This window comes from Podarcis gaigeae (genome assembly GCF_964106915.1).
Source record: "Podarcis gaigeae genome assembly, chromosome: 2".
Classification (NCBI taxonomy): domain Eukaryota; kingdom Metazoa; phylum Chordata; class Lepidosauria; order Squamata; family Lacertidae; genus Podarcis; species Podarcis gaigeae.
In genome coordinates this window covers 121,789,582-121,933,760 of record NC_139679.1, presented here as the reverse complement: position 1 = coordinate 121,933,760, position 144,179 = coordinate 121,789,582, and the positions used below count along the sequence as shown (strand labels likewise).

Below are 144,179 nucleotides of genomic sequence, written 5' to 3'. Positions count from 1 at the left end.
AATTTGATCAGGATGCCCTTGAGTCCATCATCCAAGTCGTTGATAAAGATGTTGAATAAGACCGGGCCCAAGACAGAACCCTGTGGCACCCCACTAGTCACTCTTCTCCAGGATGAAGAGGAACCATTGATGAGCATCCTTTGGGTTCGGTCAGTCAGCCAGTTACAAATCCACTGAGTCTTCTGTCCCTAGAAGAACTGCCCCCTCCTGACTGGAAGGTGAGCCTAAATCCCCCCTAGATCTGCTTCTTCTGCCTCACACTCCTGTCTGTAGACCTTCCTCAGACCGCCAACCGGCTCTCCCTATCCAAGGTGGGAGGGTCTTTCCTCACAGCAATGGGCAGTCTCCTCAGGGTGGGTGTTCAACTCAAACAGGAATCTGTTCTCCCTCAGGGAAATCCTATCCTCCTCCCCAACTCCCATCTCCAAACAATCCCTCTCCCTCTTCTCAAATCCAGTCCTGTCTATCCTCTCAAATCAAGCTCTTTCCCTCAACCTGAGCCCCGTTTGACTTCTCAAGTCAAGCTCTATTCCAACTCTCTGCCTCAGAAACGGCTCCCATTATTTTCCCTCCAAAAGTTCTGGCTCCGCCCCCTCTTGTCTGTCTGTCTGTCTTGGGAGCCAATCAGAGAGAGGCCCTAGCCCTCTGGTGGAATTTCAGCGGAACTGCATCACCAGGCTCTGCTGTCCATTCCATCATGGCATTTTGATATTATTTTTTTATTATTACTTTTGCGTAGATCAAATGGTAACGCTGGGGACTAGTACAGTTCCACAAGGAGGTCACCAACAGCTCCTGAGGAAAGCCAGGAAATTCTGGGATCAAATGAGAAACTGGGACAGCTTCTATAATTTTGGGATTGTCCCTGGAAAATCAGGATGCTTGGACAGTATATACCTCTACCCAATACCCAAATAAGCTGTGGGACACCCATCTTCTCATCTACCCTGCCTGCCTGTTCTTCCTTGTTGTGATTCTAGACATTATATTGGTAGTAGTAGTATAGTTCTCTCCTCTCCGACCTCCCAAAGGAGCCCAGGACAGCAAACAACAAAGCAGCAATACAATTTTAAAAACCTTAGGTACATCTTAGGCTATTATTAGGGTACGTTACATAGGGTGCTTACATAAAGGACTCCAGGGTGGTAAAGTCCTGTCAAATTCGACTATAGAGTGTGGACCTCATAGAATCATAGAGTTGGAAGAGACCACAAGGGCCATCAAGTCCAACCCCCTGCCAAGCAGGAAACACCATCAGAGCACTCCTGACATATGGTTGTCAAGCCTCTGCTTAAAGACCTCCAAAGAAGGAGACTCCACCACACCCCTTGGCAGCAAATTCCACTGTCAAACAGCTCTTACTGTCAGGAAGTTCTTCCTAATGTTTAGGTGGAATCTTCTTTCTTGTAGTTTGGAACCATTGCTCCGTGTCCGCTTCTCTGGAGCAGCAGAAAACAACCTTTCTCCCTCCTCTATGTGACATCCTTTTATATATTTGAACATGGCTATCATATCCCCCCTAAGCCTCCTCTTCTCCAGGCTAAACATGCCCAGCTCCCTTAGCCGTTCCTCATAAGGCATCGTTTCCAGGCCTTTGACCATTTTGGTTGCCCTCCTCTGGACACGTTCCAGTTTGTCAGTGTCCTTCTTGAACTGTGGTGCCCAGAACTGGACACAGTACTCCAGGTGAGGTCTGACCAGGGCAGAATACAGTGGCACTATTACTTCCCTTGATCTAGATGCTATACTCCTATGGATGCAGTCCAGAATTGCATTGGCTTTTTTAGCTGCCGCATCACACTGTTGGCTCATGTCAAGTTTGTGGTCAACCAAGACTCCTAGATCCTTTTCACATGTACCGCTCTCAAGCCAGTTGTTAAATGAACGAAACATGATATCAAAGAAATCTGCCATCTGTCTTTCCTGGTGCAGCTGAGAGAAGAATGCAAACAGTTGAGCATGTCCATCAAAAGAGAACATTTCCTCATTCCCACAAAGGATGGACTGGGGGAAATGGCAAGTGCTAGGTATTTCTCCAATGTGGATGCCTCTGCGGGGTTTGGCCAGGTGCTGTTTGCCAAACAAAGCATAAGGCTGTGTAGCTTTAACATGCCCTTTGGAGCACGCAGCTTAAGGGACTTTCATTTGCATTGTGCTCCATTTGTGAAGTCCATCTCATGAAGGTTCAGCAAACGTCTCAGCACCCGAAGGGACATGGGTGTGTGCGCAGTGAGGTGGCCAGGTTTACGGATGAGGGTCATTAAAAGAAAATGAGATTGTGAAGGAACTCTCCAAGCTGCAGTAAAATGGCCAATGCAATTGGGTATAAGCAAGTGTAAAGAGATGCATGCCAGCGCAAAAATAATAATTTAATTTCACATATACATTCATGGGGCTTCAACTGGCTGTGACTGACCAGGAACAAGAGCTTGGAGTCATAGCGGAAAGATCAATGAAGAAGTCAACCCAGTGTGTGGCCACTGTGAAAAAGGCAAATTCCATGCTAGGGATAGGGACGCGGGTGGCGCTGTGGGTTAAACCACAAAGCCTAGGACTTGCTGATCAGAAGGTCGGCGGTTCGAATCTCCGCGACGGGGTGAGCTCCCATTGCTCGGTCCTTGCTCCTGCCCACCTAGCAGTTTGAAAGCACGTCAAAGTGCAAGTAGATAAATAGGTACCGCTCCGGCGGGAAGGTAAACGGCGTTTCTGTGTGCTGCTCTGGTTCGCTAGCAGCAGCTTAGTCATGCTGGCCACATGACCCGGAAGCTGTACGCTGGCTCCCTCGGCCAATAAAGCGAGATGAGTGCCGCAACCCCAGAGTCGGTCACGACTGGACCTAATGGTCAGGGGTCCTTTATGCTAGGGATCTTTAATGAATTAAAACTGCTATCATAATGCCACTATGCAAATCTATGGCACATTCTGACAGCCACCAGCATCCATGTCAAGAAAATGGCCAAAAACTGGGCTGTGCGTCTTCCATGATGCGGTCCCAGACGAGTCAAGTGACCCACGTGAGAGCGCAGAGCCCCAAAACAGGATGTCCTGATTTAATTGGGACAGTAGAGAAGAAGAAGAAGAGTTTGGATTTGATATCCCGCCTTTCACCCCGCTTCAGGAGTCTCAAAGCGGGTAACAATCTCCTTTCCCTTCCTCCCCCACAACAAACACTCTGTAGGGTGAGTGGGGCTGAGAGACTTCAAAGAAGTGTGACTGGCCTAAGGTCACCCAGCAGCTGCATGTGGAGGAGCGGAGACGCGAACCCGGTTCCCCAGATTACGTGACTACCGCTCTTAACCACTACACCACACTGGCTCCTATGGGGATATGTAACAGGATATTTTCGGTTTTGGGTCACTTCTTGCCAAACTGCTGTCCAGAATTTAAACACCTATGAGCAGTCCCACCATATGTGGGGAAAGGAGCAATTTTCATCTGACAAATCCTGGGAGGCGGGGGAATGAATGAGGCAATAAAAAATAGCTGAACGTGCTACAGAGCCCTCCCTTGCAACAGAGCCAAATCCAAAATGACTGGACTTTGTGACCATCTTGTCCTTCCAAAACTGTGGAAGTTGCGAAATTGTCTTAGCAAACTTGTGTGGGCTGTATTTACTGTACATCCATTGGACTTTCTGTAGCCTTGAGCCCTGGCAGTCCTTGAGAGTGATAAAGGGACTTGGAGAGCTTGTCTGTCCCTCTGAATTTCTTTCTCTTTCTCTCCCCCCTCCCATCCACCCTCGTAACCTCTCTCACACACACCTGTGTTCTTTCTGGGCCTGCATCAAACTTTATCATGGCCTCTCAACCCGTATCAGCCAGCTGGTTGAAGTTCCCAAGCCAACCCTCCGTTCAAGGTGAAGAGCTTGGTAGCAGGGCAAGGTCCCAGGTTCATTCCTGAGAGGGACCTGGGAATAGGGCACAGCCACGTCTGACATGGGGATTTGCTTCCATGGGTTTTGTGTATCATGTACTGTATACATGGAAATTCCATATACCCAAACTTTTGGAATTGCCCCATGGCTAAGCAGGAAGGGGTTGGGAGCATAACATCCCCAGAGCCTGCACAAGGCAGCGAATAATAATAGAATAATAAATAAATAAATAAATAAATAAATAAATAAATAAATATAATAAAGTTTTATTTGTGCCTCGCCCTTCCCAGGCTCAGGGTGGCTAACAACAAATTTAAAACATTTAATTGATGCAACAAAAAACAGCATAAAATGCCGTATAAAACGTGAATAACAATAAATTCAGAATTCAAAAATCAGTTTAGAAGAAGAAGAAGAGAAGAAGAGTTTGGATTTGATATCCCGCCTTTCACTCCCTTTAAGGAGTCTCAAAGCGGCTAACATTCTCCTTTCCCTTCCTCCCCCACAACAAACACTCTGTGGGGCGAGTGGGGCTGAGAGACTTCAAAGAAGTGTGACTGGCCCAAGGTCACCCAGCAGCTGCATGTGGAGGAGCGGAGACGCGAACCCGGTTCCCCAGATTACGTGACCACTACACCACACTACTATTAACCACTACACCACACTGGCACACAGTTTAGGGAGGGAATCCATCCAATAAACATTGGATGATCACCAGGGCTAGCTGGAGACCAGGGGAGAATTAGCTGTGGGATCCCAGAGCGGGTAATCTTCATAAAAAGGGGAGGGGGAGGGAAGGAAGGGGAATAGGCTAAGTTCAAATTGAAAGCCATGCGGAATAGCTCTGTTTTACAGGCCCTGTGGAAGGAGGTTAAATCCTGCAGGGCCCTGGTCTCCTGGGACAGAGCATTCCACCAGGTCAGAGCCATCACTGAGAAGGCTCTGGCCCTGGTGGAGGATAATCTGACTTCCTTAGGGCCCAGGACCTCTAAACTATGGTTATTCATGGACCTTAAGGTCCTCTGCAGAGCATACCAGGAGAGGCGGTCCCATAAATATAATGGCCCTAAGCCACAAAGGGAGGAGGAGGAGGAGGAGGAGGAGGAGAAGGAGGAGGAGAAGAAGAAGAAGAAGAAGAAAAAATTGCTATTTATATGCCACCCACCTGACTGGATTGCCTCTGGGTGGCTTCCAACAAATTAAAACATCAAACACAGTAAAACATTAAACAGTAATAACTTCCCTGTACTGGGCTGCCTTCAGATGTCTTCTAAAAGTCAGATAGCTGTTTGTTTCCTTGACATCTGACAGGAAGATGTTCCACAGGGCAGGTGCCTGGTTCCCTGTAACCTGGCTTCGAGGGAACCAGCAGAAGACACTCAGAGCTGGATCTCAGCATCCGGGCTGAACAATGGGAGTAAAGATGCTTCTTCAGGTATACAGGGCCAGGGCCATTTGGGGCTTTAAAGGTCAGTACCAGCACTTCAAATTGTGCTTGGAAATGTACAGGGAACCACAGTAGATCTTTTGGGACCTGTGTATATAGTCGTGCCTATTTTCTTCCAAGAAATGTTGAAGGGTATGAGATTGTGCCACGATGTCTCATGAGAGCACCCCAGAGTTAGTGTGCTGAGTGGGCCTTGCCCACCTAGGAAAGTGGAGAGCTTAAAAGCTCTTTACATACCTGGTGGGTCTGGTGCAGAAAGCGCTTTTTAGCTCTCCGTCTTGCTTGCATTTAACGCATGCAATTTCATTTTTTTTAAAAAAAAGATTTTTATTAAAGTTTCAAAAATTATATAAAAACAAAACAAAACAATAATACAGACAAACAAAAATAAAAAACAAGTATAATTTCAATCCCTTATTTTCTTATAACTTACTTCCCCGACTTCCTCATACCTCCCCTTTCTGTATTCCAATTTCTAATTTATTAATTCAGCAAATCCTTTCCCTTAATTTTCATTTAATTTTTGACCTTTCTTTTCTTTTTACTTATCCATTACAGCTGGAAACCACGCAATTTCTAAACCAACGTCATTCTAACATTCATTAATTTTGCAATGTTTCTTAAGATAGTCCTTAAATTTCTTCCAATCTTCTTCCGCTGTCTCTCTCTCCTGGTCTCGGATTCTGCCAGTCATTTCTTAACGCATGCAATTTCAGCTAGCCCGCCTACGGTTGCATATAGCTGAAATCACGCAAGTTAAATGTGCATGTTCATCTCCACATTATTTGCCAATGGATTTTTTCTGCCATGGAAGCAAAGAACATGGATTTGAGCACTGAACTTGTGCTATATTCCCCTATATTTCCAGAGCTGGTTTTTTACGTCGTGAGGAAGTTCAAATATAGGATGGAAATTACCGGTAACTGTGAGCAAAAAGTTGAGAAAACAGAATTAGCTGCTGTGTGAATGCAAGCCTGAGTGATGAAACCAACAAGCTTGAGGGTAAAAAAAATGAGAGGCACAAATACAAGATGGGTGACACCTGGCTTGAGAGCAGTACATGTGAAAAGGATCGAGGAGTCTTGGTTGACCACAAACTTGACATGAGCCAACAGTGTGATGCGGCAGCTAAAAAAGCCAATGCAATTCTGGGCTGCATCCATAGGAGTATAGCATCTAGATCAAGGGAAGTAATAGTGCCACTGTATTCTGCTCTGGTCAGACCTCACCTGGAGTACTGTGTCCAGTTCTGGGCACCACAGTTCAAGAAGGACACTGACAAACTAGAACGTGTCCAGAGGAGGGCAACCAAAATGGTTAAAGGCCTGGAAACGATGCCTTATGAGGAACGGCTAAGGGAGCTGGGCATGTTTAGCCTGGAGAAGAGGAGGTTAAGGGGGGATATGATAAAAGGTAAAGGTAAAGGTACCCCTGCCCGTACGGGCCAGTCTTGACAGACTTTGGGGTTGTGCGCCCATCTTACTTAAGAGGCCAGGGGCCAGCGCTGTCCGGAGACACTTCCGGGTCACGTGGCCAGCGTGACAAAGCTGCATCTGGCGAGCCAGAGCCGCACACGGAAACGCCGTTTACCTTCCCGATGGTAAGCGGTCCCTATTTATCTACTTGCACCTGGAGGTGCTTTCGAACTGCTAGGTTGGCAGGCGCTGGGACCGAGCAGCGGGAGCGCACCCCGCCGCAGGGATTCAAACCGCCAACCTTTCGATCGGCAAGTCCTAGGCACTGAGGAAAAGGATGTCACATAGAGGAGGGTGAAAGGTTGTTTTCTGCTGCTCCAGAGAAGCGGACACGGAGCAATGGTTCCAAACTACAAGAAAGAAGATTCCACCTAAACATTAGGAAGAACTTCCTGACAGCAAGAGCTGTTCGACAGTGGAATTTGCTGCCCAGGAGTGTGGTGGAGTCTCCTTCTTTGGAGGTCTTTAAGCAGAGGCTTGACAACCATATGTCAGGAGTGCTCTGATGGTGTTTCCTGCTTGGCAGGGGGTTGGACTCGATGGCCCTTGTGGTCTCTTCCAACTCTATGATTCTATGAGATTGTGGGACTTGACTTTGCCAGAGAAATGTCCCATCCTTTGACCACAAGCTTTTGCAAATGCTCTGAATGGACTTCCCCATCAGTATTTCCTGGCAATGGCCACCTCTAGGTGAGGATCCTTGTGTGACCAATAGACTAAATTTGACGGGGCTAAATAATTTCCGCAGCATTAATTCAATAGAAGTAGCCATTGTGTATGCCCCTGCTTTGTTCAATTCATTACCCAATTAATTATTTAAATCTATATCCTGCCCTTCCTCCCAAAGGAGCCCAAAGCAGTAAACAAATATATTCTTCATCATCATCATACGTAACACATTTTACATTTTATAAAAACGGTCAAGCAACAAAAATGAAATTTAAGAGCAGGTGTTGTTGGAGAAATTAAAAGGGGGTTCCTAGACGGGGGGTATCCTTCCCAGAAACCCAAAAGGTGCATAGAGACAGCCTCAAAAATAAGGAGGAGGCTGTGAAGAATCCCATTCAAAGCAATGTTTTTATTATTATTTTCTTTTCTTTTTTAAAGTAATATTTATTAAGAGTTTAAGGATTACAGAAAGAAGGGGGGGGGAAACAAAGTTAAACAAAATAAAACAATACATTACAATACATGAAAAACCCACTACTTATCTTAACAAAACAAAAACAAAAACAGAAGCAATTAAAAACACATCCAATATTTCCATATCTTATCTTTCATTTACTTGTTTCATCGACCTCCTCACACCTCCCTTTTTTGTATTCTAGTTCAGTTAGCTATTTCAGCAAATCCTTTCCATCTTTCTCAGTTTTTGTCCTATAATTTATCTTAACACAATCTAACCTTACTTCCCCCCCTTTGGCCCACTAACAATCTATTTTGACTTAATTCTTTATAACATTTCTGCTAAAGCCATATAACTTCATCCCAGCATCCTTCTAACCTTCATTAATTTTACAAAGCAATGTTTTTATACACACGTGATTACTATTCACCAATCAAAGGATTCTTAACAGAGGCAACCGAATGTCATCACCTAGAACCAACCAAAATCACCTGGCTCCTTAGATCAGCCCTTATCATAATATCATGCGATGACATATAACCATGTATTCTTTCTTTCTTTAGACCTTGACTAATTTTCCTATTCATTAAATGTCTCCCAATATCCTCTTTCATCTGCCTACAAAACAATTCAAGATGAATTGCAATTGCCATGCCTAGCCGATTCTCCTTCCATGCAAACAGCAGTCACCATAGATCCCAACAGATTGTTCTTTTCAGTGTTCTGGAATGCACATTCGCTACATGCAGTACCTAAAAGCAGCTAGTTCTGAAAGCAGGCAGAAATGCGCCAGGCTTTTCGGTTTAGCTAGGCCATAGGCTCAAAAGAAAATGGAATAATCAAAATGGTGGTTGTTGTTTAGTCATTTAGTCGTGTCCGACTCTTCATGACCCCATGGACCAGAGCACGCCAGGCTGATCGCCGAAGAATTGATGCTTTTGAATTATGGTGCTGGAGGAGACTCTTGAGAGTCCCATGGACTGCAAGAAGATCAAACCTCTCCATTCTGAAGGAAATCAGCCCTGAGTGCTCACTGGAAGGACAGATCCTGAAGCTGAGGCTCCAATACTTTGGCCACCTCATGAGAAGAGAAGACTCCCTGGAAAAGACCCTGATGTTGGGAAAGATGGAGGGCACAAGGAGAAGGGGACGACAGAGGACAAGACGGTTGGACTGTGTTCTCGAAGCTACCAACATGAGTTTGATCAAAATGGTACAGTTTCTAAAATTCTTATTTTCTCCATCAGGGTAACCAAATCATGTGTCTGGGCAGACCTGCCAAAGGAGAAACGCTTTCAGGAGGTGTCTAAAACAGTACAATGATTCTAGTCCAACCCCCTTCAGTCACAGAATGGAGATAAGGCAGGCAATTATAGAGGTGCAAGTTCTGCAGACTGAAGTGATCAAGTTGGTACAAAAGGGGTAAGGTGATCTCTTAAGTAATGACCGCTCCCCACTTAAAACGGGGGGCGCCCTTTGCGGGGACGCGTGCAGCCCTGGATCTGGAGTGGCCCCATCAGCATAGGCTTTGCCTTCCCTCAGGTGGGATACCTGGAGGTCCCCGCCTACCCCAGTGAGTTGTCCAATCCCACCTGGGGGAAGCGTTGCCAGGGAAACCAGGCCAGGTAGGGGGAGGGATTACCTGCCCACACAATAGAGGGTGGATCTTACCTGGTAATCCTCACTTGGCTCCAGAGCTTCTCCCACCCTACCCACCCTCAGTTAATGTCTCCTTTTGCAGGTTAACTTTTCTTCATAGGTTTTGCAGGTTAACCTGTCTCCACAGGTATGCGGGCGCTGCTACGATAAGGTCGCTGTTAAAGGGCCGGAAAGGAATTTCCCTGCATTGGCAGGTTTCGCCTTTCCCGTAGCAAAACGTCACAACTTTGGCGGTATCAGGCCTTGGGCGGAATCCTTTTGTCCATCTTCCTCTTTGCGGCGGCGATACTAGGGTTCCCCGTTAAAGGGGTTTTGAAGGGAGGCTTTGGCCATACGCCGAAAGGTCGTCATTGCTCTCCCCTGCGGCGGCATAACGGGGGCGGCTATCTCTGCTTGAACATATGTTCTCCAGAGCCGGCCCATCCCCCCCACACACACAGGATAACCCTGATGCTCCCTAGGTCCCCGGCTGGGGACTAGGGAGGGAGAACGCCCAATGCCTGAGCCAAGGTCTACCCACATTTGAAATTTAATAAAGTTGTGGCCAATTTAATCCCATAGCACGTTGTCTAGAGTCGTTATTCCACATGACGGGGGGGACCACTCGGGATCTGGGGACTCCGCCTGTCCACGCAAATAAACTCCAGCCTGATTCTAGCCTGATGAAGAGATTTGGTGCAACCAAAAGCTTGCATACTCTTTAGTAACATTTTGGTTGTTCTGAAAAGGTATATATATATTTCAAAGTATTCATTTAAACAACCTTAAATCAATGACTTCCCTTCTTCCCTTTCCGTGGTTCATTTTGCATGCCATACATCCCTGCATATTTTACATGAAGTAAACCATTCGGTAATGGTTTACCATCAAAACGTATTTACACTGTTTCTCTTAATGCTAACAGCGTTTTTAAATAAACACAATTTTCACCCGTATATTCAGGGAACATTTTCGAGTCTTCTTTTTCTTAGGAGTCCTTTTTGTTAGGGATAATTCAGAGGGAAATTCCCAGGTTTCAAAAAAGACTATTTATGTATGCTACTACTGTGGTCTGTGTTTTGTTAGCCCCAAAATGGAAAACGAGCGAGGTCCCAGCTAAAGAAGAATGGCAACTTCAACTGATGGAATACGTGCAGCTCACAGATTTAACTTACAGAATAAGAGAACAAGAAGAATATACGTTTAAAGAAGACTGGTCGTTTTGAAAAAGTTGATGCCCTGATAATAATGGATTTTGGAAACTTACGTTTTCTGTAAATTCTTGAATTCTTCAAGTGCAATCCTATGCAGAATACTTGATTAGGTTGTGTTGAATTTGAAGGGTAAGTAGGTCTTGCAAAACGATTTTAAAATGCATATATTAGACTTATTACAAAAGCTCCTCACCAGCCTCAGGAGGAAGGGAAGGGCAAGAAATGCTTTAAACATAAACTGCTTAATGCCTTAGTGACAGATACAAGGGAGTTAACCGGCTCTGACTTCAGCCTTCCTGGCGTTTGTGGAGAAAGGTCACTGAGTCAGCCAGGTACGCACCAGAGGATGAAGATGCAGCTTTTTTGCTAAGAGGTGGGGTGTGAGAGAGAGAAGGGCAAGGAAGGAGAAAGGAAAAAGGGTAGTAGAATTGAAAGCAAATGAAGGGTCGGGATACAAAAATTAAAAACTAAAACCCTGCCAAATGGGTGATATAAGGATCAAATCATCCACCTAGCAACAGCTGCATGGCTGAAATGGGCCCAGCGCTGGATGTATAATTCATTGCACTCTAAAGGGATGGTGGAATAAGGAATGGCAGGTGTAAAGGTAAAGGTAAAGGACCCCTGACCGTTAGGTCCAGTCGCAGACAACTCTGGGGTTACACATTCATCTCGCTCTATAGGCCGAGGGAGCCGGCGTTTCTCCGTAGTCAGCTTCCGGGTCATGTGGCCAGCATGACTAAGCCGCTTCTGACAAACCAGAGCAGTGCATAGAAATGCTGTTTACCTTCCCGCTGGAGCGGTACCTATTTATCTACTTGCACTTTGACATGATTTCAAACTGCTAGGTGGGCAGGAGCAGGGACTGAACAATGGGAGCTCGCTCCGTTGCGGGGATTCGAACCGCCGACCTTCTGATCGGCAAGCCCTAGGCAGTGGCGTAGCGTGGGGGGTGCAGGGGGGGCCAGCCGCACCGGGCGCAACATCTGGGGGTTAGGGTTAGGGGGCGCAAATCCACGGGTTAGGGGGCGCAAATTACTTGCCTTGCCCCGGGTGCTGACAACCCACGCTACGCCACTGGCCCTAGGCTCAGTGGTTTAGACCAGTAGCAGTAAAAGTCATGGAGTATAACAGACAACTTAGATCTAATGTGTCATTTTCAGTTATTTGTTTTTCGTTTGTTGAATTTGTTTTGTGACAACAGGGAGCTGTCCTATCTTGCCCCACCTTGAATCTCCATCCTCCATAATGAACTGCTATCATGCCTAATCATTTTTGGCATTTAGCTTGAAAAGGTATAAATTATCTGGAGACAAATGGTTATAAGAAACTGTAACTATAGTCACAAGTCTGTAAATCTACCCACATGTGCATTGTAATGGTTAACTAAACACATCTATTAGGTTTGTTATTGCATAAGAATTTTAAAAATCTCTTGATTTAGCCTTGGTTTTCCTGCATATTGTGATTTACTGGTTCTAAATGTATACACTGCTGTCCTCTTTATTCCTAGGCTTTGCTCTTAAGATTTAACTCTCAGCATTTAAAGTTATTGCTAAATTAGTTCTATCTGACAAAGTTTGAAAACTTTTAGCAGACGTAAAATGATTTAGTGGGTGTTTTTAGCTATTGAATGCAAAAATTGGGTGAAGGTTGCACACAGAGTCCTTGCGATTTAATTTTCTGCAAGGTATCTCGGATGCAAAAAGAAGTATTTGTATTATTATTTACATCTTAAACTGGTTTATGCATTTTTAAAAAGGAAAAAAAATATAATTTATATTTATTGGCCTTTCCCATTGGTGTTTCTACCTCTTCTTGCCAACAAAGGTCCGTATTGTTAAAGCTATGGTTTTCCCAGTAGTAGTAGTAGTAGTAGTAGTAATAATAATAATAATAATAATAATAATAATAATAATTTATTATTTATACCCCGCCCATCTGGCTGGACCTCCCCAGCCACTCTGGGCGGCTTCCATAAAAACCAAAAATACAGTAAAATCACACGTTAATACAGTAAAATCACACGTTAGTGATGTATGAAAGTGAGAGCTGGACCATAAAGAAGGCTGATCGCCAAAAAATTGATGCTTTTGAACTATGGTGCTGGAGGAGACTCTTGAGAGTCCCATGGACTGCAAGAAGATTAAACGTATCCATTCTGAAGGAAATCAGCCCTGAGTGCTCACTGGAAGGACAGATTGTGAAGTTGAGGCTCCAATACTTTGGCCACCTCATGAGAAGAGAAGACTCCCTGGAAAAGACCCTGATGTTGGGAAAGATGGAGGGCACAAGGAGAAGGGGACGACAGAGGCCGAGATGGTTGGACAGTGTTCTCGAAGCTACCAGCATGAGTCTGACCAAACTGCGGGAGGCAGTGAAAGACAGGAGTGCCTGGCGTACTCTGGTCCAGGGGGTCACGAAGAGTCGGACACAACTAAACGACTAAACAACAACAACAACCTCTTCTCCATTATTATTTGTGCCCCCACCCTTCTTTCTGTGTGTTTACAATTGGCACTGGGATTACGTTCATGGTCAGGTTTTGTTATCTGTGTCTCGTCTGTTATTATGTATGCTTTTGTTTATCTGAAAATTTCAATTATTTTTTTAAAAAAAATAAAGTGGAAACACTAGACGTTCACTATTCCTCAATGCTGAGGTTTCAGGACTTTGGATAGATAATTCCAATCTGCTGTGGCGGAACTGGACCCAGCAGTCAGTCAGATCAGGCACCCCACCCTGTTATGCTGTTTCCCTGCAACTTCCCAGAGTTCATGTAGGCAGGACTACATGGAGAAAGGAGTAAGAAAACGTCAAAAGTCCAGTTGTGTGAGCAAAATTAGCCTACAGACAGCAGCTTGGGTGATTTCTGCCCTTCAGCTGCCATTGGGGTTATCTTTATACCATTCTACCTGGAGACATTCCAAATTTCAGAGAGCTAACATAACATTGCTGGGAACAACCAAAGTCCTCTTACCATCGCCAGTGTTGTGATGCTCAGAATGTTCATGCCTGTGTGCACTTTGCTACAACTCTGGCTCCATGATCCAGAGAGGCAAATTTGCTAATGGCACCGAAAGTGTACAGGATGTGCATGCATCAGAGGATTGGGGTCAGCTAGGGGTCCCTGCTGTGCTCTACGGTGGAGCGAGGAATGGAGGACATACGAACTCTACTTCTCTCTATGATCCATGGTGAGAAAATGCAAATTACTGCTGGAGCCTCTCCAGCTTCCTTAAGTCTCCACTGACGGCTTACACTGCATTTACTCCTGGCAACCACCCAAGACAGATCAGGAGTGGCTGAAAGGAGAAATAATTCAGCCAATAGGAAAATGTGCTCTGGTCCATACTGCCTGTTGTTGTTGGGTATAATAATAATAAGAATTTATTATTTGTACCCCGCCTGTCTGGCTGGGTTTCCCCAGCCACTCTGGGCGGCTTCCATAGAAACCAAAAATACACTAAAATATCACACATTAAAAACTTCCCTGAACAGGGCTGCCTTAAGATGTCTTCTGAATGTCATTTATTAAAAGCACGATAAAACAGCAAACGTTAAAAACTTCCCTGAACACACCTGCTTTCAGATGTCTTCTAAAAGTCAGATAGTTGTTTATTTCCTTGACATCTGATGGGAGGGAGTTCCACAGGGCGGGCGCCACTGCTGAGAAGGCCCTCTGCCTGGTTCCCTGTAACATCAAGTCTCGCAATGAGGGAACTGCCAGAAGGCCCTTGGTGCTGGACCTCAGCGTCCGGGCAGAATGATGGGGGTGGAGACGCTCCTTCAGGTATACTGGGCCGAGGCCGTTTAGGGCTTTAAAGGTCAACACCAGCACTTTGAATTGTGCTCGGAAACGTACTGGGAGCCAATGTAGGTCTTTCAAGACCGGTGTTATGTTACAGGGAACCAGACAGAGGGCCTTTTCGGTAGTAGCGCTCACCCTGTGGAATGCCCTCCCACCAGATGCCAAGGAAATAAACAACTATCTGACTTTTAGAAGACATCTGAAAGCAGGTGTGTTCAGGGAAGTTTTTAACGTTTGCTGTTTTATCGTGCTTTTAATATTCTGTTGGGAGCCAGCCAGAGTGGCTGGGGAAACCGAGCCAAATGGGTGGGGTATAAATAATAAATTGTTATTGTTATTATTTTAGCAGCAGTTTCAGCTGATGGGTGGTGGGAGCAATCCAACAATCAGGGACTCAATTTAAGCTCCTGGTTGTTTCTTTGAAGCCCTGCCCTGCCCTGCCCACATCAGATGTTTTGTGACTTGCCCAAACTGGACTTGTGGCCCACAGGAAAAGGCCTGGCAAAGCAAGTCTGGCTATGCAGAACTGGGGACCAAGCCAAACCAGATGCCCAGGCACTGAGCTTTGGCCCTCTGCTTCAATAGGAAAATAGCAAAGTGCCTTATACTATCTATCTATCTATCTATCTATCTATCTATCTATCTATCTATCTATCCAGCTCAGTATTCTCTGGACTGACTGGCAGTGGCTGTCTAGGGCTGGAACTACACTCACCTTTTAAAAGTTATTAGAACGATATTAGAAATATCAAAACAAAAAAAAATTCCTTCCAGTAGCACCTTAAAGACCAACTAAGTCAGTTCTTGGTATGAGCTTTCGTGTGCATGCACACTCCTTCAGATATCTTCTTCAGGTACTTCTTCAGGTATCTGAAGAAGTGTGCATGCACACGAAAGCTCATACCAAGAACTGACTTAGTTGGTCTTTAAGGTGCTACTGGAAGGAATTTTTTTTTGTTTTGACTATGGCAGACCAACACGGCTACCTATCTGTAATTAGAAATATCATTGTAAAACGTCAAGCCAGCAAAAGTCCCCTTTGGTTTCGCTTTCCCTCCCTGGTTTCTTGTTGCTCTGCAGCGCCCTCTGGTGTCACATTTTAATAATGCATTATGAATGGTTTTTTAAAAAGTCGTATAGTTATATGATTGTCAGAATAATTCCTTAACTCCTTTTTAGCGTTAAAAACCTTAAGTGTAGATCTACTCCAGGATTTCAGGCCAGGAACATCCATAGCCCTACCAATTTCCTATGACTGTAAGAGGTGTAAAGACTCTCTCAAGGCAAATCTTTAAAAAAATGTAGTATAAAAACTGGCAACTGGGAAACACTGGCCATGGAGCGCTCCAGTTGGAGAACAGCCTTTACCAAAGGTGTCCTGGACTTTGAAGATGCTCAAACTCAGGACAAAAGGGAGAAACGTGCTAAGAGGAAGGCACGCTTGGCAAACCCTCACCGTGATCAACTCCCACCCGGAAACCAATGTCCCCACTGTGGAAGGACGTGTGGATCTAGAATTGGCCTCCACAGTCACTTACAGACCCACTGTTAGAACCATGTTTATGGAAGACAATCTTACTCACCAAAGCAGCAGCAGCAGCTTTCACTTTTAAAGAAGTACAGTGGTACCTCAGGTTACATGCTTCAGGTTACAGACTCCGCTCACCCAGAAATATTACCTCGGGTTAAGAACTTTGCCCCAGGATATAAGAAGAGAAATGGTGGCGCGGCGGCAGCAGGAAGCCCCATTAGCTAAAGTGGTGCTTCAGGTTAAGAACCGTTTCAGGTTAAGAACGGACCTCCGGAACGAATTAAGTACTTTACCTGAGGTACCACTGTAGTAAGGTCCTATGTCCTCTAGGAGAAGCCTACATTGATTCCTGCACATTTGTTTAAAGCAATGTGAAGTAAAGGAGACTGAACCAAAGAGTTGCTGTCATGGATGCTTCAGCCGAGATTCCTTAGGGTCTCTTCCAACTTTGTAATAGTGCAAGAACAACTCTCCCCACCCACGAATCCCAGAAACTGTGATTCAGAACTACGGCCGCCTCAAGCTGCTGTGCTTTTCAAAGGCTTTAAGTTGTGGAGTTTAAAACACTAGCTAAAAGAAAGCCAGGCCTCTGGTCACACAATTTCCCCCCAAAAAATTTTGTTTCATTTAAAAAAATCATTTATTTGCAAACTCAACAGATAAAAAATAACCTTATATAACGAATACAAATAGTAACAAAATAAGAATTATATACATAGTGCTCATCACATTAAGTACTCTGCTAGGCTGATAAAGTGTTGTATATGCAATATAACACTGTGCCACCAGATGGCGCCGTGGAGTCCCATCTTTCCCTCCCATATTTCCCTGTTTAAATTTACAAGACGTTTAACTGAAACTCTTCTTTGGTGTGTTCAAATCCAGTCTAGATATCCAAAAGGCATCCACACAAAACTGGCATCTCCAAGACCTATTTTCAAATGTCGCCAAGGCAATGCAAAAGGTCGTTATTTATCAAAATGTGTGTGCTGTGTACAAAAACAGAATAGCTCATTGCATTACATTTGTGGTTTAGTAGGCTCGCCTTTCTGCACGGCTACACATGAGGCAGTCCAGCAGCCGCAGAAACAATGAAAAACCTCACATCCTACTGCAATGCAATGCCAGTAAGTCATAATGAGGGGAAAACGTGACTCTAGAAATAAACAAGTCAATCAAAGTGCTGTCCAATAGTTCCTTTCAAACATAACGGGACAGTGATAAATGAATATTCAAAAGTATCGCAGCTCCAGGCTGGTGCAAATCCTATGTGGTTGGAGGGCACCAGATTGTGAAGGTTGTTGTAATTATTCATGTGCTTTCTCCTGAAGGGATACCAGAATATCCACGCTCCTCTATTGGCCCCCCAGGTATTTTTGGAACTACAACTCCCATCATCCCTAGTTAACAGGACCAGTGGTCAGGGATGATGGGAAATGTAGTCCCAAAACAGCTGGAGGGCCGAGTTTGCCTATGCCTGCTCTTAGCCGTTGAGTTTCTCCCAAGTGCAAGTTTTGTAATGCGAATTAACGTATGTATTCCACAAAAACCTCGACGTTTATAAAGTGCGTTCACCTTCGTGAATTCTCTGGTGAAGTTTAAGGCTTGATGCGTGACGGAAACTCTTCTGACACTGGGAACATTGATACGGCTTCTCCCCTGTGTGGATTCTGTGGTGCCTGTTTAGGTTTCCACTCCAGCCGAAGCTCTTTCCGCACTCGAAGCATTTGTACGGCTTCTCCCCTGTGTGAATTCTTTTATGCACTCTCAGGTACGTGCTCTGAACAAAGCTCTTTCCACACTCTGAGCATTTGTAGGGCTTTGTGCCAACATGGAATCTTTGGTCTGAGCTGTGAGAGAATGGCTTCCTGTTCTCTGAATATTCATGTGGTTTTTCTCCCATGTGGATTCTCTGATGTTTAGTAAGGTTCATCCAGCCAATGAAACCCTTTCCACACTCGGAGCACATCAACAGTCTCTCTCCATTCTCAATATTCCTTTTGTTTCCTGCGTGATGTTCTGCCAGTATTGGAACTTCACGGAAACCAGCCCCTACAGAAGTCAAGCGCTTCTTCCGCTTTTGTTCAGTTTTCTTTCTTTGAGGACTGTTTTCTTCATCACTATCACTCCCATCACCTGAAAGAATCGAGAGAGAAATCAGGAACGGGTCCTCAAATCAGGAAGGAAACTCAATGAAATCAAAGAAAGCAGAAAATATTAAGTGGGGAGGCAGATCCCTTTCAATTCCATCAAACAGCCTCTGATGGTGAAAAGGAAACAATAACTGATACTGTTACACATGCCACATGTGTTCCGCATTTGTAGAAAATCTGTATTTTAGTATGGCAGCCTCTATACTTTTGAACTCCGTGCATATTGATATGAGACAAGTGCCTTCACTCTACTCTTTTTGGCGCCTGCTAAAAACATTTTTTGCTCCGACAAGTCTACCCAGATATCTAGAATACTGATGTGTTTGTAGTTTATTACTATTTTAAATTATTTGAATATACCCTTGATTTCTGCAGGGGAATAGCTGTAGTTGCTTTGTGCCTTTGCTTTGAGGTTTTTCTATAATCAAGCGCTAAATAATGTTTTTGTAAAATAAGTAGCATAAAGCAAATCTATTACGCACCCTCTGCCAACGGGTCCTGGGTGGTTGACAACAATCTAAAATCCGTAATTTTAAAAAGAATAAAAATATTACAGTCCTGGGAAAGGGGCAGGCTCTCAAAACGTGTCTCAAGGCCAGGGTAGAGAGCTACCTCTTCAGCATTCAGTTACAGGTAAGAGAAAACAGGTGAGTTTTTATAAAGACTTTCTTAAACTGAGGGGAGCCCCCGTTGTATATCTTTCAGAAGTGAATTCCAGAGTGCAGGAGACACTACTAAAAAGGCCCTGCCTCCTTCTGGTGCCGAGTTTAATTACGGAGGGCATGGGAGTCTGGCCACACAGAAATCAAAATGTCTGCCAGGTGTCTGCACAGCTTGCTAGGCTGAAAATGCAGGAGTCCCATGTCAGTTAAGCACCTACCTGCTAATGTCTCTTCTTCTTCAGAGCCCTCAAGGAATGCATTTTCCCATTCTTTCTGCAAAGCGATGTCAGATCTGGAGACAGGTAGTCCTTTTTTTCAGAGAAAGAAGATATTATTTATTAAATTTATATACTGCCCTTTATCAGGGCGTCGTACAACGTTAAAACACATTACACAGCATCAATGACAAAAACATAGTAAACAGCATACTGACAGACAACCTAATTATAATAATAGTCCCCACACTTTTACAGGTCATAGATTAATTAATAGCCATAGGCCCGGGTAATGTTATAATGCTGCCTTAAATGTATAGCTTGGATGGGGACCAGAGCTTATTTAACTGAATATTTATTTATTTGGATTTTTTTTTATTTGCACTTTCAGCTCGTGGCATAAATTCAATTAAATCAGTCAATAACTATCTGTAAAATGGTAAGCCAGTAAGCTTACTGGGAAATGATATATAATGAATTGAAGAGGATGTTCAAAATAACCTTTGTAAAAAAAACAACAACAAAAAACCTAGAAGCTTCTCTTTTGGGAATTTAGCGACAGAACTACATAAATTGTATAGAAATTTATTTATGTATGCGACTACAATAGCAAGGATGCAAAAACTTATGGAATATGCAGAAATGGCAAAATTTACCGGAAGAATAAGAAATCAAGATAAACTTTTTATAAAAGAATGGAAATGGCTTAGTGAATATTTACAGATAAATTGCAAACAGATAAAAACATGGGCAAGATTACTGCAATAACCTGCAGTTTCATTCGAGTTTATATTTAAAGTAGATAATTAAATGAGCAAATTAAATGAGTTTGGATATGCAGAAGATATTAAAAAATAAATTTAAGGAACAGCAGAAGGGGGGGGCGGAGGAAGCCAAACTTTGAAATGTTAAAATGATTGTGAAATTAATGAAATGTATGGATTTGAAAAGTATAAATGAACTTTAAAATAATATAAATAAATATCTGTAAAATGTGTTTGCAAACATCAGTAAAACAGCAACAGATACTAGCTGGCTGAATCCATATTGTAAAGATGTGTCTGAAAAGTAAAGTTTTTAAGAGACGCATAGCTGTCAACGTTTCCCTTTTTTAAAGGGAAATTCCCTTATTCTGAATAGGATTCCTCGCAAGAAAAGGGAAAAGTTGACAGCTATGTAGATGTCTGAAAGAAGGCAGGGAGTTCCGCAGGGTGGAGACCGCCACACCAAAGGCGCTGTCAGCTCCTGTCACACGCCGTGACGTTTCCCACAATGCACTGCTGCATACAAAGAGCAGCAACTATTCCTGCTTTCAGGATCTATCAGCCAAAACCAAGGAGGAGCCTTACCTAGAAATACCAGACTCGCATAATTCTCCTCCATGACTTCTTTGTGCAGCGCTCTCTGGTCCGGATTCAGCAGAGCCCATTCGTCCTCTTTGAAATGCACCGCCACCTCCTCAAGGGACACGGGAGCCTGAAAGAAGGGTGTCCCATTAAATCCCGAACCTCTTGCTGGGTCTTGAAAATGGGTCCTGAAAGGTCCCCTGCCCATCTCCCCAACAATTCCACCCACCCCATACCTGTTCCAAGTGAGCAGAAGCCATTTCCAGTCCACCACAAAGAGGAGGCGGCCTAGAAGGAACCTCTGGGGCCATCCTGCGGTCTCCAAACGTTGTTTGACATCCTACGGAGAAGACAAAGAAAACGGGGAGGCATTTTAGGCTCCGTAATTTAACCACAGGACCCAGGCATATTCAAGAGAAGGAGAGACTATGTTGAAGCCGGCTCCATTATGATCCTTACCCAAACAGGTGGTGTCCATGTCAGCCTCCTGTTTGATCTCCCTGAACAGTGGTCTCTCGGTGGCATCTGGCAGAGTGTTCTCTGTCTCCATGAAACGTGAGGTTCTTTTGGATGACATCTCCTGCACCTGAGATGGGGGGTGGGAGGATAGACAGGAAACAGGTCAGGAAAAGGCCAGGGGTGCCATTAAATAACGTAAGATGAAAAAATGTTCAAGTATTAAGTTATTATTACCGTATTGGCCCGTATATAAGCCGCACTCCCCTCCCCCCAAATTCCAACCATGAAAAGTTAAAGTGCAGCTTATATTCACGACCTTACAAAAATTATCCAGTATGCAGCCAGGAGCGCAGGGCAAACAGCACCAGGAGCATTGCAAAGCGGTGCCTGTCCCATGCATAGTCCCCCATCCTCTCCCCAAAGGCCAGGAAGGGAGCGGCTTATATTTGCGCCAATACGGTATAATCATCATCATTATTAATAATTATTATTTACCCTCCCTTTCACTCTAGGGTCCCAGGGCAGGTTGCAGCATTAAAACACAATACTAAAAACAATTCAAAACTTGGATTCATAGAAGTAAGGCGAGTCCTAAAAGCCCGGGTAAAAATGAGCGTCATCAGCATTCGCTGGAAGCTGTATAATGTAGGTACCAGATGTACCTCTGTGGGGAAGGAGTGCCACAGCTTAGGGGCCACCACAGAGAAGGCCTTCTGCCACCCACCAAACCTCTGAGGGTGCAGGAACTACCAAGAGGGCCCCATCTGCTGATCTCAGCACCTGAGAGGGTCTAATTTATCAGCTAGAAGATTGATCAGCACTGCCTGAGGCAGTGAATCGAAATACAACCAAGGATTGGGGCCTTGGAATTACCAAAGCAAAACAGTCTCTCACCTCAGCCTCCTTCTGGTCTTCCGCTTGGCTCATGAGAAAACCTTCAGCCAGGGCCACTGCCTCGGCGCTGGTCTCCGGCCCACAATCTTTGACCCAGCTCTGCATCTCCGGGGGGAGGGCAGCCAGGAACTGCTCCAGAATCACCAGGTCCAGCATCTGAGCCTTGGTGCGTCTCTTCGGCTTCAGCCACTGTTGGCAAAGGCGATGGAATTGGCTGCAAAGCTCTCGGGGCCCCTCGGCCTCCTGGTAGCGGAAATGCCTGAAATGCTGGCGCCGAGCGTCTGAGCTGAGGGCGTCCTCCTCACCCAGGATCTCCTGTGCGGTTCTCTTTGAGGCTGTCGCACCGGCCCTCTCCTGGATGGTGTGAGGAGCTACCCCTGCTCTTTTCCCTGCGTCAGTATCCACAGAGTTTAGCTCTTCCAACTTTCCTCCACAGAGCCGGTCATTTGCCTTTTCTTTCTGCCTAGGAGGGAAGGAGCGTGTTGTAATGCTGCTTCTTTTGGCCTTGTCAGCCACATCTCTGTGCCATTTCATGAGGTGACTGTGCATTGTGGTGGTTCCCACCTGCTGGCAGCCGCTGGGCTTCCCAAGACTAACAGTTTGACTGCTACGGACCGCAAATTTGCTATTGGCATCCTTGGCGAAGAGTTTCCACACGAAAGACGTTTTCCCACGATGGGCTGATGGTTCCATGTTGGCGGCAACCTTTTGAAGTGGGTTCTTTTGGGGCCTTTTGAAGCCAGAGGCTCCTCCTTCCTTGAGTGCTGGTAGTGCCCTTTCCTTTGCAGAGTCCTCCTGTACCAGCACAGCATTGCCACCCCTGGACTCAAAATCCTGGCTGCTGTTGCCCTCTAGCAAAGTGAATTCCATTGGCTGGCATGCCACACAGGTCAGCGGAGTGGACTGCAATCTAGAACTGCGTGACATGGACCGAGTGCGAGGCCTGGAGGGTGTCATCTGGCCACTTCCTGCTGGTTTGTTAAGAGCGGAGTGAGATCCCAAAGTGCCCAAGACAGACCGGGTTCGAGGCCTGGAAGATGCAGTCTTGCCGCTTTCCGACGCCTTCTCAAGGACGTCTCTGTGCTTTCTCATCATGTGACTGTGCATTGCAGTGGTTCCCACCAGTTGGCAACCATCAGGCCTCCCAAGGCGAACGGCCCTATGGCAGACACGGCACTGGACCACAAATTTGCTTGTTGTTGTTGTGAAGTATCTCCACACGAAAGAGATCCTCTGCCTTTTTGCTGGTGGCTCCATAGCAGTGGTGTCCTCTGGCTCAAGGGACGTGGAGGAGGACTGCCTTAGGAGGCGTCTACTTCTACGCAGCTTTGGGACCTCGCCTGGGGTGCTGTTCAGGGGAACTTGGCCACAATGTGCTTGCGCCGGAAGTGGCAAGTTCAGCGTGTCAGAAGTGGACGGTTCCTTCTCTTTCTCCATACTGCTTTCCAGTGCCAGAACGAAATTCTCATCCTCCAGCTCCAAAAGATCCTCTTGGGAAGGCTGCAGTGGAGATTCTTCAGTGGGGTTTTGGGAACCGCTCCATGCCTCTTTTATGCTGAACTGTGGTCCCAACCAGTTCCTTTCGTTTGTCCTCTCCATCTTATTCTGCAGGTTGCCCATTGTGCAAGAGGCAGTCACTGTGAAGCAATCCAGCAGAGTCTAGTTTTTTTCTGGTGGGAGAGAAAGAGAGAGAAAATCAATCAATCACTGCTTTTCAATAGAAGCACCCATTGAAATTGAATGGAAGGCAATTTGTATGAGCTTAAATGTGCACTGTAGTTTTTGGATTCATCCAAGTTGCTGGAAGCTCCTTATTTCCCAAGTCAGAACCTGCAGGTTCTGTACTGATCCCCTAAGGTCTTTTGGACCTCATAGAGATTGCAACTCACAACAAGGTGCAGATGATTTGCAGAAAAGTTGATTTTATTCTCTGCAAGTTTGTCACTTACTCTTCTCCAAACCATGTGTCCCCCCCCCCCCACAAATTTTTCCCTTAGCCTGCACTGTTGCTGCACTTTCTTCCACAAGCAAAAGTCTCACATCAGAAATAGGAAACATGTGTGGTCATGGCACTGTTTCAGAAAATTATTGGAAATATAGCGTTAATTTATTTCATAGAATTTCTATACTGCTTGGGTTTTTTGTGTGTGCTTTTTAAAAAGCCTCAAATCAATTAAAAAAAAGATAATATGGTAACATCAAGGGAGGGAACCCCATTGTATTTTGAAACATTTTTTTTTTGAAAAAACTAAAACTTATTAAAATTCCCTCAACTTCCAAGCCGTAAAAGCGCTTGATCAGAAGGCAAGTAGAGTAGGTCTGCAACACCAAACAAGGCAGGATCTACATTTCTAACCTTCCTTTCACATTACAGAACAGGCAACTGTGGTGTGATTGAAATTTAGAATGGCGTAACATTATTAAATGTCTGGATGTGAAAAAAGAACATTTTTTAAAAACACGGAACTTATAACTGCCATGATCCCTAGTTAGCAGGACCAGTGGTCAGGGATGATGGCTATAATCTGTAAATCTAACAAAATAAACCCGATGTCCAAAACATCTGGAGGGCCGAGTTTGCCTATGCCTGTTCTAGGGATCCCAGTTTGATGTATTACTATGAACCAGGGGCAAGTCAATTACACGGTTCAGGGGCAGTGCGAAAGGATTGCAAAACTTTGGCACCAGTTTGGAGGGGCCCAAAAATTTCAGGGTTTGCAGCTAATGAAGCTCCAGAGCATGTTTTGCAGTGAGTCTGCGTATAAACACCTATTTAGCTACTAAGAGGACAAATAGCACCAGCGCTTTTGCAGTGGTGAGGCAGAAGTCGCTTTTGGGGTGCTGGGGTTCCTAGGATGCTGTCTTAGGGACCCTGCTCCCCAAAACGTAATGGGTCTACCACTCACTCGCCCCCTGTAACCCCAGACAACTGCAACCCAGATGAGACTGGCCAATGGCCCCTCCCAAAAATATACATAGAAGAATTTAAATACAGGTGAGCAAAAAGAGGGGCTAAATTGATGCAGCGTGTGGCAACACCTAAACTTTGGAACTGCCTGCCTCTTGATATCAAACAGGCATCCTTGCTGTATTATTTTCAGCACCCACTTAAAACATTTTTGTTTAGGCAAGCCTATCCAGAAATTTATTTTTTTAATAAAGAAAGATAAAAATGACTGGTTTTTCGCAGTACATTTCTAGAGCTAATTTAACTTTACCTCAGAGGAAAACCATTTGTTGAACATCTTTTTTTCACCCTTAACTTTGTGTGTAATGCATTCAGCGGGGGGAAACCCGACAAATTTTTAGAAATTTTCCATTAATTTCTGTAACACACCATGTAATACTGACATGTAGAAGTGTTTCCTTTCTTACTAACTGCCCTGGATTTTAATCTTTTGAATGTTTTTGAATATTTGCTTTTAACTACAGTGGTACCTTGGTTTGCAAACAGTCTGGTTTGCATACGTTTGGATTACAAACATGTCAAACCCGGAAGTGCATGTCCTGGTTTGCAACCTTTTTTTTTGGATTACAAACAGACTTCCGGAATGGATTATGGTTGTAAACCAAGGTACCACTGTATTTTTTTATTCAGGCATTTTAACGTTCTATTTTATAAATTTTGTAAATCATTTATAGGTTTGTTTTACACTTGAGCTGTGTATATATGTTGTGTGTGTGTATACACACACACACACACACACATATATATATATATATATATATATATATATATATATATATGCATACATACATAACCTCCCATTACACAATAAATGATAATAGTGCCAAAGCAATTTGCGACTAGCATAAAAATATGTTGTTCCCAATGCTACTCAGAGTAGGCCCCACAGAAGTTCATAGGTTTCTTAATTTCAGCAGGTTTACTTCGAGGAGACCTGCTGAAATTAAGAAACCTATGAACTACTTGTTTTTAGTTGGATACAAACTGGAGTAATAAAAATGGACACTAGCACGTTTAAAAGTCAGGATACGAATACAATATCATGAGAAGGGTTTGTGCCTTTGATCAACTTTGAGGGGGAGCTGACTATGAAATAGCTCTAAAGAGGGGCGGGGGGGGACAGAGATCTTCCCTGCGACTAATTGAAAGCTGCCCAAGGGGATGCAAAAGGGGTTTCTCAGTGTTCAAGGGCAGAACAGCTTAAGGTTTCAAAGAGCGAGAAACAGAGCCTAGATAGGTCGCGTGCATGAGCGAGGGGGACCGAAGGACTGTCATTACGCAGAGGTTTCCCTGAAGCATTTCCTATTCAATCTCAATCTGTTGCATTTGCATGCATGGGCGCAGCCGGCAGCTGCCCGAACCCAAACAATAAAAATGCACAGCAAACAAAAATCCTGACTACGCCCATGACTGCATGCAATTTCCCCCCCCCCCCGGGCTTTCGCATTTGTGTGCGTGCACGCACGCAAAAAACCTCCCTACTTTTCCAAACACACATTTTTACAGCTGCTGTGCCTCTTTGCCAGTTCCTTCCTCTCCCCTTCCCACACGCGTGTCTCCTTCCCGTCCTTTCCCCTACTTGCTCGCCTGCCTTCTCCAGCCGGGAGCACGCAGTGGCAGCTCTCCCCTTCCCCCGACGGCTGATGGTAGGCGCAGGAGTCAGGGCGCGCGGTGCGCAATTGCCCCGCGCTCAGGGCTGGAGGAGGCAGGCGAGCGGTGTGCGAGCGAGTGCCTGGGAGCGCACTCTCCGCGCCCCTCGGAGCGCGCACTCCGCGCCCCTTGGGAACGCGCCTGCCCTGGGCAGCGACGGCATATGCTGCGCCACTGCCCGTTCTTGTCCGACCCTGACTCCCCAACGTGCAAAAAAAATCCCCTTTTGGCGACGGCGGTGTCGGGAGAGAGGGAGAGGAGTTTCTGGTTGCCGGCAAAAGTTTTCAGAAAACTCCCCTCTCTGTCCAAGCCCGCTCTGGACCCCCAATCCCGCTACTCCCATCTCTATTTGATTTTTAAAGATCGAATCTATCAATTGGCACAGAGCCACACACACTCCGCTTTTCCCGAGAGCAAATCCCTGCTTCCACGGGAGCGCACACCAAGTTGCTAGACCTCTGGAGGTTTCGCATTACGAAAGGTAGTCGCAATCATCGAAAGGGCAAGCCGATGCTGTTATTTGCAAAACATAATTTCAAATAAGTGCATCGGCTTGCCCTCTGGATGTTTTGGACCACCATTCGTAATGCGAAAATATATAATAGTTTACTAGGTTTTATACAAATATAACAAGAATAAAAAGACACAGTAACAAAAATGGAAAATACAAAAAAATACTAAAGCAATATTAAACCGCCCCCCCCCGATCCCCTGAATCCCGTGACTTTCCTCCACCCTCCCTCCTGGTTCCTTTACCATATTTTTTTCTACTGCATATCTTACTCCAAACTTATTTTTCCTACGTTTTTTCTATAGTGTTCCTAAAATTACAAGTTGCAGGTATTTAGCCGTGTTGGTCTACAGCAGTCGAAACAAAATAAAAAAAAATACTTCCAGTAGTAGCACCTTAGTGACCAACTAAATTTGTTATTACTAAAATTACAAGTGTTCTTAAAATCCTGCCAATGCGTTAACGTGTTTACAATGCGCAATTGTGTTTCTCAAATCGCCATTGCAACCGAATTTAACTTAAACCCAGCGCAACCCAGCGGTTTAAGCTAAATTTGGCTGCGTGGGCAATTTGAAAAAAAAAGACTTCATAGCAATTGTAAAAAGGAACCAACCTCAGTGTTTTGGGCAGACGATCCTACTTCTCTGTAGCCAAAGGGGCGCTGCTGGAAGCTGGACGAAAGATGATTTCCAGTAATCCACACGTCCCGCAGAGAAGCAAAGACAGCGATCTCTCCTCGACGCTGCAAACGCGTGTGAGAAAGCTTTGCAAACTAAGGGTATAAATAGTCACGGCTGCAGAAAAGAAGGGTGGGGTCGTGTAGGGCAGGAGGCGTGGCGACCTCCCAAGTCGTCGTCCCCTCTCCTACCCCCACCCAACCACAGAATGGAGAGCTTTGACCTTGTTCAGATCAAAGCGGGATAATTGAGAGCGTGTAACGCCCCAGGCTGGTTTTCAGATCCTGAGCACGCTTTTTGAAAAATAGGGGTACTGTTTGTTTATTGCATTTATCTAATTCACCTTTTTTTTTTCTTCATCCAAGGAGCTTCTTGTAGGGGGGTGAATTAGAGGAGACTTTGGTTCCAACTCTGCAATCCGATGATTCTGTGAATATCAGTTGCCAGGAATTGCAGATGGGGTGAGGGGTGTTGGGCTCAGGTACCATTTGCAGACCGCACTGGGGGGGGGGAGTCTTTGTTTGTTTGTTTGTTTGTTTGTTTATTGTATGTATTTCCTGCCTTTTCCTCCAAGAAGCAAAAGAGTTGGCATGCAGGGCTTTTCTCATTTATTTATTTATTTATTTATAGAATATTTATTATATTTATTATAGAATATTTATTAAAAGTTTTCAAAAATAATACAATGTAGAACAAAAAGAAAAAACAACAAAAATACAAAAATAAAAACAACTAAAAACACATAGAATTTCCATTACTTATTTTCTTTTAACTTATTTTCCAGACCTCCTCATACCTCCCTTTCTTGTATTCCAATTCAAATTGTTAGTTCAGCAAATCCTCACCATTAGTTTTTACTTATTTCTAAACCTTTTTTTTCATATCTCTTAAGCATTACAGCTGGAAACCACTTAATTTCTGCCCAACATCATTCTAACATTCATTAATTTTACAATATTTCTGTAAGTAGTCTTTAAATTTCTTCCAGTCTTCTTCCGCCGACTCTTTTCCCTGGTCTCGGATTCTGCCGGTCATTTCTGCCAGTCCCATGTAGTCCATCATCTTCATCTGCCATTTTTCCAGGGTGGGTAGATCTTGTGTCTTCCAGTATTTTGCAATAAGTATTCTTGCTGCTGTTGTGGCATACATAAAAAAAGTTCTGTCCTTCTTTGGCTTTTCTCATTTAACCTCCAACAACAACCCTGTGAAGTAGGTAGGGCTGAGAGTGAGGATTTGAACCCAGGTCCTGCACTACCCCCTGGCTCTTTCAATCATAGAATCATAGAGTTCTAAGGGGTCACCAAGGGTCATCTAGTCCAACCCACTGCAATGTAGGAATCTCAGCTGTGGTCTAAAAACCACTGAGGCCAAGGCTTGCCAATCAGAAGGTTGGCAGTTCGAATCCCCGCGACGGGGTGAGCTCCTGTTACTCGGTCCCTGCTCCTGCCAACCTAGCAGTTCGAAAGCACGTCAAAGTGCAAGTAGATAAATAGGTACCACTCCGGCGGGAAAGTAAATGGTGTTTCCATGCGCTGCTCTGGTTCGCCAGAAGCGGCTTAGTCATGCTGGCCACATGACCCGGAAGCTGTACGCCGGCTCCCTCGGCCAGTAAAGTGAGATGGACACCACAACCCCAGAGTCGGCCACGACTGGACCTAACGGTCAGGGGTCCCTTTAACCTTTACCTTTACAGCTGAAGCATCCATGACAGGGCCATCCAGCCTCTGCTTGTAAACCTCCATGGAAGCAATCCACAACCTTCCAAGGTATTCCACTGTTGAACTGCTCTTACTAAGAATTGCAGAGTTGGAAGGGACCATGAGGGTCATCTAGTCCAACCCGATGCGATGCAGGAATCTTTTGCCCAAGATGGAGCTTGAACCCAAAACCCTGAGATTAAGAGTCTAGAGCATGGGTAGGCTAACTAAGGCCCGGGGGCTGGATCAGGCCCCATCGCCTTCTAAATCCAGCCTGGGAATCATGAGTAGAATGTGTGCTTTTATTTAAAATGCATCTCTGGGTTATTTGTGGGGCACAGGAATTTATTAATATTTTTTTCCAAAATATAGTCCGGCCCCCCACAAGGTCTGAGGGACAGTGGACCGGCCCCCTGCTGAAAAAGTTTGCTGACGCCTGAAGCTCTACCAACTAAGCTGAAGTTTAAGTCAGAAGCTTCAGGCACAGTGACTCTGTCACTAAGCATAAAATAGCTCACACAGTGGACAAACCTTAGAATCATAGAATCATATTGTTATTACAGTCATACCTTGGGTTACAGGTGCTTCAGGTTGTGTTTTTTCGGGTTGCAGACCACCGAAACCTGGAAGTACCAGAACAGGTTATTTCCGGGTTTCGGCGGTTGTACATGCGCAGAAGTGCTAAATTGCACTTTGCGCATGCACAGAAGCGCCGAAATCAACCCGCGTGTGCACAGATGCTGCTTTGGGAGGTAACCTCTGTGCTGCTATTGCAGCAGTTTGACTTCACCCCTGTAAGCACACTCCATTGTCTTTCGAGTTAGACGGATGCCAATGACAAACAAACTTAGTTCCTGGTTGTGGGCTTCCACCATGAAAACTAGATGGGCCACTGGCCTGATCCAGCAGGCATTCCAGCATTGCAGGGGGTTGGACTAGATGACCCTCTGGGGTCTACAATTCTATGGTTTTTCTTACCTTCTTATGTGTGTTTGTGCTTCTGATGTTTGTTTGTATATTTATTGCCTCCGTTCATACAATTTCTCAGGAAGGTGATTTATTTGGATGAAAAATAAATAATTGCAAATTCCACAAAGAAATAATAATAATACATGAATAATGGAATGTCACCATCAGTTCACATTATGGATACAGTAAGCATAAATACAAGCCCTCTAATCTAGTGTTTCCAAACCTTTGGTCTCCAGCTGTTTCTGGACTACAACTCCCATCATCCCTAGCTAGCAAGACCAGTGGTCAGGGATGATGGGAATTGTAGTCCAAAAACAGCTGGAGACCAAAGGTTGGGAAACACTAATCTGCCCAAATATGCACCTACATGAAATTGACCTCTATATTAAATATTTCCAAATGCAGCCAAGTCAGTGAAAAATGCCATTGTTTATTTAATGTGTGTGTTGAATAGATATTCTCTGTTAACATTCCTTTTCAAATCTAAAAGGAAATATTTCAGTTCGTTTTTAATTTGTATACCTGGTGTATGAAAGGCAGTCTATAAGCCCCAGAAATGGCAAAATGATTCATTTCTCAAAATTTATATACTGCTTGTTTGACACACAAACCTCACAGAGTGGTTTACAAGAAGAATAAAATAATGTTCTTATGACCTGTAGCCCAATAACACCTGGAATGTTGAAACGTCTTTTTTTTCATATAAATTTTTTATTGATTTTTCTTTTTCATTCATTGCATACATCTCAAATTCTTTACATTTACTATGTATTCCTCCCTCCCTTCCAGGGCTTCCCCCAACTTCCGTTTCTGGTTTGTTTCTCCTTTCACCCACTTTGCTACCTCCTTACAGAAAAAGTTATTAATAACATAACATCAAACCTAAAAACATAAAAGTAAAAGTAAATACACCGTAATATTTCTCTATCTTCTGAACATTTTCTAACAGTAATAGTGTGAATGTTTATTTAAATCCTGCCATCAAGTCTATATCTTTCTTTGTTTCTGCAAGTATAATATAAATGGTTCCCATTCTTTTTCAAAGTCTCTGTTGTCTTTTTCTCTTAACCTATCTGTCATTTTTGCCAGTTCTGCATAGTTCATCAACTTCTCTTGCCATTGTTCTTTAGTTGGTATTTCTCCAGTCTTCCAAATTTGTGCAATCAACATTCTTGCTACTGTAGTAACATACATAAATAAAGTCCTCTTTTCTTTTGCTAGGTCTTGGCCAAAAATACCTAGTAAGAAAGCTTCTGGGTTGTTTTTTTTACAAAAGTTATTTTCAGTATTTTCATCAGTTCATTATATATCATTTCCCAATAGGAAATATTTCATTTCATTTTTAATTTGTATACCTCTACACTGATGTATGAAAGGCAGTCTATAAGCCCCAGAAATGGCAAAATGATTCATTTCTCAAAATTTATATACCGCTTGTTTGACACACAAACCTCACAGAGTGGTTTACAAGAAGAATTAAATAATATTCTTATGACCTGTAGCCCAATAACACCTGGAGTGTTGAAACTTCAAACATACCCTCCCTTGCAGAGGCTAGAAAGAATCTTCAGTTATATCCAGACACACTCCTGATTAAACTTAAAAGGACATCCCAGGTTAGCAAAAGCTACGAGGGTGTAGCTGTGAAACTGAACTAATCCAATTAATCACTAACTTGACCCCTGGGGGTCTGGGTGGCAACAAGTCTTGAGGGCAGGAAAGTAGGTCAACAGCCTCACTTTAATCTGCTTAACAATGGGGAATGCCCTGGGCAATTACCTGTCTTGATGGGCTTCATTTGCAAATGTAAAAGGCGTGGGGTGGGGAGAGGAAAGAAGCCAAGGCTGCCAAAATCTATGCAATCTATATGCATGTATCTACAGTAGCAATTGAAATTATTCAACCACCCACTGAAAATCAAGTTGATTATCAACATTTACAGACTTTCAGCAAATAAACAAATGCAATGGAAATGGCTCAACACAAGGGATGCTTCTGAATCCACAGGAGATCAGAAAGTGTTTCCAGAGATACTTTAAACAACTATATACACAAGGGCCACAGAAAGAGATTGATATAGACCAATTTTTGAAAACTAATGGATTACAAAAAATCTTTCAAGAAAACAAGTTAATGCTGAACTATAAAATAACAGAACAGGAGGTGGAAGATGCCATTCGGAATAGATTATTTACAGAAACACTGTAAAATTAATGAATGTTAAAATGATGTTGGAGTGAAATGAAGCGGTTTTAGTAATAAGGTTAAAAGGAATATGTAAAAATGGATTGATATTAGATGAAAATATCAAGTTATAATATGTGAAGACAAAGAACTAAGATAAAACAAAGAGGGTAAGGATTTGCTGAATTAACTATTTGAACTGGAATACGAAAAAGGGAGGTGTGAGGAAGTCATGAAAATAAGTAAATGAATTCTAAGATATAGAAAGAGGGATTTATTTTTTAACTGTTTTTATCTTTTCTGTAATTTGTATTTTTTGTTTTTTGTTTTTATCATTTTTGTAACCTTTTTCTTATTGAAATTTTAATAAATATTATTTTTTTAAAAAAAACACACCACAAGGGATGCTTCAAGTGGTTACCCCAAATTCAGCTGAAATTGCCATTTATATATGCAATGCCTATATATATATATTCTCCCGGTGGAGAACGCGACCCTTTGCAGCCTATAATTCTGTGTGATATATATATATCACACAGAATTATAGGCTGCAAAGGGTCGCGTTCTGATTCCTGCATTGCAGGAAACTTTATTTCACAAATCTTATATACCGCTGGATTGTAAACAGCAGAGCAGTCTCTGTCTCATCTTTATCAAATTATATACAAGGGAAAACACCAGATATCCTTTCCTAATGTGGAAGTAATCTTGCAGCTATTTCTTAGCCCTATGGTCACTAACTGCTTGGGAGAGAGGATTTTTTTCAAGACTCAAAAGAATTAAAAATGAATTAAGGGCCACAATGTCTCAAGAGAGGTTGTCCACACTGAGCATTCTGTACATTGAAAGTGAAAAACTTAGACAAACAAATTTTGATGAAGTTTTTCCTATGAGGAAGGCTTGGAGAGGAAAACATTTTAGCCTTACTGTATTTGATGGTTGTAGTTTACTTCTTAATATGTATTTTAAAACTGACTTTTTAATGACAATGTAAAGTAAATTCTAGAAGTGCCACACTGTCTGGTAATCATGATCATATTATTTACACTTCCCGGGCAATATAATTTGTAAACTCAAGGTGTGTGTTTTTTTTTTAAAAAGAATAACATTACAACTTCATTTCCCTAAAAAATAATGCTTCTTCCACAAAAGGTGTACGAAGATCAGTTACTGCAAAAGTTTTTCAGTGTTAATTTTGTGCATTTTTTAAAAAATCACCATGGTGTTAACAATAACTTCTTATGTCCTTTAGAGGAGAAATTGAGAATTGCAGAATTTTAAATACCCTTCAGCATCCTTGTCTTCACTCAGTTCTGTTTATAACACTCTTGCATTTTCTTTTAGCTGTGAAGGGTGGGGAGGGGCCTCATAAGTGGAGCAGCCCAGGGCCTCTCTTCTTCTAAATCCCTCATTAACTGATTGCTTTATCTCTAGTAGCTAACCTTTCATCATGTGATGAAAGTATTTTAGGCACCAAATGAGTTTTCCCCCCCAAGCCAGTGCCTTTTATGGTGCCGCTCATCTTTTAATCAGGTGGGGTAGGATTTTTTTTTTTACTATTTTTATATTTTATATTTTTAAATTAGTTTTATATGCCATCCCTCATCAAAAGATTACAGGGTAATTCTGGGATAAAATAAAAATGAAAGCAAACTATAAATACAAGACAAAAGCATGGATGCTGATATTTTTATATTTTTTTTATATTTTATATTTTTAAATTAGTTTTATATGCCATCCCCCATCAAAAGATTACAGGGCAATTCTGGGATAAAATAAAAATAAAAGCAAACTATAAATACAAGACAAAAGCATGGATGCTGATGGATGAGCATTTTAGGTGTTTTTAATTATCTGGTTTTATCTGTTTTAGTTTATCTTCTTAGGTTGCTTTGAGACTCTTTTATTCCACTGAGAAAAAGTGACAGACAAATGCAGTAAATATAATAACAACAACTCCAAAACAGAGTGATTACATTTAAAATGGTTTTGATCCAGCAACTGGAGTTGTAGGAGTGTTGGTAAGAGGAATCCTGAAGACCAAAGGCAAGGTTTCCAGGAGATAAGGAAGCTCAAAGGGGAAGGGATAGAGAAGGAAGGGATGTCCTTCTCTTCTGAAGGGCAAGAGAATGTGTTGCAAGAGAATCTAGCCTGTGGACTGTCTCGCCAGAGTGGCGCATGCTCTGGTTATCTCCTGCTTGGACTACTGCAATGCGCTGTACGTAGGGCTACCTTTGAAGGTGACCCGGAAACTGCAATTAATCCAGAATGTGGCAGCTAGACTGGTGACTGGGAGTGGCTGCCAAGATCATATAACACCAGTCCTGAAAGACCTACATTGGCTCCCAGTACATTTCCAAGCACAACTCAAAGTGTCGGTGCTGACCTTTAAAGCCCTAAATGGCCTCGGTCCTGTATACCTGAAGAAGCATCTCCACCTCCATTGTTCTGCCCGGACACTGAGGTCCAGCTCCGAGGGCCTTCTGGTGGTTCCCTCCCTGCAAGAAGTGAGGTCACAGGAAACCAGGCAGAGGGCCTTCTCGGTAGTGGCACCCACCCTGTGGAACACCTTTCCATCAGATGTCAAGGAAGTAAAAAACTATCTGACTTTTAGAAGACATCTGAAAGCAGCCCTGCTTAGGGAAGTTTTTAATGTTTGATGGTTTATTGCGCTTTTAATTCTGTTGGGAGTGCCCAGAGTGGGTCCAGTCAGTGGGTGAGGTAAGAAGAAGAAGAAGAAGAAGAATACTTTATACCCCACAAGGTAATTTTTTAATTGTGGACCGTCTCGCCAGAGGGGTGCATGCTCTGGTTATCTCCCGCTTGGACTACTGCACTGCACTCTATGTGGGGCTACATTTCAAGGTGACCCAGAAACTTCAACTAATCCAGAATGCGGCAGCTAGACTGGTGACTGGGAGTGCACAAAGTCATCATTTTCTCTCACTTTAATCCTCTATGTGTTAATGGTCCAAAGAAATGGCCTCATGTTACACCACTTCTGTGCAAAATTGAATAACGTGATATATATATTGTATATTTAATCTGCATTTGCAAGTACATTAGGGACTCAGCTATACAGCTGCAAATAAAATGTTTTAAATGCAATATACAATGTGACACTAGGTGGTGATGGTGAGCCTTATGGAAAATTCAATGTATTTTTAAGAACGCTTTTTAAAAAGCATTTTCAGATTGGTTTTTATATGTGTGTAGATTCCACCTAGGTTAAAACTTTTTTAAAATTTTGGTTCTTTATATTTATCTGTATTTGTTTAAAGCAAAATACAAATCATTTATTTTGCTTTAAACAAATGCAGATAAATATAAACAACCAAAATTATAAAAAATCCTTAATAGTTATAATAATAATAATGGAAAAGGCTAAAAAACTACTAAAAATATCAAAGTATGTGGCATAGAATATAAGCCATTATGGGAAAGAAAAAGGGAAGAAGAACGAGAAAGAAGAAAGAAGAAGAAAAAAGGTGGGGAGGTGGGGAAAAGGGGGGAATGAGGCAAAACACAAGAAGGCTCCTCTATTTTACGCTTCCGTCAAGGTCACAACAGGTCATTATTCTTATCAATTCTCTCTATCTGCATTCCATAGAATCCCTCATCCCTGGTATCAGGGAACATTATGCGGTATCATTTTAAACATAACCAGGTCTTTATTGATGAAGATAATCTCCTAGATAATTATTTAAACATTCCCATTCTTCTTTCACCATCTTTTTAGGTTTATCTCTTATTGCATCTACCAGCTTTATTGAGCTCCAAGTACTTGCACAATTTGACTACCCATTCATCTTTAGTGGGTGCATTTTTATCTTTCCAGTGTTTTGCCTCTATAACCCTTGCTGCTGATGTTGCATAAATAAATAACCCGGTTTTGTTTTGGGGAATATTATCTTAAACAATTCCTAGTAAAAAATTCTTCTGGTTTCTTGCTAAATGTAATTTTTATCAATTTCTTTATCTCTTCATAAATCATATTCCAAAATCTTTGTATTTCTAGACAGGACCACCACATATGGTAATATTCCTATCTGTTCCTTACATTTCCAGCACTTGTTATTATATGATTTATTTGTTTTTGCTAGTTTTACAGGTGTCAAGTACCATCTATAGTACATTTTCATAAGATTTTCTCTTATAAGGAAGCAAGCCATGAATTTTACATTTTTAGTCCATAATTCATTTCAAATATTGGGTTTGATCAATTGCTATATAAATGTTTTTCACCTTGTACCATGTAAAGAGTACCCGTGGCATCAATATGCAAATTGATTCTCTTGATAAACATATCAGGAAATAACCAATATACCAATGGGATTTTTTTTTCTTTTTTGAAAAACAAACAAAGGGTAAGTAATTTGCAATGCTAAGAAATTTTTATTTTCTTAATTAAATAGCATTCATTATTATTGAATTGTGATAAGGATTTCCTATTAGTCCTCACAAAAGGATTCATAAATAAGGTTTAACAGGTGAAAAATGAACAGTGGTAAGGATGGCAGATATTTTAAATTATAATTTGGTGTTCTAATTTCCAAAACAATAGCTTTTAAAGAACTACTTTCCAGAGTCATGTGTCCTGGCTTTATTGCTACCATGATAGCTATCAATTGCAAAAACCAAAAAGATAGTTAAGGAATGAGGTGTCATGTTAAGCCTTTGTAGTCAGGTGCTCCTTTGTATTCAGACTAGGCCTGAGTACAATAATGTAGCACTTGGGAAGGAAGATGCAGCCCAGAAGCCCAGCACTGGAGGCCAACATAGAGAAGACCTGCACGGCTACCATGTATTTCCCCTTGGTGCTCAGGTAGGTGGGCACAAAGGACACCCAAACACTGCAGAAGACCAGCATGCTGAAGGTGATCAGCTTGGCCTCATTGAAGGCCCCAGGCAGCTTCCTGGCTAGGAAAGCCACCGTGAAGCAGATGGCAGCCAGGAAGCCCATGTAGCCAAGGACAGTGTAGAACATGGCAACAGATCCTTCATTGCATTGTAGGATGATCTCTCCAGCCTGGGAGTGCATGTCAAAGTCTGAGAATGGAGGAGAGGTACCCAGCCAGATGACACAGATGAGAATTTGGAGACTGGAACAGGAAATGACAATGGAATTAGCCAGACTCTTTCCCAGCCATCTCCTCACCCTGTTTCCTGGCTTAGTGGCCAGGAAGGCCAGCACAACGGTTATAGTTTTTGCCAGCAAAGAAGAGACAGCAACTGAGAAGATGATGCCAAAGGCCGTCTGCCTAACAAGGCAGGTCACTTTCCTTGGCCGGCCTATAAACAGAAAGGAGGACAAAAAGGAAAGGAGGAGGGAGACAAGCAGGATGTAGGAAAGGTCCCTGTTGTTGGCTTTGACTATGGGAGTGTCAAGATATTTAATGAATATTCCTAAAACAAGGCCTGTGATTAAGGCCAAAAACAGGGCAGTGGAAGCCAAGAGGGTCCCCAGATATTCATCATAGGACAAGAAGGTGATAATCTTGGGGATGCATTGATCTCTGTCCTTGTTGGAATATTGATCTTCTGGACATTTGGTGCAGTGGTCTGCATCTGGAAAAAGAAGAGTGTCTGCTTGAACATTTTCCTGTAGACTAGCAAAAAAAGCAAGTCAATTTTGAATCCAGCCAACCCCACAAATGGAAACAGTGATAGGGCTTGATGTTTCTGCTAATCTACACAGAGAGTTGGCCCTTTCCATGTAGGTCCCTAGTGCAGATACCCCCTTATTCATCTCCCAAGGAGGAGCTTGGAGTGTTCTAGAAGATCCAAGTTGTTAATTGCAGCTACATTTGATCTCACCCCCAACACCAGGTGTTGTCAAATGGGTGCAATTTACAGAAAAATGTTCCTTGGAGGAGCATGGACTGGAACTCTGGTCTTCCCAGTACAAACCAAACATCCTAGCTACTTTGCCACACTGACTGGTCAAGGGAGCCTACCAGATGCAGCAACAGTGCCTAATTCTTACATACTCAAGGTTGTCTCAATGGTACTTGGAAAGCTTTATTAAGATTATGTACATTACTATTGAACCTTTATTAAATTCAACTATAAGATTATACTTGAATATTCATCAACAAAGGACATGAATTATTGTACTTTTTGCTGTACATTCCTCTAAAGTCTCCTACCTTCCTGAGTGGAGATCATCCCTTCTGCACATGGAGCACAAGCATGGCAGCAAATGGGTTCCCCTTCCTGAACCTTTTTGGCATATCCAGGGTGACAGCTGTTGGTACACCTGGACTGAGGAAGGGTCTGACCAAAAAGAGAAAAAAGCATCAATGAAGGACTGTTAGCAAGTAACTTCTAGGTCAGTGTACAGTCTCGGTCTATGTGGAATAGACATGGCTTTGTTGTAGATGCTTTTTTTGATCCATGGGGCAAAACAGAGGGTCATAGACCTTGGGTCGCAGTTGGGGCAGAAAGAGATAATCAAGAAGAAAGAATTACATGGAGACTGTATTATTAGATAGTTAAGCTTAATTGGTTTACGACCCCAATTAAGCTGCAGTTTATAGCAGTCCGGCACGCTCCTCAGCCAAGCTGCGCCGATCTGCGTCTCTCCGGTTTCGCCTTGCAGAGTAAAAACACAGCGGAAAAACCGTTGCTTCAGATCCATCCAAACACACCAAGCGTTTGTGTTTGTTTATTTATCAGTCCTTTATTGCAGCAGAATATTTACAACTCAGCATTTCTCAGATAGACTCTCCCAGACTTCTAGCATACATGGCTAATGGCTGCTGTCTCTCTCGAAGACACAGAGACAAGTAAGGAAAAATCTCCTCCCACCTTCCAAAACTGACGTCAGAATGTGAGGCATCACTCAGAACATCTTAACCCTATAAGTTCTGAATCTCCACATGTATTGCCCTTGGATTTAGGAGTCAGAGCTGTCTGCCATTATTACAAAGGTCTAGTAAACACAGTACAAATCTGCAATCATGGAAACTGTTTAAAAATATCAAAATCCAGAGAAACAAACAACCAGAAACAGAAAGGTATTTGGAGCAGCCATGTTGTGTTCAATTCTGAAGTCTGGCATGCTTTCTGACTACTGCAAAAGTCATGCCCCAGTAACATTCTAACCTGCTTTTCCATTTTCATGTTTCTTATTTTGACTTTCCTCCATTCATCTCCACCGCTGTATAGTTTTAGCCCATTACTTGGATAAGTATAAGGTATATTATTGTTTCTCCCAACAGAGTATCAGAGCTCAACATATCTCTAAAAGGGAATACAATGCAATGAATGGGTTTTCCAAACCTGGTTGAACAGTCTGGACCACACAAGAGCCTTTTCGTCAATGGTGAATTTTGGGCCTGAGGATCCCTGTCTGCTTATGCTCCCAAATTTCACGGCACCAAAGGACTTGTTGGGAAATGGCACCCAGTTCACAACGTCAGATTCAACTGTCAACTGCCCATTCTCATCCAAATAGACTCCTTCCATGGAAGTATTGTAAAACTGGGAACTTCCCAGGAAAGGGTGAAGCTAGAACAGGAAAGAAAGCATGCACATTTAGAAAAGAATAGATAAAAGAAAACAATAGAAAAGAAATAATAGAATAAAATAATAGAAAAGAATCTAGATAACATAGCCTAATTGCTGGAGATCTTTGTACAGACCGACATTGGGATCTTTAGCCCATTGTTTCTGCTTCAGCCTTTTGGGACAGACTAAAGTCGTAAGATACATAAGCACTTGGAAGAATTCTGCAAGGATTAGTTTCATTGGCTAGTAAGAAGCATGAAGCTTTGCTAAGGAATCAGGTAGTAAAGTGGAGGCAGATTGTCTTCTCAGCAGCAAAATTAAGATATGGGTAACAGTACAGTACAGTGGTACCTCGGGTTACAGACGCTTCAGGTTACAGACTCCGCTAACCCAGAAATAGTAGCTCGTGTTAAGACCTTTTCTTCAGGATGAGAACAGAAATCGTGCGGTGGTAGCACGGCAGCAGCTGGAGGCCCCATTAGCTAAAGTGGTACGTCAGGTTAAGAGCAGTTTCAGGTGAAGAACGGACCTCCAGAACGAATTAAGTTATTAACCAGAGATACCACTATAAATGGAGGCAAAGTAAAGTCGAGCCTGAATGGAATTCACAGCACCAATGCCTGTTCAGCCTGTGAGGAAAAGAGCAATACCTGCCAAGACTGTATCCTTTGATATTTCAGCCTCTTTTTACCCTTCGCCACCATCTGAATGGATTTGGAGGAAAGCGCAGCCCTTAAGGCCCCTGCCAGAGCAAGGACAAGATTGTAAATACTGTAACTATCCAGAGACAGGGTTTTCTCAATCACTTTGTCAGGCGGGGACTCCAGAGTGTCATCTTCCCTGCACCTTCTCCTTCCCTTCACAGACAATATGTGCTTTGAATATGAACACTTAAATGATTTCTCCCCAAAGCGTAATGTAGGATTTATAAATGTTTCAAAATCGTCATAGTTTGGCCTTTTAATATGAGTTAAGAAAGAAAAAAAGCCATGAATGTGCAGGGAAGAAAGAATATCACAAGACAAGGTCAAGGTGAGATCCCACAAAGCTGTTGTCATCCAGACTTTCCCCACAATGGGTCTTATATGCTTTTCAACCAATTTTTGCAAAACACGTATTGTACTAAAGAAGTAGCGCATCTCTCCATAGTAGACTAATACATTGACTTTGTTCCACATGAAAAATGTTTTGGAAGGTGACGGTATTTCCATATTCTGTACTGGGATGCTAAGTGAGAAGGCAGCACAAATTGTGTTCCTGGTTAGCAGGGGCTTCAAGGTCCTCATGAACCTCTCTCCATTGTTGGTGTCTGGAGCAACGAGGCCAATCCACGTCCACTTGAAGTGCAGGAGAAGTTGGATTATCCCCAGGTACTGATGTTCTTCTTTGGGGACCATTCGGTAAACAAAAGGGAACTGAGTTTTATCATTAAGAGCATCAGAAACAAAACCATAACTCACCTAGTAAAGAACAGAAGAGATTAGTGTTGTAACCCCCAACAAAATCCCAAATCTAGTACTTTGTACTTGCCTGAATTATAACGTTTCTCTGACATGGGAAACAGAGAAAAGACACAGTTTCACGGGGCTAAGAAGCTTTACTCCAGGGAGCTTAACAACACCCCATATTTAGTTGTTTGCTTTCAAAAATACGGTGACAGAGTCTTTGGAATGGGTTGTGTTTGCTTTAGGTTATGCCCTGATTGCCAGTTATTTTCCATGAAACTAATTATCTTTCATGAGTCAAGGTAGCATATGAATATGTAAATAATAAGCAGGACCACATTAGGAATGTAACTCTCAAGCTTTTCCTTTACTGTAAATTGCTCTTACTTTTACAGGTTTGTCTAAGGTTTGTTTAGCCTGAGCTCACAGAGTTTGTTTCAAAGGATGACATTCCATTGCCTTGTCATGCACTTTTTTTTGTATTTTGCCTCTTGTTTCTTTAATGTTTCCTTTTGCATATTTGTTCATTTGTATCTCACACAGCACTTATTCATTACTTCATTACTTATTCCATTCTTCTGTCTTAATTTTGACAATTTCCTCAAATATCCTTCTCCATAAAACACCGCATTTGCACCTGTGGGATCTTGTAGATTTAGCTAAGGGCTTATTGACACATCCCTTATTCCATTGCTTTTCCAATTTAGAGTGGGTTTTCTGTGGGAAAGGAGTAGGGTGAGGGAGAAATGGCCTGGGTCCATGCCTACAAAGCACAGGGTAAATGGAAAGCCGCTCAGACCCATGTCTAGCCATGGGATGGGAGGAAGTGTGAACAAACCCAGAATCCCCTTAGTCATCTTTGCTAAGAGGTGGTTGAGGCCAAATTCTCCTTCTGCCTTAGAATCATGAACAACATTTTCACATCTTTCCAAAGAAATTGCAATAGCGTTCTGTGATTTCTTTCCTTCCCTCCTGATTTTCATACCTGTGGGGTTTTGTAGATGCTTGACATGGTGGAAATATCTTTCGATTTGTCAGAATCAGCCCCTTCAATAACGGCCAATGCTTTATTCCATGGTCCACAGTAATAGTTTGGGATGTTTGCCTGCCCAGGGCAGAGCAGGTCCACCATGGCACCACAAGTCATTCTGGCATCATAATAGTTGTCATAGACGTCATAGCCCAGGGTGAGGTTGGGGAAAAGCATGTGGTTCTCATTGACCTCCCGAACAGCAAACAAGAAGGACAGGATATACCAGGGTGGCAGGAATCCCATCCTGGAAAAAAGTTTGTGTTACCTTGACATTCTTTCCACACAGAGACCAGATGGTGTCATCCTTAGCTGTGATGGGGGTCAAGAATCATGAGATGCGTCTGCAGCATCTGTACACCTGAGATCCATCAACCCCTTCCAGCCCAAATCTTAGAAGAGTGGTCTATTCTAATGCAAAGGTCTCACTAGTGTGGGTGAAAGCACACAGTTTGCAGTAGATCAATTTCTGACATTCAGAATAAATCCGACCATTTCCCTCCAAAGGGACGAAAATAGAAGACATGATTGACCAAGCAAAAGTACCAGAAATGTGGATAGCAGACAACAACATTTGGTCTCCATGAGGTCACATTCAGTTTGCATAAAGCTTTTACAACAGTAGGCACATAAGGACTTACCCAGAAACTCTGGTAAAAGGAGGCTCATTGAAGACGCTTGGCTTGAACACAACAGGTGTAGCGGATATGACCCCACTAATATGGTAGTCTCCTCGCCTGTACCAATTCAAGGGTGCATTGGGATCCCTTATCAAAGTCAATGGGCATTTTGAGTTCAGCATCTCTGGTGTTGCTTCAGGTAGTAATAATAGCAACAGCAGAAAGTGAGTTACGATGCACCTGCCATTTACTCCAATCTCCTTCTTGAGTGCTATCAGCAACAGAGCTAGCAAATTACCAGCAGTCAAAATCTGCTTGGAAGAGCCAGGCTGTATTGACTTAATCACAGGGAACATGCCTGGCGTACATGGCTTGAGAGCCAAAGAGGATTCAATTCAGGCCCATGTGGGCAGCATAACCCCACCCCACCCTCAGTGGCACAGTGGAGAGGCATTTATGTACCAGTCTCTTCTGGCTGAATCTGATGAAGTTACATCATGTTGTTGTTCAATGTTGAATGCAAATATGATTTTATTCCTCTTGAGCTTTGGCAAGATGATGACAAAGAAATCACCATTATTTTTAATAATTACATTTGCCTTCGCACTCCCTTTATGGTTTCCAGGTGTAGGCCTGAAGGAATACATGTTTAATTGAATCACAGAACAATGGAAATGTAGAATGGTAAGGCATCCTGAAGGTCATTTATGTTGGAAATCAAGCCTTTATCTGGAGAAACTGGCAACTCTCCCAGGCACCCGGCATGATTCCCTGTTGATCTCCCTGGCTGCATTCCCCAGCAAGATCCAGGCAAGGTCTCGATAGGCGATTCTTCTCAAACGTGAGAAGAACACCCCCCCCCCCCGGCAGGGGAAAGAGATAGACAGAAACGTATTTACATGCCTTTATTTCTGTCTTTGCAGCATTACAAAAAACATGACTGCTCTCTTCAAACTCCCGCAGTGTAGTGACAAACACTTTCTGTACAGGAACAAACGGAAGAGCTCATATTACACTCTGAGCTAATTCTGGTGCTTCGCACTGTGAATTGACTGTCCCTCTGTTTCCCACAGGCAGTCCCAACATTCCCATCATGTTTATTTTTCAAGCTAGCACTTTGCAGCTGCATTGCATCCATATCGTAACATTTTAGTCCAACCCCCTGCAATGCAGGAATCTCAACTAATTCATCCATGGAAGATGGCCATCCAACCTCTAGTTGAAAACTTCCAAGGAAGAAGAGTCCACCACCTTCAGAAGGAGATTTTTATTGTTGAGCAGCTGTCAGAAAGTTCTTCCTAGAGTTTAGTCTGAATCTCTTTTCTTGTCACTTGATCCACTGTTTCAGGTCCCACCCTCCAGAGCAGAAGCAAACAACCTTGCTTCATCTTCCAGGTGACAACCCTTTAGATATCTGAAGAACTTCCCACTGCATTGTGGTTCTACTTGTGACATGGGTCAGAGAGGGGCACAGGAGGCTGGCATGACCTTTCCTAGCACTTCTGAAAGACTGGCCCATGGTCCAGCAGTGGGCCTCAGTGCCACAGCCCACCCAGTGCCTCCTAATTCACCCGTCCTGCCCCTGGGCCACACATACCTCTTTGGTAGGACCAAGGGCATTACTGACAGTTTAAAGGGGCATAAAGGTGTCCAGGAGACAGAGAGGCTGAAGGAGGGCAAGGGTTTAAAGAAGGAAGGGAGATCTCTCTGCTCTGAGGAAAAAGGGCGAAAGAATGTGTTGTGGGAAATTAGAATGAGTGATAAAGGGTTAATATCTAAAATTACAATTTTGGAAAAGAGGGGAAAGGAATAAGAGAGGGGGAAAGGAAGAAAAAGAATATAAAATGAGCAGGGAAGAAAGATGACAGTTTTCGGAGGAATATGATACAAGCTGTGAAAAGAAATGGGAAGACAAAACAAGAGTAGACAAGTAAAATGTGAGGCATGCCGGGTGATATGAAATAAAAAGCCTTTTCCACTTGGTGCTTTTGAATGCAGAGAGTCTGCTTAACTTGGGGAGGCTGAGTCACAATACTAGTCCCTGAGATTAATTGCTGCTTTACTCTGCCTCCATCTGCTACAGTTTTGTCCCTGGCTCTTCCGGCGGACCTGCTATTTTGTGACCTCATTAAGTTTCAGCCCTTTGATTTGGCTCCTGCATGAAAGTCAGGAAGGTCGACTGTTTCTGGAGCTAAGCTGTGGAATGCTCCCCTCCCCAAATGTTCTTGCTGCCATCATTCTCCATTTTAGGTGGCCGGCTAAGACACTTCCATCTATACATGCCTTTGGTAATTAAGCCGGCCTTGACCGTGGTGCTGAACTTTTAACGGGATGGGGTAGGAGTTCTTCTTATTATTACTGTGCTCTTGGGTTGAGCATTTTAGGAATTCTTTTTTGTCACTGGCAACAGGAGCTCACCCCATCGTGTGGATTCGAAGCGCCCATGTTGCGATTGACAAGCCCAAGAGGCTCAGTGGTTTAGACCACAGCTCCATCAGCTGTTTCAGAATCCATTGGCCAGACTGATGACCAGGGCAGGGTGACCTGAGCATGTAACACCAATTCTGTCATGACTGCAATGGCTACCGATTAGTTGACGGGCTCTATTCAAAGTCCTAGTTTTGACTTTAAAAGCCTTATGAGGGTCAGGAGTCCACTACCTCAAGAACTACCTCTCCCCACATGAATAGACCCAGGCCCCAGATCATCACCAGAGGGTCTTCTTCAAGTTTTCCCTTTGGCGCTGTGGAATGCTCTCCTCAGGGAGTCTCACCTGGTGCCATCTTTATTTATCTTTAGCCACCAGGAAAAGACTATTTTTTTACCTGGGCTTTTGGCCCTTGATTTGAAAGGCGGCACTGTGGCATCTTTTAGTGGGCAGGATTTCTCAGTCCCACCTTCTCACTGGATAGCTGTGTTTTTAGGTTGTAATAATAATAATAATATGCACGGCTCTCTGGTCTTCTTCTTTGGCGATCACTCGTAACCGAGTAAGATTGTCTTCCATAAACACGGTTTTAACAATGAGTCCGTAGGAGACTGTGGAGACAAATCGCAGCCCTATACTGTATTTTTCACTCTATAGGATGCACTTTTTCCCCTCCAAAAATTAAGGGGAAATGTGTGTGCGTCCTATGGAGCAAATGCAGCCTCCTTGGCTTCAGCGATAGCAATGCAAAGCCTGCGAAGCGCAAAGCAAGACTCTCCTGGCTTCAGCAGAGAGGGAGAGCTGCGCAGCGCCTCTTCAGCGAAGTGGGAGGAGAAATGGAAGGGGCTCCGTTTCTCCTGCTGCTTCGCTGAAGGGACGCTGAGCAGAGAGGGGCAGAATTTTTTTTTCTTGTTCTCCCCCTCTAAAACAAGGTGTGTCCTATGTTTGGGTGCGTCCTATAGAGCGAAAAATACGGTAGTCCACAGAACCATTGCAACACAGTCCCTTCTTCTCCCAACCCACACAGCCTTCATATGATTAACTACCAATAGGTCCTGGAGAATGAACAGGGCAGAACCCTCTCCAGAAAATGGTGATCAAAGTGACAGGTTTTTCCCAATCTGCTATCCAGGCCTAAAGCCAGACTGCAATGGGTCCAGACTGGGAATGGGAAACCTTTGAACTCCCAGTCTAACTGAATGCTGGGAGATTCAGAATAGATAAGAGAAAATATTTATGCGGGCATTGCTTAGCTAAACTATAGAACCTGCTCCCATAGGAGGCAGTGATGCCCATCACACCAAGATGGCTTTAAAAGAAGATTAGACAATTTCATGGAGCAGCAAGAAGCTGTTGGTGGCGGCTGGTGGGTCTTCTCTGTCTCCACAGTTGAGGCAGCAATGCCTCTGAACACCAGTTGCTGGAAACCACAGGAGGTTGAGAAGCCTCTTGTGCTTGAGCCCTGATTGTGCGTTTCCCGTAGGCTTCTGGTTGGCCACTGTGAGAACAGGATGCTGTGCTTGATGGGCTCCAGCAGGCTCTTCTTATGTTCAGGTGTTGCTGAACTACAACTCCCATCAGCCCCAGCAAGCATGAGCAATGGCCTGGGGATGATGGGAACTGTAGTGCAGCAACAGGTGGAGGACCACAGGTTCCCCAAGCCTGGTCTAGATAAATTTGCTTCATCCATTTGGCCACTGTGGAAAATGGGATGCGGACCACGTTGGCCTTTGGCCTTGAAGCAGAGCACCTCTGATGAGTTCTTGAGAAGTTACTTTTTCATTTTGGCCTTGGTTCTGACTTTACATTATCGGTTGCAAAGGCAATCTTTGCAGAGAAATCCCTGGAGATTTGGCGAGAAGACTATAATTACATAATTAGGTACATACTTAAACATCTCCTCCTGTATTCTCCTGGACTGATCAAGGAGCAGGTGCAGAACTGGGGGGGAAACATGTTTGGTAGAAATCACTGCTGTGTCCCATAGCCTGACATTTGACAAAACTTGCTAAAGAAACAGTTTTTAGAGGATCAATAGATATATCACTTATTAATGAATATATTTGAATATATCTGCACACCATGGATGACCAGATGGGGGCTGTCCATATTCCTCTTCTTTTTTTGTAGGTGACCCCACCTTCTCTGCCCTACCAGTGAACCTAAGATCACCAACTTTGATATTAGGGAGGGGCAGACTAGGATTAACAGTCACAAAATATGGATTTGTTACACCTGTACACTTGAACATTTACACATCTAGGAAAGGTCAGTGGTAGAGGGGTTTTTTATGGATAAGGTCCCAGGTTCAATCAGACATGATTCTTCTCCTCCCCAGTTTAGCTTCATGGCAACCCTGTTATACTGAGAGGCAGTGACCACCCAAGGATACTCAGTTAGCTTCATGGCTAAGCGGGGATTTGAACCCTGGTCTACCAGCTCCTAGTCCAACAGTCTAACCACTACACCACAGCATGCATCCCGGGGATATGGCGCGCCAGCCGCAGGGCATGGTGTGCATCCTGGGGGCATGGTGCAGCACCCGCGGGGGCATGGCACCCGTTGCGGTGGCGGGTGCACTGCGCATGTCCGGGGGCAGGCGTGATGGTACCCCCCTCCCCGATAGTGCCGGGGGGTGATACGCTCCCCCCACTCTCCCGTTTCTCCGCCAGTGTATCTCCTTCTCCTTTCCCTCTGGGCAATTTCAAAACTCTCCATCCTGCTTTCTCTCACTTCCTCTCCCTCTATCTCCCTGATGTTATAAGAATTAGAGACCCCATTAAGACCTTATTTTAATCATGTTTCAATGTTTCACTTTAATTGTATCTAACCTTTTAGAATATATTCGGCTTGATTTTTGTGTGTTCTGCATTTGTGAGTCTCCCTCCTCTTCTGCTCTCTCCTCTCTCCTGATCTACCTCTGAAAGTGGTACAAATGGCAGGATGTTTTAGCACCAGAGTGTAAATCAGCCATCCCTGAAGCTATCTGAGACCCAGGGAGAGGATTTTATCATGCTCTTCCCTCACTGAAGGCTAGGTTGCCAGGATAATGCCAGACACCCAAGACATAAAATAGTCCAATGGCCTGGGCACACGAGGACCACTCCAAGGTGATGTGGGGGGGGGGGGTGAAGATACCAGGATGGAGCCATGTGTGCTTTACTTCTCATGACTTTCCTGACATATGTGAAGATTTTTTAATGATTATTTGTTATGTTTGAAATACTATATGAGCTTTTCTTCTGAAGTGCCTAGAAGCAGACGTTCTCAACGGGCATGTTGAGTTGAGTGAGCTCTGTCCTATTACAATAGCCATAATAAACGCTGGGTTCCCAAATCCAGATGCTGGACTTGGAAATAGTTTCCTTGGTTCTGTGGTTGTTCCTCACCTGGGTAACAAACAAGGGGGTGTAGAGGTGAATTTTTACAACACTGAGATTCCCTTTCAACCAAAGAAATGTGCACACACAAGGGTATGTGTGTTAAAAGCAGTCTAGAAGGGCCGTGTGTGTGTGTTTGTTTATTTGTTTGTTTGTGTGTGTGTGTGTAGACAAGGGTGGGTGTTAGAGAACCTGCACTTAGGTGCTGAAATGTTCTGCACTTCGGCAGGAAGAACCAGATGCACAAATATAGGATGGGGGACACCTGGCTTACTAGCAGTACATGTGAAAAGGATTTAGGGATCTTAGTGGGCCACAAGCTTAACATGAGTCAACAGCAAGAAAAAGCTAATGCTATTTTAGGCTGCATCAACAGATGTATAGTGCCCAGATTAAGGGAAGTAAAAGTACCACTCTATGCCGCATTGGTCAGACCACACCTGGAATTCTGTGTCCAGTTCTGAGCATCACAATTTAAGAAGCATGTTGACAAGTTGGAACCTGTGGAATGGAGGGCAACCAAGGGGATCATGGGCCTGGAAACCAAGCCTTATGAAGAATGGTGGAGACTGAGAGAAGATATGATAGTCCTCTTCAAATATCTTAAGAGCTCTCACATGGAAGAGGGAACAAATTAGTTTTCTCCTGCTCTGGAGCATGGGACCTGAACCAATGACTTCAAGGTACAAGAAAGGAGATTCTGACTAAGCATCAGGGGAAACTTTGGCAGTAAGAGGTGTTCGACAATGGAACCATTTCCCTCAGGAGACTGTGGACTGTCCTTTCTTGGAGGGTTTTAAGCAGAGCTTGGGTGGCCATCTGTCATGGATACTGTAGTTGAGATGTCTACATGGCAGGGAGTTTGACTAGATGACCCTGGAGGTTTCCAACAACTCTACAATTCTATGATTCTATATGGCCAAGATGATGTTGCATGTAGGTGCTCTGAAAACCAGAAGGTGTCTGCTTCAGGTCAGCTTCTACAAGGACATTCAGTGACCTTAGATTGTAGCTGGAAAAGTTGGGACACAGTCTGTTTGTACTACTGCCTTCTGGCAGGAGATACAGAAACATCAAGTCAAGGACAAATAGACTGAAAAATAGTTTCTATCCAAGAGCTGTGGCCTTCTTAAATGCAGTAACTCGATAGTGTGACCTGGGAGTTTGATGGGTGTGGGTGTGGCTGGAATGTGGTTTGTTTGGTTGTTGTTGTTGTGTTGCTTTTGTTGTTTTTAAGGGATGGCATCCAATTTCGTTGCACTTGTGCAATGTTGCACTTGTGTAATGACAATAAAGAATCTATCTATCTATCTATCTATCTATCTATCTATCTATCTATCTATCTATCTAGTAAGGTCAAGGCAACCTCCCCTTCCTCTCTCTGACCCATGCCACAATGTAGAAGCACATTGCAGTGGCGAATTCTTCAACTATCTAAAGATGGAGGAAGCTTTGTGGAGGGTACGTCCTGAAACAATGGATTCAAGATACAGGAAAGATAATTCAGACTAAACACTGGGAAGAACTTTCTGATGGTAAGAACTGTTCAACAGTGGAATGAATTCCCTCAGGATGTTGTGGACTCTCCGTTCTTGGAGGTATTTAAGCAGAGGTTGGATGGCTTCCAGTCATGGATGCTTGAGATTCCTGAATTGCTGGGGGTTAGACTAGCTGACGCTTGAGGTGCCTTCCAGTTCTACGATTCTATGGCTCTATTATGCTTTTCTTCAGCTCTACACCTGGAGCCATGAAGGCAGCAAGGTGTGAGGGAAATGTAATTATTAAAAACAGTGGTGATATCTTTGTCATCATCTTGCCAAAGCTCAAGAGGAATACAATCATATTTGAGTTCAACAGTGAACAACAACATGATGCAACTTCATCAGACTCAGCCAGAAGAGACTGGTACATAAATACTTCTCCACTGTGCCACTGAGGGTGGGGTGGGGCTATGCGGCCTACGTGGGGCTGGATTGAATCCTCTTTGGCTCTCAAGCCGCGTATGCCAGGCATGTTCCCTGTGATTAAGTCAATACAGCCTGGGTCTTCCAAGCAGATTTTAGCTGCTGGTAATCTGCTGGCTGTGCTGCTGGTAGCACTCAAGAAGGAGGTTAAAGGCAAGCATATAATAAGTACGCTTCTGCTGTTCCTGTTGCTACTACCTGAAGCAACACCAGAGATGCTGAACTCAAAGTGCCCATTGACTTTGATAAGGGATCCCAATGAACCCTTGAATTGGTACAGGCGAGGAGACTACCATATTAGTGGGGTCATATCCGCTACACCTGCTGTGTTCAATCCAAGCGTTTTCAATGAGCCTCCCTTTACCAGAACATATGGGTAAGTCCTTATATGCCTACTGCTGTAAAAGCTTTATGCAAATTGAATAAGACCTCACGGACACCAAAGTCCTTGTCTACCAGGCATGAGCGTAGCCAGGATTTTTGTTTGAGGCACAGATAGTTAATTATTTTTATTGATGGGGGGGGGGCAGCTACCCTTCCTGTCTCCCCTTGGCTAGGGCATGCTACCAGACACGTCTCCTCATTGCTGGTACTTTTGTTTGGTAAATCATGTCTTCTATTTTCTTCTCTTTGGAGGAAAATGTTCAGATTCATTCTGAATGTTAGATACTCATCTACTGCAAACTGTGTGCTTTCACCCACACTATTATGACGTTTGCATTAGAATAAATACCCCATTCTTCTAATATTTGGACAGGAAGGGGTCTATGGATCTCAGGTGCACAGACCCATTTCATGATTTCTGCCCCCCCCCCCCATCACAGGTAAGGACGACACAATATTGTCTCTGTGTGGAAAGAAAAAGGATGTCAATTTGACATACAGTTTTTCCCCAGGATGGCATTCCTGACATACTGGCATTTCCTGTCCTTCTTGTTTGCCGTTCGGGAGGTTAATCAGAACCACAGGCTTTTCCCCAACCTCACCCTGGGCTATGACATCTATGACAACTTTTACGATGCCAGAGTGACTTGTGATGCCATGGTGGACCTGCTCTGCCCTGGGCAGGCAAACATCCCAAACTATTACTGTGGACCATGGAATAAAGCATTGGCCGTTATTGAAGGGACTGATTCTGACACATCCAAAGATATTTCAATCATGTCAAGCATCTACAAAACCCCACAGGTATGAAAGTCAGGAAGGAAGGAAAAAAATCCCAGAAAGTTATTGCAATTTCTTTGGAAAGATGTGAAAATGTCGTTCATGATTCTAAGGCAGAAGGAGCATTTGGCCTCAACCCCCTCTTAGCAAAGATGACTCAAGAGATTCTGGACTCATCCACACTTCCTCTCATCCCACGGTTAGAAAGCAGGGGTCTGAGCACCGTTCCATTTCCCATGTGCTTTGTAGGCATGGGTCCAAGCCATTTCTCCCTTACCCTACTCCTTTCCCAGGGAAAGCCCTGTGTTTTATGGCAATTGATCCTTGAGGAAATTGTCAAAATTAAGGCAAAAGAATGGAATAGGTAATGAAAGCTAGTGCCATGTGAGATATAAAAGAAGAAATATGCAAAAGGAAACATTAAAGAAACAGACAAAATACAAAAAAATGGAATGTCATCCTTTGAAACAAATTCTGTGAGCTCAGGCTAAGCAAACCTTAGATAAACCTGTAAAGGTAAGCGCAATTTACAGTAAAGGAAAGACTTGAGATTTACATTCCTAATGTGGTCCTGCTTATTATTTACATATTTATATGTGTTACTCATGAAAGATCATTAGGTTCATGAAAAATAACAAGATCACTTAGCTTTAATGGTATAGTAGGGTCTCTCTATGCCCCCCTTATGGCCCCTCTCTATGGTCCCCTGTAATCAAAGTATAGAAGACATGGCAACTCTTAGAATCACAGAACGATAGAATATTAGAGTGGGGGGGGACCAAGGGTCATCTAGTCCAACCCCCTGCAATGCAGGAATTTCAGCTAAAGCATCCATGACAGATGTCCATCCAACCTCTGCCTAAAAAACTCTGAGGAAGGAGAGTCCTCAATGTCCCAATGGAGACCGTTCCACTACAGAGCCTACAGTCAAAAGCTTTTCCTGCTGGAATCTCCTTTCCTTCAACTTGAAGCCATTGGTTTGAGTCCTACCCTCCAGAGCAGGAGAAAACAAACATGTTCCCTCTTCTATGTGAGAGCCCTTAAGATATTTGAATGTAGCTATCATATCTCCTCTCAGTCTCCTCTTTTCCAGGCTATACACACCCAGCTCCTTCAACCATTCCTCATAAGGCTTGACTCCTAGACCCTTGATCATCCTAGCTGAACCTCTTCTGCCCACATTCCAGCTTATCAAAATGCTTCTTAAACTGTGGTGCCCAGAACTGGACACAGTATTCCAGGTGTGGTCTGACCAAGGCAGAATAGAGTGGGAATATTACTTCCCTTGATTTGGACACTGTGCAACATATCTTTATGGACATATATTATGATGTTTGGAAAGCATTCATAAATAACATAGTATGTTATAAACAATTGTATATAAATCAGAATCATCATTTATATGCCATTGTAGTATATAGGTATGTATAGAATAATAGTTCCCCCCTTTTTTTTTGGACCTTTCTTTCCTCGTTTTTCTTGGTTTAACTGAAATATTTTCAATAAAAAATAGAATTTAAAAAGTAAGAAAAAAATCTTTTAAAAAGGTGGCTTCTCCCCATATGAACTGACTTTTATAATATCCCCTTCCTTATGTTTTGCTTGTGCTTCTTTCACAGCTAGTATCTGTGTTGTGCTTAGATTTTGTTATTTTATTTTTTTAAAAAAATCATTTCTGAAGATGAGGTTTTGAGCAATACAGGAAGGAGAGCAATTCTTAAACATCTTCACAAATTTTGGCATCCAGGAGTGGGAGCTTTGTTCTAAGCTTTTCTGCCTGGCCACAAACACCCTGGAATGATATATTCTTGTTACCTGCTTTCAGTCGTAATCTGAACTCTAGCCACATAAGATTCCTGCATCCCAGGGGGTTGGACTAGATGGCCCTTGGGGTCCCTTCTAATTTGACGATTCTGTGATTCACTAGTATTGTATCTAGCGTTGATGAAATACAGGGGAAATACAGTGTAAAAATGCAGAACCACACTTTTGTGGTTCTGTGGAAAGCATTTAAATGTTCATATTCTTTTATATATATATATAAAATATTTATTAACTTTTCCAAAATTATACAAAAAACAAAATAACACAAAAATAGCAAAAATACAAAACAAAAACAATTAAAAACAGATAAAGTTCCAGTCACTTATTTCCATTTAACTTGCTTTCCAGACCTCCTCATACCTCCCCTTTTTGTATTCCAGTTCTAATTGTTAATTCAGCAAATCCTCACCATTAATCATTTACTTATTTCTCAACCTTTAAAAATATCCCCATGTTCTCTTAAGCATTACAGCTGGAAACCTCTTAATTTCTGTCCAACATCATTCTAACGTTCATTAATTTTGCAATATTTCTGTAAATAGTCCTTGAATTTCTTCCAGTCTTCTTCCACCGACTCTTTTCCCTGGTCTCGGATTCTGCCGGTCATTTCTGCCAGTCCCATGTAGTCTATCACCTTCATCTGCCATTCTTCCAGAGTGGGTAGATCTTGTGTCTTCCAGTACTTTGCGATGAGTATTCTTGCTGCTGTAGTTGCATACATAAAGAATGTTCTGTCCTTCTTTGACACCAATTGGCCGACTATGCCCAGGAGAAAGGCCTCTGGTTTCTTAAATGTTCATATTCAAAGCACAGTAATCAGTTCTTGATAGAGAATGGAGGAAGGAGTTGTCTACCTCCACAAGAGCTCAATGCAGTGTCATCTAGAGGAGAAGCAACTGGGATGAGAACCCAAATGAATTCTAATATTTAAAAATGAAACATATAAATAAGGCGGGAAAAAGTTGTTATTTTGCATTGTGCCATTGTAAACCCAAAATGAAATGTGTTGTTGTTGTCAAACTATATTTATTCTCCAAAGATTGTACATTCATTTGGGTTAAATCTTAAGAAAGTTGAGCTGATGGTATCAAGAGGAGGATTTCATCTTCCACATATGAGTTTATGCCACAAAGCATATCTTTTTTCAACAGGAAATTTTCTTCTACTACAAATACCTCAGCAATCTAGTATTGATACCCATTTAGATAGATACCCATGTAGTGTTTATAGCAAATAATTTTAGGATTTAATTTTATATAGAAGAACTGATGGCTATTATTAGCCACCCAGAGTGGCTGGAGAAACCCAGCCAAATGGGCGGGGTATAAATAATAAATTATTATTATTATTATTATTATTATTAATCTAATCTGAGCTTAAAATGTTGATAGATAGATAGATAGATAGATAGATAGATAGATGATAGATAGATAGATATAGATAGATAGATGATAGATAGATAGATGATAGATAGATAGATAGATGATAGATAGATGATAGATAGATAGATAGATAGATAGATAGATAGATAGATTCCAAAACCAAAAAAGGAAAAATGACAAACATCAAATTCAACATCCATATTCATTTTAAACATAAACCGATTACATAATTAACTAAATTAAGATATACCTGATTACCGTATTTTTTGCTCTATAAGACTCACTTTTCCCCTCCTAAAAAGTAAGGGGGAATGTGTGTGCGTCTTATGGAGCGAATGCAGGCTGCGCAGCTATCCCAGAAGCCAGAACTGCAAGAGGGATCTCTGTTTTCACTGCACAGCGATCCCTCTTGCTGTTCTGGCTTCTGAGATTCAGAATACTTTTTTTTCTTGTTTTCCTCCTCCAAAAATTAGGTGCGTCTTGTGGTCTGGTGCGTCTTACAGAGCGAAAAATACGGTACTCTAAACTTCTCTTTGCTATATACAAATACAACACAGTTGGTAATATTATATTAAAACTTTTATATTATAAATAATATTTCAAATTCCCCTATACCCCCTATACTCCCCGTTCCCCTTCACCCATGTGTGATCTCAATTTATTAATTTATTTTACTTCTTCCATCTTGTTGTATTGTTGTAATTTAATCATTGTTCAGCTTATTCTTTTATTATTTCCTTGCTTACCCCTGCACGTTTTACCCGTTATCTATTAATATTCCAGTTCTGGAACCATATTTTTTCATATATGCCTTCACTCCCTCCCACTCTTTAATTGTTCTCTGATTTGAATGGCCTCTAATAATTGCCGTCAATTTTGCCATTTCCAAAAACTCACAGGGTTTACTTTGCCATTCTAATAATGAGGGTATTTCCTCCCCTTCCAGTTCTTTGCGATCAGTATTCTGGCGGCTGCTGCTGTTGCGTAAAGGAATACATTTTGCTTATTTCTGGGAATGTTGTTTAATATTAGGCCTAACAAAAATGCCTTTGGCTTTTTGGCAAACAAAATCTTGATTGATTTTTTCAGCACCTCATATACCTCGTTCTAAAATTTCCTTACAATTTTACATCCCCACCATGAGTGATAAAAGGTTCCCACCTCCTTCTTACATCTCCAGCATAGGTTTGACTACTTTTTGTAAATCTTTGCCAATTCTTCCGGAGTGAGGTACCAGAGGTACGGCATTTTCATCCTGTTCTCTTTTATTGTATAACAGGTTGTGAAATTGATATCAGCCTTCCACAACCTTTCCCAATTTTCCAACTGGATTGTATGACAATTGGATTGTATGCCCACGTTATCATTACTTCTTTAGTTGTTTCGTCCTTCAATTCCCACTCAAACAGCAGGGGAATAAATAATAAATTATTGTTATTATTATTAGTCTAATGTGAGCTAAAAATGTTCATTGTAATTTTGTGTGAGCTTTTTCCTTTTTAACAAAATCTGTCCTTTTTTCTTAAATGTGACACTTTAATGAATAAATAAGGATGAAATCATATACAATTAAATAATACTGCTACAAAATACATGTTCTAAAAGGGGTAAAAAAATGCAGTCAGTCCATAACATAAAGCAAAAGCAAACCATTCCAAAGTGTCACCAGTTTTTGAAAGCAAACAACGAAATATGGGGTGTTGTTAAGCTCCCTGGGGTAAAGCTCCTTAGCCCCCAAGAAACTGTGTCTTTTCTCTGTTTTCCATGTCAGAGAAAAGTTATAATCTAGGCAAGTACAAAGTACTGGATTTGGGATTTTATTGGGAGTGACAACACTAATCTCTTCTCTTCTTTACTAGGTCAGTTATGGTTTTGTTTCTGATGCTCTTAATGACAAAACTCAGTTCCCGTTTATCTACCGAATGGTCCCCAAAGAAGAACATCAGTATCTGGGGATAGTCCAACTGCTCCTGCACTTCAACTGGACTTGGATTGGCCTCGTTGCTCCAGACACCAACAATGGAGAAAGGTTCATGAGGACCTTGAAGCCCCTGCTAACCAGGAACACAATTTGTGCTGCCTTCTCACTTAGCATCCCAGTACAGGAGAGAGCAAGAGTGCCTCTCGATACATTTTTCAGGTGGAACGAAGTCAATGTGTTGGTCTACTATGGGGAGAATCATTACTTCTATAGTATAATACGTTTTTTGCAAAGATTGGTTGAAATACTTTCAAGTTCCATTGTGGGAAAAGTCTGGATCACAACAGCTTTGTGGGATCTCACCTTGAATTTGTCTTATGATCTGCTTTCTCCCCTGCACATCCGTGGTTTTTTCTCTTTCTTAAGTCATATTAAAAGAAGGTTAAATGATGATGATTATCGAACATTTTACGATGCTATGTGGAACTTTGGGGATAAATCATTTAAGTGTTCATATTCAAAGCACATGTTCTCTGTAAAAGGAAGGAGAAGGTGCAGGGAAGATGACACTCTGGAGTCCCCGCCTGACGAAGTGACTGAGAAAATCCTGTCTCTGGATAGTTACCGTATTTACAATCTTGTCCTTGCTCTGGCACAGGCCTTGAGGGCTGCCCTTTCCTCCAAATCCATTCAGATGGTGGCGAAGGGTAAAAAGAGGCTGAAATATCAAAGGATACAGTCTTGGCAGGTATTACTGTTTTCCTCACAGGCTAAACAGGCATCGGTGCTGTGAATTCCATTCAGGCTCGACTTTGCCTCCATTTACAGTGGTATCTCTGGTTAATAACTTAATTCGTTATTCAGGTCCGTTCTTCACCTGAAACTGCTCTTAACCTGACGTACCACTTTAGCTAATGGGGCCTCCAGCTGCTGCCGTGCTACCACAGCACAATTTTTGTTCTCATCCTGAAGAAAAGTTCTTAACCCGAGGTACTCTTTCTGGGTTAGCGGAGTCTGTAACCTGAAGCGTCTGTAACCCGAGGTACCGCTGTACTGTACTGTTACCCACATTTTAATTTGCTGCTGAGAAGACAATCTGTCTCCACTCTACCACCTGCTTCATTAGCAAAGCTTCATGCTTCTTACTAGCCAATGAAACTAATCCTTGCAGAATTCTTCCAAGGGTGCAGAGTAAAGCTTATGTATCTTATGGCTTTAGTCTGTCCCAAAAGGATGAAGCAAAAAAAATGGGCTAAAGATCCCATTGTCGGTCTGTACAAAGATCTTCGGCAATTAGGCTATGTTATCTAGATAATTTTATTCTTTTCTAAATGTGCATGATTTCTTTCCTGTTCTAGCTTCACCCTTTCCTGGGAAGCTCCCAGTTTTACAATACTTCCATGGAAGGAGTCTATTTGGATGAGAAGGGGCAGTTGACAGTTGAATCTGACGTTGTGAACTGGGTGCCATTTCCCAACAAGTCCTTTGGTGCCATGAAATTTGGGAGCATAAGCAGACAGGGATCCTCAGGCCCAAAATTCACCATTGACCAAGAGGCTCTTGCGTGGTCCAGAATGTTCAACCAGGTTTGGAAAACCCATTCATTGCATTGTATTCCCTTTTAGAGATATGTTGAGCTCTGATACTCTGTTGGGAGAAACAATAATATACCTTATACTTATCCAAGTAATGGGCTAAAACTATACAGCGGTGGAGATGAATGGAGGAAAGTCAAAATAAGAAACATGAAAAAGGAAAAGCAGGTTAGAATATGACTGGGGCATGGCTTTTGCAGTAGCCAGAAAGCATGCCAGACTTCAGAATTGAGGACAACACGGCTGCTCCAAATACCTTTCTGTTTCTGGTTGTTTCTTTCTCTGGATTTTGATATTTGTAAACAGTTTCCATGATTGCAGATTTGTACTGTGTTTACTAGACCTTTGCAATGATGGCAGACAGCTCTGACTCCTAAATCCAAGGGCAATACAGTCTCCATGTAATTCTTTCTTCTTGATTATCTCTTTCTGCCCCAACTGCGACCCAAGGTCTATGACCCTCTGTTTTGTCCCATGGATCAAAAAAAGCATTTCCAACAAAGCCGTGTCTATTCCACATAGACCGAGACTGTACACTGACCTAGAAGTTACTTGCTAACAGTCCTTCATTGACGCTGTTCACTCTTTTTGGTCAGACCCTTCCTCATGCCAGGTGTACCAAAAGCTGTCGCCCTGGATATGCCAAAAAGGTTCAGGAAGGGGAACCCATTTGTTGCCATGCTTGTGCTCCATGTTCAGAAGGAATGATCTCCACTCAGGAAGGTAGGAGACTTCAGAGGAATACGCAGCTAAAAGAACAATAAAATATGTCCTTTTTTGATGAAGGTTACGGTACAATCTTATTTTGAATTTAATAAAGTTTCAACAGTGATTTACATAGTCTTAAAAAGCTTTCCAGGTACCACTGAGACAGCCTTATGTAAGAATTAGGCAGCGTTGCTGCATCTGGTAGGCTCTCCTGAACCAGCCAGTGTGGCAAAGTAGCTAGGATGTCTGGTTTGTACTGGGAAGACAAGAGTTCCAGTCCATGCTCCCTCAAGGAACATTTTTCTGTAAATTGCACCCATCTGACAACACCTGGTGTTGGGGTGAGATCAGATGTAGCTGCAATTAACAACTTGGAACTTCAAGATCACTCCAAGCTCTTCCTTGGGAGGTGAATGAGGTGTTATCTGCAATAGGGAACTGCATGGAAAGGACCAACTCCCTGTGTTGATTAGCAGAAATAGTAAGTCCCATCACTGTTTCCATTTGTAGGGGGTTGGCTGGATTCAAAATTGACTTGCTTTTTTTGCTAGTCTACAGGAAAATGTTCAAGCAGACGCTCTTCTTTTTCCAGATGCAGACCACTGCACCAAGTGTCCAGAAGATCAACACCCTAACAAGGACAGAGATCAATGCATCCCCAAGATTATCACCTTCTTGTCCTATGATGAATATCTGGGGACCCTCTTGGCTTCCACTGCCCTGTTTTTGGCCTTAATCACAGGCCTTGTTTTAGGAATATTCATTAAATATCTTGACACTCCCATAGTCAAAGCCAACAACAGGGACCTTTCATACATCCTCCTTGTCTCCCTCCTCCTTTCCTTTTTGTCCTCCTTTCTGTTTATAGGCCAGCCAAGGAAAGTGACCTGCCTTCTCAGGCAGACGGCCTTTGGCATCATCTTCTCAGTTGCTGTCTCTTCTTTGTTGGCAAAAACTATAACCGTTGTGTTGGCCTTCCTTGCCACTAAGCCAGGAAACAGGGTGAGGAGATGGCTGGGAAAGAGTCTGGCTAATTCCATTGTCATGTCCTGTTCCAGTATCCAAATTCTCATCTGCGTCATCTGGCTGGGTACCTCTCCTCCATTCTCAGACTCTGACATGCACTCCCAGGCTGGAGAGATCATCCTGCGATGTAACGAAGGATCTGTTGCCATGTTCTACACTGTCCTTGGCTACATGGGCTTCCTGGCTGCCATCTGCTTCACGGTGGCTTTCCTAGCCAGGAAACTGCCTGGGGCCTTCAATGAGGCCAAGCTGATCACCTTCAGCATGCTGGTCTTCTGCAGTGTTTGGGTGTCCTTTGTGCCCACCTACCTGAGCACCAAGGGGAAATACATGGTAGCTGTGCAGATCTTCTCTATCTTGGCCTCCAGTGCTGGGCTTCTGGGCTGCATCTTCATTCCCAAGTGCTACATTATTGTACTCAGGCCTAGTCTGAATACAAAGGAGCACCTGACTACAAAGACTTAATATGGCACCTGATTCCTAAAATATGTTTTTGGTTTTTGCAATTGATAGCCAGCATGGCAGCAATAAAGGCAGGACACATGAGTTGGCAATGTAGCTCCTTAAAAGCTATTGTTTTGGAAAACAGAACACAAATTTATCATTTGAATCATATTCCATCCTTACCACTGTTCATTTTTCTCCTGCTAAACCTTATTTATGAATTCTTTTCTTTGGGGTGATCCAATGTAAAGGATCCATGGGCTTTTATCTCCCCCCTGTCCCTTATCTCTCTTCCGATCCCACTGATCAGCTGTTTCCTTTCAACACTCCCTTCCCTCTTGTTTGCCTTAGTGTCTATTCCTTAGCTGGAGCAGTTTTTTGCTCCTCCTTTTCTTCTAATTTCTCTCCTTATTGCTTTAGTCTTCCTGTTTCCCCCCCTTTGCAAGTTTGCTGTCTTTATCTCCCCACTCCCAGGCAGCCTCCTTTATATCTAGCATCCCTTATCTCTCTCCCCGGTCGGCAAATGATCAGTGGCTTTGTTTCAACACCCACTTCCCTCTTTCAAAAAAATAAAATTAAAATGATCTGCTTTTTGCCCCTGGGCAATTCAGCTCCAGGGACCACGCATTCGCTCCATAAGATGCACAGACATTTCCCCTTACATTTTAGGAAGAAAAAAGTGTGTCTTATGGAGTGAAAAATACGGTACATACAGTAGTTACATGCTTGCTCTGTACAGTGGTACCTCAGGTTACATAAGTTTCAGGTTACATACGCTTCAGGTTACACACTCCGCTAACCCAGAAATAGTACCTCGGGTTAAGAACTTTGCTTCAGGATGAGAACAGAAATCATGCGGTGGCAGCGGGAGCTCCATTAGCTAAAGTGGTGCTTCAGGTTAAGAACAGTTTCAGGTTAAGAACGGACCTCCAGAACGAATTAAGTACATAACCAGAGGTACTGCTGTACTGGATTCATAGCTGTGACCAGTACAATTTTCTAGGAAAAGAGGTGACAGAGCTCACCATGAACATCTCCCATGTTCTCTTATAATGGCAATGACACCCACATGAGAGGTGTCAGAATACCAGCTGATTCATTCCAAACCAGGGCCAACAATTTGATTCAACAGGACCTGAACAAATTGCCAATACACCCAAGAAGCAGGAGAAGAGATGATCAGCTGTTCTCTAGATGCTGCCTTTGTAAATTAAGCTGAAGCCAAAAAAGGGAAAGGGTTCAGAATTAACCTCCCAGTTTGCAGGCTACCAAGAGGTCAGTGGGCACTGAGATGATGACTCCCAATCCCCAAAACTTATTTCATAGTCAAGAGATGGGCAAAGGAGGGATAAAGGATTTTTAGGGATGGCCAGAAATTAGGTGCTTTCTTTAGCTAATAGCAGCAATTGTGAATGTAGGGTGAGTAACATACAGTCACTTACCACATACCATTGTTTATGGGGCGCTGGGAAAATTCAGGTTTGTAAATTACAACACCTCCTTGATATATGACCCCACTAATGAGGTGGTCTCCTGGCCTGTAATAATTCAGTGGATCATGATCCTTTTTCATTTTTAATGGACATTTTGCTTTCAGCATCCCACTGACTCCATGGGGCAATAGCAGCAGAAATAGCAGCAGAAGTACTGTATTTTTCCGCGTATAACATGCCCCTGTGTATAACACGCCCCCTATTTTTTTGACTCCAAATTGAGGAAATGGGGGGAGATTGCCAGGAGTTGTTAAGCTTATTAATGGGGGGAATTGCCCAGAGTTGTCCAATTAAATATAGCAGACCCACCTCAGTATACCAGTTAAATGAATGACTACTGTTTCGCACAGGCTATCCTATGGTGGAGTTTTGTTCATGAAAATTTAGTGATTTATAGTCTAAGGAAGGAGTTCATGAAACAAGAAAAAATTTATTTACAGAAAGAGTTTGTGAAACCAAGTTAGGTCTGGAGATGTGTTCTTTTAGGTAGAAGTTGGCTTATTATTTAAACAAAATACAAGGATGTCATAGGCTTAAAGACAATAGTATATACACAGCTTTTCTTGAACTTCAGTAGCTAAAAATCAGTGGTACACTTCAGGCAGATGTTCAAGTTTCTGGAACAGGTGGTAAAAAAAAACTTAGTATCTCTTACTTCACTTTCATTGCTTTACTTAATTATGACAGCTGTTACAATTAAAATACTATTGACAAAGCACAGCTTCCTTCACAGCTTAATTCTTGATCCAAAGAAGAGGGTAGTTAGTAGTACAGTGGTACCTCGGGTTACATATGCTTCAGGTTACATATGCTTCAGGTTACAGACTCCGCTAACCAAAAAATAGTGCTTCACGTTAAGAACTTTGCTTCAGGGTGAGAACAGAAATCGTGCTCTGGCAGCACAGCAGCAGCAGGAGGCCCCATTAGCTAAAGTGGTACCTCAGGTTTCAGTTTCTGTTCTTAACAGTTTCAGGTTAAGAACAGTTTCAGGTTAAGTACGGACCTCCAGAACGAATTAAGTACTTAACCCAAGGTACCACTGTAGTTGTCTTGAAGAAGAAGAGTTTGGATTTGATATCCCGCCTTTCACTCCCCTTCAGGAGTCTCAAAGCGGCTAACATTCTCCTTTCCCTTCCTCCCCCACAACAAACACTCTGTGAGGTGAGTGGGGCTGAGAGACTTCAAGGAAGTGTTACTGGCCCAAGGTCACCCAGCAGCTGCATGTGGAGGAGCGGAGACGCGAACCCGGTTACTCAGGATTACGAGACTACCGCTCTTAACCACTACACCACACTGGCTCTCTTGAAAGATGTGATTTGACCACTTCTGAAAATTTCCCACCTTAACTCATTAGTTTAGCATTGCTACTATCTTGTTTCTAAAACCGGTTGTTTGGGAAGTGCAGATGATGGAGAAGTGTGTGGCAAGACAATTGGAAATACTCAGAACAAGAAGTGTCTGAAGAAGTGTGCATGCACACGAAAGCTCATACCAAGAACTGACTTAGTTGGTCTTTAAGGTGCTACTGGAAGGAATTTTTTTTGTTTTGACTATGGCAGACCAACACGGCTACCTATCTGTAACTGGAAATACTCAGGTCATCTATGATTCTATGACTTAATAGTGTTTCCAATTGTCCTGACACAAACCAGTGTAGTGTCCACCTTAACAACGTTATATTTTCTTTGAAGCTAAGAATCTTTAAAGGAGCTAAGAATCAAACACCACCTTCACTTTTTGTAGTTAGATGTGCTTTCGTGTTCAGATTGGGCCTGAATATGATAATGTAGCACTTGGGAATGAAGATGCAGCCTAGAAGCCCAGCACTGGAGGCCAACATAGAGAAGATCTGCACAGCTACCATGAACTTCCCCTTGGTGCTCAGGTAGGTGGGCACAAAGGACACCCAAACACTGCAGAAGACCAGCATGCTGAAGGTGATCAGCTTGGCTTCATTGAAGGCCCCAGGCAGATTCCTGGCTAGAAAAGCCACCGTGAAGCAGATGACAGCCAGGAATCCCATGTAGCCGAGGGCAATGTAAAACATGGCAACAGATCCTTCATTGCATAGAATGATGATCTCTCCAGCTTGGGAGTGAATGTTGGAATCTGGGAAGGGTGGGGACATTCCCAGCCAGATGCTGCAGATGACAACCTGCATACTGGAACAGGAAAGGACAATGGAGTTGGCCAGACTCTTCCCCAGCCATCTCCTCATCTTGTTCCCTGGCTTTGTGGCCAAGAAGGCCAGTACCACAGTGATGGTTTTTGCCAACACAGAAGAGACAGCAACTGAGAAGATGATGCTGAAGGCTGTTTGTCGGAGAAGGCAGGTCACTTTCGTTGGCCGGCCGATGAATAGGAAGGAGAACCAAAAGGAAAGCAGGAGAGAGATGAGGAGGATATAGGATAAGTCTCGATTGTTAGCTTTGACTATGGGAGTTTCCATGTATTTAATGAAGATTCCTAGGAGAACACCAGTGGTTAAGGACAAGAAGAGGGCAAAGGACACCAGGAGAATCCCCAAGGGTTCTTCATAAGTGAGAAATGTTATAATCTTTGGGACGCATTTGTCTCTTGCTTGATTTGCATGCTGATCTTCTGGGCATTTGGTGCAATGCTTTGCATCTGAGGAGAAGGAAAAGAACTTCAGTACCACATACATACATCCAAAGATACTCACTGTGTCCCCGTATGTTAAGATAATTTGGGGATGTTGGGGATGTCAGGAAACAAGAATGGTAATGAGGATGGAGAGAAGCACCAGTTCACGAGCATTAGGTGATTTTTAAGTGTGTGTGTGTGTGTAGTTTATTCATTTTCCATTTTACGCATTACATCCATATAAGACTTGCCTTAGTCTTACATAGACTTCCCAACTTATCTTCCATTGCCATCCTATTTCAAATTCTTAGTTTGCCACAACCCCTTACATTTTCTCCCCCCCCCCCTTTATTCTTTTCTTTTTCTTTTCCTTTGACTTGTCTACTGTTGCCCATAGGCTTATCCTACTTGCCAGTAAACCTTGATATCACTTTTTTAAAGTATTATTCAAAAAGCTCCCACTTGCCTCTTGTTTTCTTTGCACCATAATTTCTTATTTTGGCCATCAACCTCACTAAGTCAACAAACACTATTGACTTTTGCAAGTTCTCTTTGTCGGAACAATCCTTTCTTTCAGTTTTTCTCCGTATGTTATCCTTGCAGCTACAGTTGCGTATAAAAATAGGTTCCTTGTGTTCTTAGGTATATCTTCTCCTATTATTGCCACCAATAAGGCTTCTGGTCTATTAGGGAATGTGAATTTAAACATCTTTTTTTTAGTTCCTCATATAACACACACACCCTTTTTGCATGCTTTCATTGGCACCACATATGATATAGAGAGCCTTTTTTTCCTAAACATTTCCAGCATACATTGGAAATTTTATTGTACATTTGGCGAGTTTACTTGGTGTCAGATACTATCTATATACTATCTTGACGACGTCCTCTTGACTTCAGTGTCACTAACAAAACTCTTACATCCATAATGGTCTGTGTTGCAATACATTTGAGAATAAGTGACGATCCAAAAAGGAAGTACAGAACCACAGCATCCACATTCAGGAGAACATGTACCTCTATAATGAGAACTAAAACCACCAATAGCAGGTGTCAGGATGACGTCCCTGCTGGCTACAGGAGAGAATCCATGGGGAGCGGCATTCCACTGGCAGGATGCCACAGTCAAAGAGATTCACTGTCCAGTCACTATCCCTCTAATTTTAGAAAGTGTGGATATCTGGAAGAAAGCCTTCAGTTACGAACATTGGTTTAAATATCTTCTCCCTTCCCTTGACGGCTGTTGTGCTCAGGCCTGTTTGTGGGCTTTTCATAAGCATATGGTTCAACACTGTGAGAACAGGATGTTGGACTAGATGGGCCTTTGGCCTGATCCAGCAGGCCTCTCTCCAGTTCCTCTGGAGTCACCCACCTTCCTGAATGGAGATGGTCCCTTGAGCACAAGGAGCACAAGCATAGCAGCAAACAGCCTCCCCTTCTTTAGCTACTCTGGCATATCCTGGGCGACAGCTTTTGGTGCATCTTGAATGAGGCACGACCTACAAAACAAGGAGAAGGAACATCAAAGGAGACCAGCATAAATTACAGACATCATTTGAAGGCCCCGACTAAAAAAAGGCTCAATTAAAGATTCCTTTAAAAAAAAAAAATGTGGCCAGATTTAACAGCTTAAAAATGAGAATGTGACACTTCCAAATTTTGTGAGATTGTGGAAAAACCTTTTTTTTTTTCCTAACAGAAAGATTCATTTTTAAAACATAGAATGTGATTTATACATTGTGGAAGGTAAAGGGTTATCTAATTAAATGATGTGTGGCCTTTTACACTGTGGGTTTAAGATGTAAGAGGGAGGTGGGAACTTTTTACCATACATGGTGGGGATGTAAAATTGTAAAAGGATTCTGGAACGAGGTATATGAGGAGCTGAAAAAATTATTCAAGAGTTCTTTTACCAAAAAGCATGAGGCATTTTTGCTAGCTCTAATATTGAATGAAATCCCAGAGATAAGAAAAATGTATTCCTTTACGCAAGTGCAGCGGCCAGAATACTGATTGCAAAGAACTCGAAGGGGGGGGGGGAATCCCATCATTATTTGACTGGCAAAACAAACTCTGTGAGTTTGTAGAAATGGTAAAATTGAGAGCAATTATTAGAGGCCACTCAAATCAGAGAATAATCAAAGAGTGGGATGGAGTGAAGGAATACATGATAAAATATGGTTCCGGAATTGAAATATTGATAGACAATGCATAAAACGTGCAGGGGTAAGCAAGAAAATAAAAATAGAATCAACTGAATAATTATTAAATTATAGTAATTATGTATATTTTAATTTAGGTAATTTATGTAATAGGCTTATGTGAGAAAATGAATATGGATTTTGAATTTGAATTTGAAGCTTGCAACTTTGTCTTTATTTTTTGGTTTTGGAAAAATAAAAAATAAACTGTAGGTTTCCTGCTTTCATCATGAGTCAATGGTGGTCGCTTCTCACGGCCCTCTGTGGGCTGCAAGGAGGTTCAGGCAGGGGAAAGCCAGGATTTAAGAGGCTAAAATCCTGGCAACGTTCCCCAGTGGGGTCTGGGGATCTCACCATGTCCCGCTGTGCCACTTAAGCCCGTGTCTGCCAACTTGAAAGGCAGAATGGGTGTGGCCTGGGAGTGTGTCCCCGCCATGGATGAGCCTCCGTCTCTGGAATGATTTGTGTTTGTTTTCTGTATAATTTGGTATATTGGCATTAATCAAGAGGTGCTCCTTGACAGATATATGGCGATGGGCTGCAATTAATCAGTGGCTGAAAGGACAAGGCTTGGTTCTTTGAAGGTATCTGTTTTTTTAAAAAATATATTTATTAAGTTTTTATAAAAGAGAAAACACTTAACAACCAAACAGGTAAAGAAAAATAAAAACATCAAAAATGCACATAAAACAGATCAGAAAAACAAAATACACATAAAACAAATCAGAAAAACAAGATACAGGAAAAGTAAAATTCCTCCCAACAATAAGAAAAGTAAAAACTCCAGCTTTTAAATTCATACTTGATTAACTTTCTTTCTTGACTTCCTCACGCCTCCCTTTTTTGTGTTCCTCAGCAATCCTTACCCTCTTTCAGAACTCATTTCTAATTATTGAAATCACTCTATTATGTCTCCAATCTTTCCTCCTTATATCTAAACACCCTTAACATATTATTTACTTTTGACATAATAAAACTTCTGTCTTTCACCCTCTTTCTATTACATTTTTGCATATTCTTCACACTGTATCACTAATGCCATATTATTTTCATATCCAACATCCTTTTAACATTCATAAACTTCGCAGTATTTCTGCAGATAGTCTTTATCTGAAGGTATCTGAAGGTGGGGTTTTTTTTGGGGGGGGGTTAAGCTTGAGAATTTTTGTCTATCATATTCTAAATCACTCTCTCCACTAGCAATTCCTAGCAACTGACAATGGAGCTAGAACACAGCCCTTGTGGGTAGCAGCCACTAAAAACTCCTCCTTTGAAAGGAAATATTGTATAGAAAGGGGAGGATGAACTGGATTGTGGGCAATGGAGGAGTGATATAACACAATTATACCTGTCCCACATGTCTTGTTCTACCACAGCAGTTTCACCCAGCAGTTGGCATTATGGGCAGCTGTTAAAGTCCCCGTGCCAGCTAGGGCCACACTACCATGCTTTGGGTACCTTCCCACTGCTGCTGCTTCTCCTGCCAGTTGCTGCATTTTCATCTATGAGTAGGTGAGCAATAACAAGTGTAAAGGCAGCCTCTCCTCTCTTTCCCCCTTTCCATCTGAGTATCTGTGTGTATCAGTTCAAAACAGAGAGGGCAAGGAAAATAGCAGCGGTGTACACAGTCACCCTGGGCAGGGCCAGCTGAGGGTTAACCTGAAATGGGCCTACTCAGCAAATTATCAGAATTTAACAGATGTCTTGGCAAGGGAACCAGAGCCAGTGTGGTGTAGTGGTTAGACGGTTGGATGAGAACCTGGGAGGCCCACTCAGCCATGAAGCTTCCTGGGTGATCTTGGGCCAATCACTACCTCCCAACCTAACTTACTTCACGGAGTTGCTTCAGGGAATAAAGGAAGAGGCAGAAAACCTATATTTAGTGTTTTGATCTCCATAGACAAAAAGTGTGATATAAGTGCAATAAAGAAGCAGATAAATGAATAAATGTGATGACCTTGCTGAAGTTCCCAGGCCACACAATGGCTTCTGGTTTAATGGAGAATTTTATGCCGGAGGATGCCTGTCCCTCGATGCTCCCAACTTTCCTTCTGCTGTGAGATCTATTGGGAAATACGACCCAGTTCACGATATCAAAGCTGGCAGTCAGCTCCCCATTCTGATCAGAATACATCCCTCCTATGGATGAATTGGAAATCCAAATCTCTTTCAAGAAAGTGTGAAGCTAGAATGGCAGAGAAAACAGCAGCATTTAGGAAACGTGTTATCAGGGTTGCCTATGTGAACTGAAGGCTTATATGCAAATTCCATAATGGATCAAAGTAATCAAATATATGCTTAATCAAAATGCTTATTCTGAGCATATGATTGAGCAAATCTTTTCATGAAGTTGGGTATTTTGTGTGATGCAATATTATTTTCCTTTGATAATTGAGGAAGGTACCAGACCTCTGACCATTTTTGAGTGAACTATTCTAAATCAGGGCCATAGAGGTAGAGGCCTCACATCAGTGAAATATTATGGTCTTTGGTCATTACAACGGGTCCTTTATCAGGTTTTAAATCCTCTTAGGGTTAAGACTCTAATAAACATATTTAGAAGACATGGATTAGAAAGCACTTTGGAACTCTTGAAAGTTTGCATACTTTTAAATTTGCTTTTATCTATCATGATTTTAACTTTCTATATATTTCAAATTAGGGTTTAAAAAATGTTAATGATCATTTTTGTAAGCAGATTTGAGTTGTTTCAACAATATAGCAGTATATAAATTTTATAAAATAAATATATATATTAATTATATTAATGTTTGCTTTCGTAATATATTAATTAAGCTGTATGTGAGAGAATGCTCCTTAAAGACGAGGCATACAAAACCTAAACCTATTAAACAATTACAATGTGATAAACTACAAAAAACAATTCCACAGATTTGCAAAAAGGGGAGAGGACAGACCTGCCATGGCTGCAGCCTTTCAAGTTCCAATCTGTCTCCTCCACCCGCTATTAACATCCATTTGGATCTGGATGAATATGCAGCATTTAAGATCTGAGCCACAAGTTGGACAATGTAGTAAATGCTATAGCGGTCTTGGGCCCAGATTGCCTCAATCACCTCCTGGGGCAAAGTCTCCTGGTGTTCCTTTTCTGTGCATCTTGTCCAACCTTCCATGGACATAACATCATTTGTGCATGAACAATTAAATGCTCTCCACCAAAACTGTTCAGATGTAGCTGCAGATGAAAGTAGAGTATGGTAGGCATGTTCTGTTCTTTTTGGGGTATTCATTACAAAGGACAAAGAGCCTTGAGCAGGCTGGTAGGAAGCCACATCACCAAACAACATCTCATCAACGCTCGGAAGATCTGTTGTGATCCAGACTAACCCGTGAGAATTCCTCAGTTCATGAATTCTTTGTACATGTTTGATTATATAAATTCCATGATCAGAGTCCCCATAGTAAATGAATACCTTGACTTGTATTAGGACAGATGGCTTGCAATGTAAGGATGACATTTCATGTGCCTGCAAAAATGGAATTTTTTTCAAGAAAGCAACACAAACCCCACTACGGATCATCAGAGGTGTAAAAGCAGCCAGGAACTTTTCTCCGTTGTCATTGTCTGGTACGAAGAGACCAACCCATGTCCATCCAAAATGGAGCAGCAACTTGACAATCCCCGTGTACTGTGTTTCTTCCCTTGGGACTATCCGGTAGATAAAAGGAAACTGAGTTCTGTCCTTAAGATTATGAGAGCTGGAGTCATAACTGATCTAGTAAAAAAGGATTGGTGTCTTGTTTTCAGTGATGCACAAGAGGGGACCTGTCACATTATCAGGTCAAAGCCCATCTTGTCCAGTGGCTAACCAAATGCCTCTGAGAAGCATGCCCTGTCTTGGTTAGGGGGATGCTGTTCCAATGGGAATTGAGCTGGAGCAAGGCATCTGGGGCCTTCAGGAGTCATGGCACCCCACCCTCTTGCTTGATGCAGAATGGGCTATTGCACAGAATGAGAGGCAGAAGCTAAGCAGCTACACAGGCACGTGAACCTCCATGCTCAGTTAGCTGCCAGACTGCCACAGGTCTGCCTGAGAAACAAGAAGTGCATAGGAGCAAGGGGCTACTTTTAAATGAGACACTACTTAATGGCATAGTGATTTGACTGTTGGACTATGACCTTGGAGAACAGGGTTTGCATCCCCACCTTGCCATGAAGCTCAATGGGTAACCCTGGGACAGTCACAATCTCTTAGACTAACCTACCTAAAATACTTCTTATTGCCAGTCCGAGAAGGGGGAGAGAAAGAGGCTAGGGTCTTTCTAAATCAGTTTCAGCTTTCTTAAAATGTGATGTTTGTTCTATGGTCTCACTCAGGCTCAGGATGTTGCTGAACTACAACTCCCATCAATAATAATAATAATAATAATAATAATAATAATAATAATAATAATAATAATTAAATTATTTGTACCCCGCCCATCTGTCTGAGTTTCCCCAGCCACTCTGGGCGGCTTCCAACAAAGATTAAAATACATTTAAAAATGACTGATGGTCAGGAATGGTTGGCTTTGTAACTGAGAAACATCTGGAGAGACAGCAAAGAGGGATGAAATATAGCTTGCCGCCTCTCCCCATGAAAGTCCTACCTGGGGCATTTTGTAGATGCCCAACATGCTTGAAATCTGGCTGGAGATTTCGGAAGAAGTTGCTTCAAAAACAGCCAACACGTCCTTCTGTCTTCCACAACTGTATATTTGAATACTGTCTAGCATGGCATCAGCAGCTGTTCTGGCATCAAAAGCGGCCTCATAGATGCTGTAGCCCAGGGTGACATTGGGTAAGAGCTTAGGATGCTGGTTGATCTCCTGGATGGCAAACAAGGTGGACAGGATTGGTGAGGTGTTAATTGGTGATGGACTGCAAATAAATGAATAAACAAACAATTGTTTCAGCCTCCCACTATCCATTAAATGAAAACAAAATAACGTACTCCTTGTTCTATAAGAACATAACAAGATCCTGTTAGTAAGGGGTCAAAGTCTGCATCTGGGAAGGAACAGAATCTTGCCCAGGTGCTCCAACAAGGAAAGAAGTAGCATTTAGGTGAATTAGGTGAATGTAGCTTAGATGAATTAGATTGGAATAACTATCTACAGGATGAGAAGATATGAAAGAGAGAGATAGCAGTCAATTTGGCTGAAGAGAACTGGCAACAAAACTACAGAGGTTTTAAGGACAGAGTCAACCAAGACCCATAGAATGCAAACAACTGCTGGCTAGGTAGTTAGATAAGCAGTGTCCTTGTGTGACACCTGTGCATTAACTAGAAGCTCAGAATAATATGATTGCATACCCCCCCCCCGACATTTCTCAGATGAAAATAAGGATGCTTCTTATTTTCCTTACAACTGAACCTCAGTGAAACCCTCACCCCCCAATATTTTCCTCCTTCCACCCCAAAGCATTTCCCATCTGAAGTAGGGCAAGTTCCACCACCACAGTAGGACCATTCAAGAGAGTTTGGAGGGAAAGAGGTGGTCCCCTTACTTGCATCCTGATTTTTAAACTCCCATTAAACCCCCCAAAAATTAATTGCACAGTGGATTTAGTACATGCAAAACCTTTAGGATACTTAAGTTAAGCAGTTCTGTTGGGAACAGGTATGTGGGGGTGACGTCGTGCAATGGCATTTAATTTAAAAATGCCCTTTCTTCATAAAAATATTTTTAGAAACCAAATTGCCCCATAATGTGTTATCATTAAATGGAGCTATTCAGAATGGGTTTGAGACGATCAACTGTGCTCTGGGTGCTGCCTTTGTATTAATTAAACTGAAGGTCAAAACAGGGAAAGGGTTCAGAATTAACCTCCCTGTTTGCAGGACACCAGAGGGGTCACTAGGCACTTGAATGCTGATTCTCAATTCCCAAATCTTTTCCCAAAGGCAATAAAGGGGCAAAGGAGGCAGAAGATTTTATATGAGATGGCCAGAAATTAGGTGCTGTTTCTTGCAAATAACAACTATTGTGAATGCAGGATAGGTAATTTAAAAGCCAATTACCACACAAAATTATTTCTGGGGTGCCAGGAGAAGTCAGAATAGGAAATTTCAACACCTAGTCTGATTATGACCCCACTAATGAGGTGGTCTCCTGTCCTGTAATAATTCAACGGATCATGATCCTTTTTCAGATTTAATGGACATTTTGCTTTCAGCATCCCACTGGCTCCATGGGGCATTAGCAGCAGAAATAGCAGCATCAGTAATATCATCCTGGCTATGCCTCCAAGAGTCGTACACTCTTGTGATAGCAGTCACATTAGAAGCACAGCTGGTCTCCTACAGTAGCTTCAGAAGCAAAGGTGGAAAAAGGAAACCTGGAAACCTGCCACAGAAAGGAGCCCTGCCAGCCCCAAATCTCTCAGGCCAGGCTTCTGATATTTATGACTCATTCCTTCTTACAGGCTTGTGACAAGAAGTTACCTCATTCTGCCTGCAATTCTGATGTTTATGTTATTTGTGGAGTCAAAGGCCATCGTTGGGGAAATCCCTGGACTAGATAAATAAATCACCATGATTTTGATAATTATAATGTTAAGAAGTTTCAGCTCCTGTGCTACTTCCTGAAATCAGTGAGTGACTCAATGGGCAGCTGCAGAGCCAGAGCAAAGCATGTTTGTGAGAACTCAAAGATGGGGCTGCCATTTTGGGCCCTACTAAACTTGAGCGAACACCAACTTCAATCAAGTCCAAGAAAGTATAGAACAGCTATGATGAATCAAGACTAGCAAGGCAGGACATGATAGGTAAAGGGACCCCTGACCGTTAGGTCCAGTCATGGCCGACTCTGGGTAGGTGCCGCTCATCTTGCTTTATTGGCCGAGGGAGCCGGCGTACAGCTTCCAGGTCATGTGGCCAGCATGACTAAGCCGCTTCTGGCGAACCAGAGCAGCGCATGGAAACGCCGTTTACCTTCCCGCTGGAGCGGTACCTATTTACCTACTTGCACTTTAAAGTGCTTTCAAACTGCTAGGTTGGCAGGAGCAGGGACCGAGCAATGGGAGCTTACCCTGTCGTGGGGTTTCGAACCACCGACCTTCTGATCAGCAAGTCCTAGGCTCTGTGGTTTAACCCACAGCGCCACCCGCGTCCCAACTCATGTCCCAAAGGACATGATACAGGTTTATAAATTCATGAACGGTGTGGATAATGTTGGGTGTAGTGAAGGGTTAACCTTCTGTGCCTCGAGCCTGAGAGGAGGCGCGTACAAGGGAAGTACGCCAGGATGTGACGAAAGCAGCTTGGAATTCTGTGAGCTGAGTGAAAAGCGAAAGCAGGTTGTTGCATCGCTGCAGGCTGAGAGAAAAAGACGCAGAGAAAATGCAGCTTGAATCAGATAGAAGTTGGAGTTTGTAAATACGTCATTTTGTTCCCAATAAAGAGAAATTAGGATAGAAGATACGTCTGGACTTATTTACTGCCCTTTCGACACATGGACGCTGTGTAATTCTGCCAATTGCTTTACGACCGCTCCAAAGCCACACTGTGTAAACAGAAGCTGCAGAGGCCCGCAGGGGAAGCATGGCTGGGCGCCAAACAATAAAGCAATAAATCTACAGGAAGAGATAATATGGATAGGAAAAAAGTTTTTCTCCCTCCCAGTAATAATACTAGAAGTTTGGACTTCAAGTGGGAACTTAAACCCTGGTCTCCTTGGCCCTCATACAAACACCCTGATCCCTACACCACACTGCCTCATAACTATGGAACTCATGGAAGTCCCATGCAGATGAATGTAGGAAGAGTCAGGACAGAGAAAATGAAGTACTTTTCCACACAGTGCATAGTTAACCTGTGGATTCAGGTTATTGAATCCCGAATTCCTGCAGGATTCAGTTATTGAGAACAAGGTTATCAATGGCTTATAGCTTGAGAGCTATGTTCTTGCCTCCCCTGTCGCAGGCAGGAGGCCTCTGTGATACTCAATGGGAGAACCTGTTGTTGCGCTTGGGTCTTGCTTGTTGCTTCTCATTGGGGTATCTGGCTGGATTTTGTGAGTGCAGGTAGCTTAAGTAGATGAGTCTTTGATCTGATCCACTGGGGCTCCTTCTATGTCTTTATGGAGGCCTTTGAAAAAAAAGCTTATAGAAATTGGTTGTTTCGTTTCTTTCAAGGGTTTTCAACATACATATGGGGGTATTTCCATGCAGTGGGAAGTATCCGTGAGCAAGGAAAGCAAGTTGTGTTGGGTGTTCCTTAATACCCATGGCTGAAGTAAAACACTCAGACTCTTTAGGAATGTTCGTTGACCGAAGATGAGAGGAAGAAGGAGGATGGATAGCAGCAATGTTCAATATATGTGGCTGGAGATAGTCCTAATCCCTAGGAAGGAGAGGAAGTGATTGTGTCTCTTTCTCACACTTGGATATAAGGCAGAGCACATAATCATGCAATAGCATGTGAATGAGTCACCACCTGACCAGTGAAATATGGCCATCACCACAACTTCCTCCTGCTGCTGGGGATGCTCCTGTCTATATTTTTATCCCTCCCCTTGCAAGGATCACCCGATCATGTTTGTTTTGCTTTCTGTCTGTGAGAAAGGAGGGGGCGGAAACTACTCTTACAGACTTCTGTCCCTAGTACTGTGTTGGGTTTTCTTTGATCTGTCTAGAGACAAGATGGCAGCATGAGAGAGCTGTATCTCTCGTACATGTTTGTCATGTTCTTTTATTTGTTTAATTGGTAGAAATAAATTAGGTATGCAACAAAACCTCCACCGCTTTGCTTCCGTTACTCTGCTGCTTTTGAGGTGCTCACAATAGCAAATGTGAGTCCACTGCACCAGGACCTATTCCTCGGGAATGCTGTGCTGCTGTTCCTGCGTTCCTGTAATCGGAAGGTCGGAAAAGGTATTCCCGACACCCAACTCATACAGGCGCTGAAGACGTGGGCTGTACATGGGTGTATGGAAAGCTCCATCCCTGAGTTGGGTTAGTTGTGAGGCTATAGACGCCTGTATTTCCACATAATTTTCCTTGACCATTTGGCTACATGACATGAGTGCATACAGTCAGGATTGGGGGGGGCAAGATTTGACCAAAGAAAGCAAGCTTGTTTTACATGCTCCATCATACCCAAAGCTGAAGCTAAACATTCTGAATCTTGGAGAGTGTTTCTTGACCTAAGATCAGAGGCAAAATGGAGGATGCTGAGCAGCAACGTTCAAGTTTAGATGGCTAGAGATACTCCTGGTCCCTCAGAAGGAGAGGAAGGGATTGCACACCTTTCTGACACCAGGATGTATAGCATAGAACATAACCATGCACTGGCATGTGATTCAGTCACCGCCTGACCAGAGCAATATGGCCATCACCACACCTTCCTCTTCCTCCTGCTGTGGATGGTGGGGTGGGGTGGGCAAGTTGGGAGGCTTTAGACACCCAACTTGTCACTTCTTTCTAAGAAGGAGGATGTTGCAGGGACCTATGCTTGGCTAGAGAACCACATTGCAAATCTCAGATAAGGTTGAATTTTGAAAGATGGTGCATTTTGGTTCATGTATTGCTTCTGAAAGACCATGTGATGATGATGATGATGATGATGACTAAGCTAAGTCTAGGTATTATTGCTACTGTATAAATCCAATGGACAAGTCAGCTGGTTGGGTTGTATCATAAACCTGAACTTCTATTAGCTCATGTGAGTATCCTATGGCTTATCTCTGTGTTAGAGACTTTGAACAGAGGGGGCTCCTAAACAAGCAACAATCTATATATCCCAGGACTCTTTGGAGGGAGTTATGAATATTAAAGTGGTATACATTTATGGAGTGGAGATGACCCCAGAAGATTGCTCCTTCCCTGGAAGAATTTCCATCATACAGAATTGGGCAGAGGAAGACAATTATTATATATGTTATTCATAGGGTCAAGTTTACAGTGGTACCCCGCAAGACGAACGCCTCGCAAGATGGAAAACCCGCTAGACGAAAGGGTTTTCCGTTTTGGAGGCGCTTCGCAAAACGAATTTCCCTATGGGCTTGCTTCGCAAGACGAAAATGTATTGCGAGTTCCTGTGGGGTTTTCCCCCCTTTTCCCCCTTTTCCTAAGCCCTAAGCCGCTTATCAGCTGATCCGCTAAAAGCCGCTAAACCGCTAATAGCGCTAATCCGCTAAGCTGTTGATGGGCTTGCTTCGCAAGACGAAAAAACCGCTATACGAAGAGCCTCACAGAACGGATTAATTTCGTCTTGCGAGGCACCACTGTATCATGATTCATTAAACATTTAAGAAGAGTGTGTTCAACTGCAGCTGTTTGTGGACTTTGAAGCAAATTCTTGAAAATGCAGGACCTTCTGAAGGGACCCTCATTTCTTGCAAATGAGGTTTTAGCTGCTGAGGTTCTATTGCTCTTTGAACCACATTAAGCATTGAAAGACACACCAGTCCAGGTCAGTGAAATGGAGATCTTCATTAACAAGTCCATCAAATTATAAGAGAGAGATGGCTGTGTAGGGCTTCTCTGAAAGGCTATTCCAGCACCTTTATGCATCCATTTTCATCATTTTATCATTACTTCCTTTTACAGTTACAGATGGGTAGCCGTGTTGGTCTGCCATGGTCAAAACAAAATAAAAAAATTCCTTCCAGTAGCACCTTAAAGACCAACTAAGTTAGTTCTTGGTATAAGCTTTCGTGTGCATGCACACTTTGCATGCACACGAAAGCTCATACCAAGAACTAACTTAGTTGGTCTTTAAGGTGCTACTGGAAGGAATTTTTTTATTTCCTTTTACAATTTTATCTTTTATTTATACATATTTGATTCCATGCATTGTTATGGAATGCACAAGGTCTGAGCCCAAATTGAGATGGAACGTACGACGCAACGGTGCATCTGCGCGTGCGTGGGTCACGTTTTGCCACTTCTGCGCATGTGCGTGACATCATTTTGAGCGTCTGCACATGCGCGAGCAGCAAAACCCGGATGTAATAGGCTCCATTACTTCCGGGTTGCCATGGAGCGCAACCTGAAAGCACTTAACCTGAAGCACATTCAATTCAAGGTATGACTGTATTAGGATGCTAAGTGAGAAGGCAGCACAAATTGTGTTTCTGGTTAGCAGAAGCCTAAAGGTTCTCTCTCCATTGTTGATATCTGGAGCAACGAGGCCAATCCACGCCCAACTGAAACGCAGGAGCAGTTGGACTATCCCCAGATACTGATATTTTTCTTTGGGGACCATTTGGTAGACAAAAGAGAACTGAGTTTTATCCTTAAAAGCATCAGAAACAAAACCATAACCGACCTACTAAAGAACAGAAGAGATTAGTGCCATTTCCCCTCACAAAATCCCAAATGCAAAACTTTGTACTTTCTTGAATGACAACTTTTCTGTTATATGGGGGAGAATAAATGGCCGTTTGATGAAGCTAGGCATCCTTACTCTACTGAACTTAGCTGAATCTCAGTTAGCTGTTTGGTCGCAGTAACCTGTTTGTCGTGGGTTGTTTTTGTTTTGGGCTATGTAGTGTAGGCAATTTTGATTTTTCTGTTACACTGTGTTCATTGAAGTAGTTGTACTACTAGGTACATTACTTGTATTATAAATTTCCCCAGCCCCCACCCCCATGGAACATTTCATTTCATTTCATTTCATTCATTTATTTATTTATTGGTTTTTTTAAAAAAAGTTTTACTCCAGTTACAAAAGTACACTCATCGTCTTTCTTCATATCATACATTCCTTTCTATAGATCATTTATATTTGATGAAGGTTTTAATGCTGTATATTGTATAAGGTAGGGACACGGGTGGCACTGTGGGTTAAAGCCTCAGTGCCTAGGACTTGCCGATCATCTGGTCGGCGGTTCGAATCCCCGCTGCAGGGTGCGCTCCTGTTGCTCGGTCCCAGCGCCTGCCAACCTAGCAGTTCGAAAGCACCCCCGGGTGCAAGTAGATAAATAGGGACCGCTTACTAGTGGGAAGGTAAATGGCGTTTCCGTGTGCTGCGCTGGCTCACCAGATGCAGCTTTGTCACCCTGGCCACGTGCCCCGGAAGTGTCTGCGGACAGCGCTGGCTCCCGGCCTATAGAGTGAGATGAGCGCACAACCCTAGAGTCTGGCAAGACTGGCCCGTACAGGCAGGGGTACCTTTACATTTACCTTATTGTATAAGGTTGAGGGGGAAGAGAGGTAGGGAGAGAGAGAAGGGAGGAGAGAAGTGGGGTAGTAAACTTTCATTCTTCTACATAGTGTATGTGTGAGGTTTTGCATCAGCATCACATGTGTACTACACAACACAGACCTTAACACCACCATATACTTCCAACTGAGCTTTGCAAGGACATCTGCAATATTCAGGCAACTGGGCCTCACGTGTAGACACATCTGTGGCTGAGAGACCCTACTGTCCACTTCAAGCTGAATTATCCAGTTATTTTTCACAAAACTAATGATCTTTTGAATATTTATATAGCAAATAAGGATACATTAGGCATGTAAACCTCAAGTATTGCCTTTACTGTAAATTTCACGTACTCTTTTCTCTTGTGTTTCTTTATCCTGAGCTCCCAGAGTTTGTTTCAAAGCTTATGACACTTCACTGCTCTATCATGTACCCTTTTAATTTCACCACTTTAGTCTTTCATATTTACATTATATCTCATGTAGCACTAGCTTTTATCACTTCATTATTTGTAAATTCTGTTTGCATTCTCCTACATGAATGTTGACAAGTTCCTCAAAGACCCTTCTCCATGATCCACACCATTTATACCTGTGGGATCTTGTAGAATTAGCTAAAGCTCATCCACACTTCTCCTTGTCTCACTGCTTTCCACTGGGGAAAGCACCACAAATTGCTGTTTTTCCAATATAGAAGGAGTGAACAGGTTTTCTGGGGGAAAGGAGCAGGGCATGGGGGAAATGTTTCAGATCTGTGCCTAAAAAGGGTGGATCAAGTGAGAAACAGCTCCGACTCATGGACAAGCCCAGAATCTCCTGAATCAACTTTGTTAAGAGAAGGTTGAGGGCAAATGCTCTTTCTGTCTTAGAAGCAGGAATGACATTTTCACATCTCTCCAAAGAAACTGCAAGAATATTCAGGATTTTTCCTTCCCTCCTGACATTCATACCTCTGGGGTTTTGTAGATGCTTGACATGGTTGAAATATCTTTGGATTATTTCCAAATAATCTGGCAAAGCAAAATAAGGACTAGACAAATTGATTTGAAAGGTCAAATCTATTTTAATAACTTGCTAATAGCTCCTTGCATATTTTGAAATTATCCAGCATATCTTGGGCATGACTCGTGCCTATTGTGTGTCAACTACTTTAAAAATGTTTTGCACCTTGCAGCACATGAAGAACACCCCTGGCAGCAATAATCAATGTGACTCTCTTGATATGCACAACAGGAAATAAAGAGATACCAATGTGTTTCTTTCATGTTGAAAAAAAATGCATAAGTAATTTATTTGTAATATTATCTAAGAATTTTTCTTAATCAACAGATTCATTATTATTGAATTGCGATAAGGATTTCTTATTAGGAAAAATATAAAACAGTCTTCAGAAAAGAATTCATCGATAAAGTTTAGCAGGAGAAAAATGAACAGTGGTAAGGCTGGAATATGATTCAAATGATATTGTGTTCTGATTCCCAAAACAATAGCTTTTAAGCAGCTCATGTGTCCTGCCTTTATGCTCGCTATAAATTGCAATAACCAAAAACATACTTTAGGAATCGGGTGCCATATTAAGCCTTTGTAGTCAGGTGCTCCTTTGTATTCAGACTAGGCCTGAGTGCAATAATGTAGCACTTGGGAAGGAAGATGCAGCCCAGAAGCCCAGCACTGGAGGCCAACATAGAGAAGATCTGCACGGCTACCATGTATTTCCCCTTGGTGCTCAGGTAGGTGGGCACAAAGGACACCCAAACACTGCAGAAGACCAGCATGCTGAAGGTGATCAGCTTGGCCTCATTGAAGGCCCCAGGCAGCTTCCTGGCTAGGAAAGCCACCGTGAAGCAGATGGCAGCTAGGAAGCCCATGTAGCCAAGGGCACAATAAAACATGGCAACAGATCCTTCGTTGCACTGCAGGATGATCTCTTTAGGCTGGGAGTGCATGTCAGAGTCTGGGAATGGGGGAGAGGTACCCAGCCAGATGACACAGATGAGAATTTGGATATTGGAACAGGACATGACAATGGAATTGGCCAGACTCTTTCCCAGCCATCTCCTCACCCTGTTTCCTGGCTTAGTGGCCAGGAAGGCCAGCACAACGGTAATAGTTTTTGCTAACAAAGAAGAAACAGCAATTGAGAAGATGATGCCAAAGGCCGTCTGCCTGAGAAGGCAGGTCACTTTCCTTGGCCGGCCTATAAACAGAAAGGAGGACAAAAAGGAAAGGAGGAGGGAGACAAGGAGGATGTAGGAAAGGTCCCTGTTGTTGGCTTTGACTATGGGAGTGTCAAGATATTTAATGAATATTCCTAAAACAAGGCCTGTGATGAAGGCCAAAAACAGGGCAGTGGAAGCCAAGAGGGTCCCCAGATATTCATCATAGGACAGGAAGGTGATAATCTTGGGGATGCATTGATCTCTGTCCTTGTTAGGGTGTTGATCTTCTGGACATTTGGTGCAGTGGTCTGCATCTGGGGGGAAAAGAGTGTCTGCTTGAACATTTTCCTGTAGACTAGCAAAAAAAGCAAGTCAATTTTGAATCCAGCCAACCCCCTTCAAACAGAAATAGTCATAGGGCTTGATGTTTCTGCTAATCAACACAGGGAGTTGGCCCTTGCAATGTTGGTCCCTAGTGCAGATACCCCCTTATTCATCTCCCAAGGAGGAGCTTGGAGTGTTCTAGAAGCTCCAAGTTGATAATTGCAGCTACATCTGATCTCACCCCAACACCAGGTGTTGTCAGATGGGTGTAATTTACAAAAATAAATGTTCCTTGGAGGAGCATGGACTGGAACTCTTGTCTTCCCCGTACAAACCAAACACCCCAGCTACGTTGCCACACTGGCTGGTTCAGGAGAGCCTACCAGATGCAGCAACGCTGCCTAATTCTTACATACTCAAGGCTGTTTCAGTGGTACCTGGAAAGCTTTTTAAAACTATGTAAATCACTGTTGAAACTTTATTAAGTTCAGCCATAAGATTATACTTGAATATTCCTCAACCAAGGACATATATTATTGTTCTTTTTGCTACACATTCCTCTGAAGTCTCCTACCTTCCTGAGTGGAGATCATCCCTTCTGCACATGGAGCACAACCATGGCAGCAAATTGGTTCCCCTTCCTGAACCTTCTTGGCATATCCAGGGCGACAGCTTTTGGTACACCTGGACTGAGGAAGGGTCTGACCAAAAAGAGAAAAAAGCATCAATGAAAGACTGTTAGCAAGTAACCTCTGGGCAGTGTACAGTCTCAGTCTGTGTGGAATAGACACGGATTTGTTGTGGATGCTTTCTTTGACCCATGGCACAAAACAGAGGGTCATAGTCCTTGGGACACAGTTGAAGCAGAAATAGACAATAACAGAGAATTACATGGAGACTGTATTGGCCTTGGGTTTAGGAGTCAGAGCTGTCTGTCATTATTACAAAGTTCTAGGGGACACAGTACAAATCTGCTGTCATGGAAACCATTTACAATAACAAAATCCAGAGAAACAATTACAGATAGGTAGCCGTGTTGGTCTGCCATAGTCAAAACAAAAAATTCCTTCCAGTAGCACCTTAAAGACCAACTAAGTTAGTTCTAGGTATGAGCTTTCGTGTGCATGCACACTTCTTCAGATACACTGAAACAGAAGTCACCAGACCCTTCTATATAGTGAGAAGGGTGGTGGGAATGGGTGATTGGCAGATAGCTGTGATGAGCCTGTCGACGACTCTTAACGACTGCAATAGGTCTTACAGGAAAAAGCAAGGGGTGAGAAGGTGAAAAATGGCTTTGTCATGAATAATGAGATAAGAATCCAAATAGACAATAATTGAAATAGAGAAACAAACAAGAGAGACAAACAAGCTGAAACAAACAAGCTGAAACAGAAAGGTATTTGGAGCAGCTGCGTTGTGCTTAATTCTGAAGTCTGGCATGCTTTCTGACAACTGCAAATGCCATGCCCCAGTCATAAGCCAACCTGCTCCTCCATTTTAATGTTTCTTATTTTGACTTTCCTCCATTTATCTCCTCCCCCATTTTGTGTTAGCCCTTTAATTGGATAGGCATAAGTTATACTGTTGTTTCCCCCAACAGAGAATCAGAGCTCAACATATCTCTTAAAGGGAATAGAATGCAACCAAACCTGGTTGAAAAGCCTGGACCACACAAGAGTCTCTTGGTCAATGGTGAATTTTGGGCCTGAGGATCCCTGTCTGTTTATGCTCCCAAATTTCACGGCACAAAAGGACTTGTTGAGAAATGGCACCCAATTCACAACATCAGATTCAACTGTCAACTGTCCATTCTCATCCAAATACACTCCTTCCACGGAAGTATTGTAAAACTGAGAGCTGCCCAGGAAATGGTGAAACTAGAGTAGCAAAAAAAAATGCACATTTTTTAAATAAGAAAACCATCTGGATAACCTGGCCTAATTAATGAAGGAGTTAGTAAAGACTGACACGGGGATGCAGGTGGCGCTGTGGGTTAAAGCCTCAGCGCCTAGGACTTGCCGATCGAAAGGTTGGCGGTTCGAATCCCTGCGGCGGGGTGCGCTCCCGCTGCTCGGTCCCAGCGCCTGCCAACCTAGCAGTTTGAAAGCACCTCCGGGTGCAAGTAGATAAGTAGGGACCGCTTACCAGCGGGAAGGTAAACGGCGTTTCCGTGTGCGGCTCTGGCTCGCCAGAGCAGCGATGTCACGCTGGCCATGTGACCCGGAAGTGTCTTCGGACAGCGCTGGCCTCTTGGGTGAGATGGGCGCACAACCCCAGAGTCTGTCAAGACTGGCCCGTACGGGCAGGGGTACCTTTACCTTTACCTTTAAAGACTGACACAGGGTGTGTGTTTGGGCAATGGATCTGTGGCCCATTGTTTCTGCTTCAGCCTTTTGGGACAGATTAAAGCCATGAGATGCGTAAGTTTCATTCCACACTCGTGGAAGAACTCTGCATGCATAAGCTTCCTATTTGTCAAAGTAAGGTTGTTGGGAGTGGTGCGTAGACATTAGCTTCCTTGCTACTAATTGCAGGAAGCCTTGCTAAGGGATCATGTGTCAAAGTGGAGGCAGATTGTCTTCTCAACAGCAAAATTAGGATGTGGGTAACAGTGCAGTAAATGGAGGAAGCTGAGCCAGTGTTGAGGAGAACCCGATTTAACCCGATAATGGAATTCATGGTACTGATCCCTGTTATCAGCAGATCGGTTGAGACCACTGCAGTAATCAACAACAAAAACAAAAGCAACTGGCTTTGAACAGGTGATTGTCCTGGTCAGCAGAGATATTGGTGAGGTAAAAAGGAATACCTCCCCAGACTGTATCCTTTGATATTTCAGTCTCTTCGCCACCATTTGATTTGAAGTGGAGGACAGCGCAGCCCTTATGGCCCGTGCCAGAGCAAGGACAAGGTGGTATATACTGTAGTTATCCAGAGACAGGGTGTTCTCAATTACTTTGTCAGGCAAGGACTCCAGAATGTCATTTTCCCTGCACCTTTTCCTTCCTTTGACAGACAGTATGTGCTTTGAATATGAACACTTAAATGATTTCTCCCCAAACTGCAAGATAGGATATAAAAACGTGCCATAATTATCATAGTTTGGTCTTCTTTTAATACGAGTTAAGAAAGAGAAAAACCCATGAATGTGCAGGGGAGAAAGAATATCGTAAGACAAGTTCCAGGTGAGGTCCCACAAAGCTGTTGTGATCCAGATTTTCCCCACAATGGGTCTTACATGCTTTTCAACTATGAATTGCAAAATAGATATTGAACTATAGAAGTAGCGCATCTCTCCATAGTAGACTAATACATGGACTTTGTTCCACCTGAAAAATGTTTTGGAAGGTGACGGTATTTCCATATTCTGTACTGGGATGCTTAGTGAGAAGGCAGCACAAATTGTGTTCCTGGTTAGCAGGGGCTTCAAGGTCCTCATGAACCTCTCTCCATTGTTGGTGTCTGGAGCAACGAGGCCAATCCAAGTCCAATTGAAGTGCAGGAGAAGTTGGATTATCCCCAGATACTGATGCTCTTCTTTGGGGACCATTCGGTAGACAAAAGGGAACTGAGTTTTATCATTAAAAGCATCAGAAACAAAACCGTAACTGACCTAGTAAGCAACAGAAGAGATTATTGCCTACAGAATCCCAAACATAGTACTTTATATTGGCCTGAATGATGACTTTTCTCTGACATTAAAAACAATATCCCAGGGGAGCTTAACAATATACCATATTTCATTGTTTGCTTTTAAAAAAAAAAAAGGTGACAGAGTCTTTGCAATGGGTTGTGTTTGCCCTGATTGTGTTTTTGTTATTGCCTTTACAACATGTTTCTTGTAGCAAATTTATCTAATTGTATATGATTTAATCATTATTTATTCATTAAATTATCAAAATTTATGAAAAATAGATACTGTTTAAAAGGAAAAAGCTCACACACAATCACATTAGCTCACATTAGACCTATAATAGCTAAAGTATCGATTCTCCACACGAGTCAGTTTCATGTTTGGAACTTGGTCAAATTTATTTTTACTAGACATTATATTTCAGATCTTTCTAGGCATTCCTTGAAGTATTGCAAAACTCAACAGTTATCCCATGTGTTGGAAAGGATGTTCCACTACAGGGACATATCAACACATGGAGTTTGGAGTGTCACAAAATGAAAAGTTGTGGGAAAATGTGTTTACAGAATTATCCCTTCTTCTAAGGCAGACAGTACTCATGACCCCAGGACTGGCTCTGTTTAATTTGTATAGACACGATATGCAGCAAATTAGAAACCAAGTATTTTGCCTCATGTTTATTGAATGTTTCCTTTTGCATAATTGTTCATGTATATCACACATGGCAGTAGCTTTTATTATTTATTTATTGTTATGGGAAACAGGAAAAGACAAAGTTCATGGGGGAAAACAATATCCCAGGGAAGCTTAACAATATACCATATTTCGTTGTTTGCTTTCAAAAAAGGTGACTGAGTCTTTGGAATGGGTTGTGTTTGCTTTATGTTATGCCCTGATTGTGTTTTTGTTATTGCTTTTACAACATGTTTCTAGTAGCAAATTTATCTAATTGTATTATATGATTTAATCATTATTTATTCATTAAATTATCAAAATTTACAGGGACATATCAACACATGTGTTTGGAGTGTCACAAAATGAAAAGTTGTGGGAAAATGTGTTTACAGAATTATCCTTTATTCTAAGGCAGACAGTACTCATGGACCCAGGACTGGCTCCGCTTAACTTGTATAGACACAATAGGTAGCAAATTAGAAACCAAGTATTTTGCCTCATGTTTATTGAATGTTTCCTTTTGCATAATTGCTCATGTATATCACACATGGCACTAGCTTTTATTACTTATTTATTGTTATTTCAGTTTTGATGGCTAGGAATCCACATAACTGAAAGATTCCATTCTACCGCATAAATTTTGACAATTTCCTCCAAGACCCTTCTCCATGATTCACACCATTTATACCTGTGGGATCTTGAAGACTCAACTAAGGGCTTATCCACACTCCCCCATGTCCCATTGCTTTCAATGGGCAAAATCACAAATTGGTGTTTTTTCTGGTTTAGAGTGAAAGAACAGATTTTCTGTGGGAAAGGAGTAGGGTAAGGGGAAAATTCTCAGATCCATGCCTAAAAACCACAGGGCAAATGGAAAGCCACTCAAACCTTTGCTTTCTAAGTGTAGATGGGTCCAAAGTCTCCTGAGTCATCTTTGCTAACAGGTGGTTGAGGGCAAATTCTCCTTCTGCCTTAGAAGCAGGAATGACATTTTCACATCTTTCCAAAGAAATTGCAATAACATTCTGGGATTTTTCCTTCCCTCCTGACATTCATACCTGTGGGGTTTTGTAGATGCTTGACATGGTGGAAATATATTTGGATATGTCAGAGTCAGCCCCTTCAGTAACAGCCAATACCTTATTCCATGGTCCACAATGATAGTTTGGGATGTTTGGCTGCCCAGGGCACAGCAGGTCCACCATGGCACCAGAAGTCATTCTGGCATCATAATAGTTGTCATAGATGTCATAGCCCAGGGTGAGGTTGGCGGAAAGCCTGTGTTTCTGATTAACCTCCCGAACAGCAAACAAGAAGGACAGGATATGCCAGTAGGCCCGGACTCCTCTCCTGGAAAAAAGTGTGTGTCATCTTGACATTCTTTCCACACAAAGACCAGATTGTGTCATCCTTACCTGTGACGGGGTGATTCTTCTGCAGCATCTGTACACCTGAGATCCATAAACCGCTTCCTGTTCAAATGTTAGAAGAACGGGCTATTCTAAAGCAAAGGTCTCACTAGTGTGGGTGAAAGCACACAGTTTGCAGTAGATGACTTTCTGACATTCAGAACGAATCTGACCATTTCCCTCCAAAAGGATGAAAACGGAAGACATGATTTACCAAGCAAAAGTACCAGAAATGAGGATAGCAGACAACAACATTTGGTCTCGATGAGGTCACATTCAGTTTGCATATAGCTTTTACAACAGTAGGCACATAAGGACTTACCCATAAACTCTGGTAAAGGGAGGCTCATTGAAGACGCTTGGCTTGAACACAACAGGTACTGCAGATACAACCCCGCTGATGTGGTAGTCTCCTGGCCTGAACCAATTCAAGGGTTCATTGGGATCCCTTACCAAAGTCAATGGGCATTTTGCTTTTGGCACCCCAGATTTTACTTCAGGTAGCAGCAACTGCAACCACAGCAGAAGCGGAAGAAGTCGACACATTCTGGGTCTGCTTGCTACCCCTCCCTTCCTATAGGCTGGTATCAGCAACAGATCTATCAAAGTACTAGCAACCAAAAGACCAGCTGCCATGATGTAATCAAAGAGAGTATACGTGGCTTGAGAGACAGCAAGGGTTCATTTGAGCCTCACAAAGGCAGCATAGGTTGCCCACCCTTGGGGGCCCAGGAGAGAGATATTTATGTCCACGTTCTTTCAGGCAAAGTTTGTAGAACTTACATTGTGTTGCTGTTCCTTGCGATTGGACTCTAATATGACCTTATTTCTGGGGTGGTGGTGGGGAGTCTCTTGAGCTTTGGTAAGAAAAGAAGTAAATCACCATTATTTTAAATAATTGTGAAGGAGAGGATTGCCTCTGCAGCCTCCTGGAGTCTCCTGGTGGCTCCAGGTACAGAGCGGGAGAAAAACATGTTTCTGTGAACTTGTCATTGTAGTTCTACATTGTGACATGGGTCAGAAATCGAGCAGTGGAGCTTGGCACGACCTATCCCAGTGTCTCTGAAAGAGTCAGCCAAGGACCATCAGTGGACATCAGTTCCACAGCCCAACCAGTACCTCCTGATTCCCCCATCTGTGACCATGCATAGTCCCTTTGCCTAGACCAATGGCAGTACTGCCAGTTTAAAGTATGCTGAATACAGGTTTCTAGGAGATAAGGAAGTTCCCCTCTTCTGAAGCCGTAGGGCAAAAAAAAATGTGTTGCGTGAAATTAGGTTGAGTGATGTAAGGTTAATATCTTAAATCATCATCCTAATAACCTGGCAATAGAGAGGAAAGAGATAAGAGAGGGGGACTGTTATAGGAGGAGAAAGTGAATGTAAAAGGAGTGGGGAGGATGTATGGAAGTTTTTGGAGTAATATGATAGAAGCTGTGAAGGGAGGAGGGAAGATGAAATGAGAGAAGACAAGTAAAATGAGAAGTTTGGGGGTATATAGAATAAAAAGCGGGATAACAATCTCAGCATTCAAGGTATTTGAAAGGGGAAATGAAAAGAAATGAAATACTAAATGAACATTTGGGGAGGGACCATAGCTCTGGGCTTAGACTCTTAGAGTGCATGATTTGCATGCAGAACACTCCGTGTTTCATCCTCATAATTTCCAGGTACGGTTGGAAAAGGGCTCCTGCCTGGAAGTCTGGAGAGCCACGCCCAATCATTGTGGACCAGGGATCTCCGATGCTCCTGATGTTTTTGGACTTGGGTGCAGAGACCCATGGTTGGACAGTGTTCTCGAAGCTACCATAATGAGTTTGACCAAACTGCGGGAGGCAGTGGAAGACAGGAGTGCCTGGCGTGCTCTGGTCCACGGGGTCACTAAGAGTCGGACATGACTAAACGACTAAACAACAACAAGCAGAGACCCAACATTTCCCACACTTTGATCCTCTGTGTGTTAATGGTCCAAAGAAATGGCCTCATATTTCATCAGTTCATTGTAAAATTGCATATCATTATATATATATAATTGCTCCCTTCTGTTGTTGTGTTGTTGTTGTTTTATTATTATCATATATATATTATTCAAAGGGACGTTGGTGGCGCTGTGGGTTAAGCAACAGTGTCTAGGACTTGCCAATAGAAGGTCGGGGGTTCGAATCCCTGAACGGGGTGAGCTCATGTTGCTCGGTTCCAGCTCCTGCCAACCTTGCAGTTTGAAATCACATCAAAGTGCAAGTAGATAAATAGGTACCACTCCAGTGGGAAGGTATACGGCGTTTCTGTGCACTGCTCTGGTTCACCATAAGCGGCTTAGTCATGCTGCTCACATGACCTGGAAGCTGTACGCCGGCTCCCTCAGCCAATAAAGCGAGATGAGCGCCACAACCCCAGAGTCGGTCACGACTGGACCTAATGGTCAGGGGTCCCTTTACCTTTATATTATTCAAAAGTTACAATACAGTTCTCTCCACTGCCATAATATCACATAATGATCACTCCAATCCTCAATCCCATTTCACTTGTTGACTCACCAGATAACCTCACCAGGAACCCAAACACAAATCTGGTTGGCTCCCTTCTCAGCATGATTGGTTCAGAAAGGGTCAGTGCAAGAGGAAACTGCTGTGGGCACTGCTGGGCTGCAAGGGCTGGATGTCCCTGTTGTCAGACATTTTAAATGTGTTATAACATGGTGACACTAGATGGTGCTGTGGAGTTCCAGCTTTTGCCAACGTGATTTCCCATTTTGATGTTTACAACATGTTTTCCTGAAACCCCTTTTTGATGTGTCTAGATCCAATCTAGAGAGGATATAATGCTTAGTTATGCTCGAACAGCAAGGATAATGTTGTGTAACAATGTTCTAACAGGAGTAACCACAGACAGCCGGCAAAGCAAAAAAAGTACTAGACAAACTGATTTGAAAGGTACAAACCTATTTTAATAGCTTCCTAATATCTCTTTGCATATTTTGAAATTATCCAGCATATCTTGGGCATGACTCATACCTATTCTGTGTCAACTGCTTTAAAAATGTTTTGCACCTTGCACCACATGAAAAACACCCCTGGCACCAAAATTCAAGGTGACTCTCCTGATATTCACAGCAGGAAATAAAGAGATACCAATGGAATATGGTTCTTTTCATTTTGAAACACAATGCATAAGCAATTTGTTTGTAATACTATCTAAGAAATTTTTATTTTCTTAATGAACAGCATTGTTTATTATTGAATTGAGATAAGGATTTCTTATTAGGCAAAATATAGAGACACCTGAGAAAAGAATTCATAAATAAGGTTTAGCAGGATGAAACTGAATGGATGGAATATGATTCAAATGATAATTTTGTGTTCTGATTTCTTTTATTTATTTATTTATTTATTTACACCCTGCCCATCTGGCTGAGTTTCCCCAGCCACTCTGGGCGGCTCCCAATCAGTGTTAAAAACCGTACAGCATTACATATTAAAAACTTCCCTGAACAGGGCTGCCTTAAGATGTCTTCTGAATGTCAGGTAATTCTTTATCTCTTTGACATCTGATGGGAGGGCGTTCCACAGGGCGGGCGCCACTACCGAGAAGGCCCTCTGTCTGGTTCCCTGTAGCCTCACTTCTCGCAATGAGGGAACCGCCAGAAGGCCCTCGGCGTTGGATCTCAGTGTCCGGGCTGAACGATGGGGGTGGAGACGCTCCTTCAGGTATACAGGACCGAGACCGTTTAGGGCTTTAAAGGTCAGCACCAACACTTTGAATCGTGCTCGGAAACGTACTGAAGCCAGTGCAGATCTCTCAGAACCGGTGTTATGTGGTCCCGGCGGCCACTCCCAGTCACCAGTCTAGCTCCGCATTCTGGATTAATTGCAGTTTCCGGGTCACCTTCAAAGGTAGCCCCACGTAGAGCGCGTTGCAGTAGTCCAAGCGTGAGATAACCAGAGCATGCACCACTCTGGCGAGACAGTCCGCGGGGAGGTAGGGTCTTAACTTGCGTACCAGGTGGAGCTGGTAGACAGCTGCCCTGGACACAGAGTTAACCTGTGCCTCCATGGACAGCTGTGAGTCCAAAATGACTCCCAGGCTGCGCACCTGGTCCTTCAGGGGCACAGTTACCCCATTCAGGACCAGGGAATCCTCCACACCTGCCCGCCCCTGTCCCCCCAAAACAGTACTTCTGTCTTGTCAGGATTCAACCTCAATCTCCAAATTTCCAAAACAATTTCCAAAACAATAGCTTTTAAGGAGGTACATTCCCAACTCATGTGTCCTGCCGTTATTGCTACCATGCTGGCTATCAATCACAAAGACCAAAAACATATTTTAGGAATGAGGTGCCATATTAAGCCTTTGTAGTCAGGTGCTCCTTTGTATTCAGACTAGGCCTGAGTACAATAATGTAGCACTTGGGGAGGAAGATGCAGCCCAGAAGCCCAGCACTGGAGGCCAACATAGAAAAGACCTGCACGGCTACCATGTATTTCCCCTTGGTGCTCAGGTAGGTGGGCACAAAGGACACCCAGACACTGCAGAAGACCAGCATGCTGAAGGTGATCAGCTTGGCTTCATTGAAGGACCCAGGGAGCTTCCTGGCTAGGAAAGCCACCATGAAGCAGATGGCAGCCAGGAAGCCCATGTAGCCAAGGACAGTGTAAAACATGGCAGCAGATCCTTCATTGCATCGCAGGATGATCTCTCCAGCCTGGGAGTGCATGTCAGAGTCTGAGAATGAAGGAGAGGTACCCAGCCAGATGACACAGATGAGAATTTGGATACTGGAACAGGAAATGACAATGGAATTAGCCAGACTCTTTCCCAGCCATCTCCTCACCCTGTTTCCTGGCTTAGTGGCCAGGAAGGCCAGCACAACGGTTATAGTTTTTGCCAACAAAGAAGAGACAGCAACTGAGAAGATGATGCCAAAGGCTGTCTGCCTGAGAAGGCAGGTCACTTTCCTTGGCCGGCCTATAAACAGAAAGGAGGACAAAAAGGAAAGGAGGAGGGAGACAAGGAGGATGTAGGAAAGGTCCCTGTTGTTGGCTTTGACTATGGGAGTGTCAAGATATTTAATGAATATTCCTAAAACAAGGCCTGTGATTAAGGCCAAAAACAGGGCAGTGGAAGCCAAGAGGGTCCCCAGATATTCATCATAGGACAGGAAGGTGATAATCTTGGGGATGCATTGATCTCTGTCCTTGTTAGGGTGTTGATCTTCTGGACACTTGGTGCAGTGGTCTGCATCTGGAAAAAGAAGAGTGTCTGCTTGAACATTTTCCTGCAGACTAGCAAAAAAAGCAAGTCAATTTTGAATCCAGCCAACTCCCACAAACAGAAACAGTGATGGGACTTGATGTTTCTGCTAATCTACACAGAGAGTTGGCCCTTTCCATGTAGGTCCCTAGTGCAGATACACCCTTATTCATCTCCCAAGGAGGAGCTTGGAGTATTCTAGAAGCTCCAAGTTGTTAATTGCAGCTACATCTGATCTCACCCCAACACCAGGTGTTGTCAGATGGGCATAATTTACAAAAATGTTCCTTGGAGGAGCATGGACTGGAACTCTGGTCTTCCCAGTACAAACCAAACACTCCAGCTACTTTGCCTCACTGACTGGTTCAAGGGGGCCTACCAGATGCAGCAACACTGCCTAATTCTTACATACTCAAGGCTGTCTCAGTGGTACCTGGAAAGCTTTATTAAGACTATGTAAATCACCATTGAACCTTTATTAAATTCAACTATAAGATTATACTTGAATATTCATCAAGAAAGGACATAAATTATTGTTCTTTTTGCTGCACATTCGTCTGAAGTCTCCTACCTTCCTGAGTGGAGATCATCCCTTCCGCACATGGAGCACAAGCATGGCAGCAAATGGGTTCCCCTTCCTGAACCTTCTTGGCATATCCAGGGTGGCAGCTTTTGGTACACCTGGACTGAGGAAGGGTCTGACCAAAAAGACAGAAAACATCAATGAAAGTAACTTCTGGGCCAGTGTAAAGTCTCAGTCTGTGTGGAATGGACGCTGCTTTGGTTTTTGATGCTTTCCCCCTTTTTTGATAACATTTCCCCCCCAAAAATAAAAAAAACCAATAATAATATTCACATTCAACAATTTAAACCATAAATCTTAACTGACTTCCTTCCACTCCCCCTCCTGGTTCCATTATTTTACTCTTATTCATGCACGTCCTTAAAATCTTATATTATTGAGAATCAAATTTTTAAACCTTGTTCATCTTATTACAAGTGACTTTTAAAAGTTCAACTAATGTAAAAACCTATACACAAAGCTTACAAGGTTATGCTTTATACATTTCCTTTATTTAAAAAAAAGAAGAAAGAAAAGAAAAAATCAATGTCCTTTTGGGTTTCAAATTGTCTATTATGTCCTGCATAGTTCACTAAGTTATTTTACAAATCTTCTTTGGCGGTGGCTTCTTCCTTCTATAGCGATGGGCTGGTTTTGCCCTGCTGTCCACCCTCAGGTGCCGGAACAGAGTCTTTCTCCCAGTACATCTATTAAGTCCTACACCTTTCAGAATGATAGCTTCTAATTTTTTTTGACAAAAGTCATTTTCAGCATTCTCTTCAAGTCTTTATATGTTACCTCTCAGGTCTTCCTAATAACGTTACATTGCCACCACATATAGTAGCCTCTCGTGCCTTTTACCCTCCCTTCCTGTTTTGTCTCCATCAAAGTCAAAGCCTCCTAAATCAATTCACACGAAGCGCCATTTTTACCACGAACCATCTCTACTTTCCCTTGCATTCTCCTCAAACCTCCCACCTCAACCTTTCCCACCTCGGTGGTTTGTATGTTCACCTCTTTAAATTGTCTCACAGCCTCTGAAAGTAAGTTAGTATTTTCCCGAATTTGAGAAGCTGCCTTATCAACAGTTTCCTTTATCTCGGACAGTTCTCTTTTCAATTCTGAAAGCAAATTGTATAATTCATATGTTACGTTCTTTTGATTCACGGCCTTGTTGGTTTGTTTCAACACTGGGCTTTTTTCTTCTACCATTTCTAATTGAAGATGGAAGGGAGGGGGGTCAAATCTCTCCCTGTTTCCCAGCTTCCTCTCTGAGATTAAATTCCAAAACAAGAAGTCTTTTTCCACCAGCGAAGATATTGTTTTGGCTTTGTCAGTACTTTGTCAAGGCCATTTCACTAAACCCAGTAAAGAAACCAGTACCTCCAGACTCTTCCTCCCCCTCTTCCACTTTACTCACAAAAACAAATTCTAACAGTTATATATTCCCCTCCTAACATCCATTCACAACAAAATAATTTTTAATTACCAATATGAATAAAGCTACAATACTAATATTTTTAAAAGTCTCATTTAGTCCTCTTCTTTCCCCCTTTTTTTAATCTTGATTTTTAACCAGCTGGTATCTTTTGATGAAATAAGTCCACAATTGCAATTCCTTTTAATTAGATATCTTCAGTACTCTGAAAAGTCAAAGATTTCTTTCCCAAAAATAACACAAGATCAGAGAATCAGTCCCAACTTTCTTCTAGAGAGGCATTTTTTAATATTCTCCCATTAAATAACATTGCATTCCTTCTCCAGTTTAGCCTCCATTTTAAGTCAAGTTCAATCACAACATAGTATAACTTCAGGTTCAAATTGATCAGGTCAAGTTCAATGCAAATGAAACATCCAGATTTGAAAAAGAGTTAACCCACAATAAAGGAAAACACATTTCACAAATTTATTATTATTTATTAGAATGTGAAGTAAAAGAGGAACAAGTTGAAGTAGTAATGGTAAGGTGGACACAGGACCTTGCATACAATATTTACATGGAACAATGGGAAAGATCGTGGAGGACAGATATTAAATTCACAGCAAGCTACAACCTCAGGGAAAACACTATGAAGATGTTACACAGATGGCATCATACCCTTTAACACTCACTAAAATGTATAAAGGCAGGTCGCCAACATGCTGGAGATTCAAAAAGGACATAGGGTCATACTTTCATATGTGGTGGAACTGTGTAGTTATCTGTGAATTTTGGAACAACATCTACAGTGGACATAAAATATTATTTAAATTTACATTTAAAAAAGACCAGAGATCTTCTTATCAGGTATATTACCAATAGAATTTTTAAAAAGTATAAGGCCATTGTTTATGTATGCAATCACGGCAGCTAGAATAATAGTGGCAAGAAACTGGAAAAATGAAACACTACCAACAATAACAGAGTGGCTGACCCTTATGATATAGTACCTGCAACTAGAAAAACTGACGGGAAGAGTCAGAGGAGTTTCAAACCAGAAAGTATATGGAGAATGGGAAATATTGAAGGAATATTTAAAATTGTTTTGTACAAACAACAATAAACTTGCAGAACTGGATTGATACTTGTAAGCAAAAAGTGTATTAGATATTTTATCGGACTATATAAAAATAATATGAAATAATATAAATCTGTGCGAGAAAACATGGACAATATAAGCAGTATAATGAGAATGATTGGAAGTTTTACATTTTAACTTTTTATTTAATCACAATATACTGTATTTTCCTTTCCTTTTTTCTTTTCTTCCTTTCTTATTTTGCTTTTGCTTTGTATGACTTGTTATCTATGTGTATATGTTTATGTGGGAAACTAATAAAGATTATTTTAAAAAGAAAAGAAAAGCTTTTTGTAATCTTTTAATCCTTATTGTTCATGTGTTAACTTACCTCCCAAAGTAAACTTCATCAGAACTTCACTTGTATGTACTGTATTTCGTGCTCATAGCACCAGGAACAGGAGCGGATTTCCTTTTAACACTCCCGTTTTTGCCGACTCAATCAAATTAGACCTTTATAATCGGCTTCAGTATTTTGGAATGGTACCCGCTTGTGGCTGAATCTGAGGCTTTGCTTCACAGAGCTGCATTGGTGCCTAGTTTGCCAAAGCTTTCACTTGGCTTCCGCCTCACTCTCCACACCTCTCAGGATGGAGAGCGGAGTCTGGCAATGCCGAACCGCCGTCCATGAAACAGCAGGACCCCAAGACACCCCAATGCTCCTCTTGGGGATTTTGGGGGAGATGCATGGCCCTTGCGCCTTCCCGGGCAGCTCTGTGAAGCCAGATCTGACAAAGCTGTCAGATCAGTGGTCCATCCGCCATGCTACAGGAACCCGTGAGTGGTGTTTGATGCTTTTTTTTACCCATGGGACAAAACAGACAGCCAAATTCCTTGGGTCACAGTTGGGGCCGAAAGAGATAATCAAGAAGAGAGAATTACATGGAGACTGTATTGGCCTTGGGTTTAGGAGACGGAGCTGTCTGCCATGAGTACATAAGCACAGTACAAATCTGCAATCATTGAAATTGTTTAAAAATATCCAAATCCAGAGAAAACAACAAGCTGAAACAGAAAGGTATTTGAAGCAGCTGTGTTGTGCTCAATTCTGAAATCTGGCATGTTTTCTGACCACTGCAAATGCCATGCCCCAGTCATAAGCCAACCTGCTCCTCCATTTTAATGTTTCTTATTTTGACGTTCCTCCATTCATCTCCTCCCCTGTATAGTGTTAGCCCATTAATTGGAGAGGCAGCAGTTTTATTGTTGTGTTCCCCAACAGAGTCTCAGAGGTTAACATATCACTAAAAGGGAATACAATGCAATGAATGGGTTTTCCAAACCTGGTTGAACAGTCTGGACCACGCAAGAGCCTCTTCGTCAATGGTGAATTTTGGGCCTGAGGATCCCTGTCTGCTTATGCTCCCAAATTTCACGGCACCAAAGGACTTGTTGGGAAATGGCACCCAGTTCACAACGTCAGATTCAACTGTCAACTGCCCCTTCTCATCCAAATACACTCCTTCCATGGAAGTATTGTAAAACTGGGAACTTCCCAGGAAAGGGTGAAGCTAGAACAGGAAAGAAAGCATGCACATTTAGAAAAGAAGAAAATTATCTAGATAACTTGGCCTAATCTATGAAGGCGTTTGTACATTTTGTTTGGGAAATGGATCTGTGGCCCATTGTTTCTGCTCCATCCTTTTGGGACAGATTAAAGCCGTGAGATCCATAAAGCTCATTCCTCACCCTGGGAAGAATTCTGCAAGCACAAGCTCCCTATTTGTCAAAGTAAGGTTGTTGGAAGTGGTCTGTAGACATGAACTTCCTTGGCTGGTAATGAAGAAATGGACCTATGCTGCCAATACTCGTAGTAGACCAGTATGAAGTAAGCAGCAAAAAGTATGAAGTAAATACACAAAAATCTTGAGGAAGAATTTCCTGAAGAAAGAAGGTAAATATTGTAGCTTAAACCAAGAAGGAATGTAACACATGTACTGTAAGCAGAGACTTTTGTACCTGTCTGTTCAGATATTATTTAGAAATTTTATTTAAACACTAATAAGTTTTGGTTTGTGCCACCAGTGAATGTTTATAAATATATCAAAACCATGAGAGAAAATTTACTGAAGAAACCTGAGACTCTTCATGGGCGAAACAGGTAACAAATGCCAGCACCCTGTCTAACTCTCGTGCGTAACATCACGGACACTTCGTTTGATCAAACTTATCTTCGTTGATATCTACAGATGCCTGGCTAAAGGAACTTTAAGGACTGAATGTTCCTTTTGAACACAATTTGAATGAGTTTTCTGTTTGTGGCTTCTGTGGTAGATCTTGTACCTTGCACTCTCAATTTTTGGATTATTAATATAAGATTTAGAACGTAGGATGGTTTGGTAGTGTTTTGTGTGCCACTTATGTGCTGCTTAATTCATACTGGTCCTTGGCTGGTAATAGCAGGAAGCCTTGCTGAGGGAGCAGGTGGTAAAGCGCAGGTAGATTGTCTTCTCAGCAGCTAAATAGGCTGTGGGTAACAGTACAGTAAATGGAGGCAAAGTAAAGCCAGTGTTGAGGCAAGCCTGATTTCACCTGAGAACGGAACTGATTCCTGTTGAGCAAAGATTTTTGTCAGGGAAACAGGAATACCTGCCAAGACTGTATCAGGTGGTAAAGTGGAGGCAGATTGTTTTCTCAGCAGCAAAATTAAGATGTGGGTAACAGTACAGTAAATGGAGGCAAAGTAAAGTCAAGTCTGAATGGAATTCACAGCACCGATGCCTGTTTAGCCTTTGAGGAAAACTGGAATACCTGCCAAGACTGTATCCTTTGATATTTCAGCCTCTTTTTACCCTTCACCATCATCTGATTGGATTTGGAGGAAAGTGCAGCCCTCAAGACCCCTGCCAGAGCAAGGACAAGATTGTAAATACTGTAACTATCCAGAGACAGGATTTTCTCAATCACTTTGTCAGGCGGGGACTCCAGAGTGTCATCTTCCCTGCACCTTCTCCTTCCCTTCACAGACAATATGTGCTTTGAATATGAACACTTAAATGATTTCTCCCCAAACAGAATCATAGAATCGAGCAATGTGTCAAAATCGTCATCATTCGCCCTTTTTTTAATACGAGTTAAGAAAGAAAAAAACCCATGAATGTGCAGGGGAGAAAGAATATTGTAAGACAAGTTCCCGGTGAGGTCCCACAAAGCTGTTGTGATCCAGATTTTCCCCACAATGGGTCTTATATACTTTTCAACCAATCTTTGCAAAACACGTATTGTACTAAAGAAGTAGCGCATCTCTCCATAGCAGACTAATACATTGACTTCGTTCCACCTGGAAAATGTTTTGAGAGGCACTGTTACTCTCTTCTGTAGTGGGATGCTAAGTGAGAAGGGAGCACAAATTGTGTTCCTGGTTAGCAGGGGCTTCAAGGTCCTCATGAACCTCTCTCCATTGTTGGTGTCTGGAGCAACGAGGCCAATCCAAGTCCAGTTGAAGTGCAGGAGAAGTTGGATTATCCCCAGATATTGATGCTCTTCTTTGGGGACCATTCGGTAGACAAAAGGGAACTGAGTTTTATCATTAAGAGCATCAGAAACAAAACCGTAACTGACCTAGTAAAGAACAGAAGAGATTAGTGTTGTCACCCACAACAAAATCCCAAATCTAGTACTTTGTATTTGCCTGAATAACTTTTCTCTGACATGGGAAACAGGAAAAGACAAAGTTCATGGGGGAAAACAATATCCCAGGGAAGCTTAACAATATACCATATTTCATTGTTTGCTTTCAAAAAAAGGTGACCGAGTCTTTGGAATGGATTTTGTTTGCTTTATGTTATGCCCTGATTGTGTTTTTGTTATTGCTTTTACATGTTTCTTGTAGCAAATTTATCTAATTGTATTATATGATTTAATCATTATTTATTCATTAAATTATCAAAATTTACAGGGACATATCAACACATGTGTTTGGAGTGTCACAAAATGAAAAGTTGTGGGAAAATGTGTTTACAGAATTATCCTTTATTCTAAGGCAGACAGTACTCATGACCCCAGGACTGGCTCTGCTTAACTTGTAAAGACACAATAGGTAGCAAATTAGAAACCAAATATTTTGCCTCATGTTTATTGAATGATTCCTTTTGCATAAATGCTCATGTATATCACACATGGCACTAGCTTTTATTACTTATTTATTGTTATTTCAGTTTTGATGGCTAGGAATCCACATAACTGAAAGATTCCATTCTACCGCATAAATTTTGACAATTTCCTCCAAGACCCTTCTCCATGATTCACACCATTTATACCTGTGGGATCTTGAAGACTCAACTAAGGGCTTATCCACACTTGCCCTTCTCCCATTGCTTTCCTTGGGCAAAATCACAGATTGCTGTTTTTTCTGGTTTAGAGTGAAAGAACAGATTTTCTGTGGAGTAGGGTAAGGGGGAAATTCTCAGATCCATGCCTAAAAACCACAGGGCAAATGGAAAGCCACTCAGACCTTTGCTTTCTGACTATGCAATAGGTGTGGATGAGTCCAGAATCTCCCGAGTCATCTTTGTCAAGAGGGGGTTGGGGGCAAATGCTCCTTCTGCCTTAGAATCATAAATGACATTTTCATGTATTTCCAAAGAAATTACAGTAACATTCTGGGATTTCTCCTTCCCTCCTGACATTCATACCTGTGGGGTTTTGTAGATGCTTGACATGGTAGAAATATCTTTGGATATGTCAGAGTCAGCCCCTTCAATAACTGCCAATACTTTATTCCATGGTCCACAATAATAGTTTGGGATGTTTGGCTGCCCAGGGCAGAGCAGGTCCACCATGGCACCAGAAGTCATTCTGGCGTCGTAAAAGTTGTCATAGATGTCATAGCCCAGGGTGAGGTTGGGGAAAAGCCTGTGGTTCTGATTGACCTCCCGAACAGCAAACAAGAAGGACAGGATATACCAATAGGCCCGGATATGAAGCCTGGAAAAAAGTGTGTGTTATCTTGACATTCTTTTCACACAGAGACCAGATTCTGTCATCCTTACCTGTGACGGGGGGCAAAAATCATGAGATGCATCTGCAGCATCTGTACACCTGAGATCCACCAACCCCTTCCTGCCCAAATCTTAGAAGAATGGACTATTCTAATGCAAATGTCTCACTATTGTGGGTGAAAGCACACAGTTTGCAGTAGATCAATTTCTGACATTCAGAATAAATCCAACCATTTCCCTCCAAAGGGACGAAAATAGAAGACATGATTGACCAAGCAAAAGTACCAATAATGTGGATAGCAGACAACAACATTTGGTCTCCATGAGGTCACATTCAGTTTGCATAAAGCTTTTACAACAGTAGGCACAAAAGGACCTACCCATAAACTCTGGTAAAAGGAGGCTCATTGAAGACGCTTGGATTGAATCCAACAGGTGTAGCGGATATGACCCCACTAATATGGTAGTCTCCTCGCCTGTACCAATTCAAGGGTGCATTGGGATCCCTTATCAAAGTCAATGGGCATTTTGAGTTCAGCATCTCTGGTGTTGCTTCAGGTAGTAGCAATAGCAACAGCAGAAGGTGAGTTATGATGCACCTGCCTTTTACTCCAATCTCCTTCTTGAGTGCTATCAGCAACAGAGCTAGCAAATTACCAGCAGTCAAAATCTGTTTGGAAGACCCAGGCTGCAGTGACTTAATCACAGGGAACATGCCTGGCGTACATGGCTTGAGAGCCAAAGAGGATTCACTTCAGCCCCACGTGGGCAGCATAACCCCACCCCACCCTCAGTGGCACAGTGGAGAAGTATTTATGTACCCGTCTCTTCTCGCTGAGTCTGAAGAAGTTACATCATGTTGTTGTTCAATGTTGGACGCAAATATGATTTTATTCCTCTTGAGCTTTGGCAAGACGATGACAAAGAAATCACCATTATTTTTAATAATTACATTTGCCTTCACCCCTTGCTGCCTTCACGGCTCCATGTGTAGAGCTGAAGAAAAACATGTTTCATAGAGCCATAGAATTGTAGACAGGGAAGGGATTTCAAGGGTCATCTAGTCTAGGTAAAGGGACCCCTGACAATTAAGTCCAGTCATGAACAATTCTGGGGTTGCAGCCCTCATCTCGCTTTCAAGGCTGAGGGAGCCGGCATATGTCCACTTCTGTAGACAGTTTTTCTGGGCCATGTGGCCAGCATGACTAAGCTGCTTCTGGCAAAACTAGAACAGCACACAGAAACGCCATTTACCTTCCTGCCGGAGCGGTATCTATTTATCTACTCGCACCGCGTGCTTTCGAACTACTAGGTTGAAAGGAGCTGGGACTGAGCAACAGGAGCTCACCCTGTCACAGGGATTCAACTGCTGATCTTTCGGTCGGCAAGCCCAAGCAACACAGTAGTTTAATCCACTGTGCCACCTGCAATTAAGGAAACTCAGTTTAGCATCCATTACACATGGCGATCCAACCTCTGCTTCAATACCTCTAAAAATAAGAGTCTACGACCTCCTGAGGGAATTCATTCCACTTTCAAACAGTTCTTACTGTCAGAAAGTTTTTCCCAATGTTTAGTCTGAATCATCAGTACGGGCCACATGATCTCCTGCAATGATTTTGCAAAGTTTTTTGCAGATAAAATCGCTCAGATTCAGAAGGAGGTAGACTCCACCGTGGGAGCAGGGCCAGGGCGGGAGAGTGCTAGTGTCCTGTCTAGTCAAGTTGCATGGGATCAATTCCAATCTGTTACCTCCGAGGATGTGGACAGGCTGCTTGGACGAGTGAAACCAACCACCTGTCTCTTTGATCCTTGCCCATCCTGGCTTATAAAAGCTAGCCGGGAAGGACTGGGCAATGGCCTTCGTGGGGTGGTGAATGCTTCCCTCCGTGAGGGAGCCTTCCCAGACCCGCTGAAAGAGGCGGTTATTAAACCGCTTCTTAAAAAACCATCTTTAGATGCGGCCACGATGGCCAATTATCGCCCAGTCTCAAATCTTCCATTCTTGGGCAAGGTGATTGAGTGAGTGGTTGCTGAACAACTCCAGGCACGCCTGGAAGAAGCAGACCATTGGATCCCTTCCAGTCAGGATTCAGGCCTCATCATGGGACTGAAACTGCCTTGGTCACACTGGTCGATGATCTCCGGCGGGCTAGGAACAAAAGTGAGAGCTGTTTCCTAGTTCTGCTGGATCTCTCAGCGGCGTTTGATACCATCAACCATAACATCCTTCTGGACCGTCTGGAGGGGCTGGGAGTTGGGGGCACTGTCATACAGTGGTTCCGCTCCTTCCTCCTGGGCCGTGTTCAGAAAGTGGGGGGGGATGAGTGTTCAGACCCCTGGGCTCTCACTTGTGGGGTGCCTCAGGGTTCTGTCCTCTCCCCCATGCTTTTCAACATCTACATGCAGCCGCTGGGAGAGATCATCAGGGGGTTTGGGCTGGGTGTTCATCAGTATGCAGATGATACCCAGCTCTACCTCTCTTTTAAATCAGAACCAGTGAAGGCGGTGAAGGTCCTGTGTGAGTGGAGGCGGTTGGAAGTTGGATGGTGGCTAACAGATTGAGGTTGAATCCTGACAAGGCAGAAGTACTGTTTTGGGGGGACAGGAGGTGGGCAGGTGTGGAGGATTCCCTGGTCCTGAATGGGGTAACTGTGCCCCTGAAGGACCAGGTGTGCAGCCTGGGAGTCATTTTGGACTCACAGCTGTCCATGGAGGCACAGGTCAAATCTGTATCCAGGGCAGCTGTTTACCAGCTCCATCTGGTACGTAGGCTGAGACCCTATCTGCCTGCGGACTGTCTCGCCAGAGTGGTGCATGCTCTGGTTATCTCCCGCTTGGACTACTGCAATGTACTCTACGTGGGGCTACCTTTGAAGGTGACCCGGAAACTACAACTAATCCTGAATGCGGCAGCTAGACTGGTGACTGGGAGCGGCCGCCGAGACCATATAACACCGGTCTTGAAAGACCTACACTGGCTCCCAGTACGTTTCTGAGCACAATTCAAAGTATTGGTGCTGACCTTTAAAGCCCTAAACGGCCTCGGTCCAGTATATCTGAAGGAGCGTCTCCACCCCCATTGTTCACCCTCGGCACTGAGGTCCAGCACCAAGGGCCTTCTGGTGGTTCCCTCACTGCGAGAAGCCAAGTTACAGGGAACCAGGCAGAGGGCCTTCTCAGTAGTGGCACCCTCCCTGTGGAATGCCCTCCCACCAGATGTCAAAGAGAACAACAACTACCAGACTTTTAGAAGACATCTGAAGGCAGCCCTGTTTAGGGAAGCTTTTAATGTTTGATGTATTACAGTATTTTAATATTTTTTTGGAAGCCGCACAGAGTGGCTGGGGAAGCCCAGCCAGATGGGTGGGGTATAAATATATTATTATTATTATTATTATTATTATTATTATTATTATTATTATTATTATCATCATCATCTTTCCTGTATCTTGAATCCATTGTTTCAGGACCTACCTACCCTCCAGAGCAGGAGAAACAAAGCTTCCTTCATCTTTATGCAACAGCCCTTTAAGTATTGGAACAATTTGCCACAGCAATGTGCTTCTACATTGTGGCATGGGTCAGAGAGGGGAAGGGGAGGTTGCCTTGACCTATACCAGCATTGTTCCCAACTTTTCCAGCTACAAGCTAAGGTCACTGAATGTCCTTGGAGAAGCAGACACCTTCTGGGTTTCAGAGCACCTACACACAACTTCATCTTGGTCTTATAGAATTATAGAGTTGTTGGAAACTTCCAGGGTCATCTAGTCAAACTACCTGCAATGCAGGCGTCTCAACTAAAGTATCCCTGACAGATGGCCATCCAAGCTCCGCTTGAAACCCTCCAAGGAAGGGCAGTCCACAGTTTCCTGAGGGAAACAGTTCCATTGTCGAACAACGCTTACTGCCAAAGTTTTCCCCGATGCTTAGTCAGAATCTCCTTTCTAGTAACTTGAAGCAATTGGTTCAGGTCCCATGCTCCAGAGCAGGAGAAAACAAGTTTGTTCCCTCTTCCATCTGACAGCCCTTGAGATATTTGAAGATGGCTATCATATCTCCTCTCAGTCTCCTCTTTTCCTGGCTAAAGATACTCAACTCTATCCACCATTCTTCATAAGGCTTGGTTTCCAGACCCATGATCACCTTGGTTGCCTTCCATAACACAGGTTCCAGCTTGTCAACATGCTTCTTAAATTGTGATGCACAGAACTGGACACAGGATTCCAGGTGTGTTCTGACGAAGGCAGAATAGAGTGGTACTATTACTTTCCTTGGGACGCGGGTGGCGCTGTGGGTTATACCACAGAGCCTAGGACTTGCCGATCAGAAGGTCGGCGGTTCAAATCCCCATAAGGGGGTGAGCTCCCGTTGCTTGGTCCCTGCTCCTGCCAACCTAGCAGTTCAAAAGCACGCCAAAGTGCAAGTAGATAAATAGGTACCGCTCTGGCGGGAAGGTAAACGGCGTTTCCGTGCGCTGCTCTGGTTCGCCAGAAGCTGCTTAGTCATGCTGGCCACATGACCCAGAAGCTGTACGCTGGCTCCCTCGGCCAATAAAGCAAGATGAGCGCCGCAACCCCACAGTCGGTCATGACTGGACCTAATGGTCAGGGGTCCCTTTACCCTTTACCTTTATTACTTTCCTGGTGTGCCTGGTGTGCTCTGGTCCATGGGGTCATGAAGAGTCGGACACGACTAAACAAGCATTAGCTTTTCCCTTTTTTTTCTTTTCTTTTTTTGCTGCTGCCGCGTCACACTGTTGACTCATGTTAAGCTTGTGGTCCACTAAGATCCCTAAATCCTTTTCACATGTACTGCTAGTAAGCCAAGTGTCCCACCTCCTATTGAAATTCATTTTGTTAACTTGGTCCCAGTTCTCCACTCTCTTAAGATCATTTTGAATTCTGATTCTCTCTTCTGCGGCATTAGCTACCCCACCCAGTTTGGTGTCATCTGCAAATTTGATTAGCATCCCCTCAATTCCTTCATCCAAGTTGTTCATAAATACATTGAACAGCAAGGGGCCCACTTGTCACTTTTTGCCAGGATGACGAGGAACCATTAATGAACACTTTTTGGATTTACTCAGCCGACCAGCTACAAATCCACCTAACAGTAATCTCATCCAGCCCACATTATATCAGCTTCTCAGAAGAATATCATGGGGAACTTTGTCAAAAGCCTTACTGAAATCAAGATACGCTATGTCCACAGCATTCCCCTGACAAAGCTATGCTACCTCTCCTAGGCTGGTTGGGGAAGGGACAATATATGGGGACTTACAATATCTTAACAGGTTTCCAGATGTGGAGAGAACAGATGGACAAGAAATCCTCCAAAATATTTAATAGATTTTCCCTAGCTTCTCTAACACCCACCCTTATTTTTTCACAAACACAAATGGTCCTTCTAGTCTGCTTTTAACATACACACCCTTGTGTGCGCACACTTTTTTTGGGTGGAAGGGGAATCTCAGTGTGGTAAGAATTCACCTCGACACCACCTTGTTTGTTACCCAGGTGAGGAACCTTTTCAATAAACCACAGAACCAAGGGAACTTTTTCGAGGCCAGCATCTGGATTTAGGGACGCAGCATTTATTATAGCTATTGTAATAGGACAGAGCTCATTGAACTCAACATGCCAGTTGAGAAGGTCTGCCTCGAGGCACTTCAGAAGAAAAGCTCATATAGTATTTCAAACATAGAAAATAATCATTAAAAAATCTTCACATAGATCAGGAAAGGTTACAGGTAATGAGAAGTAAAACACACATGGCTCCATCCTGGTATCTTCACCCCCCCCCCCACATCACCTTGGAGTGGTCCTCATGTGCCCAGGCTATTGGACCATTTTATGTCTTGGGTGTCTGGCATTATCCTGGCAACCTAGCCTTCAGTGAGGGAAGAGCATGATAAAATCCTCTCCCTGGGTCTCAGATAGCTTCAGGGATGGCTGATTTACACTCTGGTGCTAAAACATCCTGCCATTTGTACCACTTTCAGAGGTAGATCAGGAGAGAGGAGAGAGCAGCATAGGAGGGAGACTCACAAATGCAGAACACACAAAAATCAAGCCGAATACATTCTAAAAGGTTCCAAAATACATTCTGAAAGGTTAAAGGTAAAGGTAAAGGTACCCCTGCCTGTACAGGCCAGTCGTGTCCGACTCTAGGGTTGTGCGCCCATCTCACTTAAGAGGCCGGGGGCCAGCGCTGTCCGGAGACAGTTCCGGGTCACGTGGCCAGCGTGACGAAGCACCAGCACAGCGCACGGAAACGCCATTTACCTTCCCGCTATAAAGCAGTACCTATTTATCTACTTGCACTTAGGCGTGCTTTCGAACTGCTAGGTGGGCAGGAGCTGGGACCGAAAGATGGGAGCTCACCCCGCCGCAGGGATTCGAACCGCCGACCATACGATCAGCAAGTCCTAGGCACTGAGGTTTTACCCACAGCACCACCCGCGTCCCAGTGTGGGGGAGGAAGGGAAAGGAGAATGTTAGCTGCTTTGAGACTCCTGAAGGGGAGTGGAAGGCGGGGTATCAAATCCAAAAATTGAAAAAATTGAAAAATTGAAAAATAAAGTGAAACACTGAAACATGATTAAAATAAGGTTTTAATGGGGTCTCTAATTCTTATAACATCAGGGAGATAGAGGGAGAGGAAGTGAGGGAAAGCAGGATGGAGAGTTTTGAAATTGCCCAGAGGGAAAGGAGAAGGAGATACACTGGCGGAGAAACGTGAGGGTGGGGAGAGCGCACCACCCCCGGCACTATCGGGGAGGGGGGTACCGTCACGCCTGCCCCCGGACACACACCGCGCATCCGCCACCGCAATGGGTGCCACACCCCCGCGGGTGCTGCACCATGCCCCCAGGATGCACGCCATGCCCTGCGGCTGGCGCGCCATGTCCCCGGGATGCATGCTGTGGTGTAGTGGTTAGACTGTTGGACTAGGACCTGGTAGACCAGGGTTCAAATCCCCGCTTAGCCATGAAGCTAACTGAGTATCCTTGGGTGGTCACTGCCTCTCAGTGTAACAGGGTTGCCATGAAGCTAAACTGGGGAGGAGAAGAATCATGTCTGATTGAACCTGGGACCTTATCCATAAAAACCCCCTCTACCACTGACCTTTCCTAGATGTGTAAATGTTCAAGTGTACAGGTGTAACAAAGGGGAGTGAAAGGCAGGATATCAAATCCAAACTCTTCTTCTTCTTCTTCATATTTTGTGACTGTTAATCCTAGTCCGCCCCTCCCTAATATCAAAGTTGGTGATCTTAGGTTCACTGGTAGGGCAGAGAAGGTGGGGTCACCTACAAAAAAAGAAGAGGAGGATGGAAAGCCCCCATCTGGTCATCCATGGTGTGTAGATATATTCAAATATATTCATTAATAAGTGATATATCTATTGATCCTCTAAAAACTGTTTCTTTAGCAAGTTTTGTCAAATGTCAGGCTATGGGACACAATGGTGATTTCTCACAAACATGTTTCCCCCCAGTTCTGCACCTGCTCCTTGATCAATCCAGGAGAATACAGGAGGAGATGTTTAATTATGTACCTAATTATGTAATTATAGTCTTCTCTCCAAATCTCCAGGGATTTCTCTGCAAAGATTGCCTTTGCAACCGATAATGTAAAGTCAGAACCAAGGCCAAAATGAAAAAGTAACTTCTCAAGAACTCATCAGAGGTGCTCTGCTTCAAGGCCAAAGGCCAATGTGGTCCAGCATCCCATTTTCCACAGTGGCCAAATGGATGAAGCAAATTTATCTAGACCAGCCATGGGGAACCTGTGGCCCTCCACCTGTTGCTGCACTACGGTTCCCATCATCCCCAGGCCATTGCTCATGCTTGCTGGGGCTGATGGGAGTTGTAGTTCAGCAACACCTGAACATAAGAAGAGCTTGCTGGATCAGGCCAACGGCCCATCAAGAACAGCATCCTGTTCTCACAGTGGCCAACCAGAAGCCTACGGGAAACGCACAAGCAGGGCTCATCACTGCCTCCTGTGGGCCATCACTGCCTCCTGTGGGAGCAGGTTCTATAGTTTAGCTAAGCAATGCCCGGATAAATATTTTCTCTTATCTATTCTGAATCTCCCAACATTCAGTTAGACTGGGAGTTCAAAGGTTCCCCATTCCCAGTCTGGACCAATTGCAGTCTGGCTTTAGACCTGGATAGCAGATTGGGAAAAACCTGGTCACTTTGATCACCATTTTCTGGAGAGGGTTCTGCCCTGTTCATTCTCCTGGACCTATTGATAGTTAATCATATGAAGGTTGTGTGGGTTGGGGGAAGAAGGCACTGTGTTGCAATGACAGTTTTGTGACAAGGTTAAAAATATGCATGATGCTGACATAGATTGTCTTTGCACAGATGAGAAGCCAATTTTTCTTTTACAGGATTTCCAGAGGTTCCTGAAGAAGAAAGGGATAAGACACAAAATTGCTAGTTCCGAAGAAGCTTGGAACAGATGTGTTTGTGTTAGGGTGAACAAAGAATTGCAAAAGGGAATGCATGCGCAATTGCTAAGTTCACATCTGCCACATGAGTACTGGGCTGAGTCGCTAACGTCATTTTGTTATACGTGGTTGAGAAAGTTTTCAAAAGAGTTGGGAAGTTCTCCTTTTGAGAAACTGTTCCATAGAAAACCTTCTGTTGCCCATTTCAAGGTTTTTGGGTCTCATGTGAGGACAGAAGCTCCGGGTGGAGTAAAGAATGCCAGAGGCATTTTTGTGGGTTATGAAAAGGGTCTCTACAGAGTAATTTTGTCTGAATCTGGTAAGGTGATTCTCACAAAATTTCTAGAGAGTGCTCCTGAACAGGAGCGAGTGATTGTTCACACATTTCCCACAGGAGGTGATGATGATTCTGATGATGATGATGATGATGATGATGATTTTATTGAGTTCAGTAGTACTGATGATGACAGCGATAGCTCAGACAGCTCAGTTGTCACAGTCATTGAGAGGAAATCTCACATAATGACTAGACCCTCAGAAGAGGAGGATGAACCACTGATTAAGCTTAGTACTGGTTCTCCAGAGAGTTCAGAGGCTGAACCAGAAAGCAGAGAAGAGCAGCACCTCTTACGTAGGTCTGACAGAGCAACGAAGGGTGTACCACCCAAGAGGTATTCACAAGAGTTTGCTAACTTAGCTGTTGCTGTTGTAAACGACCAAGGTCAGATTGAAGCTGTGTCTGAGTCAGAGACAAAGGCACAACAGAGAGTTGTTAACCAAGGTAATGCAGAAGCACTCATTCCTTGGAAGTCACACAACCAGAGAGGTACATTGGTGAAACCAATGGCGGGTAGTTCCAAGGGTGGAACTGAAACAACAGGGGAATGTTATACATATAACAACTGTTTGTTTTCTTCTCTGGATGACGCTTTGCTCGCTGCACGCATTGATACTTTAGGGGGAGTTTGTTATTCTAAAGCAGCAATGCTGCAGCAAGCAAAGGCTCTAGCAGCTCAGTCAGCTGCTTGTGGCTGGAAAGCCAAACAGGAAGTTTGTGACTGTTGCCATGGAAACGAAGGGGCAGTCCATTCTCCTTATTGAGCACAGGATGTGAGCTCAGTGTGGGTCATATGACCTGTACAGGATGTACATGGGTGGAGTTTGGAGTTTCTCTCTGTTTGTTGAAGAGAGCAGACATCTTTACTGTATGACTGCTAAAGACAGGAATAAAAGCATGTAGTTACATTTCTGTCTGTGTCTGATTCCCCTCCCTGGGGATATGCAGGGAGGAGGAGAAGGAGGAGATGCAGTTGGTGTGTTTTTCTCACAGCCTGAGGAAAATCGCCGGAACCGACCTCGTGTGTTTTTCCTGCCGGGAGTCGCCGGAGGGAGGTCAAAGGAATTCAGCCGGTACCTGGACAGATAGGCACATACCTCTGACCGAGCCTGAATTCTAACACTGTTAACTTTGTTGTTGTTGTTTAGTCGTGTCTGAATCTTCGTGACCCCCTGGACCAGAGAACGGCAGGCACTTCTGTCTTCCACTGCCTCCCGCAGTTTGGTCAAACTCATGCTGGTAGCTTCGAGAACACTATCCAACCATCTCGTCCTCTGTCGTCCCCTTCTCCTTATGCCCTCCATTTTTCTGTTAACTATAGGGCTGCTATTGGCCTCCACAGTCACTTACGGACTCATTGTTAAAACCATGTTTATGGAAGACAATCTTACTCTGCTACGAGTGATCGCCAAAGAAGAAGACCAGAGAGCTGTGCATATTATTATTATTATTATTATTATTATTATTCACTTTTCTCAGAGTTTTCCACAGAGTTAACCAAAGCAATTTACAGCCTAAAAACACAGCTATCCAATTAGAAGGTGGGAGTGAGAAATCCTGCCCAATAAAAGATGGCGCAGTACTGCCTTTCAAATCAAAGGCCAAAAGCCCAGGTAAAAAAAATAGTCTTTTCCTGGTGGCTAAAGATAAATAAAGATGGCACCAGGTGAGACTCCCTGAGGAGAGCATTCCACAGCGCCAAAGGGAAAACTTGAAGAAGACCCTCTGGTGATGATCCGGGGTCTGGGTCTATTCATGTGGGGAGAGGTAGTTCTTGAGGTGGTGGACTCCTGACCCTCATAAGGCTTTTAAAGTCAAAACTAGGACTTTGAATAGAGCCCGTCAACTAATCGGTAGCCATTGCAGTCATGACAGAATTGGTATTACATGCTCACGTCACCCTGCCCTGGTCATCAGTCTGGCCAAGGGATTCTGAAACAGCTGATGGAGCTGTGGTCTAAACCACCGAGCCTCTTGGGCTTATCCATCGCAACATTGGCGCTTCGAATCCACACGATGGGCGTTTCCAGTGACAAAAAAGAATTCATAAAATGCTCAACCCAAGAGCACAGTAATAATAATAAGAAATCCTACCCCATCCCACTAAAGGTTCAGCACCACGGTCAAGGCTGGCTTAATTACCAAAGGCAAGTATAGATGGTGTCTTAGTCGGCCACCTAAAATGGAGAATGATGGCAGCAAGAACATTTGGGGAGGGGGGAGCATTCCACAACTTAGCTCCAGAAACAGTCGTCCTTCCTGACTTTCATGTAGGGGCCAAATCAAAGGGCTGAAACTTAATGAGATCACAAAATGGCAGGTCCACCGGATGAGCCAGTGACAAAACTGTGGCAGATGAAGGCCGAGTTTGGCATAATCAAGCAGCAATTAATGACTCGGGGACTAGTATTGTGACTCAGTCTCCACAAGTTAAGCAGACTCTCTGCATTCAAAAGCACCAAGTGGAAAAGGCTTTTAATTTCATATCACCCGGCATGCCTCACATTTTACTTGTCTACTCTTGTTTTGTCTTCCGTCTTCTTTTCACAGCTTGTATCATATTCCTCCAAAAACTGTCAACTTTCTTCCCTATGCATTTTATATTCACTTTTTCTTCCTTTCCCCCTCTCTTATTCCTTTTCTTTCCCCCCCAAGTTGTTGTAATTCTAGATATTAACCCTTTATCACTCATCCTAATTTCCCACAACACATTCTTTCGCCCTTTTTCCTCAGACCATACAGATCTCCCTTCCTTCTTTAAACCCTTGCCCTCCTTCAGCCTCTCTGTCTCCTGGACACATTTATGCTCCTTTAAACTGTCAGTAATGCCCTTGGTCCTACCAAAGAGCTATGTGTGGCCCAGGGGCAGGACGGGTGAATTAGGAGGCACTGGGTGGGCTGTGGCACTGAGGCCCACTGCTGGACCATGGGCCAGTCTTTCAGAAGTGCTAGGAAAAGTCATGCCAACCTCCCGTGCCCCTCTCTGACCCATGTCACAAGTAGAACCACAATGCAGTGGGAAGTTCTTCAGATATCTGAAGGGTCGTCACATGGAAGATGAAGCAAGGTTGTTTGCTTCTGCTCTGGAGGGTTGGACCTGAAAGAGTGGATTCAAATTACAAGAAAAGAGATTCAGACTAAACTTTAGGAAGAACTTTCTGACAGCTGCTCAACAATGTAAATCTCCTTCAGGGTCCTTTCTCATTCTGCAATTCTATAGCTCTATGATTTGATGGAAGAGGTATTCCTTCAGGCCTACACCTGGCGCTATAAAGGGAGTTCAACATGATGCGAGGGCAAATGTCATTATTAAAAATAATGGTGATTTCTTTGTCATCATCTTGCCAAAGCTCAAGAGGAATAAAATCATATTTGCGTTCAACATTGAACAACAACATGATGTAACTTCATCAAACTCAGCCAGAAGAGACTGGTACATAAATACTTCTCCACTGTGCCACTGAGGGTGGGGTGGGGTTATGCTGCCCACATGGGGCTGAAGTGAATCCTCTTTGGCTCTCAAGCATGTTCTCTGTGATTAAGTCACTGCAGCCTGGGTCTTCCAAGCAGATTTTGACTGCTGGTAACTTGCTAGCTCTGTTGCTGATAGCACTCAAGAAGGAGATTGGAGTAAATGGCAGGTGCATCATAACTCACCTTCTGCTGTTGCTATTGCTACTACCTGAAGCAACACCAGAGATGCTGAACTCAAAATGCCCATTGACTTTGATAAGGGATCCCAATGCACCCTTGAATTGGTACAGGCGAGGAGACTACCATATTAGTGGGGTCATATCCGCTACACCTGTTGTGTTCAATCCAAGCATCTTCAATGAGCCTCCTTTTACCAGAGTTTCTGGGTAAGTCCTTATGTGCCTACTGTTGTAAAAGCTTTATGCAAACTGAATGTGACCACATGGAGACCAAATGTTGTTGTCTGCTATCGACATTTCTGGTACTTTTGCTTGGTCAATCATGTCTTCTATTTTCGTCCCTTTGGAGGGAAATGGTCGGATTTATTTTGAATGTCAGAAAGTCATCTACTGCAAACTGTGTGCTTTCACCCACACTAGTGAGACCTTTGCTTTAGAATAGCCTGTTCTTCTAAGATTTGAACAGGAAGCAGTTTATGGATCTCAGGTGTACAGATGCTGCAGACGCATCTCATGATTTTTACACACACATCCCCGTCACAGGTAAGGATGACACAACCTGGTCTTTGTGTGGAAAGAATGCCAAGATGACACACACTTTTTTCCAGGAGAGGAGTCCGGGCCTACTGGTATATCCTGTCCTTCTTGTTTGCTGTTCGGGAGGTCAATGAGAACCACATGCTTTTCCCCAACCTCACCCTGGGCTATGACATCTATGACAACTTTTACGATGCCAGAATGACTTCTGGTGCCATGGTGGACCTGCTCTGCCCTGGGCAGCCAAACATCCCAAACTATTATTGTGGACCATGGAATAAAGTATTGGCAGTTATTGAAGGGGCTGACTCTGACATATCCAAAGATATTTCCACCATTTCAAGCATCTACAAAACCCCACAGGTATGAATGTCAGGAGGGAAGGAGAAATCCCAGAATGTTACTGTAATTTCTTTGGAAAGACGTGAAAATGTCATTTATGATTCTAAGGCAGAAGGAGCATTTGCCCCCAAGCCCCTCTTGACAAAGATGACTCAGGAGATTCTGGACTCATCCACACTTATCCCATGGTTAGAAAGCTTTCCATTTGCCCTGTGGTTTTTTTGACATGGGTCCGAGCAGTTTCCCCCTACCCTACTTCTTTCCCACAGAACACTCACTCTTTCACTCTAAATTGGAAAAACAGCAATCTGTGTTTTTCCCCAGGAAAAGCAACGGGACAAGGGATGTGTGGATAAGCCCTTAGTTAATCATCACCATCAGCATCACCATCAATTTATTTATATCCCGTCCTCGTCGGCCAGGACCGGGCTCAGGGCACCAAACATCAAAATATCTAATATATTAAAAACATAAAATCAAACAATTGATTAAAATACTGCTTAAAATCAAATTAAGATCAGAATAAAATCAAATGACAACCCACAAATTATAACCATAGGGGCCCAACCAAAGGCTCTGCAGAAAGATGTCAAATCCCTCAGGGCCCTGGTCTCGTGTGGCAGAGCATTCCACCTGGCCAGGGCCAAAAAAGCCCTGGCCCTGGTAGAGACCAGTCTAATTTCCTTGAGGCCCAGGGCTTCCAAGAAGTTATTGTTTGTGGACCATAAGGTCCTCCGTGGGGCATACAAGGAGAGGCAGTCCCGTAGGTACAAGGGTACTAGGCCATATAGGGCTTTAAAGGTTAAAACCAGCACCTTAAACCTGACCATGTACTCCACCAGGAGCCAGTGCAGCTGGTATAGCACTGGGTGAGTATGATCCAGCGGCGAGACCCCCATAACGAGCCTCGCCGCAGTTGTTCTGCACCTGCTGGAGTTTCTGGGGCAGCTTCAGGGGCAGCCCCACGTAGTTAAATCTATAAGACCCCACAGGTGTAAATGCTGTATTTTATGGAGAAGGATCTTTGAGGAAATGGTCAAACTTAATGCAGAAGAATAGAATAGGTAATGAAAGCTAGTGCCGTGTGAGATGCAAATGAACAAATATGCAAAAAGAAACATTAAAGAAACAAGAGGCAAAATACAAAAAAGTGCATGACAAGGGAATGGAGCATCATCATCTTTGAAACAAATTCTGTGAGCTCAGGCTAAGCAAACCTTAGATAAACCTGTAAAGTTAAGAGCAATTTACAGTAAAGGAAAAGCTTGAGATTTACATTCCTAATGTGGTCCTGCTTATTATTTACTTATTTATACGCTACCTTGACTCATGAAAGAAAATTAGTTTCATGAAAAATAACTGGATCACTTAGCTTTAATGGCTTCTCTATGCTTCCCCTCTATGGTCCTCTTTAATCAAACATAGAAGACATGGCAACTCTTAGAATCACAGAATGATAGAAGATTAGAGTTGGAAGAAACCCAAGGGTCATCAAGTCCAATGCCCTGCAATGCAGGAATCTCAGCTAAAGCATCCATGACGGATGGCCAGCCAACCCCTGCCTAAAAAACTCTGAGGAAGGAGAGTCCTCCGAGAGAGACCATTCCACTGTCAAGGTGAGATTTTGACGAGTACAGGGAGGAGAACAACACTTAAATGTCTTCACAAATTTTAGCACCCAGGAGTGGGAGCTTTGTTCTAAGTGGCCATTTTGGTTTCTATTCTATTGCACCACACACACCTTGAAATGATATATTATTGTTATATGCTTTCAGTTTTAATCAGAGCTCTAGCCACATAAGATTCCTGCATTTCAGGGAATTGGACTAGATGGCCCTTGTGGCCCTTTCAATTTGACGATTCTAAGATTCAATGGTATTGTTTCTAGTGTTGATGAAATACAGGAAACGTAGTATAAAAATGCAGAACCACACTTTTGTGGTTCTGTGGAAAGCATTTAAATGTTCATATTTTTCCACATTCGCCGCATCAAGCAGTTGGTCCCTTACCTTTCCCGCCCTGACTTGGCCACAGTGATCCATGCGACGGTCATCTCCAGGCTTGACTACTGTAATTCGCTCTATGCGGGGCTGCCCTTGAAGCTGTCCCAGAAACTCCAGCGGGTACAGAATGCTGCAGCGAGGCTCCTCACGGGGTCTCTGCCATGGGAGCATATTCACCCAGTGCTTTTCAAGCTGCACTGGCTCCCGGTGGAGTACAGGGTCAGATTTAAGGTGCTGCTTTTGACCTTTAAAGCCCTTCATGGCCTAGGACCCTCGTACCTACGGGACCGCCTCTCCTGGTATGACCCACGGAGAGCCTCAAGGTCCATAAATAACAACACCCTAGTGGTCCCGGGCCCTAAGGAAGTTAGATTAGCCTCAACCAGAGCCAGGGCCTTTTCAACACTGGCTCCAGCCTGGTGGAACGCTCTGCCTCATGAGACCAGGGCCCTGCAGGATCTGATTTCTTTCCGCAGGGCCTGTAAGACAGAGTTGTTCCCCCTGGCCTTTGGCTTGGAGCCAATTTGATTCCCTCTCTCCCTCCCTCCCTCCCTCTCTTTTTTTTTCTTTTTCTTTTCCTTCTCCGCCTGTGATGAGGCTACATCTTAATATTTTAATGTTCCATTATTTTAATGTTGTATTTTATTTTTGTTTTTAAGTTTGTAATCATTCATCTTGTTTTTATTATTGCTTGTAAGCCGCTCTGAACCCGGCCTTGGCTGGGGAGGGAGGGGTATAAATAAAAAAATATTATTATTATTATTATTATTATTATTATTATTATTATTATTATTTTCAAAGCACAGTAATCAGTTCTTGATAGAGAATGGAGGAAGGAGTTGTCTACCTCCACAAGAGCTCAATGCAGTGTCATCTAGAGGAGAAACAACTGGGATGAGAACCCAAATGAATTCTAATATTTAAAAATGAAACATATAAATAAGGCAGGAAAAAGTTGTTATTTTGCATTGCGCCATTGTAAACCCAAAATGAAATGTGTTGTTGTTGTCAAACTATATTTATTCTCCAAATATTGTACATTCATTTGAGATAAATCTGCACTCATTTCTCACTTAAGTGAGCTGATGGTATCAGGAGATAGATTGCATCTTCAAGATATGAGTTTATGTCTCAAAGCATATCTTTTATCATGTACAAGCAACGGGCAATTTTCTTCTACTACAAATACCTCAGCAATCTAGTATAGATACCCATTTAGACATATGTATGGTTTATAGCAACTAATTTTAGGGTTTAATTTTATATAGAAGAACTGGTGGCTATTAAACATCTAATGTAAGCTAAAGATGTTCATTGTAATTGTGTGTGAGCTTTTTCCGTTTTAATGTTGTAAAAGCAGTAACAAAAAATGCAATCAGGGCATAACCTAAAACAAACACAATCCATTCCAAAGACTCTGTCACCATTTTTTGAAAGCAAACAACTAAACATGTTGTTAAGCTCCCTGGAGTAAATCTCTTTAGCCCCCATGAAACTTTGTCTTTTCTCTGTTTCCCATGTCAGAGAAAAGTTATCAGTCTGGCAAGTAAAAAGTACTAGATTTGGGATTTTGTTGGGAGTGACAACACTAATCTCTTCTGTTCTTTACTAGGTCAGTTATGGTTTTGTTTCTGATACACTTGGTGACAAAACTCAGTTCCCTTTTGTCTACCGAATGGTCCCCAAAGAAGAACATCAGTATCTGGGGATAATCCAACTTCTCCTGCACTTCAACTGGACGTGGATTGGCCTCGTTGCTCCAGACACCAACAATGGAGAGAGGTTCATGAGGACCTTGAAGCCCCTGCTAACCAGGAACACAATTTGTGCTGCCTTCTCACTTAGCATCCCAGTACAGAATCAGGAAATACCGTCACTTTTAAAAATAATTTCCACGTGGAACATAGTCAATGTATTAGTCTACTATGGAGAGATGCGCTTCTTCTTACAATCAATAAATACATTGCAAAATGCTGTTAAAAAGCATATAAGACCCATTGTGGGGAAAGTCTGGATCACAACAGCTTTGTGGGACCTCACCTGGAACTTGTCTTATAATATTCTTTCTCCCCTGCACATTTATGGGTTTTTTTCTTTCTTAACTCATATTAAAAAAAGGGCAGACGACGACCCTGAAGACTTATTGTCCAAGTCTATGTTTCTGTTTGGGATGAAAACATTTCAATGTTCATATTCAAAGCACGTATTGTCTGTGAAGGGAAGGAAAAGGTGCAGGGAAGTTCATACTCTGGAGTTCCTGCGTGACGAAGTGATTGAGAAAACCCTGTCTCTGGATAGCTACAGTATTTACAACCTTGTCCTTGCTCTGGCATGGGCCTTACGGGCTGCGCTTTCCTCCAAATCCAATCGGATGGTGGTGAAGGGTAAAAAGAGGCTGAAATATCAAAGGATACAGTCTTGGCAGGTATTCCTGTTTTTCTCACAGATATCTTTGTTGAACAGGAATCGGTGCTATGCATTCCATTCTCAGGTGAATTCAGGCTTGCCTCAAAACTGTCTTTACTTTGCCCCTGTTTACTTTACTGTTAAAGGTAAAGATACCCCTGACCATTAGGTCCAGTCATAGACAACTCTGGCGTTGTGCGCTCATCTCGCTTTACTGGCTGAGGGAGCTGGCATTTGTCCGCAGACAGCTTCCGGGTCATGTGGCAAGCATGAGTACAGTGGTGCCCCACAAGACGAACGCCGCAAGACGGAAAACCCGCTAGACGAAAGGGTTTTCCGTTTTGGATGCGCTTTGCAAGACGATTTCCCTATGGGCTTGCTTCGCAAGATGAAACGTCTTGTGAGTTTGTTTCCTTTTTCTTAAAACCGTTACTGTAATACAGTACCGTACCAAGTTTGAAGCGGGAACTGGGCTGGCAGGGAGTGAGCGAGCGAGCGAGCGAGGGAGCGACCTACCTTTTCCAGTTTCAGCCTTGGGGAAGGAGAGCGTCTCACTCCTTGAATGAACGCAAGGCAAAAAAAGAGCAAATCTCTTCCAAGCGTGATCGCGAGTAACCCGATACGAGAGAGAGAGAGAGAGAGAGAGACTCCGGAGACAGAGCGTGTGCAGAAGGAGCCAAAGAACAAATAACAGACTTGGGTGCAACAGAATCGGGATCTAGCAGAACAAAGCAGAGGGATCCTCTTCTGGAGAGGGCACAGAGGAGGCAGCTGAAGAATGGGAGAGGGAGAAGTTTGAGTACAGCAAGAAGGAAGAAACACTGAAAGGGGCAGGGCAAACAATGACAGAAGTTTGAGTAAAGCTGGGGGTGGAGGGTCAGAGAGGAGAATTAGGGTTTTAAACAACAGAGCTTTCAGTAAGCTGGAAGTAGAGGACACACAGGAAAATGGCAGTTTTAAACATCAGAGTGAGCAGAAAGTAACACTGAGGGCGGTGGAAGTGGCACTTTAAAGAATAATTCAAATGCAGCAAGAAGGGAGTTGGGAACAGCTTTGTTGTGTTACCTTTTTTGGTGTCAGCATCTGTGTTGTCCCCATCATTGATATTTCTCCCTGTTAAAACTGGTTTGGTTTTTTTAAAGGACCAACTGCTCTTTGTCTTTCCATCAGTGCTTTACTCAAACCTCTGTCTGTTTAAACCCCCCTTTTTTGTGTGTCTATCTGTCCCTCGACACCCACTTTACTCAAACTTCTACTGTTGTTTTGAGTACAGTGAGAAGGGGGAGACCCTGAATGAAAAAAGCTGGCTGATTCTACAGCTGCCTCATGTGAAAGAGATAAAAGATGTGAAGCCCTCAAATATTCCATATTTGGCACCTCGTGGAGAGAGAGGGAGAGGAGCGGGCTGGGGCTTTGATGTGGGATGCGGTTTGGCGGAGCAAAGGCGCGGCAAGGCTTGACGACAGAGGAAGGGGGGCTGTTTTCGTGGGAAGGTGGGAGGGGGTGTCTTTGCCTCTTCCCGGCAACAGATCCTCCAGGCTGGGGAAACTCCTCCTGCTGGGGAGCGACCCGCTTTGTGCTTTGCCTGCTATCCCATTATAAAAGGAGTACTGTAATAATGTTCATACAGTAATACAGTACCAGGGTGCATCCGCGCTCCGCAAGACGAAAAAAATCGCAAGACGAAACAACTCGCGGAACGAATTAATTTTGTCTTGCGAGGCACCACTGTAAGCCACTTCTGGCGAACCAGAGCAGTGCACAGAAACAGCGTTTACCTTCCCGCCGGAGCCGTACCTATTTATCTACTTGCACTTTGACATGCTTTCGAACTGCTAGGTGGGCAGGAGCAGGGACCGAGCAAAGGGAGCTCACTCCGTCGCGGGGATTTGAACCACCAACCTTCTGATCGGCAAGCCCAAGGCTCAGTGGTTTAGACCACAGCACCACTTTACTGTTACCCGCATCCTAATTTTGCTTGTGAGAAGACAATCTGCCTCCACTTCACCACCTAATCCCTCAATAAGGCTTCCTGCTATTACTAGCCAAGGAAGCTGATTTCTACACACCACTTCCAACAACCTTACTTTGACAAATAGGAGGCCAATGCTTGCACAATTCTTCCAAGGGTGTGGAATGTAGCTTATGGATCTTATGGCTTTAATTTGTGGTTGGAGGACCCAACCCCTGCAATGTGGAATGAAGACACAAGGACACGTGATATAAGGTTAATGGGCAAAAAAAGGCCACAACTTTATTGATTACAGCAGTGATAAGGTATTGGCTTAGGAATTGGATGTCTAAAACAAGGGGGTTTATTCACCAGTAGGTGGAGCCTGTTGATGCTAATCCAACTATAGGCTCTCCCCTGATGTCACCGAGGGTCGTGCCACGGCCTCCCGCCAAGCAGGCATCGGACAGAGTACATGACCGCTGGATTCCTTTAACGGAATGCCCAAAAATTGAAGGCATAGGCGATGGCCACACCTAGCTCTTCGACACACCACAACACATTATTCCAATGCCTAACCTACCCACCAATACCACGAAAGTTGTGACGATTGCTACAAGGTAGGCGAAAAAACCCAAAAGCCTAATGCCAAATGGAAAAATTCCTACCAGACCCCCTGGACAACCAGGGCGACCAACCTAAGGTCCATAGCAAGGCCAAGGAACTAAGACCCTGAGCTTGAAGGGAGTGGAGGGTGGGTGACTCGCGACGAGATGACGGAAAGGAGAATGAGGCCGAGGAGAGGCTGGCGCCGCAGAACATAGGCTGCTGAACACGCCCCCTCGGAGGCACCTGGTTGGGTGCCTGCCGATGGGCGTGGGCGCCAGCCAGGTGAGTGGGGGAGGCTCAGGCTCCCGCCCACAACCACTCCCCTCTCTTCCAGGGAGGAGAGTCTCTGTCCCAAAAGGCTGAAGCAGAAAGAATGGGCCACAGATCCATTTCCCAAACACACACACAAAGTGTCAGTCTGTACAAATGCCTTCGTGGATTAGGCCAAGTTATCTAGATGGTTTTCCCATTGTCAGTCTGTACAAAGATCTTCGGCAATTAGGCTATGTTATCTAGATAATTTTATTCTTTTCTAAATGTGCATGATTTCTTTCCTGTTCTAGCTTCACCCTTTCCTGGGAAGCTCCCAGTTTTACAATACTTCCATGGAAGGAGTCTATTTGGATGAGAATGGGCAGTTGACAGTCGAATCTGACGTTGTGAACTGGGTGCCATTTTCCAACAAGTCCTTTGGTCCAGTGAAATTTGGGAGCATAAGCAGACAGGGATCCTCAGGCCCAAAATTCACCATTGACCAAGAGGCTCTTGTGTGGTCCAGGCTATTCAAACAGGTTTGGAAAACCAATTCATTGCATTTAACCCTTTTAGAGGTATGTTGCCTATCGAACTTAATAATGATCCAAGAATTAGGGAAATCCTACCTTTTTCTTTTTTCTATGACTATGACTTGTGTTTAAATGTAAACTTTACTTTAAAAAACAAATAAAAAATCTATAAAAGGAAACATGAAAATGGAGAAGCATGTTGGACTATGACTGGGGCATGGGCCTTTCAGTGGTCAGAAAGCAGGCCAGACTTAAGAATTGAGTACAACACGGCTGCTCCAAATACTTTTCCGTTTCAGCTTGTTTGTTTCTCTGGTTTTGATATTTTTAACTGACTGCAGATTGGTACTGTGTTTACTAGAGCTTTGTTATAATGGCAGAGAGCTCTGACTCCTAAACCCAAGGTCAATATAGTCTCCATGTAATTCTTTCTTCTTGATAATCTCTTTCTACCCCAACTGTGTCCCAAGGACTATGACCCTCTGTTTTGTCCCATGGATCAAAAAAAACATCTACACCAAAGCCGTGTCTATGCCACATAGATTGAAATTGTACAATCCCCCAGGAATTACTTGGCAACAGTCTTTCATTGATGTTTCTGTCTTTTTGGTCAGACCCTTCCTCAGTCCAGGTGTACCCAAAGTTGTCGCCCTGGGAATGACAAGAAGGTTCAGGAAGGGAAGCCCATTTGCTGCCATGCTTGTGCTCCATGTGCAGAAGGGACATTCTCCACTCAGGAAGGTAGGAGACTTCAGAGGAATGTGCAGCAAAAAGAACAATAAAATATGTCCTTTCTTGATGAATATTCAAGTATGGTCTTATGGTTGAATTTAATAAAGGTTCAATAGTAGTGTACATAGTCTTAATAAAGCTTTCCAGGTACCACTGATACAGCCTTGAGTATACAGATAGGTAACCGTGTTGGTCTGCCATAGTCAAAACAAAAAAAAAATTCCTTCCAGTAGCACCTTAAAGACCAACTAAGTCAGTTCTTGGTATGAGCTTTCGTGTGCATGCACACTTCTTCAGATACACTGAAACAGAAGTTTCCAGACCCTTCTATATAGTGAGAAGGTGGGGAGGGGTATTACTCAGAAGGGTGGTGGGAATGGGTGATTGGCAGATGGCTGTGATGAGCCTGTTGACGACTCTTAACGACTGCAATAGGTCTTACAGGAGGAAGCAAGGGGTGAAAAGGTGAAAAATGGCTTTGTCATGTATAATGAGATAAGAATCTACAACCTCTCCTGGACAATGACAGTTCTCTTTCTCAAGCTCTGGGAGGAAGACCTTTCATTGCCTACAGACAGCCACCCAGTCTTAAACAACTCCTAACCCACAATAATACTACAACCAGACCTAACACGGACACTGGCACCAGAGCCTGCAATAAACCCAGATGCCAACTTTGCTGCCACATACACCCGGACAACACCATTACTGGCCCCAACAACATCACACATACCATCTCGGGACTATTTAATTGCTCATCGTCTAACATTGTGTATGCCATCAAATGCCAACAGTGTCCTTCAGCTCTCTATATTGGACAAACAGGCCGGACCTTACGCCAAAGAATAAACGGACATAAATCGGACATCAGGAATCACAAGACAGAGAAACCAGTAGGAGAACACTTCAATCTCCCAGGACATTCTATACAAGATCTCAAAGTAGCTGTTTTACTACAAAGGAATTTCAGAAATAGACTGGAAAGAGAAGCTGCTGAATTACAACTTATCACCAAACTTAAAACCATGGAGAAACCTGGCCTGAACAAAGACCTTGGATTCTTATCTCATTATACATGACAAAGCTATTTTTCACCTTTTCACCCCTTGCTTCCTCCTGTAAGACCTATTGCAGTCGTTAAGAGTCGTCAACAGGCTCATCACAGCCATCTGCCAATCACCCATTCCCACCACCCTTCTGAGTAATACCCCTCCCCACCTTCTCACTATATAGAAGGGTCTGGAAACTTCTGTTTCAGTGTATCTGAAGAAGTGTGCATGCACACGAAAGCTCATACCAAGAACTGACTTAGTTGGTCTTTAAGGTGCTACTAGCCTTGAGTATGTAAGAATTAGGCAGTGTTGCTGCATCTGATAGGCTTCCTTGAACCAGTCGGTGAGGCAAAGTAGCTAGGATGTTTGGTTTGTACTGGAAAGACCAGAGTTCCAGTCCATGCTCCTCCAAGGAACATTTTTTTGTAAATTACGCCCATCTGACAACACCTGGTGTTGGGGTGAGATCAGATGTAGCTGCAATTAAGAACTTGGAGCTTCTAGATCACTCCGAGCTCTTCCTTGGGAGGTGAATGAGGTGTTATCTGCAATAGGGAACTGCATGGAAAGGACCAACTTTGTGTTGATTAGCAGAAATAGCAAGTCCCATCACTGTTTCCATTTGTGGGAGTTGGCTGGATTCAAAATTGACTTGCTTTTTTTGCTAGTCTGCAGGAAAATGTTCAAGCAGACACTCTTCTTTTTCCAGATGCAGACCACTGCACCAAATGTCCAGAAGATCAATATTCCAACAAGGACAGAGATCAATGCATCCCCAAGATTATCACCTTCTTGTCCTATGATGAATATCTGGGGACCCTCTTGGCTTCCACTGCCCTGTTTTTGGCCTTAATCACAGGCCTTTTTTTAGGAATATTCATTAAATATCTTGACACTCCCATAGTCAAAGCCAACAACAGGGACCTTTCCTACATCCTCCTTGTATCCCTCCTCCTTTCCTTTTTGTCCTCCTTTCTGTTTATAGGCTGGCCAAGGAAAGTCACCTGCCTTCTCAGGCAGACGGCCTTTGGCATCATCTTCTCAGTTGCTGTCTCTTCTTTGTTGGCAAAAACTATAACCGTTGTGCTGGCCTTCCTGGCCACTAAGCCAGGAAACAGGGTGAGGAGATGGCTGGGAAAGAGTCTGGCTAATTCCATTGTCATTTCCTGTTCCAGTATCCAAATTCTCATCTGTGTCATCTGGCTGGGTACCTCACCTCCATTCTCAGACTCTGACATGCACTCCCAGGCTGGAGAGATCATCCTGCGATGCAATGAAGGATCTGCTGCCGTGTTTTACACAGTCCTTGGCTACATGGGCTTCCTGGCTGCCATTTGCTTCACTGTGGCTTTCCTGGCCAGGAAACTCCCAGGGTCCTTCAATGAAGCCAAGCTGATCACCTTCAGCATGCTGGTCTTCTGCAGTGTTTGGGTGTCCTTTGTGCCCACCTACCTGAGCACCAAGGGGAAGTTCATGGTAGCCGTGCAGATCTTCTCTATGTTGGCCTCCAGTGCTGGGCTTCTGGGCTGCATCTTCCTTCCCAAGTGCTACATTATTGTACTCAGGCCTAGTCTGAATACAAAGGAGCACCTGACTACAAAGACTTAATATGGCACCTGATTCCTAAAATACGTTTTTGGTTTTTGCAATTGACAGCCAGCATGGTAGCAATAAAGGCAGGACACATGAGTTGGGAATGTAGCTCCTTAAAAGCTATTGTTTTGGAAATCAGAACGCAAAATAATCATTTAAATCATATTCCATCCTTAGTACTGTTTATTTTTTACCTGATTTAGGAATTCTTTTCTGAATACTGTTCATATATTTTGCCTAATAAGAAATCCTTATCACAATTCAATAATAATGAATGCTGTTCATTAAGAGAATCTTTTTTTAAGATAGCATTACAAATAAATTGCTTATGCATTGTTTTTCAAAATGAAAAAAAAATATTGCATTGGTATCTCTTCATTTTGTGCTGTGCGTATCAAGAGAGTCTGCTTGAATATTGCTGCTCTGGGTGCTCTGATGCCACCTGGAGGCAGCCCACAGAAGTCCTGTTGTGCTGAAGGTGGCAGGCGAGAAAAAAGACGACTGGAAATGAGCAGGTCATGAAGGGAGCGATGCAATGGGAGCTGCAGGGGAAATGGCAGCTCAGTAGTGTTGCAGATATTAATATTGCACAGTCTGAAGTGACTGGAAGCACGAGAACTGACTCCTTCTGGAAGAAAAATATTATTCAAAGTTTTAGTGGCAGAACTCTTCAAAAACAGAGCACAATAATCAAAGATACTACCCAAATATCCATACAATGTCTTGTGCTGTCCAGCACAGGCTCAGCATCTTAGGAAAATATGGAATAATCCATGCAGACCTAGAAGCAGAAATCTGTCTCTCCTCCACAGCCTGCTTTCCAGCCACCATTGGCCTTAGGCTGTTTACTCTCCCTTCATTTACATCCTCACTCCATGGAACTTGGGAGAGAAAGACTAAAGGCAACTCCTTTTGGAAATGGAGGTTTGCAACTCAATTCCTTCATCACATGATCAAAGGTTCACTCTCAGCACAGAGTAGAAAACAACCAACAGTAATTTGTTAACAAATTAAGGAGCTCAGAGTGCTTTAGGAAATAGCTTTGGAAAAGCCCCAATATTAGCAACGCTTCATTAATACACATTCAGCCATTTCCCATTTTAAAGCTACCTTTTCATCTCAGTGTGAATTAAATCAATTATACTTAGCAAGGAGGAGGGTGGCAAGAAGAGGAGGCAGTGAGCACCATGCTCCTTGGACCCAGATCTTTTGCCCCTCCCAGCTGTCCCCAAGGCAAATGTCTCACTGTGCCTCCTGGGGGGCTCCCCTGCACCCACAGGAACCTCAGGAAAGAGCAGAGCTCACAGCAGGAAGAGAACTCAGATGAATTTTATGTTCCCTTCCTAAATATTAGAGAGTATAAGTATTAACATTGCATTGTCCCTTCCTAATCACAAGATAAAAATTGCCTGAAAAAAAATAATACCCATCTCTCTCACTGTCAATGAAAACTAATAAATGAATAGAAAGAAAATCTACCCATGCGATGCTGAAACAAAACCTCACACATACACTATGTAGAAAAATGAAAGCTTACTATCCACTTCTCTCTTTCCTTCTTTCTCTCTCTCCCTACCTGTCTTCTCCGCCAACCTTATACGATATACAACATTAAAACCTTACATCAAATATAACTGATCTATAGAAAGGACTTTATGATATGAAAATAGAGACAATGTATGATGGTCTTTTGTAACCCAAGAAAATCTTTAATAAAAACAATAAATAAATACATAAAAGAAATATTCCCTGAGGGGAGGGTCAATGATAATATAATGAATGTATCTAGTAGTGCCACTATCACAATGAATACAGCTTAAAAGAAAAAAAATGAAATTGCCATCAATAAATAGCACAAAAAAAACAACAACCGACGACAAACAAGTTGCTTCGGCCAACCTTTTTAAAATTTATGTATTTATTTATTCATGTTGCAACATGATGCAACAACATGGTGACCTTGGGCCAGTCACCAAATTTATATCTCAATATTTTTTTAAACTGCCAAATTTATTCTATTACTGTTAACTTTTTAATATGTTTACAGTATGTCTCCAGATAATCTATAAGCATTTTCAATCTTTCTCAAATAGTTTTTTTTAAATCCAGATCTCTTATCAGTCTTGCCATTTCTATTTATTCTATTAACATCATCTGCCATTCTTCCCTTGGTGTTGTATCTTTTCTCCACTTCTGAGCATTAGGTCTAATTTGATCCAAGTGGTTTGGAATCAGGATCTCTTATGGACCACCTGGTGGTCTAGTAGTGGAAAACTTTTCCAACTAATCCTGTCTCCTCCCACTCTATCCATCATAGAATCATAGATTTGTACAATTGGAAGGGACCCTGAAGGTCATCCAGTCCAACCGCATGACTAACATATCTCCTCTCAGTTTTCTCCTTTCTGGGCTAAACATACCCAACTCCTTCACCTGTTCCTCATAAGGCTTGGTTTCCAGACCCTTGATCATCTTGGTTATCCTCCTCTGCACATGTTCCAGTATGTCAATATCCTTCTTAAATTTTGGTACACAGAACTGGAAACAGTACTCCAGGTGGGGTCCGACCAAGGCTGAATAGAGAGGTGCTATTAATTCCTTTGACCTGGACACCAGAATATCATTTGACCTGGACACCAGAATACCAGAGAAGCGGACACGGAGCAATGGATCCAAACTACAAGAAAGAAGATTCCACCTAAACATTAGGAAGAACTTCCTGACAGTAAGAGCTGTTCGACAGTGGAATTTGCTGCCAAGGAGTGTGGTGGAGTCTCCTTCTTTGGAGGTCTTTAAGCAGAGGCTTGACAACCATATGTCAGGAGTGCTCTGATGGTGTTTCCTGCTTGGCAGGGGGTTGGACTCGATGGCCCTTGTGGTCTCTCCCAACTCTATGATTCTATGATTAGCCTCGGATAACATTAGTTGTTTTATTTATTTATTTTTCCTGCTGCTACAGCATCACACTGTTGACTCATGTTAAGTTCGTGGTCTACTTTCAAACTTTCTCCAAAAGCATGCCCTTTCCTCAGCAGTCACCTACCTTCCTGAGCAGAGATGGTCCCTTCTGGGCAAGGAGAGCAGCTGGAACAACAAAAAGGGCTTGCCTTCTTGAACCTCCTTGGCATATCCAGGGAGACAGCTATCGGTACATCTTGAGTGAGGCACAGCCTAACCACAAAGATAAAGACCATCAAACACAAAGTATTGGAGGCATTTTTGCCAGTGGGAACAAGTCATAGGATAGGTAAAGGGTAAAGGGATCCCTGACCATTAGGTCCAGTCGTGGACAACTCCGGGGTTGCAGCGCTCATCTCACTTTACTGGCCGAGGGAGCCGGCGTACAGCTTCCGGGTCATGTGGCCAGCATCACTAAGCCAATTCTGGCAAACTAGAGCAGCACATGGAAATGCCGTTTACTTTCCCGCTGGAGCAGTACCTATTTATCTACTTGTACTTTGATGTGCTTTCAAACTGCTAGGTTGGCAGGAGCTGGGACAGAGCAATGGGAGCTTACCCCGTCGCAGGGATTTGAACCACTGACCCTCTGATCGGCAGGCCCTAGGCCCTAGAGCAAGTGTGGTGTAGTAGTTAAGAGCGGTAGACTTGTAATCTGGGGAACCGGGTTTGCTTCCCTGCTCCTCCACATGAAGCTGCTGGGTGACCTTGGGCCAGTCACACTTCTCTGAAGTCTCTCAGCCCCACTCACCTCACAGAGTGTTTGTTGTGGGGGAGGAAGGGAAAGGAGAATGTTAGCCACTTTGAGACTCCTTCAAGTAGTGATAAAGTGGGATATCAAATCCAAATTCCTCCTCCTCCTCCTCCTCCTCCTCTTCTTCTTCTTCTTCTTCTTCTTCTGTGGTTTAACCCACAGTGCCACCCACATCCCTCATAGGATAGGTAAAGCACATTTAAAGCACTTGACATTCTGCCAAGAATTGGGAGCCACCCAGAGCAGCTGTGACAACCCAGTCGGGGGGCAGATAAATAAATTAGTAGTAGCAATAGCAGCAGCCATAGAGTTGGAAATAAACTGAGTGGCTCCTTAGTGTTCGGCTTGTCTTTGCTGCCCAATGCCCTCAAGCCTCTCAAGAAAGGGAGTAAGACACCAGCCCAGCTCTCAAGAGGGCTGAAACTCAGAGCTTCTTGAAGCTAGAGTTTCTTCCTGAAGAGTCTGGGTTGTTTCTTTCAAGAGCTATTCCCAGCCACTTCTTATTGGGAACTCCTTGATTTGGGCAAACAATCTGCCAGCCTTAGGCGAACACCGGCCTAGCGCCCTACCACAGACTGTGCGTACTTGGCAAACCATGAGTTAGCCAAATAAGGCCTGGGACTCAGCTACATTCATAAAGATAAAATGCTTTATATGCATTGTGACACCAGATGGCACTGTGGAGTCCCATTTTTCACCAATGGGATTTTCCTGTATGAATGAAGTTAACAATGCGTTCAACTGAATCGCTTCTTTGATGTGCCTAGATCCAGCCTTGATATCAGTTCTGGAAGACTGACTTTCTGCCTTTGCCTGTTCAAAAGAGCAGGATCTTCTGCTTACTGCTTACTCAGTCCATTCATCTGAGAGGCCTTGAGTTGTACTTGGATATTGTGAAATTATCAGAATCAAGAGCTAGTGTTCATCTCTTGCTGTCTGTGGACAAACGCCGGCTCCCTCGGCCAATAAAGCGAGATGAGCACCGCAACCCCAGAATCGTCCACGACTGGACCTAACGGTCAGGGGTACCTTTACCTTTTTACTATAACATTATATATCAATATAGCCATTGAGCATGAGTGTTTAGAGAGCCAATCAGGTGTCATCTTGTTTTGGCAATGATTCAGTCAGGTCACAGTAGGATTCAGCTATTGGACTGAGTTGAGAGGAGGATATTTGTCAGTGTGTTTTTTGACTGCTATCAAGTTGGTTGGGTGTGGGTTTTTTTGCGTTCTTTCATTTAGTGAGCTTGTAAAACCCACAGCAGGTGGCGCTGTGGGTTAAACCACAGAGCCTAGGGCTTGCCGATCAGAAGGTCGGAGGTTCAAATCCCTGTGACGGGTGAGCTCCCGTTGCTCAGTCCCTGCTCCTGCCAACCTAGCAGTTCGAAAGCACGTCAAAGTGCAAATAGATAAATAGGTACTGCTTCAGCGGGAAGGTAAACGGCGTTTCCATGCACTGCTCTGGTTCGCCAGAAGCGACTTAGTCATGGTGGCCACATGACCCAGAAGCTGTATGCCGGTTCCCTTGGCCAATAAAACGAGATGAGCGCCGCAACCCCAGAGTCGTCCATGACTGGACCTAATGGTCAGGGGTCCCTTTACCTTTAAAACATAGCAAAATTAAAGAAATTGTGCAAAGAGTTGAAAGCAATGTAAAATAGTAGGAACAAGGCTGGTTGCGGAGAAATTAGAAGGAAAGTTCAGTGGAAACTTAACCAAAGGTGGCATTTCTAAATCATCTCTTGGCAAGTCCTTGCTTAGAGGTTTATGCAATGGTGCCTAGCAGTCCTATGCAGAACTGGGCGTTCTAGATTGTGGGCGGATACCTCAGTTGGTTAGAGCTTGGTGCTGATAACGCCAAGGTTTCAGGTTCAGTCCCTGTAAGGGGCAGCTGCATATTCCTGCACTTCAGGGGGTTGGACTAAATGATCATGAGGGTCCCTTACAACTCTACCATTCTATGATTCTGTTACAGTGGTACCTGATGGCCAGTAGCAAAATATTTACAGCAGGAGGAGAGAGAGAGAGAGAGAGAGAGAGAGAGAGAGAGAGAGAGAGAAGCTTTGGCTATCTAGACACCGTGTGGCATTTTGTTTGTTGACAGCTCTTTCTGGTTTACAGAAAGAAAACTGTATGAGTGCAGAAATCTGCTTCTCTTGGGCAGTTTTATTGGGATTCAGTTGCAAACCCACCCACCCCGACCTCAGGCACTTTTTGAAAGAAAACTATACAGTGGTACCTCGGGTTAAGTATTTAATTCGTTCCAGAGGTCTGTTGTTAACCTGAAACCATTCTTAACCTGAGGTACCACTTTAGCTAATGGGGCCTCCCGATGCCGCCACCCTGCTGCTGTGTGATTTCTGTTCTCATCCTGAAGAAAAGTTCTTAACCCGAGGTACTATTTCTGGAGTCTGTAACCTGAAGCATCTGTAACCCGAGGTACCACTATATTCTAATCCAATTCTATGATTCTATTATTCTAATCCAAGATTCAAGACAGAAGGAGGGTGGTTTCTCCATCAGGTTTATCCAAAACTGTTTCAACTCTGTCTTCACCCACCATCAACTCCCAACAGCTCCCTGTACCCAAAATGGTCATTGAGCTCTCCTCAGTCTTAGAAATAAGCCATGTGACAGGTGCATTTTCCAACTGGTGTGGGGCCAAATGAGACCATGTAGAGTTCTCTGAATGCTGGGTTGGTGACTCTCCACCTTGCTGGCCCCTCCAGCTTTCTGACACAGGTAAACAGAAGAGATTATTGCATTTATATCCCACCTTTTTCTACAAAAAGTACATGGTATAACCCCCCCCCCTTCAGTTAAAGAACCCTGAGAGGTTGGTTAGGAGGCTGTGACTGACTCCGAAGTCACCCAGTGAGCTTCATGACCCAGGGAGGATTTGAACCCAGATCCAAGACCTTTGGCTTGGAATCAACTTGATCCCCTCCCCCTCTTTCCTTCTTTTCCCTGGCTTTTTTCTGTGATTGAACTCCTATTTGGGGACCTCCGTGACTTTTTTTTGGCCCACGCAGGACCAGTCTGAATAGTTGGCCTTAGTGAAGATTGGACGTTTTCATCCCCAAAAAAGTTTTTGATTTGAGTTCCTGCTGAAATGAGGCTGCATTTTAATGTTGTATTTTAATCTTGTTTTTAAGCTGTATTTTAATTAATTGTTTTTATACCTGGTGTTAGCCGCCCTGAGCCCGGTCTTAGCTGGGAAGGGCGGGGTATAAGTAAATTATTATTATTATTATTATCATCATCATCATCATCATCATCCCTGCAGGACCTGACATCTTTCCGCAGGGCCTGCAAGACAGAGCTGTTCCACCAGGCCTTTGGTCAGGGTGCAGCCTGACCCCCTCCTCTGGCAATCTGCACAGAATTTTGCTTGATGGTTGCCATTAATTTGATCTTAATTTGATTTTAATTAATTTTATAATGAATGTTTTTAGAATGTTGGACTATTTTGATTGTTGTTAGCCGCCCTGAGCCCAGCTTCAGCTGGGGAGGGCGTGATATAAATAAAATTTATTATTATTATTATTATTGTTGTTATTATTATTATTATTATTATTATTTCCCAGGTCCTAGGCCGACACTCTAACCACTACACCCCACTGCCTTCCTAGGGTCCTGCTGCTATAGGACAGCTCTATAAATTCTGTAGGTAAATAAATATAGTCAAAGCAAGGATCATCTCTACTCCAACCCCTTGCAATGCATCCATGACAGATGGCCATCCAATTTCTCTTTAAAAGCTTCCTGGAAAGGAGAATCCATTTGGTGCAGGTGAACATATTATTATTATTACATGGGGGCACCAAAATCTTTTAAGTTCATAGGGCCTCTTAGGCTCTTAATGCTGTCCTGAGAAGGGCTTTGCGTCTGATTCAGGAGCCAAGCTCCTGCTCTCACGCTCTTGCGCCTGGAAATCCAGACAGGAGCTCAGCGCAAAAAAACTTTCCTTTCGTTTTCCGCGCTCTTCGGCCGCACTGCAACCCCTGCACGCGCTTTTCTGATTGGTAGAAATGTACACACACACACACACACACACACACACACACACACACACACACACACACACACAAACCCCTCCGCCAATCGTTGCTTTTGCCACGGATTCCAGCGGCCGCAACTCAGCGGGTTTCAGAGTAGGAGAGCAGAGGGCGAGAAAGGATGGAGTTGCGGCTGCATCGGCGGTGCGTTTTCATCCTAGTGGCGACTGCTGACTTTTTGCTGCGCGGCTGCGCCGGTGAGTGACTTTGCGGGCTAAGCTGCCTGGCGCGCAACAGGAATTTGCCAGCGGGCAATTTACTCCGCGCGACGCATTTACTGGAGGCAGAGTAAGGGCAGGCGGATTTGATCACCTTGTACTGCATCCCCAACGCAAGTCTCCCTTCCCGATCAGTTGCTGCTGTTGCCAATGCGAGAAAAAACTCCTTATCGTTCTGGAGCCCCATACTACCCACCCCCCAAAAAAGCTAGCTTTGCATGGGGGGAAACCTGGAGGCGTCTCTTTCTTTCGCTGAACGTGTTTGGGGAATTTGCCCGCTTCCAAATCTTCAGCTGATCAACTTTGTGTCATAGAATAATAGAATTGCAAAGCTGGAAGGGAGCTCAGGGGTCATCTAGTCCAACCCCCTGCGATGCAGGAATCTCAGCTGAAGCATCCATGACAGATGGCCTTCCAACCTCTGCTTAAATTAGAAGCCTTAAAAACCTCCAAGGAAGGAGAGCGAGTCCATTCCACTGTCTTTTAGGTGCAAAATAAAAAATAAAAAAATAAAATCCCTTGTGCTATAAAGTCATGCATGCTGTCAGGAGAAGTATTGAAGAAGCACCAGCCTTAGGCTTTGCCATAGGAAAGGGAGAGTACAGAACTTCTGACAAACAGGAGTTTCCCACCCCACAATACTTTTATCTCTGTAAACACAAACACACATTGCTCCACTTATCTGGTGTTGATTGGATTCTGGTCCTGGACTCAGTGGCGTAGCGTGGGTTGTCAGCACCCGGGGCAAGGCAAGTAATTTGCGCCCCCTAACCCGTGGATTTGCGCCCCCTAACCCTAACCCTAACCCCCAGATGTTGCGCCCGGTGCGGCCGGCCCCCCCCTGCACCCCCCACGCTACGCCACTGCCTGGACTGAACATCCCTCTCTCTCTCTCTCTCTCTCTCTCTCTCTCTCTCTCACACACACACACACACACACACAGAGACAGACAGACAGACAGACAGACAGACAGACAGACAGACAGACACTCACACACAAAACACCTTCCTCACATTCGGCTGAGCTCTTGCCAAGGCATTTAAATATTTCATAGTAGTAGGAAATGAGCCCTGCCAGGCTTTTCAGTGTATGCAAAAATGTAATTGCCCAGGAGGATTTAAGTTTCGTGCTTCTCTTGAAACTGCCTCTGGGGAGCTTCGCTTCTGCAGGTCCCTCTAGTAGTTGTGGGGCAATCTCTGTCTTTTTGGCTGGGCTCACAATGTGCCTTCAGACTGCAGTGTTTCCCAAACTTGGGTCTCCAGCTGTTTTTGGACTACAACTCCCATCATCCCTAGCTAGCAGGTCCAGTTGTGTGTGTGTGTGTGTGTGTGTGTGTGTGTGTGAGAGAGAGAGAGAGAGAGAGAGAGAGAGAGAGAGAGAGAGAGAGAGGTGGGGAGGCGAGGAGGTCCATCATAATAGACTCTGTGGTCATTGTTAACCGCTCCTTAGAAGCTTGTGGTTCTGCAAAAGTATATAAAACAGGACTCCTTCCCCTTGAAACTTCACCTCTGCTTTGTACAGTGGTACCAGTGTGGCCAGTGTGGTGTTGTGGTTAAGAGCAGTAAACTTGTAATCTGGGGAACCGGGTTCGAGTCTCCGCTCATCCACATGCAGCTGCTGGGTGACCTTGGGCCAGTCACACTTCTCTGAAGTCTCTCAGCCCCACTCACCTCACAGAGTGTTTGCTGTGGGGGAGGAAGGGAAAGGAGAATGTTAGCCGCTCCTTAAGGGGAGTGAAAGGCAGGATATCAAGTCCAAACTCTTCTTCCTTCTTCTTCTACCTCAAGTTACAAACACCTCAGGTTACAAACACTTCAGGTTACAAACTCCGCTAACCTGGAAGAGTTACCTTGAGTTGAGAACTTTGCCCCAGGATCAGTGGTGTAGCGTGGGGGGTGTAGGGGGGGCCGGCCGCACCGGGCGCAACATCTGGGGGTTAGGGGAATCCACTGGTTAGGGGGCGCAAATCCACGGGTTAGGGGGCGCAAATCCATGGGTTAGGGGGCGCAAATTACTTGCCTTGCCCCGGGTGCTGATAACCCACGCTACGCCACTGCCCAGGATGATAACAGAAAACGTGTGCTGGCGGCGCGGCGGCAGCAAGAGGCCCCATTAGCGAAAGCACGCCTCTAGTTAAGAACAGTTTCAGGTTAAGAACGGACCTTCGGAACGAATTAACTTCGTATAGCGTCTTTCCTGATGAAGAACATATTTTTATTTGTTAAAGGGGTTGCCCAGCTTTGGAACTGAATTATTAAGATTTAATTTAACATTTATGGAGCAAACTACCTTGGAAGTTGCTGGACTCTCCTCTGTTGGAACTTTTAAAGCAGAGATTGGATGGCTGTCTATTAAGGATTCTTTAGCTGTGATTCCTACATTCTCCCCCCTCCCTCCCCAATTCCTTGGGTGTCCTTTCCGACAATGGTACGATTCTGTAATCTGATGGCCGTGGGTTTTAGCTTCCATTTGGGCTCTTTTCAGTTTTTACATAACTGTGCCAGTGCTGACCTTTGATTTTCCTTGCAACTGGGGGGGGGGGTGTTGATGCATAAAGAACCACACATTTAAGACAGGAGAAAGAGGAAGTAGAAGCAGCTATTCTCTTTTCCTTCCTGCGTGTTCCTTCCTCCCCCCCGCCCCCCGCCACACACCACAAACAGCAACAGAGGCAGAGGGACTGCTGGTGAGGAGGGTTGGGGGGAGTTTCGGGGGCTTCTCAGCCTGGGGAGGTGGTGGAAAATCCCCCCTCTTTGCTCTTTTTCAGCTTCTGCTTCAGGTAGAAGTAGGAGAGGGGAGGGGAAGTTGCTGCATACTGCGTCCACCACCTTGCAACACCTGCAGCTTCTGAGAGGCTGCTTTCCTCTCAAAATAAAAGTGGCAGATGTTCCGCAGGCTGGCTGAACCTAACTGCAGTTTGACCCTGAAAGGAAGCTGAATGGGAGGGGGGCCATCACATAGCAAGCCGCAGAAGCTGCCCAGGTGCGTGCAGTTCAAAGCCAAATCTCCTGCGGTTTCCCCCCAGCCACTTGGGGGTAAAATCCACCCGACATAGTGCACTTTTCATTACAGTTGTAGACCTACAACCTAGATGTCCCTCTATCACCTGCACAATAGTAGATGGTGCCCCCAAATTTCTGTCACTTGTCATTTACAATTGTTTTATTCAGTACAATGGTACCTCGGGTTACAGACGCTTCAGGTTACAGACTCCGCTAATCCAGAAATAGTACCTCGGGTTAAGAACTTTGCTTCAGGAAGAGAACAGAAATTGTGCTCCGGTGGTGCGGCAGCAGCGGGAGGCCCCATTAGCTAAAGTGGTGCTTCAGGTTAAGAACAGTTTCAGGTTAAGAACGGACCTCGAGAACGAATTAAGTTCTTAACCCGAGGTACCACTGTATAGTTTTCTTTCAAAAAGTGCCTGAGGTCGGGGTGGGTAGGTTTGCAACTGAATCCCAATAAAACTGCGCCAGAGAAGCAGATTTCTGTGCTCATACAGTTTTCTTTCTGTAAACCAGAAAGAGCTGTCAACAAAGAAAATGCCACACAGTGTCTAGATAGCCAAAGCTTCTCTCTCTCTCTCTCTCTCTCTCTCTCTCTCTCCTACTGCTGTAAATATTTTGCCACTGCGATCAGGTGCCTGGGGTGGCATGTGTGCCCTGTGCCCAGGGGTGGAGCTGCTAGGGTATAGTTCCATTCCACCTTTAGAATAGATGGGTGGATTGTTGTATGTCACATGTCTGATTACATTCCAGCACAGTCTGCTGGGAACATCCGTTGTATATTGCTTTTGCTATACTGCTGTTTGCTTGGACACGAAGGGAAGCAGACATGTTTTTTCCTTTGTTCCTGAACTATGCTGAATAAACGCCTGTTCAAATGCTTACACATGTCTCTGTCTGTCACTTCCGTTATGAGAAGTTATTCACTCTGCTGATAAGAGTGTGCTCAGCTTCTGAAGGCTACTGAGGCTCGAGTCGCTGATTGATGCTGTTCCGAGAACTGGAGTTTGCCCGGCCGCCGGCCGGGGGCTGGAGACAGCTGGGGGCCCGCCAAATGCCCCCGTCTCCCCGGATGCATCCCAACAGGGGCAGCCTCCCGTGGGGGAGGGGGGAGCCAGGGCAGGATGCTCCATGGGGCCTCCAAGGAGTCTGCCTGCCTCCTCCCACTCAGCCACCCTACAGCTGAGGGGGAGGTGGTGGGCGGACCATTTGGGGCAGTGCGGAGCCTGCAGGTGCCCAAGCCACCGCGTCACTCCCAGGAGAGATGCGTGGCTTGGGTGCACTGCAGGTCCCACAGTGAGTGACCCCCGGCATTTTGTCACCCTCCCTCAGTGGTGACACCCGGGGCAGCCTGCTCCCGCAGCACTCCCCTTCCTCCACCCCTGACACTGGCAGAAGGAAATCCATCCTGTTTTGCTACTACAGACAGAATGGGAAAGTGTCACCCCCACCGAGGCCTTACTTACTGGGGTTGTGTGGCTGGGCTCTGGCTTCTGGGCTCTGGCAAGATCTCACGAGAGCCCTCAAGATTTTGCGGGGCTTTCTTGAGATCTTGCTGGAACCTGGAAACCACTGCCACCACTTCTCCTCACTTCTCCGGGGTGGTGGTGGAGCTCATGGTCGTGTCCCCAGATCACTTGAACTCTGCCCCTCTCTCTCCCTTTTTTTAAAAAAATGATATTTATTTTAAAGATTACAAAGAGAAAAAAGAAAAAGAAAAAAAGAAAAATAGAAAAATAGAAAGGACCGAAAAAATACAGACAATTAAAAAAAGAGGGGGGGGGACAGATCCAACCTTTACATCACTTGCTTTCATTCACTTACTTTCTTGACCTCCTCACACCTCCCATTTTTGTATTCTAATTCAGTTAGATATTTCAGCAAATCCTTTCCAGCTTTGTTTTTATCTTAATAGCTTATCTTAATATATTGTGATTTTACATTCTCTTCTTTCACCAAATTATTTTTACTTAATCCTTTATATCTTTTCTGCTAAAACCAGATAATTCTATTCCAACATCTTTCTAACATTCCTTAATTTTACAATATTTCAGAAGATAAACTTTAATTTTTTTCCAATCTTCTTCCACCGACTCTTCTCCTTGGTCTCGGATTCTGCCAGTCATCTGAGCCAGTTCCATATAGTCCATCACCTTCGTCTGCCATTCTTCCTGGGTGGGTAGATCTTGTGTTTTCCAATACTTTGCGATAAGTATTCTTTTTTAAAAAAAAATAATATTTATTGAACATTTTCAAATATAACAGAAAAAAGAAAAGAAATAAAACATCCATTTTAAAACCTTATTTTCATTAGCATCTTTCCAGGACTTCCCCACCCCACCCCCTCTTGTATTCCAATTCCTTCAAATAGATTCAGCAAGTTCTTACCCCCAATTTAAAACTTATTATAATTAACCCAATGTTAAGAATGTTTTTCCATCCCCTAAAATCGACCCCGCTCCCTTCCACGAGTTCCCCTCTTTAATATGCAGAACAGATTAAAATAAAAGAAAATAGATAAAAGAATACAGTATAATTTAACACCCTTTGGATTCCAAATTTCCCTCCCCCCTTTCCCAGTTGCGTTCCCCAATGTCCATCAATGCCTGTTGTCATCCTGGAGATCCCACATCTAGGCCGAAATCCTTCACAAGTCCACTTTGCCGTCTTTTTAATAGTCTTTGCCGTCTTTTTGATCATCTTTAGTTTCGAGCGTCCAATCTTGGAAAAACTCTATCTCAAAAAGGTCCATTTTTTCCATCCAGATCTCTGTATTTAAGAGTAAAAACTCCAATTTTGTTTCTTTAGACCTTTCAAATCTGGATGTCCCAAATGTTCCCACTTCCAGCTTTGTCCAATTCTTGTTGTTCATGTTGTTCTTATTATTCTCTCTCCTCACTTTCCTCTAATTTATTTTCCTGCTCTCCTGCAAAAATGTTCCAATTCCAAAAGCTTCTAAATCCCCTACAGAGGCTTTGTTATTCAGGAACAAACTTTACGTCAAGTCCCTTCCATTCTTCAATAGATAAATCTATTGTCTCCTTTGGTGTAGAGACCTCTGTAGACAAAATAGTGTTCCATTTCTGCAGTTTCCCAGGAAATAAAAAGTCCAATTAAAATTCCATGCCAGCAATACTTGTAGTGTCTCACAGCCCCTCTAGAGGGATTATAGTAACTCAGTTTCCTTCCAGATTGCACCCAACAGTCAAAGTAATTTATTATTCCTTGTTTTAAACAATTTATATCTAATTTGTAACAAATGTAACCGGCAAAGTCCTCATAACAAAGTTCTCTTTTTATTCTTCAGCTTTGACAGCTCCTTTGACAGCTGTCAAAGCCTCTGTTTCTCCTCTCCCGGCGCTCTCACAGATCGCTCCCGGTTCCCGGGGGGGGGGGTTGCATTTTAGCTCACGTTCTACTTTTCTCCTCCAGCCCAGTCTTATAATTTTCCATCATGAAATTAGTAACTTTATCAAACTAAGGTAGCACTCGATCTTAGTTGTTAAATCCTTTGCTTTAAATCCTCTATGACAGGGGGGAGACGGACTTCCTTTTTGCACCTCCCCCGCTCGCTCCAAATTTAAATTTTTTTCCCTTTTTAAGTCCAGTTTCCAATTACTCACGGGTTGTTCTTTTTAATCCGAATTTTCAATGGAAGAAGTCAGCGCTCTCCGCCAAATGGCATGCGGCTTCGCTCGGTAGGGGAAGCGGAGGACTCATAGCACCACACCCCCCCGGCACCCGCTCCGTAGCCTTTAAAAAGGCTCCTTCGCGGGTCGGGGGGCGCAAACGGTGCCCGCCGAGTCACCATGCCCATGGGTTTCAGCGCCCATGGTTTTTGAGGGTCCCCGCGACGCCGACGCGGTAGAACCCAGCCCCTGCCGAGCAGGCTCCCTCCGGAGCTCGGAGGGAGTCCGCCATTCGGCAATGGCGCCAACCCGGAAGTCCAGTATTCTTGCTGCTGTTGTGGCGTACATAAAGAAAGTTCTATCCTCCTTTAACACCAATTGGCCGACCATGCCCAGGAGAAAGGCCTCTGGTTTCTTCTGGAAGGTATATTTAAATACCTTTTTCATTTCATTATAGATCATCTCCCAAAATGTCTTAATCTTTGGGCACGTCCACCAAAGGTGAAAGAATGTACCTTCAATCTCTTTACATTTCCAACATTTGTTATCGGGCAGATGGTAAATTTTTGTAAGCTTGACTGGTGTCATGTACCACCTATATATCATTTTGTATATCTGCCCCCCTCTCTCCTCTCCAGGCTCCTCCTTCCACAAGTTCCAGCTTATCTACATATCTGTGTCAGAGCCTGATCAGAGAATGCCCAAGTTCACTGCTTTGGGGTATGCAGATGACCAGCTCGTTACTCGCTTTGATAGCAACACAGAAGAGGGGGTGCCTCAAGTCTCCTGGGCTAAAAAGCTGAAGGAGGATATTCGTGAGTACTGGGACAGGTACACCAAAGTCTTGGAGGACAGTGAGCGGTGGTTTGAAAATTATCACAGTATCATAAGGCAGTACTACAACCACAGCAAGGGTGAGTATATGTAAGAAAGGGCCGAGAGAGAGAGATGAGCTTAAGAAAGATTTTTTTCTGGGGAGGTAGGCAAGGTAAACAATCCAGCTATATTGGATAATATGCATAACTACTAGCACCAGAGAACACATCTACCTTTCCTGGTAGATCTTGTGACTGAAGGTCACTTGGCCTATATAGGATGCAGGCAAAGCCTGTATAAGGGGCATAATTATTTTTTAAAAGTGGTTTTAAAAAAGAATATTTCAACAAGGGACTCTTCTGAGAAATAAGATTAGCACTTTGGAATGACTACATAAGCAAAATAGAGATTCACAAATATATGACCAATGAAAGGGTACTAGACAACAGCTTGAGCTAATGCAATTTCAGACGTTGGAGATATCTTTATTCTTTCTTAGATAAAAATATTCTGAATTTGGTAACAAACCATCTAAAGTCTTAGCAAAATTTCTAAGCAAAGAGCAAAAAGAAAACAATTTCATCAATTGTCTATGAAAATGTAGCAGCAGGCATGACAAAGGCAACAGTAAAGCAATTTAAGATATCTTATGATTAATTATATAAATCAGATAACCCTGCAATACAGAATATTGAAAAGTTTTTTTCAAAAAAGAATCCCAAAGGTGACAAAATCTGACTTAGGAAAATCGCAAGCACAAATTAAATTAGAAGATATTGGAAAAGTGATAAAAAAACTTTTTTAAAAATTGTGAATCAATGGATACAGGTGGTCTTCATGACATAGAAAAACCCTTATTGCAAATAATAACAGTAGTCACGTGCATTAACAGATTGATTTCTTCCATGATTTAAGCAAAGATAGTTTTGATTCAATAAGGCTGAATGATATCATTGTAAAATATATAAATTTAGATCAAGCAGGTTGAAAGGTAGGAAACTTGCAACAAGTATTAGAAGACTGAGAACACATAGGAGCAAACAACCACATGCTTTTCTGTTTCTATAGAAAAAGCATTTGATAAAGTAGAATTGATTTAGTTGCTTAAAGCAGTGTTCCCCAACCTTGCCTTGGGCCTCCAGCAGTTTTTGGACTACAACTCCCATCATCCCTCGCTAGCAAGACCAGTGGTCAAGGATGATGGGAATTGTAGTCCAAAAACAGCTGGAGGCCCAAGATTGGGAAACACTGGCTTAAAGTATTAGAATATTTCAATTTGGGTGTGGAATTTATCAACTGGATCTGACTTTTGTATCAATACCCAGAAGCACAAATAGTGATGAATGGAGCACTGTCAGAGAGATTCAATCTATCTAGAAGAACCAAACAGGGCTTGAGATCTGATGGTGAAAAGTGGTGGTTGTTGTTTTTGAGAGGGTGGTCTGCACCTGTTCTAATGCCCCCATTGTGTTCTCATCATGGGTGTCTTCTTCAGGTTTTCACACATGGCAGATGATGGTTGGCTCTGAGGTGAGTCCACATGGGAGCAATGAAGCATATTGGACGTTTGGCTATGATGGGAGGGACTTTCTCAGCCTTGACAAGGAGACTGATGCCTGGATTGCAGCAGATGCGGTGGCCCAAGTGATTGAGAGGATGTGGGAGACTGACAGTTCCATGATCCCACGTTTCAAGTTCTTAGTGGAGGTGGTTTTCATTGAATGGCTGCAGAAATATGAAGCCTACGCAAAGGAGGCTCTGCTGCGGAAAGGTGAGGGGGGCAACAGAGCTGGGGGAAGATGGCATGTTTCATTAATTAATTGGTTAGATAGTTATAAAAATATTTCTACACCCCTTTGTCACAACAAATATCTCCAAGCAGTTTACAGTAATAAAACTATAAAACCATGCAATAAAACATTTAAACAGTCAAAAACAGACATCAGTTAACTAGTGTGGTGTAGTGATTAAGAGTGATAGACTGGTGAACCGGGTTCGCTTCCCCGCTCCTCCACATGCAGCTGCTGGGTGACCTTGGGCTTGTCACACTTCTCTGAAGTCTCTCAGCCCCACTTACCTCACAGAGTGCTTGTTGTGAGGGAGGAATGGAAAGGAGAATGTTAGCCGCTTTGAGACTCCTTCGGGTAGTGACAAAGCGGGATATCAAATCCAAACTCTTCTTCTTCTTCTCTATTGTAGATGTTTATAGTCTTAATTGCCTGCATAAGCCATGTGGCATAGAAATGTTTTCAGTAAGCTTTTAAAAATTGGGACTGGAAGGTGCTTGCCAAATTTCTATTGGCAGAGTGTTCCAAAGGACTGGACTGATGACACTAAAGTCTTGGTTTCTTGGGTCAGCAATCTTTTTCACTGGTCCTGAAAGACCTACACTGGCTCCCAGTACATTTTCAAGCACAATTCAAAGTGTTGGTGCTGACCTTTAAAGCCCTAAACTGCCTCGGCCCAGTATACCTGAAGGAGCATCTCCACCCCCATTGTTCAGCCCGGGCACTGAGGTCCAGCTCTGAGGGCCTTCTGGCGGTTCCCTCACTGCGAGAAGTGAGGTTACAGGGAACCAGGCAGAGGGCCTTCTCTGTGGTGGCGCCCACCCTGTGGAATACCCTCCCATCAGACGTCAAGGAAATAAACAACTATCTGTTTAGATAGTTCTGTATTGGGAAATTTTTTATGCCTGATAAATTTAGATTCAACCAAATTCCTTGGGGAAGTTGCTTTTGGACAATGCTGTATTCCTGTCATCCTAGGAATAATCAGAGGTTATGAGTGCCAATGAGGCACTTAAGTGTTTATCGCAAGGAAGCTACTTTGTACAATAGCTCCTATGGAAATGTGTCTCTTGGGGGTGCTGTAGACCTGAGATCGTAAATCTCTGGGGTGGGGCATAGTTCAGTGTTCCTCCTGCCAACCAATGGAGAGCCTCATGTGTTAACCAAAGTGCTGCCATTTTTGCAGAACCCCCAGTAGTCAAGGTAACTAGGAAGCCAAACAATGATGGCATGGAAACTCTCATCTGCCGGGCCCACGGCTTCTATCCCAAGGAGATGAACTCTACCTGGAGAAAGGATGGGGAAGCTTCTGGGCAAGATACAGTTTATGGGGGCGTTCTCCCCAACTCAGATGGAACCTACTACAACTGGCTCAGCATTAAGATCAACCCCAAAGACAGGAACCACTATTGGTGCCATGTGGAGCACATTGGCCTACAAAAGCCTATGGACGTGTCCTCAGAAGAACCTGGTGAGAGATTGCGGGGAGACGAATGGGATGGAAGTATGCCCAATCTGCTCTGAACTCAAATTTAGATATTCTAAATAATAATACTTCTATTATTTATACCCTGCCCA

At 43.5% G+C, this 144,179-nt stretch overlaps 6 protein-coding genes and 1 long non-coding RNA gene across 9 annotated transcripts in view; 3 read left to right on the top strand and 4 right to left on the bottom strand.

The window, feature by feature from the left end:
- Positions 1–16,717: 16,717 nt before the first annotated feature.
- On the bottom strand, positions 16,718–27,864 carry LOC310837259 (uncharacterized protein). Of its 2 annotated transcripts, XR_014560484.1 has the most exons (8): positions 27,588–27,864; positions 21,846–23,515; positions 20,952–21,078; positions 20,729–20,832; positions 20,496–20,622; positions 19,150–19,239; positions 17,598–18,252; positions 16,718–17,498 (listed from the first exon to the last, which is right to left on the bottom strand). XR_014560484.1 is itself a non-coding variant. In XM_083723508.1 (7 exons), the coding sequence occupies exons 2-7, from the start codon at positions 23,463–23,465 to the stop codon at positions 17,675–17,677; spliced, it is 2,646 nt and encodes an 881-aa protein (XP_083579634.1). In that variant the 5' UTR covers positions 23,466–23,515; positions 27,588–27,863; the 3' UTR covers positions 16,718–17,674. The 2 variants fall into 2 exon arrangements, 1 of the variants encoding a protein (XP_083579634.1); XM_083723508.1 differs by having other exon boundaries at positions 16,718–18,252; positions 27,588–27,863.
- Positions 27,865–37,173: 9,309 nt separating this feature from the next.
- On the bottom strand, positions 37,174–42,663 carry LOC310839529 (vomeronasal type-2 receptor 26-like; the record flags this gene model as incomplete). The annotated part of the gene is made up of 5 exons (XM_083728166.1): positions 42,447–42,663; positions 40,667–40,758; positions 39,789–40,016; positions 38,654–38,780; positions 37,174–38,072 (listed from the first exon to the last, which is right to left on the bottom strand). The coding sequence occupies exons 2-5, from the start codon at positions 40,718–40,720 to the stop codon at positions 37,174–37,176; spliced, it is 1,308 nt and encodes a 435-aa protein (XP_083584292.1). The 5' UTR covers positions 40,721–40,758; positions 42,447–42,663.
- Positions 42,664–57,831: 15,168 nt separating this feature from the next.
- LOC310838287 lies at positions 57,832–122,750 on the top strand. Its single transcript, XR_014560891.1, has 3 exons — positions 57,832–57,922; positions 58,533–58,760; positions 122,615–122,750. It is a non-coding gene; the product is annotated as an uncharacterized lncRNA (long non-coding RNA).
- On the top strand, positions 58,920–61,091 carry LOC310839528 (vomeronasal type-2 receptor 26-like; the record flags this gene model as incomplete). The annotated part of the gene is made up of 3 exons (XM_083728165.1): positions 58,920–58,937; positions 59,366–59,492; positions 60,070–61,091. 3 exons carry the CDS (start codon positions 58,920–58,922, stop codon positions 60,966–60,968), a joined length of 1,044 nt encoding a protein of 347 aa, XP_083584291.1. The 3' UTR covers positions 60,969–61,091.
- On the bottom strand, positions 80,974–99,215 carry LOC310839527 (vomeronasal type-2 receptor 26-like; the record flags this gene model as incomplete). Its single annotated transcript, XM_083728164.1, has 10 exons — positions 80,974–81,872; positions 82,457–82,583; positions 83,535–83,762; positions 85,205–85,498; positions 87,253–87,544; positions 87,926–88,113; positions 92,434–92,567; positions 93,424–93,550; positions 97,256–97,483; positions 98,724–99,215. The coding sequence occupies 10 exons, from the start codon at positions 99,213–99,215 to the stop codon at positions 80,974–80,976; spliced, it is 3,009 nt and encodes a 1,002-aa protein (XP_083584290.1).
- LOC310839526 (vomeronasal type-2 receptor 26-like) lies at positions 91,945–101,625 on the bottom strand (the record flags this gene model as incomplete). Its single annotated transcript, XM_083728163.1, has 5 exons — positions 101,293–101,625; positions 98,724–98,815; positions 97,256–97,483; positions 93,424–93,550; positions 91,945–92,843 (listed from the first exon to the last, which is right to left on the bottom strand). The coding sequence occupies exons 1-5, from the start codon at positions 101,318–101,320 to the stop codon at positions 91,945–91,947; spliced, it is 1,374 nt and encodes a 457-aa protein (XP_083584289.1). The 5' UTR covers positions 101,321–101,625.
- Positions 122,751–133,211: 10,461 nt separating the features above from the next.
- The window catches only part of LOC310837853 (major histocompatibility complex class I-related gene protein-like), a 14,896-nt gene continuing 3,928 nt past the window's right edge, over positions 133,212–144,179 (top strand). The window contains exons 1-4 of one of the 2 annotated variants that reach the window (XM_083725040.1): positions 133,212–133,346; positions 140,637–140,813; positions 142,310–142,585; positions 143,788–144,072. In XM_083725040.1, the coding sequence (XP_083581166.1) occupies positions 133,271–133,346; positions 140,637–140,813; positions 142,310–142,585; positions 143,788–144,072 (814 nt within the window). In that variant the 5' untranslated portion in view covers positions 133,212–133,270. Of the gene's footprint in view, positions 133,347–140,636; positions 140,913–142,309; positions 142,586–143,787; positions 144,073–144,179 lie in introns of both variants that reach the window. The other variant, XM_083725039.1, reaches the window with a different exon arrangement.

Bases quoted from the DNA above. Each gene is read 5' to 3' on its own strand.
- LOC310837259 (XM_083723508.1), bottom strand. From the start codon at position 23,465: ATGGGCAACCTGCAGAATAAGATGGAGAGGACAAACGAAAGGAACTGG. The intron at 20,833-20,951 runs GTAAGGATCATA...TCTTCTCCGTAG, and splicing joins CATGGACACCACCTGTTTGG to GATGTCAAACAACGTTTGGA. The intron at 20,623-20,728 runs GTATGGGGTGGG...CCCTTCTTTCAG, and splicing joins CTTCTGCTCACTTGGAACAG to GCTCCCGTGTCCCTTGAGGA.